General features: G+C 45.3%; 1 protein-coding gene and 1 pseudogene across 1 annotated transcript; both read right to left on the reverse strand.

Annotated features, from left to right (window-relative positions):
• Positions 1-28,081: 28,081 nt before the first annotated feature.
• LOC140723067 (NACHT, LRR and PYD domains-containing protein 3-like) lies at positions 28,082-82,616 on the reverse strand. The gene is made up of 12 exons (XM_073037690.1): positions 82,414-82,616; positions 67,308-67,470; positions 56,168-56,264; positions 52,594-52,935; positions 51,863-52,029; positions 45,951-46,122; positions 45,775-45,840; positions 32,221-33,958; positions 29,910-29,996; positions 29,586-29,756; positions 29,263-29,430; positions 28,082-29,098 (listed from the first exon to the last, which is right to left on the reverse strand). The coding sequence occupies exons 3-12, from the start codon at positions 56,175-56,177 to the stop codon at positions 29,011-29,013; spliced, it is 3,009 nt and encodes a 1,002-aa protein (XP_072893791.1). The 5' UTR covers positions 56,178-56,264; positions 67,308-67,470; positions 82,414-82,616; the 3' UTR covers positions 28,082-29,010.
• A 20,701-nt stretch (positions 82,617-103,317) lies between these two features.
• On the reverse strand, positions 103,318-138,813 carry LOC140723068 (N-acetyllactosaminide beta-1,3-N-acetylglucosaminyltransferase 3 pseudogene; annotated as a pseudogene).
• Positions 138,814-144,179: the final 5,366 nt, after the last annotated feature.

Raw genomic sequence — 144,179 nt, forward strand, 5'->3', positions numbered from 1 at the left:
AGAGAATGAAACCACACTCTCACACTGTAGCAGAGACTGACAGATACAGAATGAAACCCGCCCTCTCAGACTGCCTCTGTGGCGCACATCCAGTATTCGCCGGACGTTATATGCTGGGTAGTCGTCAATAATCCGGGAGTGTGGAGGGGGTTCGGCGGGAGGGCACAAAGTGCTGACAGGTACCGATTTCAATTGGGAAACTTGGAATATAGGATGAATGTGCATAGATTTTGGCAGTTTGAGTCTGACCGCCGAGGGGTTGAGTATACACGCATTCTCGATTGGTCCCATGTTGCGAGGGGCGAATTTTTTGGCTTCATTTTTAAGGGTGATGTCTTTTGACGAGAGCCAAACCTTCTGCCCAGGCCGATAATTGGGTGCAGGAATTCAATGGCGATCGGCAATCCTCCGGTTTTAGTCGGCTCAATGGTGCAAGGCCGCGCTTGCATCCTTCCAGATCTTGCGGCACTGGCGGAGACGGGCCTGACTGAAGGCACAGTAATTTGGTCTTCATGTAGGTGAAACAGAGGGGTTGGGAACCGAGGGAGCATTCGAAGGGAGGCGTTTCGTGGCGGTGCTGACCAGGAAATTGTGGGCGGACTCTACCCAAACGAGATGGATGCTCCAGGATGATGTGTTGTTGACGGTTATGCAGCGCAGTGCTGCTTCCAAATCCTGGTTTGCTCGTTCGGTTTCACCGCTAGTCTGCGGATGGAAGCCGGTAGACAAACTTACTGAGACTCCAAGTTCTTGACGAAAGGATATCCAGACTTGAGAAACAAATTGGAGACCCCGGTCAAAAATAATGTCAGAGGGAATCCCATGAAGGCGGAAGACGTGATGAACAAGGAGGTTGACTGTGTCACGGGCTTTAGGGAGTTCGGGAAGGGCTGCGAAGTGCGCTGCCTCGGAGCAGCGGTCCATCACAGTGAGTGCCGCAGTGTTACCATGTGAAGGGGGTAGCAAACAAGGGACAGGTATGGGACGAAGCAACCCAGCAGGTTGTCGATGGGAGGCTTTTCCGTGGCCACATGCAGAACAGGCAAAGACCGAACAGCGAGTGTCGGCATCCATGGAGGACCACCAGACATGTCTCTTCAGAAGGGACAGAGTCCGATCTATTCCGGGATTGCAGGCGAATGGAGAAGTGTGCCCCCACTGGAGATCCTGAGACCGAACAGCGTCGGGCACGAAGAGACGACAGGCGGGTCCATTCCCTGGGTCATGTTGAGTCCGCTGGGCCTAGCTGACTATGGATTCCAACTCCCAGGTGAGAGCAGCCACGACACCGGATGGTGGAAGGATGGTCTCGGGGTTCGGAAGGCCCTACTTGGAGACATATTGACGAGAGAGAGCATCGGGCTTCCCGTTCTTGGAACCAGGTCGATAGGCGAGTGTGAATCTGAAACGGCCAAAAGATAATGCCCAAAGTGCTTGGCGGGAGGTTGGGCGTTTAGTGGTTTGGATGTACGCGAGGTTCCGGTGGTCCATCCAGACGATGAATGGATGTTCCGTTCCCTCCAGCAAGTGCTTCCATTCCTCCAAAGCGAGTTTGACGGCTTGTGACTCCAGGTTCCCTACGTCGTAGTTCCGTTCGGCGGGATTTAGGCGGCGAGAGAAGGAGGCGCAGTGATGGAGCTCTTGGTCTGGGCTGGAGCATTGGAAGAGTACCGCTCCCACCCTAGAGTCGGAGGCGTCGACTTCCACAATGAATTGATTAGAAGGGTCAGGTTGGGCCAGGATGGGAGCGGAAGTGAAGCATCTTTAGCTCCGAGAAGGCCGAACCCGCTTCGGGGGTCCAGATTAAAGGGCAGGAGAGGTGAGTTGAGTAAGGGGCGCAACCAGCCGGCTGTTATCCCTGATGAAGCGACGGCAGAAATTTGCGAAGCCCAGAAATCGCTGGAGTTGCTTAAGCGTCGTGGGGTTTGGCCACTCCGCCACCGCCAGGATCTTTTCGGGATCCGCCCTCACTGGGCGGCTCTCAATGATGTACTCCAGCAAACTGACGGAACGGGCATGAAATTCGCACTTCTCTGCCTTAACGAATAGCTTGTTTTCCAAAAGCCTCTGATAAACCTGACCGACATTGTGGGTGTGTTCCTGGAGATTACGGGAGAAGATTGAGATGTCGTCCAAATGAAAGAAAACGAAACGGTTAATAAACTTCGTAAGGACATAGTTTATCAGGGCTTGGAAGACAGCAGGGGCATTGATGAGGCCGAATGGCATGATCAGGTATTCGAAATGACCAAGAGGGGTGTTACAAGCTGCTTTCCCACTCATCTCCCTCCCTTATCCTGACCAGGTGATAGGCACTCCGCAGGTCCAACTTAGAGAAAATTGTGATTCCGTGAAGGGGCTCGAAGGCAGAGGTGATAAGGGGCAGTGGAGACTTATTCTTTATGGAGATGTGGTTCAGGCCACGGTAGACAATGCAGGGGCTCAGTGAGCTGTCCTTCTTCCCCACGAAGAAGAATCCTGCCCCTACAGGGGAAGATGAGGGTCGGATAATGCCCGCCACGAAAGAGTCATTTAGGTAAGACTCCTTTGCTTCCCTTTCTGGTCGAGCAGGTTATACAGCCGACAGATGGGTAGAGGGACCCGGGGAGAAGGACCCACGCTGTAAATTGTCCAGAATGTCCCATTACTAACATGACTCAGTATGTTTCATCATACTACTTTGCGGTGTTCGTAACAGGAGCCAACGGATGTGATCACAGAAACGGAGAGAAAGGGTGAAGACCGCGATGACCAGTTTAGGAAAGCGAGATCGAGGATACGGTGTGGGAAGGAGAGTGGTTAAGCAGGCGGAGTAAGAGAGGTCAGCGAGATGACACGGGTTGCTTGTTTCTGAAGGACGTTAGAATGGAAGCGCTGTAATCCCAGAATTCCCTGCAGGACGGAAAGTCCTCTAATCGCTCAGAGCATTTATGGACAGTATTCTCTGACTCACACTTTCCGACCTCATCCCAGTCTCTCTCTCAACCCGTAGTGTCTATTTCCCTCCCAAGTATTTTAATTTCGCGTCTCTCTGTATCCACCAGTCTCCCCAACCCACCTCCCCCTCCGGCCAATTTCTCTCCCTATCCGCTTTCACTCATATCTTACGCCCCCCACCGCTGTCTTGGGCTCTCCCCTTCCGAGTTCTCTTCCAATCTTCCTCCTCACACTGATCTTTCAACATCACAAATATCTGTTCTCACTCCAGATCTCTCGAGTTCCCCGGTCTCACTCCCCCTGGTCTTTCTCTAAGCCCTCGGTCTCTCCCTCTACCCCGCCCCACGCGGTCTCGCTCAGTTTCTCTCGTCCTCTGCCGTTTCTCCTCTCCTAAAATCTCGGCTGCGTCTCTCTCCCTCCCGTCCTTCTCAGATTCTCGCCGCCGTCTCTTTACATTCCCCGGTCTCTTTCACCTCATTGAGGAAGACTAACGGAGCATTAAGCGGGATCTGGACCAACTTGACCAACGGGCTGAAAAACGGCGGGTCGGATGTAGCACATACACAAGGGTTAGATGTTACCCTTTGGCCGGACCAGCCAGGGTTGATCTGACACAATGAGAAATAGGGCACTGAGGAGCACGATAGAACAAACGAATCTGGGAATGCAGGTCCACATTCATTGAAAGTTGTGGCGAAATTAGACAGCGTCGCAAAAAAAAAGCTTTTCTTACATTGGCCCTCATAGACGAAAGTACTGAGTACAGGAGTTGGGGTGTTATGTCGATGCTGTTTAAAACATTATTGAGGCCTAATTAGGAATATTGTTGTGTTTTTGCTCAACTACCAACTGGGCAGATATAAATACGTTTGAACGGATACAGAACAAAGTTACCCGGCTATTGCCGGGATTGGATGTTTAGAATTAAGAGGAACGATTACGTATGTTAGCACTTTATTCCCGAGCGGGTGGAAGACTGAGGGAAGATTTGATAGAGGTAGACAACAGTATGAGGCGTATAGAGAGTGTAAATGCAAACGGGCTTTCTCCACTGATGTTGGGCGAGAATACAAATGGAGATCAAGGGTGAAGGGTGAAATGTGAAATGTTTAAGGAAAATAGGAGGGGAAACTTCTTCACCCGGATGGACTCCAAAGTGTAGACAGTGCTGCCTACGCAAATGGTTATTGAGATTCCGATGTCAACGTTTAAGAGATGATTGGATAATTACTGGGATATGGATGGCCACGGTCCGGGTGAGGTCGATGGGAGTAAGCAGTTTAAATAATTCCTCACTGACTGGACGGGCTGGAGACCCTGTTTCTGTGCGGTGGTTTCCTCTGGCTGTGTGTCTGTATATCTGGGTTAGAGCTTTAGTGTCTCACAGCACCGACCAATCTAGAAAGTCGTTGATACTGTTTATCCCTCTGTCCTTGCACACACTGAAGCATGGAGACTGAGTTAATGGATGGTTACAGCATGAGGAGATGGAAGCTTTGGAAGTTGTTTATTCTGTATTCTCCAATTCCCTGCGATGGTTTGAAGGAAGGAAGACAAATGTGAGCCCGGATATTTGTTTTGCCTTCGCTGCGTTTTTAGTTTGTGTAGTTTTGTATGTTTCATTTATTATTGATTTCAGAGGGAGACACGGATTCCTCACCGGCCATGTAGATTCAGGGTTAAATAGATCGAAATATGAGCGTATAACCCGATACGATAAAACCACGATTCTGAGGTAAATTGGCATTGGGATAAATTGGTGCATACTTGAACTGGGAATTTGGAATTGGCATTTTGGAAGGCTAGTTATTTTAATAAGCAGAAAAACCTGCTGCTGAACACTTGGAAATGCTGTTTTTAAGTTTTAGGGCTCCATTGGAAAAGATGCTTTGAAATGATTGTAGCATCTGCCCTGTAATATGAAAATGACGGATCAGTTTAGATAACGTGGCGGTTCAGTCAATAGCTGAGCGATCTGCTTACGTCTTCAGCCCTATTTCCATAAAATAGCATCGTTACTGTAATATGTAAATGACGGGATAGTTAAGATAACGTGCCGGTGCAGTCAATAGTTCAGCGATTTGCTTACATCGTCACCCCGAATTCCATTAACTTTCCAGCTGTTGCTGGGTGGTCAAGTTAAATCGGTTATTTCACTCAGCCCTGTTTCTCGGAACACTGTAACTGCAGAGTCCAAAATAGAGTTATAATTTGTACCACAATTTCGACCCTCCGTGCGGAACACGGTTGTCCGCTGTCTTCCAGCAAGAATTGACCCTATCTACTACATGATCTACCTTCTGTTAGGAAGCCAAATCTGAATCAACGCAACCAGGTTTCCTTCGATCCCATGTCTCTGACCTTCTGAATGAGTCTACTATGGGGAACTGATCAAACGCCTGACCAGAATTAATGCACCACATCGACTGTCCTGGTTCATCTGTTGGTTTTATTTTCTTTTTTTTCCAAATAATTCAATCTGACTTATGAAGGACAACATGCCATGTTTTCTCTCCGTAGCCAGACTACGTTTCTCCAAATATTCATAACTTCCTTCTTCAATAATCCTCCCCAGTAGTTTATCCACTACTGATGTAAGGCTCCTTGGTCTGTAATTTCCGGAAGTATCCCTATTATCTTTCGTCAAAAAATGAATAACATTTTCCACCCCCCCCCCCCCAAGTCATCCAGTTCTAATTCCTTGGCCAGCGAAGACACAAAGATCCTGTCCAAAAGCTCACCAATATCTTCTCTCGCTTTCCCAAATTACCTGGACTATATCCCTTCTGTCACTGGGGAATCATCCATCATAATGTTTCCGAAGATTCCCCCAAATACTATTTCTGAGCGTCTGCCTTTTTACGCTGTGTTCACATTCATCAATGTATTCAGTGAGGAGCTTCAGTGCCTTTTTGGACTCCAGAAAGAAGTTTTCCTCTGATCTGCCCAGACTGTCTCCAGTCTCCGCCTGTTCATCACAGTGCAACTCGCCAATAACTATTCAAGTCCCCTTCTACCTCTTCTAATTCCATTGTTAAATTCTTTTCTTTCTACATTCTGACCCGCTATAGCCTTACCTGATTCTTTCTTCCTCATTTTTAAGTATCGTTCTTTCTTCCTCTTGAGGAGTTGTTCCAACTTTCTTGTCACCCAAAGTTACTTTACGCTATCATTCTTACCCTGCTTCACGGAGACAAGCCTATACTGAACCCTTTGTCAATGCTCCCTATACAATCCCCTCATATTTGTTGCTCATTTCCCTGAGTACATCATTTCCCAATTTACCTTCCCAAATTCCTGCCAGGTAGCACCATAATTCGCTGATCCCCAATTAAATAGATCCCATGCTCCCTGGTCAAGGTAAATGGAGGGGAGTTGTGCCCTGTTGTTCTGTAATGCTGAGCCACGGAAAGATCTGTCACCTGATCCGTTTCCTTTTCTAATATTAGATCCGGTACGGGCTGTTCGCTAGTACGCCTTTCTTCATATAGTGATATGAATCCTTCCTGACACAACTGAGAAATTATGCCATAGCGAAACCTCTTACCCTGGGGAGGTTCCAAAGAATGTTGGAGATGTTTCATTTTCCCGTGTCGACAACATGGTACATGCCCAAATTCCGTTTCCCTCACTGTTCCCGTCGAGTTTTTTTTCGAAATCTCGTGGGCGGCTGTACAGAATACTGCAAATGTGTTGATTCAAGTTTCTGTATTCGTCTCACAGTCCATTAACAAACGTATGCTCCAAGTTGTCCACCCTTTCTGTATCTGCGATCCAGTTCCTGGTTTCCAATCGTGTTTTTCACTTGTCCCTGGCCATTTTCAAACATCTAAAACCCGGAAATCCCTGAAGCCATCCCTGCCCTTGTGACAGTCGAGTGTCTGTGATAGTTTGGAACATACTTCAACCAGTGTAACAATCAGGCGAGCAGCATTGAGCGTTTGTATTGCTACCCACCTGAACTATGTGAAGTCAACAATACTCCGCCATTTCTGCAATTTCCGGATGACCAGGCATATGATTATTTGAATTAATGACACATTTGCCAAAACGGTTCATTGTAAAACGGATTTATTTGAAAACTCCGCTGAATTGCCATTAGACGCGGGCGTTATCTACACAGATGGCCATTTAATGTAAACACATATTTCATTCCATTCCTCAGCTCTTCTCTGAATTTCCTCTGTGTCAGTGTATAGATACAAGTATTGGTGCAAATGCTAAGAATCTGCAACATGAACCCAAATTGCTGTAGGATATATACCGGGGAATTCAAATATCTGTCCTCATAAAAATAGTTTTGCACTTGCCATTTTAGAGAATGGGCTACAGAGGGCATCCAAAATAATATGAAATTAGCTGATATAGAAAACAACAAAATCATCGATTTTCTGCGTTTTTCCACCTCGGCATCTTTCTGATTGTCGCCGCTGTGCCGAAGCCTTCTGCGGACTCTATTTGCCACAACGATATGTCTTACGGTTAACCCGTTAAACACCAGGATTAAGCCGATTGGTATCATTGGTGTTAAAATACGGTCCAGTAATTGGTATCCTCTCCACACGGATGAAGTAACGAATTCATATGTGGCGGTGCACCGCCACGGCGTGTTGTCAATGATGACGTAAGGTTCAATAGCAAAGTATAACGGGACACATCTCCCGCAGCTCACTATAACCACGGTCACGATAACCACCGTTGCTGTTCTCTCGGTGCAGTATCGCTCCCGCAGCTTTCGGCAACATATTGCGATGAAGCGATCGAAGGTAAAACTGACAGTGAACCATACAGAACAGTCCATCGTTACTAACCGAAATACAAGTGTCAGAGCGCATACAGGAGTGATGAGCAGGGATCTGGAATAAATGTAGATATTGTTGGTCTGTTCCACTAAAGCAGCAACGATAACCACCATCAGATCCGCTGTTGCCATTCCAACCAGGTAACGGGTGATGCATTTGGACAGTCCGCATTTTCCCCGAGAGATGATCACAATCGCCGTTAAATTAACTGCAAGAAATTTGGAAAGGAAATAGAAATACGGTCAGCTCCCTGAATTTCCCCATTTTACCGATGCTATGCAGGGTATGGTCTGTTTGGAAGTGGAAAGCGGAAATCCAGTGTGTGCGGTCTCGGCCGCTGCACTCCGGCTGGAGGACAATGACGGATGTAAGTGTCAGTGGATTGGCGACATTCCCACAGTTTAGATCCAGGCATCCGAGTTCCACGACTCACGTACGGGTGAGCAGTCGTTCGCTCCTGTAAACTACACCATTTCCATTATTAGAGTTCAAAGAACAGACGGGATTATTTGTATCGGTGTCAAAGTGCCATCAAGGAGATATAAAGCACGAGTTCTCATTTACTGACTTACAGAATAACAGACCTACGTGTCGGAAATAAACTGGACCGTCATTTAAATAAGCTGCCACGTTGTTTTAAGGTCGAAGTGTTTGCACTGATAGAGACTCGAATCTAGAAAAGCAGAGACCGACATCACTTCAGAAAGCCTAGCGAGGTGAAATCATAAAACAATGTCAATATCAGCACGAACATAACTGATAAAAGAAAAAAATCACTTCGATCAAATTATGAAACAACGACAATATCGACACCAGCTTAATTGAGAAAAGAAGAAAACACTGCGATCGAAATATGAAAAATGGAAATAAAACCATTAGATGCCTGAATCCTCCATTCCGGAAACACGTTTCAGCCGACGGTAGCATCTGTGCTCAGTAACAGTGCGGATACCGCAGCAGAGTAACGACGGCACCATACATAAAGTGACCAGCTCCGGCATCTTACCGGGGACACCAACCGCTACAATTGTGGGATAGAAAATGGCCGCGATGTAGTAAATCGCCGCATATCCCATATTCCGTCAGAAGCAACGTTCAGTTGTACGGAAAGTTTCAGCTGCTCAGATGGACTGGGGATCGGTTTAGCAGACTTTTATTGAGGTGAGAGCAATTCCACTGAGACAATTAGCGTGGCTATCACGTCAGGGACATTAGTGACAACCAACTGCACAAACACTTATGTTAAACTATTTTAATCACTGCTCCCGTGTCATTAATTTGGCTCCTCAAGGGATATTGCAATCTATTAAATTTAAAACAAAACATGATGTGGATTTTGCATGACATTTTCCATGATACCTGGCTTCAGCTATTTAAATAGGATATTTTTTTTCTATATCGGTGTTACTTTTAAAGTCGGTATTCATTTTGAAGTCGACTTATTTTGTCATATTTGACGGAGCACATTCGCTTTTGAAATTGAGGGAAGGAGTTTGTTCTGACAGGTGAAATGGAGAACACTTCTTTACTAAAGGGGAACTTTCGTTCATTCTTTTCTTTCCTTCGTTCCAGTTATTCCGGGCGGTTAGAGTGTTAAAAATCACAGAGACAGCTGGCATGTGTTACAATAAAATACACTGCACATATTCCTTCAAACACTGGAAAAGATGCACATCGATATTCCAGAAACCTGTGACCAAAAATGAATCGCTTCCTCGGGAAATTAGCGAGGGCTGTGGATAGTTTGAAGAACAATGTTTTCCAGAGCCCACATGGTCCGTTTGGCAGGAACCTGACCTCTTCCAGTGAATGACTTGACACCCGTGACGTGCGGTGCAAACTATTCCACTAAAGATATTCTCAAATCTGCCACAATTCGACCAATATTTCGCCATCGATTCTCTGTTTAAACAAAAATAACAAGTAAAATCTCTGACCAATCTGCAGGTTTCCAGGCGGTTCTGTTATTTGCCAAAAAATTGTATTTTTTTTCTCCTGATTTACTTTCAGGGATATTGCCTTCTGAGTGTCAGTGTAAGTCTGTGTAGAACACTGGATGTGTTCAAACTCACCTGTCAATCACACTTCTTCCTGCTCCTGCAGTGCTCCGCTCTGTGCTGACTGTGATAATCATAGCGATGAGCGGGCCTCGGCTTTTTCGAGAGAGTCTCACCACTGTGTTTCCATTATGGAACTCGTACTAATGTGCGGCCCTCGGTTGAAACGAGCAAGTATCACCTCTGCCTTAAAATTCATCCTTCCAAAGTGAATTCCATTCTTCAGTTTGTCCCCGGCTACTTTGTAAATCTACGGTCATGTCTGATCCCTGTTTTCTCATCCTGAGGTCAGCTTCCTGAAACTTCTTTCTTCCTCTTGACCAGATGTTTGACATCTCTTGTCAACCATGGTTCCTTCACCCTACCGTCCTTTCCCTGTCTGAATTGGACAAACCTGTCCAGAACCCCATGTAAATGCAGACTAAAATACCTTCACATTTCCATTGTGCATTTCCCAGAACATATCCGTTCCTTATTTATGGTTTGAAGTTCCAGCCTAATATTATCACAATTCCACTTATACAGTTAATTACATTGGGGATTGACACAGGGCTGTGGGACGAGAGAGGGTAGAGTGATGGATTTGGACCCGGACCCGGGGCTGCGGGCAGAGAGTGGGACAATGGGATGGGTATGCGGAATGACACGATGTCGTGCGGATACGGCGGGGCATTGAGATTAGAACCATAGAATATTACAGCACAGAAATAGGCCTTTTGGCCCTTCTTAGCTGTGCCGAACCATTTTTCTGCCTAGTTCCACTGACCTGCACATGGGCCATATCCCTCCAAACCCCTCTCATCCATATACCTATCCATGTTTTTCTTAAATGTCAAAAGCGAGCCCGCATTCACCACTTAATCTGGCAGCTCATTCCACACACCTACCACTCTCTGCGTGTAGAAGCCCCCCCCCCACAATGCTCCCTTTAAAGTGTTCCCCCTTCACCCTTATCCCACGACCTCTATTTTTCCCCCTGGCCTCAGTGGGAAAAGCCTACTTGCATTCACTCTGTCTGTACCCGTCATAATTTTATGCATCTCTATCAAATCACCTCTCATTCTCCTACGCTCCAGGGAATAAAGTCCTAACCTATTCAACCTTTCTCTGTAACTCAGTTTCTCAAGTCACGGCAACATCCTTGTAAACCTTCTCTGCACTTGTTCAACCTTATTAGTATCCTTCCCGTAATTAGGTGACCAAAACTGCACACAATACTCTAAATTCGCTCTCACCAATGTCTTATACAACCTCACCATTACATTCCAACTCTTATACTCAATACTTTGATTTATAAAGGCTAATCTATCAAAACTCTCTTTGCAACCCTATCTACTTGTGACACCACTTTTAGGCAATTATGTATCTGTACTCCCAGATCCCTCTATTCTACTGAACTCCTCAGTGTCCTACCATCTACCTTGTATTTTCTACCTTGGTTTGACCTATCGAAGTGCAACACCTTACACCTGTAGGTATTAAACTCCATCTGCCATTTTTCACCCCATTCCTCCAATTGGTCCAAATCCCTCTGGAAGCTTAGAAAACCTTCCTCCATGTCCACTACACCTCCACTCTTTGTATCATCAGCAGATGTGCGGATCCAATTTGCCACATTATCATCCAGATCAATGATATAGATGACAAATAACAATGGACCCGGCACTGATCCCTGTGGCACAATACTAGTCACAGGCCTCCACTCAGTGTAGCAATCCTCTACTAGCACTCTCTGACTTCTTCCATTGAGCCAATATCTAATTCAATGTAATAACTCACCATGTATACCTAGCAAATCTTTCTAACTACCCTCCCATGCTGGGCCTTATCAAAGGCCTTACTGAATTCCATGTATACAACATCCACTGCCTTCCCTGCACCCACTTTCCTGGTAACTTCTTCGAAAAACTGTAATAGATTTGTTAAACATGACCTACCACGCACAAAACCATGCTGACTTTTCTAATAAGTCCCTGTCTATCCAAATTCTTGTAGATCCTTTTTAAATCTTTTTATTAATCTTCAAATAATCATAGTAAGAAAACATCAAATACAGAGAGCTTAAGAGTTCATAATTGATAGATTAAAATACAAATACAAACAATTAATAGTTCATATATGGTAGCCTCCCAAACTCATAGTAAGTTACAACAAATGGAAGAAAAAAACCCAAAAAACCTAAAAAAAAGACTAACTATCATGGGTAATATAATACATCAAATATACACAATAGTGTCAATAACTCCGCACCTCTACCCAAATAAGATATCAAAAATAAGGTTTGAGAAATGTCAGCCTAACTCATATGAAAATGTTGAATAAATGATCTCCAGGTTTCTTCGAATTTAACTGACGGATCAAAAATGACACTTCTAATTTTTTCTAAACAGAAGCAGGAAATTGTTTGAGAAACCACTGAAATGTGGTTGGATGATTAATTTCTTTCCATTTCAATAAGATAGATCACCTAGCCTTTAATGTAGTAAATGCAATCGTCCGCCTGGCTGCAGGGGAGAATTGACCATTGTGCGCCACTGGCAAGCCGAAGATAGCAGTAATAGGGTGAAGTTGCAACTTGATATTTAAAACTGTTGAGATATTATAACCATATAACCATATAACAATCACAGCACGGAAACAGGCCATTCCGGCCCTCCTTGTCCGTGTCGAACTCTTAATCTCACCTAGTCCCACCTACCCGCACTCAGCCCATAACCCTCCAGTCCTTTCCTGTCCATATACCTATCCAATTTTACCTTAAATGACACAACTGAACTGACCTCTACTACTTCTACAGGAAGCTCATTCCACACGGCTATCACTCTCTGAGTAAAGAAATACCCCCTCGTGTTTCCCTTAAACTTTTGCCCCCTAACTGTCAAACCATGTCCTCTCGTTTGAATCTCCCCTACTCTCAATGGAAACAGCCTATTCACGTCAACTCTATCTATCCCTCTCAACATTTTAAATACCTCGATCAAATCCCCCCTCAACCTTCTACGCTCCAATGAATAGAGACCTAACTTGTTCAACCTTTCTCTGTAACTTATGTGCTGAAACCCAGGTAACATTCTAGTAAATCGTCTCTGCACTCTCTCTAATTTATTGGTATTTTCCCTACAATTCGGTGACCAGAACTGTACATAATATTCCAAATTTGGCCTTACCAATGCCTTGTACAATTTTAACATTACATCCCAACTTCTGTACTCAATGCTCTGATTTATAAAGGCCAGCGTTCCAAAAGCCTTCTTCACCACCCTATCTACATGAGACTCCACCTTCAGTGAACTCTGCACTGTTATTACTAGATCTCTCTGTTCCACTGTATTCCTCAATGCCCTACCATTTACCCTGAATGTTCTATTTGGATTATTCCTGCCAAAATGTAGAACCTCACACTTCTCAGCATTAAACTCCATCTGCCAACGTTCAGCCCATTCTTCTAACCGGCATAAATCTCCCTGCAAGCTTTGAAAACCCACCTCATTATCCACAACACCTCCTACCTTAGTATCATCAGCATACTTACTAATCCAATTTACCACCCCATCATCCAGATCATTTCTGTATATTACAAACAACATTGGGCCCAAAGCAGATCCCTGTGGCACCCCGCTAGTCACCGGCCTCCATCCCGATAAACAAATATACACCACTACTCTCTGGCATCTCCCATCTAGCCACTGTTGAATCCATTTTATTACTCCAGCATTAATACCTAACGACTGAACCTTCTTAACTAACCTTCAATGTGGAACTTTGTCAAAGGCCTTGCTGAAGTCCATATAGACTACATCCACTGCCTTACCCTCGTCAACATTCCTCGTAACTACTTCAAAAAATTCAATAAGGTTTGTCAAACATGACCTTCCACGCACAAATCCATGCTGGCTACTCCTAATCAGATCCTGTCTATCCAGATAATTATAAATACTATCTCTAAGAAAACTTTCCATTAATTTACCCACCACTGATGTCAAACTGACAGGTCTATAATTGCCAGGCTTACTTCTAGAACCCTTTTTAAACAATGGAACCACATGAGCAATTCGCCAATCCTCCGGCACAATCCCCGTTTCTAATGACATCTGAAAGATCTCCGTCAGAGCTCCTGCTATCTCTACACAAACTTCCCTCAAGGTCCTGGGGAATATCCTTTCAGGACCCGGAGATTTATCCACTTTTAAATTTCTTAAAAGCGCCAGTACTTCCACCTCTTTAATTGTCATAGGTTCCATAACTTCCTTACTTGTTTCCCGCCCCTTACACCATTCAACATCCTTCTCCTTAGTGAATACCGAAGAGAAGAAATCGTTCCAAATCTCTCCCATCTCCCTCGGCTCCACACATAGCTGACCACCCTGATTCTCTGAGGGACCAATTTTATCCCTCAATATCCTCTTGCTTTTAATATAACTGTAGAAGCCTTTCGGATTTACTTCCACCTTATTTGCCAAACCAAACTCGTAACTTCTTTTAGCTTTTCTAATCTCTTTCTTAAGTTTCCTTTTACATTCTTTATATTCCTCGAGCAATTCCTTTACTCCATGCTGCCTATATCTATTGTAGACATATTACCAACAATAGCTTTCCAAAAATTCTGCAGGCAGGGGTAAGACCAAAACATCTGCGTGAATGAGGCAATTTCAGAGTGACATCTGTCACAGATAGGGTTAACATCACAGTAAAATAGAACAAGTTTGTCCTTTGACATATGAGCCCTATGTACAAATTAAATTGCATTAGGGCATGTTTGGCACAAATAGAGGAGGAATTAACTAACTATGAAAATAACTATGGAACAGTGCAATTTTGTCCCACTGCTCTGCAGATAAGAGACAGTGAAGTTATTTTTCCCATTCTTTCTTAATTTTGTCTGATACCTCTGGTCGTGTTTTCATCATCATATTATATATAACAGCTGCCAAACCATTCTGACAGGGATTCAGAGCTTTTTCCCCCCGTAGTGCCCATTAGACATAAATTCGGAAAGGATGATAACACTTCATTTTTAAAAAAAATTCTACTTTGTAAGTATCCAAAAAAATGGGTTTTAGGCAGATTATATTTATTGGACAACTGTTCAAAGGTCATAAAACTATTATCTAAAAACAGATTGTTACGGATTCAGGCAACAATAAATATATGAGTGAGGCAAGGGTTTTTATAACAAATAACACGTTTATTAAACACTGAAAACAAACCCCCCAAAAGTAAACAAATCACTAACGTAACCGGAAATCAGCTGCTGTGCGGCAGCTTAAACAGTTCTTAAAGCAATAAAGCTTAAACAGTTCTTTAAGCGACGTTGCAAAAACAGTTCTTCAAAATAGTATTGCCAAAAGTTCAAAATGCTCACAGTCCATTTAAGGGAGAGACTTTTTAAGACGATTTAAATTCTCTTTCACATCGTGTTGTTTCGGTTCCCGAATCGAACTTCTTCCCACGAAGAATTTACGCAACGAAACGAAACGGCTTAAAGGCACTGACCTTTCCTTTACAACACTGTTCTCAATCCTTTCTGATATTTCACAGGGATCAACATGAGAACAGTCAAAGAATTCCTTCCGAAATAAGGATCAAACAAGGTCGAACCTGTTTCACCGTCGAAATCGAATCTCCTCGATCTTTAACTCCCGAACTCCGATCTTCACTCTCCACTGATTCTCAACTAGCAGTGTTATAAAGAAACTGCTGGCAATGACCTTTTAAACATTAGGCATTAGGTAAAACTTCATCTTTCAAATAAACTGCGTCATAACATTAAATCACGCAGTGGCATGAAGTCAACATGGCAAATCCAGCCACGAACTGCCCCTCCTCACAGGGAGGGGTCCTCCTTTATATATCCTGTAAAACAAACCTGCCACATGACCTCTACTGGCGGGAATATGACGTCACTTCACCATCACAAGACCATTACCTCAAGTCCAGTATAGCTTCAACCCCAGTCACGGGACAAGGGTACCACTGTCACGTGTCACGGGTACGTAATACCTCCCTCCAAAAAAAACATCTTTGGTCTGACAAGAACAAAAATTTCAAAAATTATTTACAAGAACGACAAATGTATAAATTTTATAACATACACAATATACAATAACATCACATAACATCTTACAACTCACAATACAGAAGGAGTGTTACAATTGTAAAAAAAAACCACTCCATAAAAAAATTACATTTTACATTCAACATCGAGATAGACAATCAACAACCACATTATCTTTACCTTTAATATGAGTTATCACAATATTGTACTCGTAACATCAAACTCCAATTTAATAATCTTCTGTTTTTGTTTTTCATCTTACTCAGAAAAACTAACGGATTATGATCAGTGTAAACAATAAGTGGTTTTTGAGTTGTACCAACATATACCTCAAAATATTCTAAATCTAAAACAAGAGATAACAATTCCTTCTCTATTGTCGAATAGTTTCTTTGATGCTTATCAAATTTCTTAGAAAAGTAAGCAACTGGATGATCAACCTCATCACCCTCATTCCTTTGCATTAATACTGCTCCTGCAGCCTCACCACTAGCATCTACAGCTAATGAAAAAGGTTTTTCAAACTCAGGTGCCTTAAGCACAGATTGTTGACACAGCTTTGTTTTCAATTTTTCAAATGCTTCTTGACAAGGCACTGTCCACACAAACTTCACATTCTTCTGCAAAAGGTTAGTTAATGGAAGGGCAACATTAGCAAAATTCTTACAAAATTTTCGATAATATCCTACCATTCCCAAGAATCTTCTGAGAGTTTTTTTCCCCGTTCGAGTGGGAATCTCTAAAACTGCCCGAACTTTTGCCTGAACAGGAACTACCTTACCTTGACCCACAACATAACCAAGGTAAGTCACAGTGGCATGTCCAAATTCACTCTTAGCTAAATTAATATTTAAGTTAGCTTTTGAAAACCTTTCAAACAATTTCTACACCGCAATAATGTGTGCTTCCCAGGTATCGTTTCCTGTCACTAAATCATCAATATAAGCATCTGTACCTTTCAATGCCTGAATCACAGAGTTAGTCATTCTCTGGAAAGTACCTGGGGCATTCTTCATCCCAAATGGAAGAACATTATATTCATATAGCCCAGATGGAGTTACAAATGCAGAAATCTCTCTACCTCTGTCCGTTAATGGAACACACCAATACCCTTTCAATAACTCAATCTTTGTAAGGAACTTTGCTTATCCTACTTTATCTACACAATCATCTACTCTAGGAATTGAATATGCGTCTGTTTTCGTTACAACATTCACCTTCCTATAGTCCGTACAAAACCTAATACTACCATCTGGTTTTGGCACCATAACACAGGGTGAACTCCAATTCGAGTTAGAAGGTCTAATGATATTATTCTCTAACATATATTCAATTTCTTTCTCAGCAAGTTCACATTTTTCTATGTTCATTCTATATTGGTGTTGCTTAATAGGTTTAGCATCTCCAACATCTACATCATGTGAAGCTATAGTAGTCCTTCTCGGAACATCTGGAAACAAATCCTTACATTTAAAAATTAATCCCTTCATCTGCTGTTTCTGCTCTAGCTGTAAATGTGCTAATTTCTCAACAATATTTTCCAGAATGGTTGGATTTGGTAACCTGACAGAAGCAATGTTGGATTTAGAATGAAATTCAGATGAATCATCTATTATGTTCCTAGTTAAATCAAACTCATTCTCACTAACCACAACAGTCACAGTATCAGATTGTTTCTCATAATATGGTTTTATCATATTTATATGGCAAAGTTGTGTTGACCTTCTACGATCTGGAGTTTTTATCACGTAATCCACATCACTGATTTTAAACACAATTTCATAAGGACCATGAAATCTAGCTTGTAAAGGATTCGTTTGCACTGGGAAAAGAACCAACACCTTATCTCCAGGCTTAAACATCCTCATCATAGCTTCTTTATCATACCAAATTTTCATTTTCTCCTGAGCCAATTGTAAATTTTCCTTGGCTAAGCTACAAGCTTTAAGTAACCCGTCCTTAAATTTCAAAACATAGTCCAACAAATTAGTGTGTATTTCCTTACTAACCCACTGTTCTTTTAATAAAGCTAAAGGTCCTCTAACTCTATGCCCAAATACAAGTTCAAATGGACTGAAACCTAAAGATTCTTGTACCGATTCCCTTACCGCAAATAACAAAACTTATACCCTCATCCCAATCACTTTCATTTTCCACAGAATATGTCCTAATCATATTCTTGAGGGTAGAATAAAACCTCTCCAAGGCACCTTGCGACTCTGGATGGTATGCAGACGAAGTGATTTGCTGAGCTCCCAATTTATAAACTATCTGTTGAATCAATCCAGACATAAAATTACTGCCTTGATCAGTTTGTATTTCCTTAGGTTATCCAAAATAAGTAAAGAATTTTATAAGAGCCTTTGACACAGTTTTAGCTGTTATATTCCTAAGTGTTACTGCCTCTGGAAACCTAGATGAAGTACACATAATAGTCAACAAGTACTGATAACCAGTTTTTCTCTTTGGTAATGGACCAACACAATCTATAATAACTTTAGAAAACGGCTCACCAAATGCTGGAATAGGTTGTAATGGAGCCACTGTTGTAACTTGATTTGGTTTACCCACAATTTGACAAGTATGACACGTTTTACAAAACATCGCCACATCTTTTCTTAGTCCAGGCCAGTAAAAATGTTTTAAAATCTTTTCCACAGTTTTCCTTACCCCTTGATGTCCACCTAAAGGCATACTATGAGCTAAAGTCAAAATCTCATTTCGGTAAACGTTAGGGACAACTACCTGGTAAACAATATTCCATTCCTCACTTGCAAGAATGGTAGGTGATCTCCACTTCCTCATCAACACTCCTTTTTCCGAGTAATATCCTACTGGCACCTTCTCAATTTCACTATCTAGTAGAGCTTGTTCTCTTAATTTTAGAATCTCAGGGTCTCTATTCTGCTCTGCTATCATCTCCTTCCGAGACAGAGATAAATCTTCATAGTCAGACTTACTCCAAGAATCTTGTTCAAACAACGAAGGTAAGAAAATCTCTGACACATCCTCAAAACTCGAATCCTGAGTTCAACAGTCATGATTAACAACCTCATTCTGCGCATCAATCTTTTTAGCCATAGCTCTAGTCACAACACTGGAAGAATCTGTGTTAGAATTCATCTCTGGTTCCTCTGACTCCATTGTCAAATGCACTTCAGGAAAAACTTGTCCACCTGCCAAGTCATTACCTAACAATAAAGAAATATCCTTCACAGGTAAGCTATGCTGTAATCCTACTTTAACAAATCCTGTAACTAACCCTGACTTTAAATTTACTTTATGCAAATGTACAGGCATAAAATCACTCCCAACACTCCCTATATAATTTACCTCACCAGAATCAGACTCTTCATTAAACTTCAATACACAGTCTAACATCAGTGATTGAGAAGCTCCAGTAACCCTAAGGATTTTTATTGGCACCAGAGTAGATCCTTCATTCAAGGATACAAACCCTTCAGTTATAAATGATCATATCCCTTTTTAACTTGGACAAACTCTAACAAAACCTCATTTGTGTTTATCGGACGCTGTAATTTTACAGGTGCTTCAGTATGTTGCACACAAGCATCTGGAACTGCTTCCTTCTCTTTCTTTTTCAATCTGAAATAGTTCGCTATTACATGGCCAGGTTTCTTACAATAGTTACAAATAGGACCAAACTGTCTTTCCTTCACAGGTTTTCCTTCCTCCTTACCGTTCTCATTAAATTCTGATTTAATTTCTGATTTACCTTGAGTCTCTGTGTTATTTTTCCACTTAAAAATTCTGCACTGAGAAAATTTATTCTTATGGATTAAAACATACTCATCAGCTAATCTTGCAGAGTCCTGCAATGTATCAGTATCCATCTCATTTAAGTAGGTCCTTACTTCAACAGGGATGCTTCTTTTAAATTCCTCCATTAAAATCAGCTCTTTCAATGTATCATAGTCCCCATTTACATTTTTAGAAGAAACCCATCTCTCAAAACACACAGCTTTATAATAGGCAAATTCCACATAAGTTTTTTTCCACAGACTCCTTCAAACTTCTGAATCTTTCTCTATACGCTTCTAGGACCAATTCGTCTGCTTTCAAAATATGCTTTTTCACAATATCATAATGAAGTGCTTGCGCAGCAGTTAAAGCTGTATAAAATTGATCTGCTTTACACTCTGTAACAACACTGACCATTTATCTTTCGGCCACTCTGAAATCTAAGCAATCGTTTCAAAATGTTGGAAATATCTTTCCACTTCTGTTTCACTAAATAGTGGGACCAATTTAATTTCTTGACTAGCAACAAACGGTTTTCTAGAACCAGAAGACTGATTACCAGACCTTAATTCCGCCATTGCATATTCAAATTCCTTCTGTTCACTTTCAGCTTCTAACCTACAACGCTCCAACTTCATTTGTTCGATTTGCAACTGCATCTGCAGATTACTTATTGGAAACGACTCTAAAATCGATTCATCAAAATCACCCGAATCCACATAGTGTGACGCGGTTTTTCTCTGTATTACAGCCTTAGATGTAGTCTTCAAAATACCTTTAAGTTCCAATCTACTAGCTATCTCAGACACCTCAGTTTTCTTCCCCTTCGCTAACAACTCCGCGTCTGGCGAAGCCAGAAACTCATCAATATTCATTGTTGCCGAATACCACTCACAAGCCAATCAAACAAAAGAAACGAGTATTCCCCTTTTCCAAAACACCGATTCAAAATTTAACAAGCATTTAAACTCAAATGATTCATCTCGGACGCAGCCCCCCATATTTATGTTACGGATTCAGCAACAATAAATATATGAGTTAGGCAGGGGTTTTTATAACAAATAAAACATTTATTAAACACTGAAAAACAAACCCCCAAAATTAAACAAATCACTAACGTAACCGGAAATCAGCTGCTGTGCGGCAGCTTAAACAGTTCTTAAAGAAATGAAGCTTAAACAGTTCTTAAAGCGATGTTGCAAAAACAGTTCTTCAAAGTAGTATTGCAAATGTTCAAAATGCTTACAGTCCATTTAAGGGAGAGACATTTTAAAGACGATTTAAATTCTCCTTCACGTCGTGTCGTTGCGATTCCCAGTCGAACTATACTTTTCCCACGGAGAATTTACGAAGATGGAAAATGAAACGGCTTAAAGGCACTGACCTTTCCTTTACAAAACTGTATTCAATCCTTTCTGCTATTTCACAGGGATTAACACGGGTACAGTCAACGAATTCCTTCCGAATGAGGATCAAACAAGGTCGAACCTGTTTCACCGTCGAAATCGACTTTCCTCGATCTTTTATCTCCCGAACTCCGATCTTCACTCTCCACTGATTCTCAACAAGCAGTATTATAAAGAAACTGCTGGCAATGACCTTTTAAACTTTAGGAATTAAATAAAACTCCATCTTTCAACTAAACTGCGTCATAACATTAAATTACGCAGTGGCATGAAGTCAACATGGCAAATCCAGCCACGAACTGCCCCTCCTCACAGGGAGAGGTCCTCCTTTTGTACCCTGTAAAAAAAACCCTGTCACATGACCTCTACTGGCGGGAAAATGTCGTCACTCCACCATCACAAGACCATTACATCAAGTGCAGTATAGCTTCGACACCTGTCACGTGACAAGTACACCACTGTCACGTGTCACGGGTACGTAACACCTATCACCCCACCAGCCTCCAGGTCCAACGTATAATTCTCCGTGACTTCCGCCACCTCCAACGGGATCCCACTACCAAGCACATTTTTCCCTCCCCCCGCTTCTGCTTTTCGCAGGGATCGCTCCCTACGCGACTCCCTTGTCTGCTCGTCACCCCCCCCCCCCATCCTTTCCCACCAATCTCCCTCCTGGCACTTATCCTTGTAAATGGAACAATTGCTACACCTCCCCTTACACTTCCTCCCTCATCACCATTCAGGGCCCCAGACAGTCCTTCCAGGTGAGGCGACGCTTCACCTGTGAGTCGGCTGGTGTGGTACACTGCGTCCGGTGCTCCCGGTGTGGCCTTTTATATATGGGTGAGACCCGACGCAGACTGGGAGACCGTTTCGCTGGACACCTACGCTCTGTCCGCCAGAGAAAACAGGATCTCCCAGTGGCCACACATTTTAATTCCACGTCCCATTCCCATTCTGATAAGTCTATCCATGGCTTCTGTACTGTCAAAATGAAGCCACACTCAGGTTGGTGGAAAAACAATCTTATATTCCGTCTGGGTACCCTCCGACCTGATGGCATGAACATTGATTTCTCTAACTTCCGTTAATGCCCCTCCTCCCCTTCTTACCCCATCTCAGATTTATTTATTTATTCCCGCCCATTTTTCTCTCTCTCTCTGCCCCTCTCGCAATCACTCCTTGCTTGTCTCAATCTCCCTCTGCTGCTCCCCTCCCCCTTTCTTTCTCCCTAGGCCTCGAATCATGATCCTTTCCCTTCTCCAGCTCTGTATCCCTTTTCCCACTCACCTTTCCAGTTCTTAGCTTCACCCCTACCCCTCCTATCTTCTAACATTTCGGATTTCCCTCTGCTTCTCCTACTTTCAAATCTTACTATCGTTTCTTTCAGATAGTCCTGACGAAGGGTCTCGGACTGAAACATCGCCTGTACTTCTTCCTGTAGATGCTCCCTGGCCTGCTGCGTTCGACCAGCATCTTGTGTGTGTTGCTTGAATTTCCAGCATCAGCAGATTTCCTCATGTTTACAGTAATCCAAGTGGGGTCTGAACAGGGTCCTATATGGCTGCAATGTTATCTGTCGGCTCCTAAATTCAATGCCACGATTGATTAACGCTAATACACCTTACGCCTTCTTAACCACTGATTCAAACTGTGCAGCGTTGAGCGTCCGATGGACTCGGGCCCGGATCCCAAGATCCCTCTGACCGTCCACACTGCCAAGAGTCTTACCATTAATACTATATTCTGCCATCATATATGACCTACCAAAATGAACCGCTTCACATTTATCTGGATTAAATTCCATCTGCCACTTCTCAGCCCAGTTTTCCATCCTATCAATGTCTCGCTATAACCTCTGGCATCCCTCCACACTATCCACAACAACTCCAAGATTAGTGATATCAGCAAACTTACTAACCCATCCCTCCACTTCCTCATCCAGGTCATTTATAAAAATCACGAAGAGTAGGAGTCCCAGAATAAATCCTTGATGCACTCCACTGGCAACCTTCCTCCATACAGAATATGACCCGTCTACAACCTCCCTTTGCCTTCTGTGGGCAAGCCAGTTCTTGATCCACAAAGCAATGTCACCCTGGATCTCATGCCTCCTTACTTTCTAAATAAGCCTTGCATGGGGTACCTATCAAATGCCTTGCTGAAATCCAAATACACTACTTCTGCTGCTCTTCTTTCATCAATATGTTTAGTCACGTCCTCAAAATAATTCAATCAGGCTTGTAAGGCACGAACTGCTTTTGACAAAGTCGTGCTGACTATTCCCAATCATATTATGCCTCTCCAAATGTTCATAAATCCTGCCTCTCAGGATCATCTCCATCAACTTACCAACCACTAAGATAAGACTCACTGGTCTATAATTTCCAAGTCTATCTCTACTTCCTTTCTCGAATAAAGGAACAACATTCGCAACTCTCCAATCCTCTGGAACCTCTCCCGTCCCTAGTGATTGCCTTAGCAATCTCCTCTCTCGCCTCTTGCAGTATCCTGGGGTACTTTCCATCCGGGTCTGGCGACTTATCCAACTTGATGTTTTCCAAAAGCTCCAGCACATACTTTTTCTTAATATCTACATGCTCAAGTTTTTCAATCTGCTGCAAGTCTTCACTATTATCACGAAGAGCCTTTTCCACAGTGAATACTGAAGTAAAGTATTCATTAAGTACCTCTGCTATTTTCTCCGTTTCCATACAAACTTTCCCACTGTCACATTTGATAGGCCCTATTCTTTCACGTCTTATCCTCCTGCTCTTCACATACTTGTAGAATGCCTTGTGGTTTTCCTTAATCCTGCCCGCCAAGGCCTTCTCATGGCCCCTTCTGGCTCTCCTAATTTGCTTCTGAAGCTGCCTCCTGTTAGCCTTATAATCTTCTAGATCTGTAGCATTAACTAGCTCGCTGAACCTTTCGTAAACTCTTCTTTTCATCTTGACCAGGTTTATTACAGTCTTTGTGCTCCACGGTTCCTGCACCCTACCAAAACTTCCCTGTCTCATTGGAACGTTCCTATGCAGAACTTCACACAAATATTCCCTGAACATTTGCCACATTTCTTCCGTACATTTCCTTGAGAACATCTGTTTCCAATTTAAGCTTCCAATTTTCCTGCCTGATAGCCTCACAAAACCCTTAGTCCAATTGAACGCTTTTCTGACTTGTCTGTTCCAATCTCTCTCCAATGCTATGGTAAAAGAGATAGAATTATGATCACTATCTCCAAAATTCTCTCCCACTGAGAGATCTGACAGTTGACCAGGTTTATTTCTCAATACCAAATCACGTACAGCCTCTACTCTTGTAGGCTTATCTACATATTGTGTCAAGAAACCTTCCTGAGCACACCTAATAAGCTCTACCCCATCTCTACCCTTTGCTGTAGGGAGATACCAATCAATATTTGGGAAATTAAAATCTCCCAACACGACAACTCTGTTATTATTACACCTTTCCAGGATCTGTTTCCCTATCTACTCCTCCATATACCTGTTACTATTGAGCGGCCGATAAAAACACCCAGTAAAGTTATTGACCCCTTCCTGTTCCTAATCACCACCCACAGAGAATCTGTAGACAATCTCTTCATGACTTCTACCTTTCCTGCAGCCGTGACACTATCTCTGATCAACAGTACCAGGCCCGCACCTCTTTTGCCTCCCTCCCTGTCCTTCCTGAAACATGTAAAAACTTGAAGTAACTATTCCTGTCCCTGAGCCATCCAAATCTCTGTAATGGCCACCATATCATATCTCCAAGTACTGATCCACGCTGTGAGCTCATCCGCTTTGTACATAACACTCCTTGCGTTAAAATATACATCTCAAACCTTCGGTCCCTTCTCTATCACCTACCTATTCTCCTTCACACTCTGTCTCCGATCTTTCTCTATTTGAAAGCCAGACGCCTCTTCCCCAGTTTGGCACCTGAGAACATTTTTATCACATACAAACCTTTGATTTCTGTCTATACCAGCAGTTCTCGCAAGAACCTTTATCCTCCTCCACCTCACCATCTGTTCTAACACTCTGGTTCCCCTCCCCCTGCAAATCTAGTTTAAACACCGCCAGAGGAGCACTAGCTAACCTACCCGCAAGGATGTTAGTCCCCTTCCAGTTCAGGTGCAAACCGTCCCGTCGGAACAGGTCCCACTTTCCCTGGAAGGAAGCCCAGTTGGCCAGAATCATTAAGCCCTCCCTCCTGCTCCATCGCCTTAGCCACGTATTTAGCTGTATTATCTCCTATTTCTAGCCTCACTAGCACGTGGCACGGGGAACAATCCTGAGATTGCAACTCTGGAGGTCCTGTCCTTCAACTTTGTACCTAACTCACTAAACTCTCTTTGCAGGACCTCCTCCTTCTTCCTATCCACGTCATTGGTCCCTACATGGACAACATCCGGCTGCTCACCCTCCCTCTTGAGAATACTGAGAACTCGATCCGAGACATCGTGGAGCCTGGCACCAGGGAGGCAACAGACCATCCGAGATTATCGATCTCTCCCACAGAACCTCTTATCTGTCCCCCTAACTATCGTATCCCCTATCACTACTGCTCTCCTCTTTTCCCTCCTTCCTTTCTGAGCTGAGTGTCTAGTCTCGGTGCCAGAAACGCGGCCACTACAACTTGTCCCTGGTAGGTCGGCTCCACCAACAGTATCCAAAACGGTATACTTATTGTTGATGGGAACGGCCACAGGAGTGATCTGCTCTTCCTGTCTATTCCCCTTCCCTGTCCTGAGTCATCCAGCTACCTGCCTCCTGACATTTAGGGGTGACTATCTCTCTGAAACTCCTGTCTATTTCTGCCTCTGCCTCGCAAATGATCAGAAGTTCATCCAGGTCCAGCCCCAGTTCCCTAACTCGGTTTGTCAGGAGCTGCAGCTGGATGCACCTTTTACATGTGTAGTCATCAGGGACAATTCAGCTCGCCCTGACTTCCTAAATACTGCAAACGGAGCACTCGACTGCCCTAACTGCTGCCTCCATTACCTACTTCTAAGCTAATTAGATTAATTAAAGGACTTTACCCAGCCTTACCTCACTGGGAGCAAGCTCGTCCTCAGCCTCTGCTCACTCATTCCCTCTGTCACAGCGGTATATACATACAGCGACCAGTATCTCTCAGACTCACTCTCTCAGGAGTATATAAATAAACTGATCAGTGTCTCTCAGTCCTCCTCTCACAGGGACGTATTTATACACTCAACACGTACAAACAAGCTGGATGAACTCAGCAGGTTGGGCAGCATCCGTTGAAATGAGCGGTCAACGTTTCGGGCCGAGACCATTCATCAAGACTGAAGAACGAGGGGGCAGGGGCCCTATAAAGAAGTTGGGGGAGGGTGGAAGGTGCCAGGTGAAAAGCCAATCAGAGGAAATATCAAGAGGTGGGGGAGGGGAAGCAGGAAGGGGATAGGCAGGAGAGGTGAAGAAGGTATGTAAGGGGAAAGCACTATGGGTAGTAGAAGAAGGCAGAATCATGAGAGAGGTGATAGCCAGCTAGAAGAGGAGGCAGAGTGAAAGTGGGATGGGGGAAGGGAGAGGGAGGGCTCTCTGTCCACTCTCTCAGGGTCATATCCACACACTGGCCTGTGTCTCTCACTCTCACTCTCTCAGAGTTATATCCATAAACTGGCCTGTTTCTGTCAGCCCCACTCTCTCAGGGCTACTCAATAGTTTGGCGTATTTTACCCATGAACCACTGTGCCGAATCCATTACTTCTTGTAGGATTTTCGGTTCAATTCCATTGCTGTTTCCGTAGCAAGCCGTGATGCAGCCAGTCAACACAGTCTCTACTACACACCAGATTTCTGAAAGAGTAGCTAAAGAAATCGCGGAGGCATTACTGGTGTCCTTTGTGAACTACTCGAATCTGAAATGGTTCCTGTGGACTGGAAATTACACATGTCACGCCACTGCTTGAGAAAGGAGGGAGGCAAAAATAGGAAAGTGTAGGCCAATTAGTCTTACTTCATGGTTAGGAAACTGTTGGAGTATGAGGTGTCCGGATACATGAAAAAGTAGGGCAAAGTCTGCATAGGTTCCGTAATGAGAAACCTGTTGCAATTTTTTGAGAATGTAACAATCAGCATCAACAAAGGAGAGTCAGTGGATATGGTTTACTTGATTTTTCAGAGGGTATTTGACAAGGTGCTGCACATGAGGCTACTTAATGAGATAAGGGCTGGTTGATTTTCAGGAAAGATGCTACCATGGAGAGTTTACAAAACTCTAGTTAGTCTGTAATTAACTCTGGTGGCCCCATCAGAGGAAAGACATCGAGGCTTTGCGAAGGATACAGCCGGCGGTAACCAGGATGCCTCCTGGATTAGAGAGCATGCACTATACTGAGAGTTTTGACAAACTGGGGTTGTTTTCTCTGGAGCGGGAAAGGCTAAGAGTAGATCTGCTGAATTTTATACAATTTATGAGAGACATTGATATACCAGACAGACAGTATTTTCCCCACGGTTGAAATGCCAAATAACAGAGGACTCATTTTAAAGGTGAGATGGGGGTAATTCCAAAGGACATGTGAAGTGCAGGGTTTTGTTTTTTACACAGACTGCTGGTGTGGGGTGGTGGTAGAGGCAGATTCATTGGGAACCTTTAAGAGATGTTAAAATAGGCAAGGTTACGGTGTGGAAAAAGATTTCGGGGGATATTTTATTTCTACAAAAAGATGCATGTGTCTGGAAGCACTGCGGAGATTGGTGATTGAGGCAGATACATTCAAGACATTTAAAGGACTATCAGATAAGCAAAGGGATGGCAGAAAAGACGGGGTTTAGGCTGTGTTGTGTTTAAGACAGCGTTTGGTAGCGCGGAAAGGGACGAGAGCGAGGAAAGAGTGGGGGCGGGAACAATGAAAGTGTGAGGGGGGCAAGGGCGAGGAAAGCGCGGGATCAGCGTGGGTGCTGTGCGGGTTACGTGATCCTGGGTAGCAAACCTCCCTCCGCCTCAGCTGTGCCTCTGCGAGAAGCTCTGGATCACTGTGGGTGATGGGATTCCCGAGCAAGCTCAAATCAAGTCCAACACAAATCAAGTTACAGCAGTTTATTGATTTCATCATAATAATAGTCATCCGTTAGTCTCATGAGACCATGGATTTGCGCCTTGGAAGGTTTCTTTTCCAGGGTTTTTTGATGGGAGACCAGGCTGCAAGCCGTCCTCTCTCCACGCCACCGATGTTGTCCAAGGGAAGGGCACTAGGCCCCGGTGCCACAGAGCAATGTGTTAAGTGCCTTGCTCAAGGACACAAACACGCTGCCTCAGCTGAGGCTCGAAACAGTGACCTTCAGGTTACTAGTCTGATGCCTTGCCCACTAGGCCACGCGCCAACACACATGACAAATGTAAATGTAAATTAAACAACGTGTAACCTGCTAACTTGCGGAAATAAATAAGCTGTTCCTGATTCACTCAAGAGTCACACACAATTAACTGACCAGTAACAACGAGTAACAGATTGAATAATCAGTCCCGTGTCTCACCATCACTCCGCTTCAGGAAACCGATGATTATAAAATCACATCTCAGGACAGTGTCCGAGATCGCTGAAGTTCTAGGGTCGCTACCAAGGTATTTATCAATTTAACATCATTACGTCGGCCAGACTTCTAAATGTATTGTCCTCAGCATAGTGAGCAAAAGTGTTCTCTCTCAGGATAATCCCATCCCAGACACTGGTGTCCCAGACTGAGCCCCGCCTCTTCTATCTGTGTATTTCCCCAAGGCCTCACTTAAGTGAACTCTCGGACCGGGACATCCGACAGAAATAGCGCCGCTGGTCACAAAGCGGAATTACATGCCTGCGGAAACACCTCCGACATCAGAGAGTGCTTGGTTGGAAACGTGACCCGTTAGAACCATTGGGAATTAAATCTGAAGCATTGTCGTTAAAGGGGATGGTGAGGAATCGACCAAAATGTTCCCATCCCTTGGGTGGGGTTGTTCACTCATTCAGATGTTCACAGGTTCACTGTCAGTCCAGGTCTGAGTTCCTGCAGATACTTCAGTTCCATCTCCCCAGTCTCACTGAAGTGATTTCTCCACAGCCTGAAACAGAGAGAAGAATACAGAGGAAATAAACAAATGATACAACAGTGACTGTAACAGGGGACTGGGGTTAATATTTCAAAAACGCTGACAAACAAATATCACCGGTGATCCCGAGGATCCACTGAAATTTTATCACACTGAGCATTAACAAGAATACTCACTCAATATAGGCCAGACTCGGGAGGGTTAGTATGAGGCGACGGAGAGCAGGGACAGATCGGTCCGTGAGCGAGTTTAATCTCAGGTCCAGCTCCGTCAGTGATTGGTTTGTACTGAGACCCGAGACAAGATCCTCGGCACCAGAATCCGTGAGACCAACTTTCCACAGCCTGGAGATGAGAGAGAGTGAGGGTGAAGGACACATAGAGACAGGAGACGGTACAAATCCCTAGTGTTTATCTGTAACACAATTACTGATCACATTAATGTTCAGTGTCAGACACCCAGTGACTGTAAACACTATCTCCCAGAGACTGGTACTTACCACAGTTTCTGTATTTTACACTCCGGGTTTCCAAGAGCCTCAGACACCAGTTTCACTCCTGAATCTTCCAGTTTATTAATACTCAGGTTCAAATCTGTAAGTGTACGGTTTGCACGGAGAGTGGAGGCGAGATCCTCTGCACCAGAACCTGTGAGGCCAACATCATTCAGCCTGGGGTTGAGAGAGAGTGAGAGTGAAGGACACACAGACAGGAGACATCAGAAATTCCCAGTGTTTATCAGTAACACAATTACTGATCAGCTTGATGTTCAATTTCTGACACCCAGTAACTGTAAACACAATCTCCAACAGTCTGGTACTTACCGCAATTTCTGTATTTTACACTCCGGGTTCCTCAGAGCCGTAGACACCAGTTTCACTCCTGAATCTCCCAGGTCATTACCCCCAAGTCTAAACACAAAGAGAAAAACTAATGAACAAAGAGATTGAAACCGTGGGTATGAGGGAATATCTGTCATTCGGATATTTCTGGAAACATGAAGCGCTTCAGTATATCAATGATTGGGATTCCCACTACTGTCAAATTTCACTACCGAATGTCAGTAATTTACTGTCAATGTGACTCTGTAATTTCCCATATTCTGTCTCCTTCCCCAACAGTTAGAATAGTGTTGCTGATGTGAGAATGTCGGAAGGGCCAGGGTTGAAGGGTGAGAGATCGTCCCTCTGAGAGGAAGAATTGTGGGTGGGAAAATCTCCATGGGAGATGCGCGCAGAGACCCGCACCACAGGAAAAGTGCTGGGAAAAATGATCCCCACAGGAGGAAAGGGAACGAGGAACAGGGATCCCCATAGGGTGATGGGGAACGAGGAAGAGTAATCCCGAGAGGATGAAGGGAGATGTGGAAGAGAGATCCCACAGGATGAAGGGGAACGAGGAACAGGGATCCCCATAGGGTGATGGGGAAAGAGGAAGAGTAATCCCGAGAGGATGAAGGGAGATGGGGAAGAGAGATCCCACAGGATGAAGGAGGTGGGGATCAGTGATTCTACACAGCAGGAATGGAAATGGGGAAGAGAGACTCCAGAAGAGAAAGCGGAATGCGGAAGAGAGATTCCTATTGGAGGGATGGGGATGGGCAAGAGAGAACCCCGCAGGACGAAGGGAATGAGCAAGGGAGAACCCGACAGAGCAAGGGGAATGGGGAAGTGATCCCGACAGGAGGAAGGGAATGAGCAAGGGAGAACCTGACAGAGGAAGGGGGATGGGGAAGTGATCCCCACAGGAGGAAGGGAATGAGCTAGGGAGAACCTGACAGAGGAAGGGGGATGGGGAAGTGATCCCCACAGGAGGAAGGGAATGAGCAAGGGAGAACCTGACAGAGGAAGGGGGATGGGGAAGTGATCCCCACAGGAGGAAGGGAATGAGCAAGGGAGAACCTGACAGAGGAAGGGGGACGGGGAAGTGATCCCGACAGGAGGAAGGGAATGTGCAAGGGAGAACCTGACAGAGGAAGGGGAGTGGGGAAGTGATCCCCACAGGAAGAAGGACTTAGGGAATAAAGATTCCACTGGAGGAGCCAGATGGGGAAGACAGATCCAAAAGAACGAATGGGGAGAGGGAATTGAGATCCCACCGGAGGAAGGAGATTCGAGAAGAGTTCCCACAAGGGTAATGGGGGTGGAGATTAAAGATATCACAAGGGGAGGAGGACGGGGAAGAGAGCTGACAACAGGAAGGGGATGGGGAAGAGAGATCCCCACAGAGGGAAGGGAGAGGAGGAAGAGAGACCACCCACAGGGGAAAGGGGGTGGGGAAGAGAGATCCCATAGGGGGCAGGAGGACGGGGAAGAGAGAACCCACAGCAGGAATGGGGATGTGGAAGAGAGATACCACAGGGGAACGGGGGTGGGAAGAGAAGCCCCCATGGCGGAAATGGGGTGGGGAAGTGAGATCCGACAGAAGTATAGGGAGAACTGAATGCACAGGAGGAATGAGACATGCAGAGAGGTCCAACAGTGGGAATGGATGTGTGCACAGAGATCCCACAGGAGTATAGTGTTGAGAAAAGATGCTTCTACCAGAGGAGCTGATGCGGACGTAGATCCTCGGGAGAGGTTGGTCTAAACTGAGGTCCACAATCGGGAGAAAAGATGCCCACGTAGTGACTGGGTATCTGGGATTGAGAAAAGTCACACAGTTGGAGTGATGGAGATAGTCACTCACAGGGAAGGGTAGAGGAGGACAATCTCACAGCAGCATTTCTAAACCTCTCACTGGGAAAGTCATCTCACACTCTTTTGTCCCTCAACGGGAAAATGGCGGGATGTCCCTACACACCCCCTTGCAATTTGTGTCGGTCTGGGTGTCATTAACATTGAGAAGGAGCAATGTCAATGGACGTGTCACAGGGAGCGAGAAACACGGCCAATCCTGTGATTTACTACAATTAAGCGAATGGCTGTTGTTCGTGATCTGATGCAGACTCCAAATCCCATCAGAAAAAAAAACCCACAGAACCCTTCTGTCCCAGTGGAATTACTGACCGGTCCACTGGTCATTTGTCACAATTTTTCCCAAACTTATTTACTCCGATTTTAGCCAATTTCCTTAGCATTGAAACAACACAATGGAACAGTTTCACATTTCAGAGTGAGACAGAAATCTGGTTACCTCAACTCCTGGCACTTGTGTAGCCCGGATCCCAGCCGCTGGATTCCTTCAAACTGAATGCGGCAGTTCCAAAAATCAAGGTGTTTTATTGTATCACAGAGTCCGATGGCATGAGACAGGACCGCGCACTCAATCGGGGACAGTGGCATTTCACTGAATGAAAGTTTTTCCACAGATCCCAGTGCGGCCTGAGCTAGTCCAGTATTCTGAGACTCAAACAGGTAGTGCAATGTGTTCAGGAGGTTCCTTGTATAATCTTCACCAGCAGAGATATTTATCTGGTGTATAACCGCCTCCTTCACCCAGTCAATCACCCGGCAGGTTGTTTGATGAGGAAATGGACCCAGAAACTCCTCCAGGCCCCGAGCTGTCATTGGGTTGGAGAGTCCAGCAACAAAACGGATAAATACCTCAAATCGCCCGTCTGTGGTATTGTGGGCTCCAGTGAGGAATATCAGGATATCCCCGGGATGTGGATTCAGGAATTGTGCGACTGCAGCTACAAACTCTTGGATGGTGAGGTGTGGGAATGTGTACACCACGCTCCGGGCAGAATCCTCTCTCTCCAAAAGCTCCATCAGGAACCCGGACAGAAACTGGGAAGGCTGCAGATTGTACTTGATCAAATCTCCATCTGTAAACACAATCTTCCTCTCGGACACTCCTCTGAAGGCCATCTGACCAACCCTGAGTAACACATCACGGGGGTTCTCAATCTCACGGACGTGGTTTTTCAGGATGTTGTAAATATAGTAGGAGTACAGTTGGGTGATGGTCTTGGGAACTCGCTGCGGGTCTCTGACTCTTTGTGTGAAAAAGGGGCCCAGTGCCAGGGCGAGGATCCAGCAGTAGGAGGGGTTGTAGCTCATGGTGTACAGGATCTCGTTCTCCTTCACATAATTGAAAACAGCTTCCGCAACCGTCTGATCTTCAAAATGTCTGATGAAATATTTCTTCCGTTCCTCATCAACAAATCCCAGGATTTCAGCCCAGACACTGATCTTCGCCTTTTCCAATAAATGTAACGCAGTGGGACGGGTGGTCACCAGCACTGAACACCCTGGGAGCACCTTGCCCAGAATTAAACTGTACACAATGTCAGACACCTTGCACTTGAATTCAGGATCTTTGCATGTGGACTGAGCTTCTGGGTCTCTCCGACTGTCAGCAAAATCAATTTTGTCATTGAATTCATCCAAACCATCAAATATAAACAGCAATGCCTCTGGGTTCTTCCAGACCTCTCTCAGGATATTCCCAAAGTAAGGATACTGATCCAGCATCAGTTCCTTCAGGTTTATTCGACAGTTAATAATGTTTAAATCACGAAATTTGAAACTGAAGATAAACTGGAACTGTTGGTATATTATCCCCGTGGCCCAGTCATAAACAATCTTTTGTACCATTGTTGTTTTCCCGATCCCTGGGGCTCCCGCCACTGCTGCCGAACTCCCAGATTTGGATTTACTCCGGGAAAAGCTGCTCTGGAACAACTGATCAGTTCGGATTTTTTCCAGCTCTCCGCGGAGATGTTTCTCTCTACACTCCTCGTGGACTCTGCCTCTTGCCAGCAGCTCATGTTCCACCAGTCTCCGATCTCGAACAGTAGAAATGACCGTGAGCTCAGCGTATCGATCAACCAGCTGGAAAACCTTCACCTTCTCCCTCATCAGGATCGTGTTCACTCTCAGTTTTTCAGTTTGTGCCCGCAGAGTCTCCTTGTGTTTCTGTTGAACATCTTCCATGGGAAGAGAGAACATATTCAAAATGTTAAATGGCTCATCTGACAAAGAACTTTATAACTGCAATTCATCATTCAGTGTTTGAGATTACGTGAATAAATTCAATGCTTCCATGGATATTAGGACAGAAAGTAAAGTTCTGTTCACAGACACCGGAATTGACAGCAACGTATGTCCCTGAAAATGTCCAATCCTCATTTTCTGGTTCTAGTTATTTGTGAAGGTGAACATTCCCCTGATTGCACTTTCTGAGGAAGCTTAAACAAGCATCACTCCCCACTAACATCTTAACTACATTCTACAGAGGCGTGGTTGAGAGTGTGCTGACCTTTTGCATCACAACCTGGTACTCCAGCTGCAGTGCTGCCGACAACAAAGCCTTGCAGATGGTTGTTAGGGGAGCAGAGAAGGTTATTGGGGTCTCCCTACCTTCTGTCCAGGACGTCTTTCAGAGTCAATGCCTCCAGAAGACACGCTACATCATTAAAGACCCCTCACACCCTCTCCATGAACTGTTTGTTCTTCTGCCATCAGGCAAACGTTACAGGAGCATCAAAACTAAAACCACAAAGTAACTAAACGGCTTCCTCCCACAGACAGTCAGACTGCTAAATAGCTGCTCCATCTGACTCTGCTTTGGACACTTCTAACTGCACTGGACACTTGTAACTTGATTTTAACTGACATGTGGCTGTTCTGTTTTACTTTTTATTGTTGTGTTTACTATTTATTGTTGCGTTTGTTATGTTATGATTACATTGCTCCTGGGAAACGCTGTCTCATTCGGCCCTGCAGAGCTGATGTACAGTTAGAATGACAATAACGTTTTCGAATCTTGAATATTCTATTGCAATCCTGACTGCACTCCCATTACAACAACATTTCACTATATTTAAAGCATTGTTTACCTCATTAACAGAGGATGTTAATGTTGATCTGGTGTGGAACTATGGAGAGCAGGACACTGCATTTTGGCAAAGCTGAACACTGGGGAGTCACAGGTGTCCACTGCTCTTGCATCAAAACAGGAGAAAATATGCGGGAAATACTCAAGTCGGGCAGCATCTGGGGGAGAATCACAGTGAAGTTGTGGGTCGATAATCCATCGGAATGACAGGAATGAAAATGGGTAGTTTTCAATCGCAGTGATGGAGGATTGGTGGAAAGATGGTATCTGTGATAATGGAAGAAACCGCAAGCGTCTGTCTCAGTGATGTACATCGTGTCTGTGGGCGAGGGTGGTGAAGTCTTGGAAACTGATACTCATCAGCGTTGCAGTGGGGATGTGGGGCGCTGTCTTATGAGGCCTCCGTCTGTCAGAGTCGACCGTGGATGTCCTACCCCTGCAAGTCAGGACACTTCGATATGGAGAGGAAGCTTTTGCCGATGTAGCAAGCTCCCTCTCTCCATGCATTTGATGAACACCAGGGAACGGCAGAGACTGACACAGCTTGGCAGGATATGCCAGTCTGCGTTGAACACCATTTAACACTGACTTAGGGGCTCCAGGTCAGGAATTTTCCCACTGGGTTTACTCCCAATCTCTTTCCCATGAGGGGTACAGTTGCAAGGCAGTGGAGTTTTGAGATCAGAGTTTCCCTACTCCTGGGTGAGCTGCCAATCACGGCTGATGAGCCCATATGAACAAAGCGACTGGCTGTAAGGCATCAGTAACCCACCTGTGCCCCTTCTCCTGTCAGAAGAAACGCTTTACCAGGCTTAGTGGCTAAACCGCATGTGAAGGCCAGGAGCTGGACAGAGGCTACTCGCCACTGAGAGCATTTCATTGGTCGTGGCAGCTCATCCGCACTGCCAACCCCTCGGGTATAACAATCTTAAGCAACCAAGGGACACTGTATTATTGACAATCAATCGGTAAATTGGTTTATTATTGTGACATGCACCACTGTAAAATGGAAAACTTTTCTGCATGCGATCCGAACAGATCCTTACATCACATCGGTGCAATGAGGTCGTGCAAGGAAAAACGGAACAGAATAGTGCAGGGAAACAGTGTTTCAGTTGCCGAGAAAATGCAGTGCAGGCAGACAATAAGGTAGAAGGCCAAAGGATCATTGGGAGGTCAGCGTTGAGTTTTTTTTGGGACTATGATCCTAAACTGTAGAATTCAACACCTTAAACTACAGTACTGTGCAGAAGTCTAAGGTGTATATTAGGACTGACACATTTTGTCTTTTATTTTCTAGTTTGCACTTTATCCCGTTGTGATGCGGTTAGAACGGCATCGTCTGGATGAAAGGTGCTTTATAAATAAGTTATTATTATTATTATTATTATTATTATTATTATTATTATCATCATCATCATCATCATCATCATCATCATCATCATCATCATCATCATCATCTTAGCCTAAACTGGTAAAACTTGAGGTACAGGCATAGCCAAGGACACTCATGTCTCAATTGATAGGAGAATTCAGACTATTTTCGTGGTGTATAGTATTGAAGGTTTTCGAAGATTTACACAAGTATTGCTGTGAGGGCCTAATTTATTAATACTATTCTGTAAAGCCTTCAGGATGATACCAGTTAATGATATTACGATTGGGATAACGAATACCCTGTTCGTGTTCCATAGTCATTCATTTTGTCCTTTTAATTCAACATATTTCCTGCATTTTTTTACTAATTCATTTCTGTAAGTTATGTGTGTTTGGAATGGCTATATATATTTAAAAAGTTGCTTTTGCTTGTTGATTCTGTAAAATTACATCCGAACGTATATCATGGATTACGCTATCTGAAATAATGATCGGACGCAGTATGATATGAAGGACTCCGATAGGACTCTAAAAGTGGAGCAGGCTTGTACTTACTGTAAGTTGTGGTGTTTTTCATCAGTTGTAGTTTAAGCAATGTTTTTGTGAATGCTGTCCACCACTTGATTGTGGTTGTGCAAGTAATGAGATTCAGTTAAACTACTGCAGGATCTTGTAAAGTCGGATTGTTTCTAGTTTCTCTTGTAATTTTCAGCATATATCGTCTTGAACCTATTGGTCGTTTATTCTGTATTTTTGTTAACTACATGTGTTAACAACCTTGTCCTGTATTGCGACAATGATCCCTTCTGTTTCTGGGAAGAGTTCTCCAACTCTGAGCCAGGGGCTCGACGCTTCCTTGTCGACATCTAGTCGGCTCAGATCGTGTGGATGTCTTCCGAGGGGAGTCAGACTCTTCCATTGGATAGCGTTTTATGATAGTTTCTTCATTTTTTATGGGTTAAGCTTTCATTTTCGTTCAGTGATGTGTACCCCTTATTGGATTTGCATATGCTTGTACGGAGTGCTGAATCCTGCTTGCGTTATAAAAATATGTCAATAGAGCTAATTGTGGATTTCAGAAAAGGTGAGATGAGGGAACACAACACACCAGTCCTCATAAAGGTATCTGATGTGGAAAGAGTGAGCAATTCCAAATTCCTGGCTGTCAGTATCTCTCAATTTCTAACCTGGACCCAAGATATCGATGCAGCTACAAAGAAGGCACAACAATGACTATATTTCATCAGGAGTTTCCAACATCACTCGAATATTTCTACAGGTGTAACTTGGAGAGCATTGTAACTGGCTGCATCACCGTCTGGTTCATGGGGACTACTGTACAGGATCGGAGTAAGGTGCACACTCAACGATTCAGGAACAACTTCTCCTCTGACTTCTGGTTTCTGAATGGACATTGGACCCATCGATACTGTTTCACTAATCTCTTTTTAAATTTCTATTTCTGCACTACTTATTTAGTTTAATATTTCATATAATCACACAGACATGCATAGTTCTATATGTTCAACTTCCAGGCCCTGAAGCCGCTTTGCTGCTCAGCCAGATCCACTGTCTGACAGGCCACATGTCTCGAATGGATAACTCCAGGTTGCCGAAAGCAGTACTCTACGGAGAACTCTCTCAGGGCAAGAGAGATCGTGGTGCCCCGCGCAGGAGGTACAAGGACCAAATTAAGCAGAGGCTCTCTCAGGCAAATATGGAGGTCAATGAGTGGCAGCCGCTGATCCACGGAAAAACCAAGAATTTTGAGGAACCCAGAAGAGCGACTGCTGAAAAGAAGAGGGGATGCAAGAAGGATCCAACTACCCAAGCGCCTGCATCCCAGCTGCCCCTCTGTCCCAACTGCTCCCGGGTCTGCAGATCCAGAATTGGCCCCTACAGTCACCAACAATCGTGTCGTCATCCAGTGCCACCACCCTCCCCCCCACCTCCCCTCCCCCCCACACACAGACACAGACACACACACACACACACACACACACACACACACACACACACACACACACACACACACACACACACATTTGGGAAGAGAACAGGATTTAGGGTATGTTTCATGATCATTAATGCTTGGTGGAACCCTGTAATGTCCATTCCCTCTAATCCTTTTGTTCCCCGGATCTGGAGTACCTGGTGCTGCTGTGTAAACCTTTCCGGCTGCCAAGGGAGTTCCCGGCTGTTATTATCACAACTGTGTAATAACAACATCCCCCAGTTGTGTGTTATTGTCACAGAGGGGGGATGATTCCCTTCCGAAGTCGGTCAGGACTTCCCAAACCACAACATTTGTATCAACAGTTCCGTGTGAACAGCACTTGCCGTGTCACCGACTGCTTACAATGCCGGTGATCAGCAGGAGCTCAAGAAATTCAGCTCCGATCTGTGCAAAGTCATCCAGGCAGCGAAACGACAATACAGATATCGTATTCAGGCACAACTCTCCACCAACAACACACACAGCTTATGGCAAGGTTTGTACACCAATGCAGACTTCAGAGCTAAGTGCAGTGGTGCTGCCAACATCGCTGCTTGTCTCCCAGAGGATCTAAGTCTCTTAACGCTCGGTTCGATATCGCCAACACTGAGACCCCGAGGAGAGCCGACAAAGCGACCTGCACATTGGTCATCTCTGAGGCTGAAGTTCGCAGGTGTTTCCAACGAGTGGACAGTCGCAAGGTTGAGGGACCGGACGGCATCCCAGGGCGGGTACTCAGGATGCGCGCGGCACAACTGGCAGGTGTATTTACGGATATTTTTAATCTCATCCTCTCCCACTGTAGAGTTCCCTCCTGCTTCAAATCATCCATCATTGTTCCTGTACCTAAAACGACGAAGGCAACATGCCTGAACGTTTGGAGTCCTGTCGCACTCACCTCAGTAATAAGCAAATGCTTTGAGAGGCTGGTCCTGGACTACATCTGCAGCTTGTTACCACCCACACTGGACCCCCTACAATTCACCTACCGACACAACCGATCAACAGATGACACAATAGTCACTGCTCTGCACACCTCCTTAAACATCTGGAGAAGAGGGATGCTTATGTGAGAATGATGTTATTAGACTACAGTTCAGCATTCAATACCATCATTCCCTCCAGGCTTGACAAGAAGCTCAGAGACCTCGGCCTTCACCCTGCCTTGTGCAGCTGGATCCTGGATTTCCTGTCGGATCGCCGGCAGGTGGTAAGAGTGGGCTCCCTCATCTCTGCCCCTCTGCCCCTCAACACAGGAGCCCCTCAGGGCTGTGTCCTAAGCACCCTCCTTTACTCTCTGTATGCGCATGACTGTGTCGCCACCCACAGCTCCAATCTGCTAATTAAATTTGCTGAGTATACTATATTTTTTGGCCAAATCTCAAGTAATAACGAGGCAGCCTACACAGAAGAAGTCATCAGCCTGACACAGTGGTGTCAAGAAAACAACTTCTCCCTCAATGTCGCAAAGACAAGAGGAATGGAGATAGGCTAACCCCCACTGATATCAATGGGTCTGGGGTTGAGACAGTGAACAGCTTCAAGTTCCTTGGCATTCACATCACTGAGGACCTCACATCAATTGTGTGGTGAAAAAAGGCACAACAGCACCTCTTTCACCTCAGATAGAACCATAGAACCGTAGAACATTAGCCCTTCCTGACTGTGCCAAACCATTTTTCTGCCTAGTCGCACTGAACAGCACCTGGGCCAGACCCAGCACTGATCCCCGTGGCACATCACTGGTCACAGGCCTCCACTCAGAGTAGCAATCTTCCACTACCACTCTCTGGCTTCTTTCATTGAGCCAATGTCTGATGCAATTTACTACCTCTCCATATATACCTAGCGACTGAATCTTCCTAACTAACCTCCCATGCGGGACCTTGCCAAAAGCCTTACTGAAGTCCATGTATATAACATCCACTGCTTTCCCTTCATCCACTTTCCTGGAAACTTCCTCGAAAAGCTCTAATGGATTGGTTAAACATGACGCATAAAGCCATACTGACTTTTTCTAATAAGTCCCTCTCTACCGAAATACCTGGAGACCTTATCTCTTAGTATTCCTTCCAATAATTTACCTACTACCGATGTCAAACTTACCGGCCTATAATTTCATGACTTACATTTTGAGCCTTTTTTAAACAACAGAACTACATGAGCTATCCTTCAATCCTCTGGCACCCGGTCCGTGGATATCGACATAATACTTATGCCAGGGCCACTGCAATTTCAACATTAGTCTCCTTCAAGGTCCGAGCGAATACCCCGTCAGGTCCTGGGGATTTATTTACTCTGATTTGCCTCAAGACAGAAAGTACCTCCTCCTCTTTAATCTGTATAACTTCCATGACCTCCCTACTTGTTTGCCTTGTTTCCATAGACTCCATTCCAGTTTCCTTAGTAAATAGAGATGCAAAATACCCATTTAAGACCTCCCCCATTTCTTTTGGTTCCATACATAGCCGACCACTTTGATCTTCAAGTGGACCAATTTTATCCCTTACTATCCTTTTGCTCTTAACATACCTGCAGACGTTCTTAAAATTATCGTTCACTCTGACTGCCAAAGCAACCTCATGTCTTCTTATAGCCCTCCTGATTTCTTTCTTAAGTATTTTCTTATTCTTTTTATACTCCTCAAGCATCTTACTTCCTCCCTGTTGCCTATACATGTTATACATCTCTCTCTTCTTCTTTATCAGAGTCCCAATATCCCTCGATAACCAAGGCTTTTTATTCCTATTCATTTTGCCTTCAACCATGACAGGAACATACAAACTCTACACTCTCAAAATTTCTCCTTTGAAGGCCTCCCACTTACAAATCAATCATTGCCAGAGAACAACCTGTCCCAATCTACGATTTTTAGATCCCTTCTTATTTCTTCAAATTTGGCCTTTTTCAGTTTTAGAACGTCAACCCGAGGACCAGATCTATCTTTATCCATGATCAAGTTGAAACTAATGACGTTATTATCACTAGAAGGAAAGTGTTCCCCGATACACACTTCCGTCACCTGCCCTAACTCATTTCACAATAGGAGATCTAATATTGCATCCTCCCTAGTTGGTACATCTATATATTGATTTAGAAAACTTTCCTGAACACATGTTGCAAACTCTAACCCATTTAGACCTTTAACAGGATGGGAGTTCCAAGCAATGTGTGGAAAATTAAAATCCTCTACAATGACAAATTTCTGTCTCCTGCAGTTGTCTGTTATCTGTCTGCAAATTTGCTCCTCCAATTCTCGCTAACTATTGGGTAGTCCATAATACAACCCTATTAATGTGGTCATACCTTCCGGTTTCTCAGCTCCACCCATAGGGCCTCAGTAGACAAGCCATCTAATCTATCCTGCCGAAGCACTGCTGTAATATTTTCCCTGACTAGCAAAGCCACCACCCACGCTTTATCCCTCTGTCTCTATCACGTCTGAAACATTGGAACCCTGGAACATTGAGCTGCCAGTCCTGCCCCTCCTGTAGCCAAGTTTCAGTAATGGCTATGATGTCATAATTCTATGTGTCAATCCAGGCCCTCAGCTCGTCTGCCTTTCCCGCAATACTCCACGCTTTGAAATATACACACCTCAGAATATTATTACCACCACCCACAACCTTGCTATTTGTGGCTTTGCATGAACTACCACCATTATTTATGTTTACCACCGTTCCACTATCTACTCTGGCACTCTGGTTCCCATCCCTCTGCCAATCTAGTTTAAACCCTCCCCAATAACACTAGCAAACCTCCCTGCAAGTATATTGGTCCCCTTGTAGTTCAGGTGTAACCCGTCTCTCTTGTACAGGTCCCACCTGCCCCAAAAGAGGTCCCAATGATCTAGAAATCTGAAACCCTGCCCCCTACTCCAGTTTCTCAGCCACGTGTTCATCTGCCAGAGCATCGCACTCTTACCCTCACTGGCACGTGGCACAGGAAGCAATCCGGAGATTACTACCCTCTATGTCCTGTTTTTCAACTTCCTACCAAGCTCTCTGTACTCACTCTTCAGGACACCCTGACTCTTTCTACCTATGGCATTGGTACCGATGTGTAGCACGAAATTTGGCTGATCACCCTCCCACCTCAGAATGCTGTGCAGGCGATCAGAGACATCTCTGACCCTGGCACCCGGGAGGCAACAAACCATCCGGGAGTCTCTGTTACGGCCATAGAATCTCCTGTCTGTACCCCTGACTATGGAGTCCCCTATCACTACCGCTCTCCTCTTCTTCCTCCCCCCGTTCTGCACTGCAGCACCAGATTCAGTGCCAGAGATCCGGCTGCCGCAGTTTGTCCCAGGTAATCCTTCCCCCCAACAGTATCCAAATTGGTATACCTGTTCTGGAGGGGAATGGCCACAGGGAAACACTGCAGTAACTGCCCTTTCCCCTTCCCTCGCCTGACGGTAACCCAATTACCTGTGCCCTGTTCCTTAGGTGTAACTACCTCCTGGAAGCTACTATCTATAAACTGCTCAGTCTTTCGAATGATCCGGAGGTCATCCAGCTCCTGCTCCAGTTCCCTAACGCGGTCTGTTAGGAGCTGCAGCTGGGTGCACTTCTTGCAGGTGTCGTTGTCAGGGACACCGGATGTCTCCCTGACTTCACACATCCTGCAAGAGGAGCATTCCAACATCCTGCCTGGCTTATTCTCTAGTCTGAACCAAAAAAAAAAGAAAAACAGCAAAACAGATGGTTGAGATGGTTGAGGACATTTGGGATGGGCCCCTAAATTTTGTGCATCCTGACTGGCTGCATCACTGCCTGGTATGGGAATTGTACTTCCCTCAATCGCAGGACTCTGCAGAGAGTGGTGCGGATAGCCCAGTGCATCTGTAGATGTGAACTTCCTACTATTCAGGTCATTTCAGGGACAGGGGGTAAAAAGTGCCCGAAGGATCATTCTGGACCCAAGTCTCACCAAGCACAAAGTGTTCCAGCTGCTACCATCCGGGAAATGGTACCGCAGTGTTAAAGCCAGGACCAACAGGCTCCACGACAGCTTCTTTCATCAGGCCATCAGACTGATTAAGTCATGCTGATACAATTCTATTTCTACAATTGAATACATAAATACACGCTCACCGCACACGCTTTACTGTAATTGTGCTGCTGGCGCAGAAAACCAATTTTCACGAAATGTATCCATGATATTAACCCTGACCCTGAAAATTTTTATCTGGCTGTTGTCTCCTTTTTCTAGATCTGTTATTCATCATCCTCATACTGTCCTCGTTCATATCAGTCTACGCGCGTTCCAGTGCACATGGTGTTTTCCAGAAATTGCTATTTAAGTTCTTATTTTTCTTTGCATATTTCCGGATCCGTTTCAGACCAGGATATTATACCAAAGTAATACGCCAATATGGGCACAGTGAGTGTTTACTACCTTCGTTATATTTTTACTGTTCAGCTCTGTTTGGCAGATTTTCTTGATCCTCGATGTAAATTCAAAGTTTGTTCAGCCTTGCAGTAAATTCAGATTTTCAGCTTTGAAGTAAATTTTGTTGGCAGGTTTTCCTTTATCACACGATTATCTATTTTCTTTGCTTATTGATATCCTAAATATACGTTTCATATTCTGTTGCATTGTATCCTGATGCTCTGTTTGATATTCTACCGGTTCTATTGCACCTTTCTTTATGTTTAATCATGTTCTGTACTTTCCTAGTCTAAAGTTCATGCTTATATATTTGGAAATTAGTTCCATTATTTGAATTATTTGTTTCAGCTTTACTGATGCAAGAGCAAATAATTTAAAATCATCAATGTATAACTGTGTCAAGGTATAATTCGTATTTTCTTCTGATTAGATACCTGATTTTGTCTGTTTCAGTAAATTATGAGTGGGCTTAAAGCTAGACAAAACCATAGTGTGCTTAGTGAGTCTCTCTGGAAAATCCCTCCATTTATTTTGATAGTGGTCGTCGTTCCTCTGTGGTTGTTAATAGGACGTTTATTTTACGCGAATGCTTCATCAGATGTTGCAGAAATTTCACAAGTATTGTATGAATTTTATATATATTTGGAACCTTTTAAACACATGAGGAACAGAATCAGATGTGTTTTGTATTGATAGACAATATAACACTGAAAGATTTCTGCTTTCTACAGGGTTTGAAATAGAATTACATAATCTTTTATCTGTTGTTCAAACCCGAACGGTATTCTGTCTGCTATCCTGTGAGTATATTGTGGTTATCTAAGTTGTTATCTGAGTTGTTATTAGTTACGGGATGTACGATGCTATAATTTTAGATATAAAATTGCCTTATTATTATTAGGAGCTAATAATAACATAGTAGGTGACCATTTAGTGGTCTTATAAATGCAGAATAAAGATGTCGTTTAGACTGGTGGTACATACCTTCAGCCTTTTATATGTTCTGCCCCATGGGAGTATGACAGAGAGGATGTATGAGGTGGTTTGGGGTTCAGTAGCAAGGCTTTGGGTCGGGTTTGCGTCTTGCCAGCTTGATTGAGTTCCTCCAGGAGGTGACAAAGGTGTTGGATGATGTTACACATGGAAATTGTCTACTTGTATACTGGCAGAGTCTTTGACAAGATCCCACATGGGAGGTTCATACAGAAAATTAACATGCTTGAGAACTGTGGGGAATTGTCCTGGCTGCCGGGGACCCAAACGGGGAGAAATTTATTGGCTGGCGGGTGGTGAATCGGTGAAATTATTGCCATAGACGTCTGAAGAAGACACCTCATTGAGTATATTTAAAATGCAGGTCGATATGTTCCTGATTAGGAAAAGTGTCAACGTTTACTGAGATAATGGGGTAGAGAGGAATTGAAGAGCAAATTCACTGAGCCGAATGGCTTAATTCTGCTCCTGGATCTTATGGTTTCAGGGAGCATCTGGAGTATTGTGTTCACTTCTGATTGTCGAGCTCTTGGAAGGATTGGTTAGGGTGCAGAACAGGTTCATCAGGGTGTTGCCTGGATTCGGTGACATGTGCTACAAGTAGAGGTTTGATAAACTTGCTTTGTTTACTCTGGCGGTAGAATACAGATCTGACTGAGGTGTGCAAGTTTGAGAGATAAGAGTTTGGGTCGACAGCCTGTATTTTGTTTGTTTATTTTTACATATGACTGGTGTCTAATACCAGAGGGCATTTGGTTAAGGTGAGATGGGGTAAATTTACAGCAATTGTGGGTAGTTTTTTAACAGAGTTGTGGGTGCCTGGAATTTACTGTCTGTGTCAACATGGCTTTGTGAAGGGAAGGTTCTGCCTCACGAGGCTAATTGAGTTTTTTGAAGAGGTAACAAAAAGCAATTGATGAAGGTATGGTAGTAGATGTGGTCTACATGGATTCAGCAGAACCAACAGCTGTATTAATAGAAAAAAATATATTGTAGAATATTCAGGCTGCAAAGAGAGATTCTTTGAATTGTTACTTGAATCCAGAGATCAGCGAATGTTTAATGGCGAATTTTGATTCCCAAGCTTTGCCAAGTCAGAGACTAACATTTGAGATGTGGTTTGAACTGTGCATTTGATCACTCACCTATCAGCTGAGTGGGTAATTCAGATAAACCTTGGGTGATGTTCATGTATTCCTGTGGATCAGGACCTGTTTAAATATTTAAAAAAAAACATCCATGGAAACAGAGCTAAAATAATTAAAATAACTAAAATATTTATCTCAATGTGCTTTGTGTTCAGTGTGTGGTTTTAACATACCGAGTTCCTGTATTTCCCTCAGTATTCTGTCCAACTTCGGTAACTCAGTCCTCCATGTCACAAAGGATTCCCACATCGCCCTCCGGGCCCGGGAGCCTTTGCCCATCACCAAACTGAGGAAGAGTCTGGAACTCTCTATCCGGTTTCCCTTCGTTGTCAGTTCAGTGACTTTCTACAAAAGGAAACAATGAATTTATTGTGGAGCAGACAGACAGAAATGGAAAATGTTGAGGAAAATGTCTGTTCTTGGCCCCGGTAGCTTCAGAACAGATGCAGTCACTGGGCTGCTGCCTCATCCGCCCTGGGTTCAGTCATTAACAGAGAAACAGTAACTGAAGGATATTCTATATCAATATTGTGTAAGAATAAGGTTTTACTGACACCCTGCAGTAGATGCAATGTGATTAATTTCCTTGATCTGTCAATGTGCAGTATTACATCAACTAGATGTGACAACAAGAACTGAAGAGAGGGGAGAGAGAGAGAGCAAAAACAAATGGATCGCGGCTGACAAAAGTTTATAGTTGGGTGCTTAAATCAAAAGATAAATATTGAATCGAAAGGATACGCAGGTAGGTGAAAGTGTTGGGTCGAAGCTGCTGGCATTAAAAATGAAAAGTCCTGAGAAAGAGGTGATAACGGATTGGACGATGTAGATGTTAAGAAACTGCATAGGTAAAATGACCCTGATGATACAGGCCTGTTAACAGTAGCCAGGATGTGAGCTACAAATTACAACAGGAGAGGGAAGAGGTATGCAAAAAGGGGAATGTGAAAATAGTCATGGGGAATTTCAATATGCAGGTAGCTTTGGAGAATCTGGTCAGTGTTGAATCCTGAGTGAGGAAATTTATAGAATGCCTATGAGATGGCTTTTTAGAGAAGCCTATGGTTGATCCCACGATAGGACAGACGGATTTGCATTTGGTGTTGTGTATTGAGCCAGATTTGATTGGGGAGCTTCAGGTAAATAATCCCTTAAGAGGCAGTGGTCATAAAATAGCAAAACTCACACTGCAGTTTGAGAGGGAGAAGGTAAAGTCAGATGGATCAGTGCGACAGTTGGATAAAGGAATTACAGAGGCATAGGAGAAGACCTGGGCAAAAATATATTCGAACATGACTAACAGGGACAATGGCAGAGCGGGAATGGCTGAAGTTTCTCGGAGCAATTAAGAAGGCTCAGGACAAGTGATCACAAAGATGAAGAATTATTCTAAAGGGAGGATGATCAACCATGGCTGACAAGATAGTCAAAGCAGCACGAAAGCAAAGGAGAGGGGACATAATATTACAAAGTATAGTAGAAAGCTGGAGGACTGGGATGCTTTCACAAACCAACAGAAGGCAATTAAAAAGCCGTAAGTAGAGAAACTATGTAAAATGAAGGTAGGCTAGCGAACAACGTAAAATAGCTCACCAAAAGGTCCGTCTGATATATGAAGAGTGAAGGAGAGGAAAGTGGATTTTGTGCCACTGGAAAATGACAGTGAAGAGGTACTGTCAGGGGACAAAGAAATGCCAAAAGGTATTAGTAAGTATTTTGCGTCAGTCTTCACTGTAAAAAATACACTAAAACGTGCCAGATATTTGAGAATGTCAAGTGGCAGAAGTGAGTGTACTTGCCATTATTAAGGAGAAGGCACTCGGGAAGCTGAAAGTTCTGAAGATAGATGAGTCAGTTAAGTTCAGTTCAGTTTCTGTTTATTGCCATTTAGAAACCACAGAAGCAATGCAGTTAAAAAATGAGACAACGTTCCCCCAGAATGATATCACAAAAGCATATGACAAAACAGACTACACCAGAAAATTTACATAACGTTTTGTAATCCCCAAATCCATAGTCCAGAGAGGCTGCTGCGTATTAATGTCGCGCTACTGTCTTAGCGCGTTCCCCGGAAAGGAGCTCCAAATACACCAGACAAAACAAGACTACCCAGACACACCAAGTCAGGAGACCAACTCTACCACCCAACAAACCAAAAACTAAAGCTACAAGACCTGATCAACTGCACTCGATTGCTTCTGAAACAGGAGGCTGAAGAGATTGTGGAGACATTAGTGATGATCACTCAAGAATCACGAGATTCTGGAATGGTTCCGGAGGACCGATCATTTTAAACTATAGGCCATTTAGTCTGATCAGCGTTTGGGAAGACGTCAGCAGTCGATAATTGAGGATAATGTTTCGGGGTATTTGGACGCACATGATAAGAAAAAGGCCAACATCCATGGAAGGGAATCTTGTCTGACAGAACTGTTGGAATTTTTTGAGAGAACAGCATGCTGGGTCGACAACGAAAAGTCAGTGCAAGTTGTTCACTTGGACTTCCCGAGGACCTTTAACCAGGTACCACACATGACGCCGTTTAACAAGACAGGGAACGGCAGTATGACAAGAGAGACACTAGCATTGATAGAGGATCCATGATTTTCTCCAGACAGATTTTGACTGACTGTCAGGAAGCACAGAATGGAACAAATGGGGCTTTTTCTTGTTGGATGTTGGTGACCAGTGGTGTTCTGCAGTGGTTGGTTTTGGGAGAATTCCTTTTTCCGTTATGTCAATGATTTGAAGGCTTTATGGACAAGATTGCGCACGTTACGAAGATATGGGGAAAGACAGGAAGCGTTGAGGAAGCAGGGATTTTGCAGCAGGACATGAATGATGAAAAAATTGACAAATCAGTGACAATTGGAATGTAGTATAGGGAGGTACATGGCCATACACTTTGGCAGAAATAATGAAGACATAGAATATTTTTGAGAGTTCTAAAGAGTCTCAGGAGACCTGGTGCAGGTTTCCTTGCAGGTTGAGTTGGTGTTAGGAAAGGCAAAAACAAATGCTAGCGTTCATTTCGAGAGGATTAGAATATAAGAACAAGCACTGGCCAGACCTCACTTGTATATTGTGAACGGTTTTAGTCCCCTGATCAGTGAAAATACGCGATGCATTGTGGAAAGTCCAGAGAGGAATCCAAACTGACAGAACCAGTAATATTAAACCTGATTTTGATGAGAATGATTCCTGGATGCGCCTGTACTGGCTGGAGTGTGGAAGGATGAGGGGAATCTATTTGTAATCTGTGGAATATCGAAAGGCATTGAGGGGATGTGGAGATGATGTTTCAAAGTGGGGGAGTCTAGAACCAGACGGAACAGTCTCAAAATAGAGTGACGTCCATTTAGAACAGAGATGAGGAGATTCTTTAGCCGAGGAGTAGTGAATCTGTCGAATCCATTGGCACTGACAGCTGCGGAGACCAGGTCATTGGGTATATTTAAAACAGAGTTTGGTACCTTCTTGATTAGTCTGGTCAGCAAAGTTCACTGGGAGAAGGCAGGAGAATAGAGTTGAGAAGGATAGTAAATCACCCATGACGTAATGGCGGAGTAGGAAGATGGGCCTACTTGTGTTCCGATACCTTATGGTCTTATGATGTGTAAAGACAACAGAAAGTTAAGGAATGTCAGTGCGGCCGTCTTTTGATGGAGATCGCTACTGCCTGGCACTCGTGCTGCAAAATGGTGATCACTTCCTGAATGCAGGCATGGGCTTCCTCATTTACTGAGGAATTATGAATTAAACATTGAACCGTCTTCAAGCAACATCTTTCTCTCTCTCTATCTCTGGCTATCCATCCCATAGGATGATGATGGTTCCTTTCAGTCAGTTAGTGGGGTGGTACCCCACTCCTCAGAAAGGAACCGTGTGCGTGAGTGGATTTTAGGTGAGTAGGGCGTTGTACCGGTCCAGATCCACCCTCTCGACATCCCCTCCCGGATCCAGCAGCCTGGTTGGGTCCAAGACGGCTGGGGGAAGTTCTGTTGCAGTGACTGGCCAGACCAAGCTTCGATGCGAGGGATGCCCTTTCCGTACTTGTTTGCGAGATGACGTTGACCCTAACAGATGGGTCATCCGCCCTTAGACAGGTCTTGTTTTTCGTCCTGCAGGGTGTCTAGCCACCCTCCTCACCAGGCCAGCCTGGTGGGGGAGCTGGTTTAGTCACTGACCATCCGACCATGCGACAGGTAGTACTGGGTTACATGGTACCGGTAGCACTCAGACAAGTGGTCTGACCAGAACATTCACCGATGATGGAATTAAGGTAATCGAGGATGCAACTGAACATGGATGGGCTTAGGACATTGCTCTGAGAGATAAGAGGAATGATGTCCCGGCCTTGAATGATTGATCTCCCAGAACAGTTAGCAGTAGGAAATTGGAAAGGTTTTCCATAACTCGAATAATGGTCAACAATTATGCAATAAATCAGCATAATTCCCTGATGGTCCACTGCACTGTAAAATAATCCCTCAGTTTCACTGCTACCAGGTCTGAGCAGTTACAGTTGCTCAGCATCTGAGATGAGGTAGTAAACTGGATTAGACACTGGCTTTTTGGAGGAATCCAGATCGTGACTATAGACTGTTGCATTTCTGATTGGCGCCTGTAACTCGTGTAGTGTCACGGGGATCGGCGCTGTGTCTGTTGTTGTTTGTCATCTATATCAATGATCTGGATGAAATTATGGTTAACAGTATCAGCAAATTTGCGGATGACACCAACATTGGGAAGGTGCAGTGGACAAAGAGGAAGACTACAAGAGCTTGCAGTGAGATCTAGACCAAATGGAGAATGGGGTTAAAAGGGGCAGATGCAATATAATGCAGACAAATTGCACTTTGGAAAGGCCAAGCAGGGTAGATCTTACACAGTGACCGGTAGGGCACTGTAAAGTGCGGTAGAACAGAATGATCTGGGAATACAGGTCCATAAGTCATTGAAAGTGATGGCAAATGTGCTCAAGTTGTGGATCTGAAAGAAATTTTCTTATCGCATTAACCTTCATCAATGAAAATATCGTGTACAATAGATGGGATATGATGTTGCATAAGACGTTGATGAGGACTAATTTGGATATTATCTGCAGTTCTGCTCACCTACCTACAGCACAGATGGAAGTAAGTTAGAAAGAGTACACAGAAATAAAAACAAGGATGATGTCGGGAAGAGAAGACCTAAGTTCGAAGAAAAGAGTGACCGGCTTAGGACTTTATTCATTGGAAAGTGGAAGATTGAGGGGAGATTTGAGAGAAGTTCACACAATCACATGGGGTATAGACAGGATAAATGCAGCAATATTATGTACTGAGGTAAAGAGGTATTACAACAAGAGGTTATCAGCAAAGGGTGAAAGGTGAAAAGTTCAGGGGGTACAAAGGTGAAACTTGTTGACTCAGAGGGTGCTAAGAGTGTGAAACTAGCTAGCAGCGCAAGTAGTGCAAGTGGTTAAAAGAAGTCTGGATAGATCCATGAATGATAAGGGTATAGTGCACTATGGCCTGGTGAAGGTCAATGGGAATACATAGTTAAGTAGTCCAGCATTGAATAGATGGGCCAACAGGCCTGATTCTGTGCTGTACTTTCCTATGACTATGACAAATCAGCCACACATTCTTTGGGAACTCACGGAGCCAAGACCAGATATGGTTAGCAGGTTTTCCTCTGTCAAGTACGGCGGTAAAGTCGGTTGTCTCAGTTTACAATCTGACAGTTTAATATTCGTCCTGGATTAGTGAGATGAGGTGAATCTGCCCGATGGTCCAAACAAGATTTGAAATTAGATTCAGACTGAATGCCTGTTCGAAGTCCAGATATGCAGTCACTGCTCTTATATCACACTGATAAATACAGCAGGTGAGAGAGGAAAAAAAAGCTGAGGCTGACCCTTTTGCTCCCAGTGCTCCCCATATTAACAGCTGAAACCAGATCTGCTGGAGACAAGTCAGAAATCAAAGTCTCCATCCCCAGGTGAATTCCCAGTCTCCATTCACGCCAAGAACGTGAAGGAGATTAATTTTGGTCACTATTCCCAGCAGTTCAGTGACAATACACAAACCACACTCACCTCATTTTCTTCACTACTGAAATGTCCCTCCTTTGTCAACATCCAACCGAGTCTTTCAACCTTTTCTTCAATTGCTTGTTTGAGTCTGTCTCTATAGAATTTTGTCAGTTGGTACAGTTGATATTCGCCCACCTCTGCCAGGAGGTCAGAGATTGTAAACTCTGGCTCTGTGAATATAAAAAGGAAAATGTAGGCTTGAACTGAAATATTCTTCGTTTCCACCGCTCTCACCAAACTCAACAAAAAAAACATGACTTGAACCTGCCTACAGACACTAAAACCGATTTATTCCCAATCTCCAACTGGCCTTAAAACCGAACCAACAATGTTCTAGGCATTACGTTCATAGAAGGACCAGATTTGATGCACACCAGTCCATCCCTCAACCGACCCACTCACCTATTTCAATTTTGGATGGGCAATAAATGCTGGGACTGTCGGTAATATGCGCTTCCTAGAGATGCTCTTCCATCCTGGCAAATACATTTCCCTTGATTCACAACCCGGAAACACTCTCTTATCTGGACAACTGCCTTTCCTCCAATACACATCCTGGAAATCCTCAGAGCAGGTAGTACATTTCCTGTCGTGGGGTAACGGGTGCCCCACTACACTACATGTACTACACCCACACATTCCCCCTCTCATCTGACCAACCCTCCAACAAGGAATCGCTTTTACCCTCCTCCCTGCCACATTCTGCAAACACATCACCCTCATATTTCACACACCCGCTGCTTGTTGGGGACTTGAAAATTCCGTGCTCAATGAGCTTCCGAGCTGACAGACAGTCGCCTCACTTGTGCCGGTTCCAGGGTCCTGATCGGTGTCTCTGATGTCACTGTCTCTGGGCTGACAGACAGTCGCTTCACTTGTGCCGGTTCCAGGTTCCTGATCGGTGTCTCTGGGCTGAATTTTCTCCACTTCCGCTGCGGCCGTACTGCATTCTGGGACATTGCTCTCAATCTGACCCTGCTTCGGTACCTTGCTTCCCTTGTCCCGATCATCTTTCCCCGATGATCCACCTGGTAAAAACCTCTTCAGTACGTTCCGTAATTGTTTCGATTTCCTACCTGAAACAAATGATGAATTGCAGGTTATTGGAGTATGATTTAGATCTGAGCAAAACTGATTCAGACTGCAATGGAGCCGTGACTCTGGCTGACCAGATTTGGAGTGGGACTGTGCTGGTTACTGTGAACCGTACATCCTGCTTGGTGACCATCACGATAAGCCGGTGACTGGACATATTCACTCCCAGTAAAATAATAGGATAGACACAGTAATGCCAATCACTTAATTCACAGCAGTTGAATGATGACCACGGGATCTGAATGCAACGGTGTTGGGTGATACTGGGAAATTAAATAAATATATGACGTCAAATTTACCGGCCTGTAATTTCTCGGATTACTTTTAGATCCTTTTTTAAAAAATGGAACAATATGAGCTATCCTTCAATCCTCCAGCACCTCACCCGTAGATACCGACATTTTAAATTTATCTGCCAGGGCCTCTGCAATTTCAACACTCGTCTCGTTCAAGTTCTGATGGAACACCCTATCAGGTCCTAGGGATTTATCTTCTCTGATTTGCCTCAAGATAACAAGCACCTCATCCTCTTCAATCTGTATAGGTTCCATGACCTCACTACTTGTTTGCCTTAATTCCGTTCACTCCATGCCAGTTTCCTTAGTAAATAGAGATGCAAAAAACATGTTTAAGATCTCCCCCATTTCTTTTGGGCACATGCATTGCCGACCACCCTGATCTACAAGAAGACCAGTTTTATCCCTTACTATGCTTTTGCTCTTAATATACTTGTAGACGCTCTTTGGATTATCCTTCACCTTGACTGCCAAAGCAACATCTTGTCTTCCTTTAGCCCTCCTGATTTCTTTCTTAAGTATTTTTGTACACTTTTTATACTCCTCAAGCACCTTATTTGCTCCTTGTTGCCTATACCTGTCATACATCTCTCTGTTCTTCTTTTTCAGTGTTCCAATATCCCTTGAGAACCAAGGTTCCTTATTCTTATTCACTTTGCCTTTAATCCTGACAGGAACATACGAACTCTGCACTGTCAAAATGTCTCCTTTGAAGGCCTCCCACTTACCAATCACATCCTTGCAGAGAAAAACCTGTCCCAATCCACGTTTTTTAGATCCTTTTTCATTTCTTCAAATTTGGCCTTTTTCCAGTTTATAGCCTCAACCCGAGGACCAGATCTATCTTTATTCATCATCAAGTTGAAACTAATGGTATTATGATCACTGGAACCAAAGTGTTCCCCTACACACACATCCTTCACCTGCCCTAACTCATTTCATAATAGGAGATCTAATATTGCATCCTCCCTGGTTGGTACATCTATATATTGATTTAGAAAATTTTCCTGAACACATTTTACAAACTCTAACCCATCTAGACCTTTAACAGCAAGGGAGTCCTAATCAATGTGTGGAAAATTAAAATCCCCTACCATCACAACTTTCTGTCTCCTGCAGTTGTCTGTTATCTCTGCGCAGATTTGCTCCTCCAATTCTCGCTGAATATTGGGTGGTCTATAATACAACCCCATTAATGTGGTCGTACCTTTCCTGTTTCTCAGCTCCACCCATATGGCCTCGGTAGACAAGCCCCCTAATCTGTCCTGCCTGAGCACTGCTGTAACATTTTCCCTGACTAGCAATGCTACTTCCCCACCCTTCATTCCTCTGCCCCTACCACGTTTGAAATATTGGAACTCTGGAACATTAAGCTGCCAGTCCTGCCCCTCCTGTAGCCAAGTTTCACTAATGGCTATAATGTCGTAATTCCACGTGTCAATCCAGGCCCTCAGCTCGTCAGCGTTCGCCACAATACTCCTTGCATTGAAATAGACACACCTCAGAAGATTATTACCACCACCAAAGAGTCATTCTGATTTTGCATGAACTTTTAACATTATTTATTTTCACCCCCGCTCCACTATCTGCTCAGGAGCTCTGGTTCTATAGAATGGACTTGATTAAGCTGGAAAGAGTTTAGTGGAGAATGACAAATATGTCACTGGACTAGGATGTTGGGTTTTCAGTTATATGGTTCGTCTGGGACCGTTTGCCCTGGATAATTGGAGCTTGAAGTGTGACCTTACACATATACTTAAAAATAATCAGGGGCGTAGATAGGGTAGATGGTCATAGACTTATTCCCGGGGTAGAGGAGTCTAAGACTCGAGGGCAGAAATTTAATATGGACAGACGGGGCATTCATTCACGTGGCCGGTGATCGGTATCAATTACATGCAGCCAGAGGGGGCAGTAAACACAAATAATTTTAAAGTTGAGAGGATGTGGGCAGAGAAAAGGATAGAAGTCTTTAAGGGAAATTTGGGAAAAGCTGTGGGAAAACGGAGCAAGCACAAAAGACATTTGGATCAGCATGAATTAGCTGGGCCGACGGACCTGTGTCCAGGCTGTTATATCTGTTTTATTCCCCCCGGAATCAGAGTTGAGCAGATTGATGCCCATTGGGGACTGAGACATTTGGTCATTGGCTATACCGGGTTTTCCATCAGAGATCCTGGGAATTTTAAATCCAGGTAGCAGATCATCTTAATAGGGAAATATTGAGAACTCACATTCACCATTTGTACACAGCGCAGACATGGATGCGGGTATTAAAATACTGAAGCAAACCGCATATTTATCCAGAATGAGATGTCATCTGATCCTCAGCCATTACCAATGCTGCCAATGTTCTCGGCTCGGCTACAGAAAACAGATTTCAGAAACTCCCCTCATCCCCTTTCCACAGCAGCCAAGAAAACCAGGAGGGAGTTGATAGCTGCCGTTCCAAAACCTGAAATGCTCGTTTATCACACAATCTCTGAATTCCTGGAAATGCTCCTACCATCTGGTTCTGAATTTTATAAATGAAAGTTGGAGATATCTTACACATCAGGGCCTGTCTCGAGGTGAAACAGAAACTGACCCAGGACTTTTACATAGACCACAAGCCCGCAATTGCATTCCTGTATTTCACTCACAGCCACCTGATCCAGGAGTACCTGCTCCTTTCACTTAGGTGAAGCTTTGAAACTCACTCAGGTGAGTGGAGTGATTCGACCATTATCGGTGTCAGGTCCCTGAGCTGGAACTGTTAGATTGATCAATTACATCAAGGCCGCTTTACCAGTGGGATCAATGATATTGCTTGATGAAAGTTTTCTGTGCCCAGTTAGCATCTGTGTAAGTTTGTTCATTTGTACTAGTGTGTGCCAACAGGACAGAAATTTAGTTAGAAAGATCCCAATGATCATACCTTTGTCCATTCTGTATCTGACTGACGATGGTTGATTGCCGACGTCTTGTTTACACTTTGGTCCTGGAGCAGGAAAGCTCCACCTGCTGGTGATAACCTGAATTACACACAAGCAGACAGTGAGTCAGAGAGAGGGTACGATTACAGTATTTGCAAATAACAGTATCGCCATCCAATGTATCAGAGCATCCGTTGGCTTAGGGACAAAACATTCCCTGTTAACATGAAATCCCACACCATGTCTGTGTCTATTCAGTGCATCTACTGATAGAGTTACAGAGCAACAGAGCACAGATAGAGACCTTTCAGCCCAATGAGACAATGCTGACCACAGTGCTCACCGAGATGGTCCCAATTTCCAGTGATGGGCCCATTTCCCTCCTGGCCTCTTCACTCCATCTACACATCCCAACTGCTTCTGGAATTATAGAGTTGAGCCTGCCTCATCCACTTCCTCTGGCAATTCCCTCCACATAATCACCGACCTCTACATGAAACCGTTGCTGCTAGTGTTGGTTTTGGAATCTATTTACCACTCCTCTGCCCATTTAGATCCCCTATAAGCTACGATAATCTTCACCGTGAACAGCATCCACTAATTTTGTGCCATCTGCGAACTTACTGGTCAAGCCTTGTACATTCACATACAAATGTTTGTAGGATAGTAACTGTTCTGGAACCTGGTGTTGCGTGTCCTGAGGCTCCTGTACCTTCTACCTGATGGCAGCAGCGAGGGAAGTGCATTGCCTGGGCGGTGAGGATCTTTGATGATGGGTGCTGCTTTTCTACGGCAACATTTCATGTAGATAAACTCAATATTTGGGAGACCTTTACCCGTGACATACTGGACCAAATCCAGTATATTTTGAAGGATTTTCTTCTCAAACGCATTGGTGTTCCCCGACCAGTCCATAATGCAGCCAATCAGCAGACTTTCCACCACACATCTGCAGAGGTTTGCCAACGTTTCTGATGACATACCGAATCTCCACAGACTCCTGAGGAAGGAGAGGCACTGTCGTACTGTGTTCGCAATTATATTTATATGAAAGGTCCAGGACAGGAACTCTGAGAGTGACACCCAAGAATTTAAAGTTACTGACCCCCTCCAACTCTGATTCTCCAATGAGTACTGGCTCAAGGACCGCGGGCTTCCCTCTCCGGAATTCTACAATCAGTTTCTTGGTCCTATTGATATTGAGTGAGAGGTTGTTGTTATTACTCCAGTCAGCCAAGTTTTCAGTCTCCCTCCTGTATGCTGATTCACCTCCCATTTTGATAGAGTCCACAACAGAGGTATCATCAGCAAACATATATGGTGGTAGAGCTGTACTTAGCCACACAGTCACAGATGCAAAGCGAGTAGAGCAGGGGGTTAAGTACACATCCCCGTGGTTCTCCTGTGCTGATGGAGATCGTGAAGGAGATGTTTTTGTAATCTGAACTGAGTGAGGTCTACAAGTGAGGAAATCCAGGATCCAATTACACAAGTATGTATTGAGGTCAGGTCTTGGAGTTTGCTGAATAGTTTTGCGGGGATGGTGCTTTTAAAGGTACTCTGATATTTTTTACTTTGAACTTACTCAGCTTCCCGTATGAGGCAAATGACATCGAGCTGCAGCTCCAGTTCCTTAACTCATTCTCTGCGGAGTTGCTGCTTGGTGCACCTGGTGCAGATGTGGTTATCTGCGAGGCTGGAGATCTCCCAGAATTTCAGTAATTTCTCTTTTTTTATTTTAAACAATTCACAAACATCAACTGATTTCACAATGCTTGTGATGTCCTGAACAGATTTTGCTGAAATGCAATGCCCATATTCACTAGTTTTCTCTTCATTCCGATACATCAATGTTCACAACATCCATCCCCAATACCTCCGCACCTCACTGTCAATCTGTTACATCTCCTGCTGAGGTCACTTGTCTCTTCACTGAGGGGCAGTGATCAGAGACTTAAAGAAAAAAACAGGCAGCTCTCCTTCTTGTGCTGTTACTGAACAGTGGCTCACCAAAGATAACCGAAAAAGCAAATAACAAAGCTTTACATCATGTACTGTGAGTTTAATTATGAGCAAGAGTAATGCGGCAACATTCTATAATAATGAAATTGAAGTTGTATTGGCTCCTTTTACCCTACGTCATGCTGCATTTAATACAGCCTGTGCTGGTGATGTTCCCGCAGTTCTCTGCCCCTGGGGGCGAGGGTCCTCTCCCAATCCCGTCCCCGCAGACAATCCCAACACAGAATGGAAAGGAAACTGCCGCCCATCCAGGAACAGTGAGCATGCGCAGTGATTGTTGCACCATCAGTGCAGGGGGTGGCGGGGCTGAAATGAAACCTGCAGATGCTGCAGATCTGCGGTAAAATGAGAGGGGGACACAGGGTCCTGTGACTGGTGGAGTGTCTCCCGTGACAATAAACCGGATCCTTATTTTAATTATGTGGAAATATCAGATAGACTGGAAATTCGGGAGGGAGGTTTAATTGAAGTGTACACATTTTTGAGTAGCTCAGAAAAATAGAAAAGACTAAATTCTCACACAAATGGGTAATATACCCAGAAACTTTGGCTGCATTTCGGCAGGTTGGAAGAGTGGAATGGAGTCAGGAGAAATATATTCCCCACTTGCAACGGAAGGTCGTTACAGATGTAGATCTCATTGCCTTGTCCAAACGTGCGAAAGACGTGTGTGGTCCCAGCATCACAGCCTCATCCTCACCCCTCCCGAGGAGCAGAATAACAGGGGCTGAGCGTTAGCTCATCCAAGGAGGTTTGGGGTGCAGGTCCCACAACCCGGACTGACCCCGGCAGGTTCAGTCCAGGAAGCGGGGCGAAGGCCGCCAGTTCGATTGAGATAACGGGTCTCACTGCCCATCATCAGACCTCCTCACTCGGGACTGGTCTCAATACTCACGATGAGTAAGTTATGTCTTCACCCCGCAGTCAGTGATCCATCCCCCGGCTCCCCGCCCGGGGGACTTTTTCCGACCCCGAAACCTATTCAACAAAGAATGGAAAGGAAAACACCGCCCATCCGGGAATGCGAGCATGCGCATTATGATCAATGCGTCATCAGAGGGGAGGACTGTCCAGGGTGATCTGCTTTGGGATGGAGTGGCTGCATCCAGTGCAGAGTCGTGCTGTTTAGGATTTTCATAAACAGCAGTTTTATTGATGTTAGCTGGAATTGCCAGCAAGGAAAACACATATTGCATCAGGTAACAGAACACCTCCTGTACACAGTCTTATCTCCTGGAAAACTAAACACTTTCACAATGTCGACCTTAGGTATCCCTTCCTCTAAAAGCGACTGAATCATTCAGATCGCTGATCACTGAGCGCAATTATGGTTTGTTGGTCATTAAAGTTCGCCCTGGGTGGTTTGGATGGAGTTGATGTGGAGTTCGGGGTGTCACAGTGAAAGAACCGGACAGCCAAACGCTCTGACCTAGTGACCTCCGGCCACGGATGGTGCCGCAGTGAACCTCCTGCAGAGCGCAGGCGCGGTGCCGACTCCAGCTGTCGCCGGCCGGACTCCTGTACGAGCGGCGGTGAGGAAGGGGCTGATCTCGGCTTTGAGTAAATAGAGGTTGGGTTGCAGTGGGAAATGTCCGGTTTCGAGCTCTGCCGGACAGCCAGAGGCTCCGGGCTCTCCAGTCTTTCAGTCCCGGTTTTGCGCCTGACCGGGATTGTGGGATCAGTTAGATGCGGGTCCCCTTGCTGGGAGGGTGGACCTGCGTGAAGAGGTGCTGTCTATATGTGCGGATGTGGGCTGAATGCTGGGAAGGATTTGGAGCTATCGGCACAGTAGAGGGAGGGTGGGATATTGAGCGTTATCGGACGCAGTTATTGGACGTGGAGGACGGACATGGGGAAAATTAAGTGGTAAACTAGGGAGGATCTGGTCCATTGGATCTGACAGGATATGTCAGGAAGCAACAATTTTCTCTTCATATTAATTAATTACTGTCTAATCTTGCTGTTAACACTGTTTGTTACAGAGTCCCAGAACCTAGAAAGTCTCAGTCTACACATCTCCTGTGAGGCCGCACTTAGAGTATTGTGTTCAATTCTGTTCACCTCATTGTAGGAAGGACGTGGAAACTATGGAGAGGGTGCAGAGTAGATTTACTAGGATGTTGCCTGGATTAGAGGACAAGTCATATGAAGCAAGTTTAGCAGAGCTGGGATTTTTCTCTTTGGAGCCTAGAAGAATGAGAGGGGACTTGATAGAGGTCTACAAGATTATGAGAGGCATAGACAGGGTGGATAGTCAGTACCTGTTTCCCAGGGCACGAATAGCAAACCTCAGAGGGCATTAGTACAAAATTATGGAAGGGAAGTTTAGGGGGGACATCAGGGTAAAGTTTTTTTTACACAGAGGGTGGTGAGTGCCTGGAATGACTTGCCAGGGATGGTTGTGGAGGCTAAAACATTCGGGGAATTTAACAGCCTCTGGGACAGACACATGGAGGAAAGAAAAATAGAGGGTTATAGGTTAGTTTGGGTTTAGTACTTTTTTTTAAGGATTATTTGGGTCGGCACAACATGAAGGGCTTGTACTGTGCCGTACTGTTCTATGGTTCTAACCTAGACAGCCATCACCGTCATGGGCTGCGAGTACAGATTGGGAATGGAGAGGGGGTGTCAGTGACCTCTGCATCAGAGAAGGACATGGGTTCGTACAGCCGTCTGTCAGATATAAATGTTCTCACAATGGGATAAGAATTGGTGGCAAATCTGGAGTTAAGAAAATGGGATATTGCCCGACACAATCATCACATGTCCTACCGGCTAACAGGAATAAAATACTTTTAATATAAAATTGAAAGTAAAGTGCTGGAAACTCGGTACATCAGATTGGATATGTGGAAAGAGAAACTGTGGAAGACTCAGTATCAGAACTGGGACTGTCCAAGATGCAGCCCGATCGGCTGAACGATTCCAGCGTTTGTTCTTTTTACTTGAAATGTTGCGCAACTATTGACCGATTACAAGACGTTTGTGACGGCCTGAACAAAGTTGCACAACTTTAATGCCAACATTCATTAATTTTGCCCTCATTTCAACACAGGGATAATACAGTCGATACATTCAGTGCTCACAATATCCTCCCCATCCCACTATCAATCTATTTCCTGACAAAAGAGAAACACAATGGACATTTGGTAACGCTGAAACTAAAATCGGAATGGCTGTCATTAACCTACGTGCTGTATTGAATAAATCCTCTGATAATCCAGGTAACAAATACCGATTTCAGAAATGACTCAGTAAGGCAAAATACTTCACAATGAAGACAGCGACAGAACAGAGATTGTTGGTATAATCATTGGAGTGATACAGGCTGGACTGATATTGAACAAGACATTTGATATAGATCATTGAGGTGGTAGGATACGGGCTGGACAGAGGTTGAAAAAGATGGTGGATATATATCATTGAGGTGATGGGATACAGGCATTGGTCCCACTTGCAGCTCAACAGCTCAACAGTCTGCCAGTGTTTGACCCGCAAAGTGGTGAATATCTCTGCTCGACACCACTCTGGGCTCAGACGTTTCCATAGATGAGCCCCTCATGACCCTTCCCCACTGTGAATGGGCTCCTTCCCCCATCCGGCTCCTTGATCCCCCACTGGAATAAACATCCTCTCAAACTCTGTCCACCCTCTCTCTCACCATCTTTATCCTCACAGTAAAATCCCTCAGCCTCGCCCTTCCGCCGAGATCCCTCCCCAGGGGGCCGGCATCAAGCAGATGAACCGAATGGTCTCCTCCTACCTCCCAGCAATACATCAGACTCCGGCCGCAGGAGTCGCTTCACAAACGCCCCAACTTCCCTCGGAGGGATGTGGAAATAAATCAAAAAGCAGGACATTTACTTGAGGTTTATTCCGCCTTGACGGGGAGTTCGATGCGGGTGGCGGAGATGAAAGCAGCGGAGGTAACGCCCTCTCAGCTGCTCTGCCTCCGCTATTCGGCGTAACCAGTGATAAATATGTCTACACTCCTCTGTTGACTGTGGGGTGGGGTGGGTGGGTCAGGTAATTGTCACCTTAGCCGGTAAAGCTCGACAGTCTCAACAGCAGTGTGACGTAAGGAATTGCACACGTGACTTCAGATCCCGGTAAGGGGGATCCCACACGTGACATCAGGCATGTGGGGGCGCAGAGTGACGTCAGATCCCGGTGTCGGGATCCCACACGTGACATCAGGCATGTGCCGGGGTTATTAAACTTGAACATAAAGTGGACAATGATTGTATCATAAACAGAATACATGATAAATATAGATGTTTTCATTCAGTCAATATCAGACTTGTAAATGTTGCATTTTGTCCCTAATGCAGACAAGGAGCAACCATGCTCCAAGGGTCTGTCCCCACAACACCCACTGGGACAGCCTGCAGGCCCAAGGTGGGTCTGTTCACTCCGTTGTTTAAACCGAGATTCCTCAAACAAAAGGCAGCCACTGTGTCGCTCCAGCCCATTGTGTCATATAGTAATCGTGACTTGCTCTCAAAATCTCCCCCCACACTGCACTCGCAGGTCAACACTTTACCCGTGTCTCCTAATAATATACTGAATACTAAATCCTCGGCGGGAATACAGAGTTGCTGTACATGTGTCTTCACAGAGATATGGCTCACTGATGGAATTTCGGATGCAGTCATTCAGCCAGACGGACTCGCCTTGTTTCGTGCGGACAGGGGTGCAGCTCTCTCCGGTAAGACTCGCGGTGGCGGCATCAACACGAAATGGTGTAAGAACTCTGTGCTGGTTTCCAGACATTGCTCATCGTTAGTGCAGTTTGTGGCTGTTAGATGCAGACCATTTTATTTGCCACGGGAATTCACCTCCATCCTTATATTCGGTGTCTACATTTCCCTCCAGCGCTAATGCTAAGGAGGCACTTGTGAAATGGTCGGGGTTATCAGCGATCTGCAGAACGCACACCCTGATAGTCTGTTTATTGTCGCCCGTGATTTCAACCACGCGAACCTTAAGTCAATGTATCCCAAATTCTATCAGTATGTGGACGTTGCAATAAGGGGGGAGAAAGTGTTGGGCTTGGTTTACACAAACATCCCCGACGCTTACCGGACACAGCCCCGACCCCACCTCGGTTACTCAGACCACATCTCTGTTATGCTAATCCCAGCATACAGACCGCTCGTCAGGCGCTCCAGACCAGTTCAGAAGCAGGTGAAAACCTGGCCAGCAGGAGCCATCTCTGCTCTTCAAGACTGCTCTGAGAACACTGACTGATGTTCAGGGAGGCTGCAACCGATGGAGACTCTACCAACTTAGAGGAGTACACAGCATCAGTGACCAGCTACATCAGCAAGTGCATTGACGATGTTACTCTGCCCAAGACCATCACTATACGTGCCAACCAGAAGCCATGGATGACCACAGAGGTGAGTGCGCTGCTGAGGTCCCGCGACTCCGCCTTCAGATCAGGCGACAAGGCAGCATTAACAACAGCAAGGGTCAAACTGTCCCGAGCCATCAGAGAGGCAAAGCGTGCACATGCCCAGCTAATCCACAGTTACTTCCAGGACAGCGGCGACACGCGGCGCATGTGGAAGGGCATCCAGGACATCACCAATTACAAGACAACATCACCTGACTATGCAGGTGATGCCTCCCGCCCGGCTGCGCTAAATAACTTCTACGCCCGGTTTGAGGCTGAAAATGACGAGGAGGCGAGGAAGTCCACCCCTCCTACAAATGTGTGGTGCTGTGTCACACCGTGGCCGACTTGAGAGGAAACCTGTGAAGGGTCAATCCACGGAAGGCTGCTGGACCAGACAACATCCCTGGTAGGGTGCTTAGAGGATGTGCAGACCAGCTAGCAGATGTTCTCACTGACATCTTCAACATTTCCCTGATTTCCAAAGTGCTTCAAGGCCGCCATCATCGTCCCCAAGCCGAAGAAGTCATCAGTGTCCTGCCTAAGTGACTACCGTCCCGTTGCACTTACATCCATCATCATGAAGTGTTTCGAGAGGCTCCTCATGAGGCATATCAAGTCCCTGCTGCCCCCCTCACTGGTCCCCTGTAGTTTGCGTACCGTCCCAACCGCTCAACAGACGACGCCATTGCCACCACACTCCACCTGGCCCTAACCCACCTGGACAAAAAAGATATACGTTCGGATGCTGTTCATAGACTTCAGTTCAGCATTAAACACAATCATCCTTCAGAAACTGATTGGAAAGCTGAGCCTACTGGGCCTAAACACCTCCCTCTGCAACTGGATACTAGACTTCCTGACTGGGAGACCTCAGTCAGTCCAGATCGGGAGCAGCATCTCCAACACCATCACACAGAGCACAGGGGCTCCCCAGGGCTGTGTGCTCAGTCTACTGCTGTTCACTCTGCTGACCCATGACTGTGCTGTAACACACAGCTCGAACCACATCATCAAGTTCGCCGATGACACGACAGTGGTGGGTCTCATCAGCAAGAACGACAAGTCAGCTTACAGAGAGGAGGTGCAGCGGCTAACGGACTGGTGCAGAGCCAACAACCTGTCTCTTAATGTGAATAAAACAAAAGAGATGGTCGTTGACCTCAGGAGGGCACGGAGCAACCACTCCCCGCTGAATATCGACGGCTCCTCGGTAGAGATCGTAAAGAGCACCAAATTTCTTGGTGTTCACCTGATGGAGAATCTGACCTGGTCCCTCAACACCAGCTCCAAGGCAAAGAAAGCCCAGCAGCGTCTCTACTTTCTACGAAGGCTGAGGAAAGTCCATCTCCCACCCCCCACCCTCACAACATTCTACAGGGGTTGTATTGAGAGCATCCTGAGCAGCTGTATCACTGCCTGGTTCGGATAATTGCACCATCTCGGATCGCAAGACCATGCAGCGCATAGTGAGGTTAGCTGAGAAGATAATCGGGGTCTCTCTTCCCGCCATCACGGACATTTACACTACACGCTGCATCCTCAAAGGAAACAGCATTATGAAAGACCCCATGCACCCTCATACAATCTCTTCGCCCTCCTGCCGTCTGGGAAAATGCTCCGAAGCATTCGGGCTGTCACGACCAGACTATGCAACAGTTTCTTCCCCCAAGCTATCAGACTCCTCAATACCCAGAGCCTGGACTGACACCTTGCCCTATTGTCCTGTTTATTATTTATTGTAATGCCTGTACTGCATTTGTGCACTTTACGCAGCCCTGTGCAGGTCTGTAGTCTAGTGTAGCTTTCTCTGTGTTGTTTTTTAACGTAGTTCAGTCTAACTTTTGTACTGTGTCATGTAACACCATGGTCCTGAAAAATGTTGTCTCATTTTTACTGTGTACTGTACCAGCACTTATGGTCGAAATAACAATAAAAGAGATTTGACTTGATTTGAAGCCTTATTCGTCCTCGCTACGTCAGAGGATATAAACACCCATTTTCCCACTTCAATCCGTCACCCTTACACCTCCGCCAACTCCTTGTGGAGTAAGAGTGACATTGAAGAAACGGGCTTGTTGGATCTTTTCCGGGAGTCGGGCTAGGAAACACATGGCGGGATCTACGGAGGGAACTCCTAAATGACGAAGCCCACATCCCCATTGGGTGATATGCTAAATTGTTATTTGCTGTCACCAATGAGAGATAAATGAAATTCACGTCACTTCACGACAGATACCGGGCACGCACAGTATGATCAAATCGTCTCAACGTCAGCCCGGGATTGCGATGGTGACGAAGCTCCGCGAGAGTGCTCGCGTGGGCAGTGGGCTGGGCGGTGAGCTGGTGCGTGCGGCAGATGGGGAGACTGTCCAGTCAGTAACAGGGAACGGGGAGCGCGTCCCTCAGTCCCGTACCGCGCTGGCCAGATCACCGACTGAGTCATGGTCGATCCGTAACCCTCTGGGGTATAACATTAGCACACAAATCTCCATGTATGTAGTTAATCGATGTAGTTTTTCTTATATACTTAATCAAGGTAATGTTTCTTCTCAGTTCCACAATATAACTAATATGCAGAAGTTGTATTGACTAACACTAATTAAACTGTCAGAACTTTTCTAATCAACACAACAAATGCATAAGTGGACCACTCTGCCCTCCGAAATTGTTACTGTTCTGATTTAAACTTCCGTTACGCATTCCCCCATGTTCATTTCGAAAACAATTCAACCCCACTCTTTTTAAAGAAACTGGGCTTTGAATGGAATCAAAGGCTTTAATTTCACTGGCCAGTGAGTACAAAGAGTTCGTAACTCCCTCGATTAGCACCAGCAAGAAAAGTAGGATGGTGAGTCAGGGAGTGACGGAGGTGGGGGTGGAACTGTTGCTGCTTTTCACTACATGATGCCCTGTCCACAGCCAAACCTCCCACAGTCCCTCTGAGCATTGCATCTAACTTAATATCATCTCCTTCATCATCTGACCCAACGCGCTGCTTCCCATCCCGAAATGACTGAGTTTAAACCGACCCCGGCAGCTGTAGCAGTCCTGGCTGCAAAAACATCCGTTCCATCTCAAGTACAGATATAACCCATGCCTTTGGTACAGAGTCAAAGAGGAACATTGCGAAACCTGTTACTGCTTAATCACAGATTCACAGGTCTGACAATTTATTGGTAGGAAGATACCTGATGACGCCAGGCTACGTAAATGTACATTATTGGTTGGCATTGGCATGTTAGGACTGAATGTAATGGGGTGCCGGGACATTTGGCTTCAAGAGGTTTTGCGCTTAGCAGAGGCTTGCACGACGATACACTCGGGGGCAAGTATATCATTGCAGCTTGCAATAGACAGAGGAGTCAATGACATGTTGCTGTAGTTCATGGTAATTCCTCATTTCTGCAATCACTACAGCAGGAAGCAGTTGCGGCGTCTTATATTGGGAGGAAATTCTCAACGCATTTTGAAATTATTGTGACGTAACACAGACAAGCAAGGAAACATCAGGAGTGACGAGTTTAAATGAGCAAACAATATGAGGAATGTGCGTGGCTTCACGGAGCTGATGCTGACAGCACATTTGCAGACCTGGAGTGATTGCAACTGGCGTTACAGGCACTTCTACATTTATACTGTTCCGCTCCAGCTATTTCCTACCTTCCTTTGTACAGGTATGTAATGTCTAAAGGACCAGTGTTAGAGTAAATGAGACTCACCAAACTTTCTCATGGCTGAATCAATGGAAACAATGAAGGTTTCTCTCCAGTTGATGCTCTCAGTCCTCGGGCTGGTTCAATTGTTGCTGTTCCCTCATCTTCAGTTGTGGTTTGCTTCCAGTCGTTGGCTTTTCTTCCAATAAACCTCTCACCGCAGGTCTAACTTTAACCACAGCGAATAGAGAATGTTACTAATACAAATGAGAACAAAGCATTAAACTGAAATTTAAATATTGAACGCATATATCATGATCCGAGTGAAGAAATCTGTAACTGTCCCTCACACTTTACAAGGCATGACATGGGATGCAAAAGAACACACACAAAATGCTGGAGGAACTAATCAGACCAGGCAACATCTATATGTCGACTCTACTCTCTTCCATAGATGCTGCCCGGCCTGCTGAGTTCCTCCAGCATGTTGTGTGTGTTGCTTGGATTTCCAGCGTCTGAAGATTTTCTCTTGTTTGTGATGGGATACAAAGAAGTCATCGTTCATTCATGGTATAAGATGCAAGTCAAAATATATTGGAGTAGGATTAGATGATTCGGTCATTCTAGTCTGCTCCTTAATCATTCATGAAGGATTTTTTTTCAACACCTTATTCTTGCTTCCCTGCTATAACACTCAACCTATTCAGCAACCCAGAATGTGAATATACCCAAGGATAGCCTCCACCACCCTCTGTGACATCAAATTTCACATTCCCCCCAACCTTTGGCTGAAGAAATTTCTCTCAGCTCAGTTTTTAAGTGAAGCTTCTTTATTTCTGAGGCAGCACTCTCAGATCCCAGACTCTCCGGCTAATCAATACACCCTCTCTATTCTCACTGCATCCAGACTTGTTGTTATTCAGTTGGTATAAATAATCACTCCCGCTCTATCTTTCCCCACCCGAACACTATCCCTGTGAACTGCACTGAACACAGGCCCAGGGCCATCACTGCTCCACACGCATAAAGTTTATGATTCCTCAGCTTATTTTGAGAACTTTGTTAGCAGCAACTTTACTGAATACATTTCCGGGGAAAACAGGACATTTGGTACAAGGATAATGTACTGGGAAAAATCTGGTTTCTTTACTCTTCTATCAACCCTCACAAAACGAGAGCAGGTGCACTGGTCCATTCACAGAGGAATTAAAATGTTCCGGGGTGAATGTAATAAAGAGAAACTGGAATCACTAGAAACGCTCAGCAGGTAAGGAATTGCTGTGGGGAGAGGAAAAAAAGTTAGCGATTCAGTTTCCTAACCTTTCGTCAGAATGGATTCATCCAGTTTTTAGTGGAAAATCTTGGGGTGCTCTCCATGGAGCGGTGGGGACTGAGGGAAGATCTATAGAGGTTTATAAGTTTATGAAAGACATTGACAGAGTAGACAGGGACTATCTTTTCGCTGTTTAGAAATGTCTTAATGCCAGAGGACATGCGATGAAAGTGTGTGGGAGTAGTTGCAAAGGAAATGTGAGGGTAAGTTGTTTTACTCAGAGAGGTGTGGATGCCTGGAATGCGCTGTCTGTTATGGCGGTGGAAGCAAATACATTGGAGGCTTTTAAGAGACGTTTAGATAGGCACATGGGTCTGAGGAATATTGAGAGGATATGGACATTGTGTAGTTAGAAGTCATTAGTTTTGGGGGCAGGTTGATTTACTTTTCTGCTGGTTTGGCACACCATTGTGGCCGAAGGGCCTGTTCCTGTGATGTACTGTTCCATGTTCTGTTCTATCTTCAGCGTCTTGAGTTTCTGTTTGACTCCCACTGGCAGATAGACAGGTGAGAGTGAGGGGGAATTTCCAAATGTCTATTGATTTCTGAAATCCCGGTCTATTTCGACTGGTGCAAACACAAAACAGCGTATTTATTCACAGCCTCTCCCTGTGAGGGATGGAATGGGAACTCATTTAGATTTAGATGATTTAGGTGATTTAGATGCATATCATATTTTTTTTTACTGAGTTAAGTATTGTATGTAATTAGTTTTGCTACAGCAAGTGTATGGGACATTGGAAAAAAAGTTGAATTTCCCCATGGGGATGAATAAAGTATCTATCTATCTATCTATCTATCTATCTATCTATCTATCTTTGCTTCCAAAGCAACTTCAGAACCAAACATCTGAGCACAGAACAGGAATACTCGCTCAACATCTCATAAACCCAAGACAACTTGATCCCCGGTTTATTTTATCTGGGTCAAAACAAGTGAGGTATCCCAGGATCCAACCTCAGAGGGTCACAGCCCTCACCGAGAGCCTCGCACATCTTTTCCATATCTCACACTGAGAGATTCACGCTACCAATATCCAGCCCCCGGAGACGTCTGCTCCGTTGCGGAAAGATCCAGCCGCATCTGTAAAAGAACCGACTTAGTCCGAAGTCCAAACACTGCCAGTTACATATTCCTGGAGCTCCCATCCCAAGATTGTATCGCAAGCACCAGCTCTCCCAGGGCTCTTTGCTGCCGGTAATATGCGGCAGTGTCTCAGCTAATCCCCGTTCAAAAACTTACACTCCCACACCAACCCATGACAGAATTGGAGACTGATGATCCTTTGTCTGGACGGGCTTCAGCCGGGAAACATGGACACTGGGTCACGAAGAGGGTGCTGATACATTTCAACTTGTCTCCACAGTTACATTGAGCACATTCGTTCATTATTTTATTGGTGAGAGTGATCTAACCCAGGTAAATTAGCAGCCACTTTGCCCATCGTGTAATAAGAACAAAATGTTTGAAAATATAGCACTGTAAACTGAGTACAGGAGATTTTATTTGTTCTTTTGATGCACGAAGCACTGACTGTCTACAAGATGTTTGACACACTGAACAGAAGTGCATAAATGCAACCCCTACAACCATTAGTTGTTTCTTCATTCCAGCACAGACAAGATCCATCCCACACAGTGAATGCTCAAAGCATCTTCGTGTCAACACCGGCTGCTGAGGCCACTCTCTCTCCGCCGAGAGTCAGTACCAGAGAGAGATATACATGATCAACTCTCCCTGCAGCTCTGTTGAGCTGTTGCCCTGGCGACGGAGGAAGTGGCTGGCAAAGGTAACCGAAAAAGGAAATAACACACTCAACGTGACATGTTCTGAATTTCATTATGGCAAAGACGAACATTCAGCCATTTTGTAACGGTGAAACTAAAATTCCAGCGTTTGTATTTACCCTGTCGATGTGCATTCAGACAAACTCCTGGTAGTTCCAGCTCTGCAGAACTTCCAGCAGTGCAGACGCAGGTCCAAAATAAAAATACATTGTTGGATACGGCCCCTCTGCAACAAATGTCGATTATGTGTTCAAGTTTTAATTTAGATTCATAGAGCCCTTAGTGCACAGACACAGGTCTATTAGCCCATCCAGTCCGTGCTATGTTCGGTCCGGTACCATCCACCTGCACCCAGAACATAGCCTTCTAGACTACTTTCACCCATGTACCTACCCAAACATCTCTTACATACGACAATTGAACCTTCATCTCTCATTCGGCTGACAGCTGTTTCAGCATTCGCACCGCCCTCAGAGTGAATCAGTTCACCCTCAAATTCCCCTTAAATATCTCACATTTGCCCTAAATCCATGACCTCATCCCACCTGAGGGGCAAACGCCTACCTGCATTCACACTATTTATACCACAATACTTTTATATATCTCCAGCAGTGGTCTCCAACCTGGGATCTCTTTAAGAGACTATCTGACCCTACTGCTACATTAAAGTAATTATGGATCTGCATTCCCATGTCAATTTGGTTTGTCCCACATCGCAGACGCCCTGCCAGTCAATGAGTTAGTCATATCCTCATTTGTCCCGCCAAAATGCAACACCCCACCGTTATCTGCATTAAATTCCATCTTATATTTTTCAATTCAATTTCCCAGTTCCACACAACTCCGTTTCCCAAGAGACTTGAATCATTCCAAGGCAATGTGCAAAAAAGCCTCAAATGAAATAAAAAAAAACTCAACAGATAATCTGACGAAAGATAATTTCTCCGGTCTAACACCTTGTTTCAGAATGGCTTTGAACAATTTCTAATTTGATCTCAGGTCTCCAGTATCCTGTGTGTTTCTTTAATTTTCAGCTGCTCACAGACAGGCTACAGTGAGCGGGACTTTCCAAACACGGTGAGGATACTGAACCGGACGTAGATAACCAATGATGCAAACACTGAACAGCTCATTCCAGGTACTCACTAGCTCTGTGTATTGAGATTACCTCTCATATTCCTTCGATCGGACTCCCCAACCCTGGGAAACGAAGCCTAGTGTATGTGGCTGGGCATCAAGGGCTTTACAGATTACGTGAGGGAAAAAAATAGCCTTTACTGTTCCAGCAACGCTTCCCTCCCTGGCGCTCTAAGCACTGCTCCGAGGCACAACACAAGCCAGTCACGAAAACTACCCCCCGAGAGCTGATCAGTCAATGTCTGTAACAGCTGACGGAATAAGACCTCTGCAGAGGTGCTGGGCCAGAAAACATCCAGGCTGAGCTCGCATACAGTGTGCACATCAGCGCATTGATTTCTTCACGGCCATCGCCAACACATCACTTATCCAGGCTGCTGTTCCCACCTGCTTCAAATCAGCCACATTTATCCCTGTACCAGAGAACTCTACACATTCAGAACAAAAAGACGACTGCCCGGTGGACCTAACGCCAATCAGTGTTGCGTGCTCAGATCGGCTGATAAGGGCACGTATCAAAAACTCCAATCTTTGCTCACTGGGCGCTCACCAATAAACCTACCTATCGATTCACTCCAGGGCAGATGCCATAGCATCTGTCATTCCCCTTGGCCTGACACACATAGAAAACAGGGACACTTGTGTCAGAATGCTGTTTCTGAATTTCAGTTCGGCATGTAACACTACTGTCCCACAGACACTGGTGAACAAATTACTTCTCAGCCATCTAATTAAACCACTGTGCAACTGGATGTTGGGCTTCCTAGCTAACAGACCGCCGACAGTCAGGTTGCACCACCGCTCGTCCTTTCCCATTATCCTGAAATCAGCTGCGTGCTGAGCCCATTGTTGTACACTGTGCTCACACACGTCTGCATGGCCAAACACCCAATAACCACATTGAAAACATTCGCTGATGTCACAGTGTGGTGGGGCTCTTCAGTAACAACAATGATATGTCATACAGAGAAAACAGCTTAAGGACGTAGTTCCCCCTCACATTCCCCTTAAATGTGCCATTGTTTCCCCTAAATCCATGATCTTACCCAACCTGAGGGGAAAATGCCTACCTGCATTCACCCTATTTGTACCATTATAGATTTCTATATCTCTAGCGGGTGTTCCCAACCTGGGGTCCAGAGACACTTCGTTTAATTGTAGGGGCAAATGGCATACAGAATGGCATGAATAATGAATTACAGAGGCCTCGACACTGACGCACACATCCCACTCGTCACAGATCGCCATTCGCTAAAACCATCTTCAATCATCTCCCTCTGCTTCTTGTTCTCGAGCCCGGTGTGAATCCACCTCGCCAGCTCCCCGTGAATCCCAAGTCACCGAACCATCCCGATCAGCTGTCATGCGGGATCTTGTTACAGACTTTACCAAAGTTCAGATGAAAAACATCACTGCCCAACTTTACCTAACGCCCTAGTTAACTCTTAAATAATCTCCTAAATACTTGACAGATATGATGACCTATTGGGCAGTGTAGACTAATAAAAATAATATTGGATTATGTGGAAGCTGTGTTCCAATAATTTGTTCCAATAAAACTCTTAAATTTGTCCAAAAAGGTTGAATTTTAAAACAAAACCAAGTAGAATGTAAAAAAGTACCGATTTCATGGTTACATCAGAAACACTGATCAGATAAATTTGGGTTTAATTTATTTATTTTTTGTGGTGTAATATATAATTGATGTAAAAAGTTATATTGCACTAATCTTAACCGGACATTTATTGCATTTGTCACACTATCAAGACATAGTCTTGACCAAGTTGTTTCTTCAATTTTAATATTCAAGTCACTTTCCCATTTTTGTCTTAACTTATGGACTCCTTGTTTAAATGCCTGTTTTTGAATCAAGCTATACATTCAAGAAATAATTTTTTTAGTTTTTCCTTTTTGAATTAAAGTTTCTATTTCATTAGCTTTCGGCAATAAAATTGTTTGACCTAATTTTTCTCTTAAATAAACCCTTAATTGGAAGTAACAAAGAAGAGTGTTGTTTGATACTTTATATTTATTCTTTAATTGATCAAATGACATTAATATACCTCCTTCAAAACAATCTCCTATATATCTAATCCCTTTTTGAAACCAATTATATAAAAGTTGATTATCCATTGTAAAAGGAATAAGTCTATTTTGAATTAAAGATCTCTTTGCTAATAAAGATTTCTTTGTCTCATCATCAACATTTATCTTATTCCATAATTCAATCAAATGTTTTAATATAGGAGATTCTTTCTTTTCCCGTATCCATTTAGATTCCCATTTATATATAAAATCTTCTGGTGTATTTTCTCCTATTTTATCTAGTTCTATTCTAATCCATGCCGGTCTATCTTTCTCAAAAAAAGATGCAATACGCCCTAGTTCATTCTTAACTAATCTCCAAAATACTTGACAGATATGATATCCTATTGGACAGTGTAGACGGTGATTTCCCCGAAACCAATGCCCAACATCCCGGGATTTCAGCTTCACTGCAGACAGAGAAAATTCCGATCCCAGCTGCAGAATTACCAACCTGGACTGTAGCCCGTATACTGCCAGTTCCATATCCTCAGAGTCACCGGCCCAATATCATCACCCATACAAAGACACTTTGGTGCCGGCAATTTGCCGTGACTAAGGTGGAATTGGAACCTAATGACCCTCTGCCGAAGCTGGTGCTCAGGCTGGTTCCCCGGTCTGTATAGAGGATGCGGATACACTTCAGCCTGACCCCAGCAGCTAAACCGAGCATATTTGTTCACAATCTTCCTTTTGTGTGGGATCTTGCCCAGCACAGCTAGCTGTCATGTTTCCTGCAGTGTAGCAGGAACAAAATGTAAAATTATAAAGTGGAAAAGTGCTGGGAACACGGTATATCAGACTACATCTGTGAAAGGAGGAATGGTGGAAGACCCAGTTCCAGAACCGAGACTGTCCAAGATGCTGCCGATCTGCGAGCGTTTCCAGTATTTTCTACTCCTTACTTTAAATTTCCTGCAACTGTAGTATTTGCAGATGAAGTGTTGCCTCACCTGGAAGGACTAATTAGTGTCTGAATGGGGGTGAGGGAGGAGGTGTACGGGTAGGTGTAGCACTTAGGCCGCTTGCAGGGATAAATGGCTGGAGGGAGATTAGTGAGGAGGGATAAATGAAGAAGGGAATTATGGAGGGAGTGATCCCTGTTGAAAGAAGAAGGTGGGGTGGGCGAGGAAGATAAAAATATGTTTAGATGTAAGATCTCTTTGGAATTGGTGGAAGTTGCAGAGGCTGAAGGGGTGGTAGGTAAGGACAAGAGGAACTCCATCACTATTACGGTGGGAGGAAGATGGGGTGAGCACGGACGTATGGTAAATGTGAGTGAGGACTGCATCAATTGCGGAGGGAGGACAGCCACATCCTAGGAACAGATGCAGGGGGAGCAATGAAACTGAGAAAAGGGTAGAGCATTTTACAAGTGATAGGCTGGGAAGAGGTATGGTCGAGATTATCATGGAAATCAGTAAGATTATAAAGGATGTTGGTTGACAACCTGGCTCTAGAGATGGAGAGATCAGGAAAGGGCAAGGACGTGTTAGAGATGGACCAGCTTACATCAAATAGCTCTTGGCAGGCTAGTGTAGCGACGGCAGGAGCCCTGGCAGACACGGATGTTGCTGGCATTTAAGGAACTGAGTTACAGGGGTAGATTGAACAAGTTAAAATTGATTCCGTGAAGCACAAGAGATTGTGATGCTATCAGAGGTTCCCAAACCTTTTTATGCCACAGACCCCTACCATTAACCGTGGCGGCCGTGGGTCCCAGACTGCGAACACCTGCCAAAGGTATACAAAGGATACCCCTGCTAGAGGTATACAAACTATGATGGTATAAATAGGTTAAACTGCAAATACAAAAAACACTCAACAGATAAAGAATACCTACGGAGAGAGAAACAAAGTTCATGCTTCAGCTCCGGCAACCTGTGTCGAAATGGCTTCAAACTTCTTTCTGATTTGAATTCAGGTCTCCAACAACTTGAGTGTTTCTTTAATTTCCAGTTGTCACAGACAGCTGAAAGTGAATGGAAATTTCCAAATATGGTGAGAATACTGATCCCCAGGTAAATAACCAACGATGCAAACACTGAACAGCTCGTTCCAGGTACTCACTACATTTGTGTGTTGAGATTACCTCTCCAGTGTCTCTGGTCTCTCCGCTCCATTGTATCTGTGCCCTTTGGTTTCGGACGCCCCAACCCTGGGGAAAAATCATTGGTATATTTGACTGGGCATCAAAGGCATTGCAGACTACGTTACGACAAATAGCTCTGACTGCATCAGTCACGTTCCCCTCCCTGGCGCTCTAATCAATGCTTCGAGGCCCGCAACTCGAGCAAGTCACGAAAGCTAACCTCTCCGAGGAGAACAGCCATACTTTTTAACAACAGCAGATGAAAGGACTCTGCAGAGATTCAACCCCTGTGAGGCTGCCGGGCCAGAAAACATCCCAGGCCAAATACTCCGTCACTGTGGACACCAGCTCACTGATGACTTCACGGCCATCGTCAACACTTCCCTCATCGTGTCTTCAAACCGCACAACCCCATCTACATCGGTGGTGCGCAGGTGGAACTTTAAAAGCTTTAAATTCCCCGGGGCGAATATCACAAATGATCTGACTTGGTCTAACCAAACAGAGTCCACTACCAAAAAGGCCCACCAGCGCCTTTACTTCTTGAGAAGGCTGAAGAAATTTGGCCTGTTTCCTAAAACCCTCACTAATTTTTATAGGTGCACCGTAGAAAGCATTCTTTTAGGGTGCATCACAACCTGGTATGGAAGTTGTCCAGTCCAAGACCGGAAGAAGCTGCAGAAGATCGTGAACATAGCCAGCACATCACACAAACCAATCTTCCATCCTTACACTCACTTTACACCACAAGCTGTCGGAGCAGTGCTGCCTGGATATCAAGGACAAGACCCATCCAGCAAACACACTATTTATCCCATTTCCCTCTGCGAGAAGGTTCAGGGACATGAAGATTCGTACGGCCAGATTTGGGAACAACTTCTTTCCAACTGTGATAAGACTGCTGAACAGAACCTGTCCCGGATCTAGGCCGTACCTTCCAAATATCTGGACCTTACTCGCACTACATTACTTTCCCTTTTCTATTTGTTTATTTTCTAATCATGATTTATAATTTATATTTTTATTATATTTATTTCGATTTGTACTTCAGGGAGCGCGAAACGCAGAAACAAATATCACTGTGATGATTGTACGCTCTAGTATCAATTGTTTGGTGACAATAAATTATAAAGTATACAGTAAATCTATACCTTCAGAAGCAAATGACTACGGACTAGCCTCTTCTTCAATGTCAACGAGACAAAGGAGATGGTTATCAACTTCAGGAGAACTTGAACCACTCACACACGTCTTTACATCAGCAGCATAGCTGTGGAAACTGGAAGCAGTTTAAAACTCCTGGGCGTGTACATCTCATACAAGCCCTCATGGTCCCAGAACACATTTCACAATGCTCGCTCCCCAACCCCTCGACTTTCTGAAGAAGCTGAAAAGAACGGACTATGTGTAGTGCATGCGGGAAAAAGGCCGGCAACAGCATGGAGGTTCCCACCCACTCTTGCTCATGGACTGTTTGTCCCAAACCCATCAGGGAAGAGGCTACATGGCATCGGCTCCAGGCCAGTAGACTCAGAAATAGTTATTTTCTCAAGCGGTAAGGCAAATCAACAACTCCACCCACTAACTCACCCCTCCACACCCCCATCACCACTATTTTAAAATTTCCTGTCAGTCACCATATGTCCAGATACTCCTCTGCCTACCATCATTTCATGGACATACGATCAATGTTTTAAGCTATCATCTGTATTGTGTGTTTTTATAATTGTGCTCTTTATCTTTCTGTGTTTTTTTTTGTTCCTGCGTCAGATCCAGAGTATGTTATTCTCCTTTTCACTTGTGTACTGGAATGACATTAAGTAACTTGGACAGGAGGAAGAGTATTGCAAACTGATACAGGACTTTGTGATATGGTGCAACTCAAACTACCTGCGTCACAATATCACCAAGACAAGGAGATTGTGGTGGACTTTAGGAGATCTAGGCCTCATATGGAGCCAGTGATCATTAATGGAGAATGTGTGGAACAGGTTAAGACCTACAAGTATCTGGGAGTGCAGTTAGACGAGAAGCTAGACTGGACTGCCAACACAGATGCCTTGTGCAGGAAGGCACAGAGTCGACTGCACTTCTTTAGAAGGTTGGCGTCATTCAATGTTTGTAGTGAGATGCTGAAGATGTTCTATAGGTCAGTTGTGGAGAGCGCCCTCTTCTTTGTGGTGGCGTGTTGGGGAGGCAGCATTAAGAAGAGGGACGCCTCACGTCTTAATAAAATGGTAAGGAAGGCGGGCTCTGTCGTGGGCACAGAACTGGAGAGTATGACATCGGTAGCAGAGCGAAGGGCGCTGAGTAGGCTACGGTCAATCATGGAAAACCCTGAACATCCTCTGCATAGCACCATCCAGAGACAGAGAAGCAGCTTCAGCGGCAGGTTGCTATCGATGCAATGCTCCTCAGACAGGATGAAGAGATCATTACTCCCCAATGCCATTCGCCTTTACAATTCAACCGCCAGGGGCAAGATATGTTAAAGTGCCGGGGTTAGGACTGAGCTTAAGTTACCATTCAATGTATTTTAATAAACTATTTAAGAACTTTTTAAAAGCTATTTATTAATGTTTTTTTTGAGAGGGTGATTTTAGATGCATATCATATTTATACTGAGTTAAGTATTGTATGTAATTAGCTTTGCTACAATAAGTGTATGGGACACTGGGAAAATGTTGAATTTCCCCATGGGGATGAATAAAGTATCTATCTATCTATCTATCGATCTATCTATCTATCTATCTATCTATCTATCTATCTATCTATCTATCTATCTATCTATCTATCTATCTATCTATCTATCTATCCATCTATCTTGAATGCTGGGGAATATATCATGACCAACCACATTATCTATGTCACTTCCTGATTTTATAATCTCCGACAATGTCACCTCATTCTCTTCTGCTCCGTGGAGTAATGATCCAGCTTGGCAAACCTCTTCCTATGCATAGGCCCACTAGTCTAGTCAGCATTTTCACCAGTTTCTTCGATACGCTCTCCAGCTGGTTAATCTCTTTCCTACAACAGGGTGAACAAAACTGTGTATGATACCCGGTGTAGCCTCACCAGTAATTTATATAACTACAATATGATGCCCATAACACAAAACTCAATGCCACAACTGATGAAGGCCAGCATGGTTAAAGCATTCTTGGTCAAACTTTACACTTGCACGTCCACTTTCAGGAAAACGTACACTTGTACTCCCCGGCTGGTCTTTTCCTCAACATTTGGTGCCCTGCCATTCACTATTTCAGTCCCACCATAGTCTAACTGTCCATCATGCACCATCCGTCACTTATCCAATTTTAAAGCCAATTGCCATTACACATCCCATCTCTGTAATTGATCAAGATGTTTTAAAATTCATTGTAACCTCTTGCAATATCAAGCAGACTCCCGACTTTTATATCAAACTTGCTGACCATGCCATGCACATTCATTTTCATGTTGATGTCCTGAATAATGAATTGTAGAGGCTCAATACTAGCACTCACATCCCACTCGTCACAAGCCTGCATTCGCTCAATCCATCTTCATTCATCACTCTCTGCTTCCTGTCATCGATCCCTCTTGACAGATAAAACGTGGTGTAGTCGGTGATTTCCGCTCAACCAATGTCCAATCTCCCGGATCTTCAGCTTCACTGAAGACTAAGAAGTTTCCAATAAACACCTGTATAGATACCAAGTGGACGGAAGCCCCAAACAGCCCATTCCATTTTCTCAAAGACTCCGCCCCAATATAATTAGACACAACCCTGCGGTGTTTGGTGCCGGCGATTTGCCGTGGTGTTCCTGACATTACCGATTCATAAACTGAGGTGGAACTGAAACCTAATGACCCTCTGCCGGGGCCGGTGCTCAGGCTGGCTCCCCGGTATGTATAGAGGATGCGGATACACTTCAGCCTGTCCCCAGTAGCTAAACCAGGCACATTTGATCCCTATGTCATCGCTGTGTGGGATCTTGCCCTGCACTGTTGACTGCCATGTTTCCCACAGTGTAGCAGGAACAAAATGTTCATAATGTCAAATTATACAACAGAAAATGCTGCGAACTCAGCTACATCCGTGAAAGGAGAAATGGTGGAAGACCCAGTTTCACAATTCGGGCTGTTCAAGGTGTTGTCGACCTGCTGCGCGTTTCCTGCATTTTCTTCTTCTTGCTTTAAGTTTCCTACAACAGTAGTATATCCTCTCTATTTAACACACAGCTATAAGCTGATTCCAGAAATGTTTGTGGCACCCCAAACTATTCAGCAGTTTGATGAAAATGCCATCGCCACAACCATGAATATGTTAATTCTCAGTTCATTCCGACCCTGGTGTAATACATTCCACACAGTCAATGCTCACAGCCTCCTTCCCTCCCACTATCACCCTATTGCATTTGCTCCCGAGGCCACTGACAGGATGCTCAGAGGCAGTGACCAAAGAGCGATAAAATTGTGCAACTCCTGTTGCAGTTCTGGCCAGTTGTTACCGTGGAAACGGAGGAAGTAACTCGCCAAAAGATAACTGAAAAAGGAAATAACAAACTCAAAATCATCCGCTATGAGTGACATTGTGACAGAGATTAACACAACAGCCAGTTTGTAACAGAAAAACTGAAATTGTAATGGCTCTTTTTACCCCGCCTCGTGTTGATTCAGTTAAACCTCTGGTAGTTCTAGCCAACAAAAAACAATTCCTGGAAAACTCAATGAGGTACGAGGCGGAAGAAAATTCTTCACAATGAAGAACGGCCGTTAGAAGAAACGTTGTTCATATATGTATACCACTGAGCTGATGAGATACATGCCGGACTGAAGACAGCAGAGAACTGGAACACAGCTGAGCAGTTTAGAGAAAGAAGTCTCCCCTCCATGGACCCTGTCTGTACTTTCCGCTGCCTTAGTAAAGCAGGCGACTTAAAGAAAGATCCCCACACCCCTGGATACTCTCACTTCTCACCCTCCCATCGGGTCGGAGACGAAATAAAACAGAAACGTACCACCAGGCTCAAGGGAAGTTTCTATTCTGCTGTTATAAGCGAACTGAATGTTCCCCAGTGTGAAGAGATGGACTCCTAACCTCACAGTCTAAATCGATGTGTCCTGGCACCACACATCTACGTGCTCTGCCCTTTCTCCGTAACCGGAATGATTTGTTCTACTCTGTTATTGATTTACCCTGTCTCACCTCAATGTACTGCTGTAATGTATTGATCTACATGCATCATCCCGAATACAAGATTTTCACTGTACATCGGTACATGACAAAAATAAACAGGCTCCCCATTTAAATTGTGCGGAAATATTAGACAACTGGCGTCTTTCCCTGAGTAATAGCAAGCTTCATTTTCTTAGAAATCCATATAAATTAAATAAGGGTTAATTCTCCCATCAAACGGTCATATATCGGAAAACACTAGTTGCATTGCTCAACGTCGTAGCATAGGAAAGAAAACAGAAATTATCCGAGAGGATATGACAGATCTGGATCTCACTGTCGCCTAAACGGGCTAACAGTTAAACTACGCATAGAGGTGGATCAGTGTGCCGAAAGTCCAATTACTCTGTTTAACCTTCTCTGTCTGCAAGAACACAACATGCCGAATGGCCGCTTTCCGTGTTCTGGAATGGTATGAAACAATTATTCACCCCGGGCATCGATCCAAGTGACGTTTGGATCCGGACCGGAACAGATGATGGAGGTAAAATTCCCCAGGTACAAGTCATCGGACGGGTGTAGACCCGGCATCAGCTCCTCATCCCGCTCCTAGAACCCAGGCACCAAGATCTGAGCGGCGGCTCAACTCAGGCGGCACGGTGTGAATGTCTCACAATCCGGACCGACTCCGCCGGATTCTCTCCGCGAAGGGATGAGAGGCCGCCAGTTCGGGGAAGTGAACGGGGCTCACTGTCCGACATCCGACGTACCGGCTCGGGACCGGCCTCAGTACTCACCGATGTAAACTTGATGCATTTGCCCCGTAGGCAGTGATCGGTCTCTCGGCTTCCCGACGACGATCCGCTTCAATACAGAACGGAAAGAAAGCCACCGCCCTGCCCAGGATTGAGCATGCGCAATGTGATCTCGCGTCTTGAGAGGGGCGGGCGGGGTCTCGGAAACAATCCAACAGATACTGCAGCTCCGCGATTAAGGGTTCACGTGACCGATGGGTTTGGTCTCCCATGGCAATATCATGATCAGGTTCAATACCCCCGACATATCTCATGAAATTTATTGTCTTTTTGTCAGTACCAGAATGCAATAAATAGCAACATCGATAATACCTGAATTGCAGTAGATATATATTATATATTTAAATTAGATAAATCGTGCAAAAACAAAATTTAAAAAAAATACAAAATTCAGTGCCAGAACTGATGAAGGGCAGCATGGTTAAAACCTTCTCTCCCACCCTCGATACTTTCAGTGAACTGTACACATGTACTCCCAGGTCGCTCTGTTTCACAGCACTTGGTGCCCCGCCATTCACTATACCACTCCCACCCTGGTTTGACTGTCCGTAATGACCCATCCCTCACTTGTCCACGTTAAAAACCTTTTGCCATTCCACATCCCGTCTGCCAAGATTTATTTAAAATTCACTGTAACCTGCTGTAATATCAAGCAGACTCCTGAATTTAATATCAAACTCGATGACAAAGCCATGTACATCCATATTCAAATTAATGTCATGAATAATGAATTGTAGAGGTCTCAATACTGACACTCACATCCCACTGGTCACAGGCCTCCATTCGCGAAATCCATCTTTAATCATCACTCTCCGCTTCTTGTCATCGAGCCCTGTCAAAACAGTTATCTATTTCCAAAGCTCTAAAATACTTGATCTGATTGACGTCCCACTGTGTGGTGTAGTCGGTGATTTCCCCACAATCAATGTCTAATCGCTTCACTGCAGACTCACTGCAGACTGAGTTCAGAAATGTTTGGGACACCCCAAGCTGTTCAACAGATTTGTGTAAACGCCATCGCCACCACCATCAATTTGCTAGTTGTCAGTTCATTCCGACCCTGGTGTAATACAGTCCACACAATCAATGCTCACAACATCCTTTCCTCCCACTGTCATTCTGTTGCACTTGCTCATGAGGCCACTATCTCTGTGCAAATTGTGCAACTCCTTTTGCAGTTCTGACCGTTTGTTACTTTGGAAATGAAGGAAGTAACTCGCCAAAAGATAACAGAAAAGGGAAATGACAAACTGAACACCATCCGCTATGAGTGACATTATGACAAAGATTAACACGGCAGCCATTTTGTAACAGAAAAACTGAAATTGTAATGGCTCTATTTAGCCCGCCTCGTGTTGATTCAGTTAAACCTCTGGTAGTTCTAGCCAAGAAAAAGCAATTCCTGGAAAAGTCAATGAGGTAAAAGGCGGAAGACAATACTTTACAATGAAGGCAACGGTTAGAAGAAACGTTATGGTCACCATTGAGCTGATGAAATAAAACACAGAAATACAACTCTGCAGATGTTGTGGATCAAAGAATACGTTCACAACGCTGGAAGCATCCGTGAGAAAAGAGTAGCCAACGTTTTGGGCCGAGACACTTCATTAGGAATGAGATACATGCTGATGAGATACCTGCTGGGCAGAAGACAGCAAAGAACTGTGACACAGCTGTGCACATCAGAGAATCAAGTCTCCCCATCGTGGACTCTGTCTGTCCTGCCCGCAGCCTCACTAAGGCAGGCAACATAATCAAAGATCCCCACAGACCTGGACATTCTCACTTCTCGCCCTCCCATCGGGTCGAAGATAAAATAAAACAGAAACATAACATTAGGTTCAAGGACGGTGTCCATTCTGCTGTTAGAAGCGAACAGCGTGATGAGTGGACTCCTGACCTCACAGTCTAAATCGATGTGACCGTGCACCACATATCTACCTGCACTGCACTTTCTCTGTAACCAGAATGATTTGTTCCGCTGTTATTGATTTACCCGATTTCACCTCAATATACTGTAGTAATGTATTGATCTGCCTGGATTTTACCGATTACAAGACTTTCACTGAACTTCGGTACATGACAAAATAAACAGTTTCTCCATTTTAATTGTGCAGAAATATAAGACAGCTGGAGTCTTCCTTTGGAAATTATGGAGAGAAACTTCATTTTCTGATAAATGCATATAAGTGAATCTGTGGCAGCACCAGAATGCAATTAAATAAGTAGTGCAAAATTAATACAGAAAACTAATAAACCGATAGCCCATTTTAATTGTGTGGAAATGTTATTCAGCCTGGATTGCTATTTCGGAACTTCTGGAGTGAGGCTTAACGAAGTTTACAAATTTTTGAGAAGCCCAGAGGATTGGAAAAAGCTTCATTCTCTCAGAAATACGATCATACATCGGGAAACATTGGCTGCGCTTTGCAGATGGTAACAGTGGGGTAAGAGTCAAGAAAAAAAACAGCCTTCAATGAGTGAAAGTGACAGATTTGGATCTCACTGGCTTGTCTGAACAGACGGAAAATGAATCTACACATACACGGGGGAAAGGAAAACCCGCAGATGCTGCAGATCTGTGGTAAAATGGGAGCGGGAAACCGGATCAGGTGACTTGTGGAGGTTTTCCCACCTGAACCGGTGACTCCGCTGCTCGCCCCTCACATACTGCCCGATCCACATGCTGTATTTTCCACAGTATTTCAAATTGACAGCAACTACATTTCAACGCTTTGCTCTGACACTTCCCCTTTCCGCTCTCCCTGGTCATAGAGTCAAGAGCTCAGTCCCCATGCCGGGCTCACATAGAATTTATACCCTGATCGGAACTGTACAGTTTTGATGTAAATCAGTCTATTTTTATAAACACTAATTTCTATTCAAATTCCCCCGGCCTCACTAAACAGGAACACTGAAAGATCAAGTGAGGAACAGCAGGAGGGGCCATTCAGCCCCTCTAATCATCAACAAGGTGGCTGCTCTCACATCTCAGCCACATGTTTCTGCCCGATCTTCATTTTCTCGATCCCTTCGGTCTCCACACATCCGCCGGCCTCTGTTTTATGTGAGGACATATCACTGAGTCTTCACCGGCCTCTGTGGTGGGGATTTACGGAGATTCACCACCCTCGGAATGGAGACATTTCCTCATCTCAGTCCCGGACAGTTGTCACATATATTAGAGACTCGGATCCTCAGTTCACTCGTTAACGATGTTGGGTATTTCAGTGTGTTCACTTCTCAGTCCTCGATTCCCCAATTGAAAGAGTTTTTCGAATTTGATCGCTCTTTATATAACAATCCCAACAGTCTAGGAATCTGTCTGGTGAATCTTTATCGCACTCTCTGTAGCAAATAATCCCTAACCACTTTGTTAATCCTCTATGAAAATAATTCTCTCAAAACGCAGGAGACAGGCATCAGGTCAGATAGCATTCATAGAACTGTGCAAACAGTGGACATTTCGGGCCGAGACCCTCGTTTTGGACTGAAGATAAGTAGGAGAGGTTCCAAGAAGAAGTAATGGGGGGGGGGGGGGGTGAGAAGAAGTAAAAAGAACAGACTGGGGAATAGGGTAAGTGTGAGAATGGGAAAAGTTGATCACCAAATTGAGATATCGATATTCATACCATAAGGTGAGGGCAACCAGCCGGAAGTTAAAAAGCTGCCCCTCCACCGCGAGGGTGGCCTCATCTTGGCACTATCATTTGCAGCTCTGTGCTGCTCCCAACCCCTGTCAACACTTCTACCCCACTGCCTCCCACTCATCCTGATCAACCTCTCCCTCCCCAGCACTATCCCATCCCCACCCCTCACCTCTTTGTTCTGACTATTTCCCGTTCAATCTCAGTACAGAGGGAGGGTCTCAGCCCGAAATGTTGACGGTCCATTTCCCACTCAGAGGCTGCCCGACCCACTGAGTTCCTCCGGCAGTTTGTTCTTTGGTTTGTATAACCCGTGTTAGTATGGGGAGCGGGATTTTACATCATATTCCATGTACAATCTCAACAAAGGACAAATAATTGTCACTTAGCCCAGACACACCACTCCAGGGATCAGTCTGGTGAATCTTCATTGCACTCTCTATTACAAATACTCTCTAACCTCTTTGTTAATCCTCTATGGAACTAATTTCCATCTTCTGCCTCCCTCACCTGTCACCCCTGTCAGTCTTCCCACCTCCTCCTCACCTGGATCCACCTCTCACTCCCCAGCTCTAACCCCATCCCCACCCCTTTCCTCTTTTCTCTGACTATTTCCCGTCCACTCTCAGTCCAGAGGGAGGGTTTCGGCCCGAAATGTTGACGGTCCATTTCCCTCCACAGATGCTGCCTGACCCATTGAGTTCCTCCGGCAGTTTGTTCTTTTAGTCTATTCAGCCCGTGTTAGTATGGGAAGCGAGATTTTACACCTTCTTCCAGGTACAATCGCAACCAAGCCCAATGAAGTTTTGAAGTCATGTCACTCCTTTACACAATAACTTTTGCAATAAGCACAATGTACCTTGGACCTAACCCCCTACTCACTGCCGGGAATGTGGAACAGTCTTTGTTCCAAACCTACACCGGTATCGCTCCCCAACTCCTCTGACACTGCACTGACGACTGCATTGGTGCTGCTTCCTGCACCTGCTATCAAATTTAATTAGTCCATTTACTGACTCCTTTCTCGATCTATCTTTCTTCATCTCAGGAGGCCACATTTTTTATAAACCCATTGATTCTCAGAGCTACATTGGACTATACCTATTCCATCTCTTCAATCAGTTCCTCTGTCTCCGCCGCATCTGCGCTCAGGATGAGGCTTTTCATTCTAGAACTAATGAAATATCCTTTTTCTTCCTTTCTTCACCAGCAATTCTGCCCTAATCCGCATTTCTTCCACCCATCCTCCGTCTGTCCTCAGCCCATCCACCCGCGGTTCCACAAGGGAGAAGTCTTCATCTACCACACCACCAGCGTCTGCGTCCAGCACACAATTCTCCGTAGCTTCCGACATCTTCAACCGGATCATAGCACCAAGCACATCTTTCCCTCACCTTCCACCCCCACACTTCCCGCTTTCCGCAGGGATCGCTCCCTACGTGATTCCCTTGTCCAGTCTTCCCTCCCCGCTGATCGCCCTCCTCGAGGTTTTCCTCGCGAGTGTCACATGTGCCAAACCTGCCCCTGCACCCTCCTGTCGCACAAACATTCAGGGCCCCGAATAGTCCTTCTAGCGGAGGTGACACTTCACCTGTGAGTCTATAGAGGGCATATATTGTATTCTGTCCCTCTGGTGTGGCCTCCTGTATATGGGGGAGACCCAACGTAGTTTAGAAGACCGTATCGCCGAGCGCGCACGCTCCATCCACCAGAAAAAGAGGAATCTTCCGGTGGCATCCATTTCAATTCAATTTCCGAATTACATTCATATATTTCAGTCTATCGCATTCTCTGCTGCCGCGATCAGGCTACACGCCAGTTGGGCATGCAACGCCTTGGAATTCGTCTGGGTACATTCCGAACTGATGACGTGAACATCGATTTGTAGAACTTCCGGTAACTGCCCCGCCCCCTCTCCCTCAGCATTCCCCACTCCCATTACTTCCACACACCTCATCTACTTACCTGCTGATCAGCTGCCACTGTGTTCCTCCGCTTTCCCTTCCTTTCATGACCTTCTGTCATCTAGACTTATTCCCCCTTCTCCAGCCCTTTATCCCTTTCACTTATCGACTTCCCAATTCTTTTCTTCACTAGCCGCTCTCGATTTCATCTCTAAGCTATTACCTTGTACTTCGTCCACTCCTCCTCCACCTTCTTCGCTGACTTCTCTCTTTTCTAGTCTTTCATTTCCAGGGTCTCTCGGCCTAAACGTCGACTGTTTTCTCTTTTCCAGAGATGCTGCCTGGTGCGCTAAGTTCCTCCAGCATTTTGTGTATTATTTTGATTCCCAGACTCTGCAGATTTCTCTTGCAAGTATTTAAAGGAAATTGGACAATGGCGGGAGAATGAGGGAAGAATCCTTTCGGAGGACAGGACCCATGATGCCCCGGAAGTCGCCACATCAGTGATTCCAACGGCCAGGAGGGTGGTAGCTCAACTCTCCGTACAGAGCGAGGGGAATGATCCGGCGTCACGGATATCCACTGCAACCAAGGAAGAACACAGTGTCAGACGCTTGTTCGTACCACTGGACCCGGACTTCTGTGGTGGAGCGGATGGAACTGCCGCAGTGCAACTGTATTACCAGTTTAAAAACTCCCTCCCATAGGTTTTCTGACATGATAGACAATCTCTCTCTCTCTCTCTCTCGCCTGTGCTCAGAGTGCTCATGAAAATCTACTCTAGGCATTATGTCACCGTCGGTCTCTGCTATGGTGTGAGAGTGTGGGTTTCATTCTGTGTCTGTTAGTCTCTGCTACAGTGCTAAGTGTGTTGTCACCGTCCTGTTTGTCTCTGATTCAGTGTGCGCGGGTGTTTTTTTTCTCATTCTTAACCGCTGTTCCTCTGATCCAGTAAATTCTCTTAAAACATATTCTGTATTCTCTGAGCTATTTTTAGAACGAGTCTCCTGCAGTTGGTGTGTGTTAAAATCGTGACATACATCGTGCACTTATGAGTGATGTATCGAGAAGTACATTCAGCGGCACAGATTTATTTGGCAAACAGCCCATTCGGCCCGGCATCATTCTGCATGCTATTCGTTGCTAAACCATACAGAGCAAATTGATCAGCACTGATCTGTAAACTTCTGCAGTTTGGCAACACAACTTCTTAAATGTTGAATGAAAATAAACAAAATAAATATTTTATTTGATTTAAATAACTATCGGCGTAGTGAAAATCATAGATGGGTCGAAATAAAACCCACCGAGGCAGGGCGTTTCATGTTCCTTCAACATATATGTGAATACATTTCCCTCAGCACTTTTAAATTGCTCCTTTCACGGTGTATCTCTGCACTCTTATGTTTGCCGATTTTATCACGTATATTTCAATGTGCAGCAGATTATGTATTGATTTGAGTTACGTCCCACTCAAAAACAATATAATATTTATTTCGAATTTCTAATGACAGTTTCAGACTGCGATAGGCCAGTTATAAAATTATTTCATTTTTAAAACTGTGACTACCTTGTTCAACACCGAAAGAGTTTGGAGATAGGAATGCGAGGGAGGGTCAAGTTTCACATTTGGAGCAATCCGAAATTCCACGTTGCATCACGCGGCTGATTGATGAATTCCCGAGAGTTGGCGTCACTGCTTACGTCACGGCACAGACTGGAATGTCATGGACATGGACTAGAGTTTGCTTCTGTGTTGCAAGGCACCGAGTCCTATATTACACCCATCAGAGCAGAAGGACGAGATGAATGGCGGAGAATGGACAGCAGACGATGGATAGATTGATATTACAACGTGAACACATAACCTGTACATGCTAGGGTCGTGGAACAGTAGAGCACAGGAACAAGCCCTCTGACTTTCTATTTCTGCACTGAATACGATGCCGAATGTGACTGAACTGATGACTGTACATGACCCATCTCCCCTCATTCATTGCATACACATATGCTTTGATTGAATCTCCAGGTTGCCCCTCAACAGACAGCAAATTTTGCCATTAGCTTCTTTGTTGAAGTAAATATTTGAGAAGGCAAGAGAAAACACTGATGAATTAAAAAGGTGGAGGCTCACTTAAAGATATCCCCGAAGGGAGCAGGAGGGCTGGTGAGTTAGCCAAAATAGAATCAAGTTGGGTGGCAAAAGGGAGTCCAGATATAGAGGAAGGGATGACAGAGAAACTAGCAAACTTTATACATATAGAGTTAGTCATGACACAACAACAGGATGAGGAGTTATGTAAAGGTACAAAGAGTAGGGAATTCTGAAGATTATGAGAAATATCGAGCGATACAGGCACGGAATTGGATTATACTTGATAGTGGTAAATTTGAGGGGCGGAATTGTGAAGGAAAACAGATGATGCATCGGCACCGTGACATTTGTGGGCATCAAGGAGCAGATAGAACTATGGAACAGTTGAAGAATCTGTGTTGGTGGCCAAAACTGCGAGGAGATGTACATTATTGTAAGAACTGTTTGATTTGTGCCCTGTGATAATCCAGATAAATCGGCTAGAAAAGCACTTTCAGGATATGTCCCACAGAGGGACCATGTATTAACTTGCACGTTTACTTTGTTGGATCTTCACCTCCATCCCCTGGAGGACTGAACTATATCCTCGGGATAGGGGATGCGTTCACCAGGTGGATAGAGGCTTCCCCAACTAGATAATGAAAACCGCTGACGTTACAGCCAGGATTATGTTGGACGGAATTTCCACCCTTTGGGGATTGCAAAGCTCTCTGGAATCAGTCATGGTCCTTCCTACACCGCACATGTGATACAAAATGTAATGAAACTGTCTGGGGTAAAACACAGGTTGGTGTTCCTTATCGATCACAATAGAGTGCAATTGCTGAACGGATGAAAAGATCTTTAAAGACAATCTCATCTGAAATGAAATGGTTAGCATCCCTGTTTGAGCTAGATTTATCACAGGCCGAAATGATGGCATTGGAAAGGACCAATGCAAGTAGCGATTAATTGACTCTATTAAGGAGCCCGATTATGTCGCCGCCCATAATATGTGACGTAGGAAACAGCACAGCAAAGCTTATTTCGAGGTGCGAACAAAACCGCAGAAGTTGGAAATCGGACAGAAGGTCATGATCTCACTACATCAGCCAAGCCCGTTTACAGCTTCGCGATTTGTAGGGACATATGATATCCCCGACAGATCCGGTCCATCAGTATATAGAATCCAGACCGCTCCAAACAAGTTGGGTTAGTATCATATTAACAAACTCCAACCCCTTGGTGATAGTGAATGTCCTCTAGTCGCTGAATTCCAGAAAACACTGTCAATTAGATTCTCTGCACCGAGATGAGATGATCCTCTTAGATTTAGTTTTCAGGCAATCGACGGTGACGTAGATGAAGGAGCAGTTGCTCCCTATGTGAGTTGGGCAACCACTTCCGGTTTGTAGCCGGAAGTTGAGGATCGGTCAGATCTTTACACTCGCCCGAGCTAAGGCGGAGACAATGGAAGAGAGAAACAGATGGGAGAACGTGTTTGTTCCGTGGTCTTCTGGAAACGAATTGGGCGATAATTCAGCTGATATGAATGGATTTTAACAAGGCGTTAAAGTTAGCCAAGGTAGGACCATTCATAACGTCAAAAGGTTTGGCATCCAGGGAAAGTTCGTTGGTGGATTCAGAAATGACGCCGACAGAAGACAGAGGATAGTTGTGGATGAAGCGTTTCTCCCTGGATGTTGGTGACAGTTGTTCTGCAGAGATTTTTTTCTGAGACACCAGGTTTTTGTGTTTTTATCAATTACTTGAATGAGGAGGTGGCAGGATGGTTTATTGTATTTTCAATGATGTGGAAGTTGCTGGAATTGGACAGTATATGGACAGTATAGTAGCTTGCCACAGATCACAACAAGATATAAACAGAACTTAGGGCAGCGGTGAGAATTTGCAGATAGAGTTCAACCCGGAAAAGTACGAAGTGATTCACTTTGGAAGAATGCATTTGAAGGCAGAGTTGGTACTTTCTGGAGTTAACTGAGGGCTTCACAATACTACGAGTACTACAATGGAAACAGAATGATGCAACCTTCTCCAATAAGCCGAGGGCCGCTCATCAGTACGAGAACCACAATCGGCACGGAGCGGTTCACTGCAGGAGCAGAAGGAAGTGTGATTGACAGGTGAGCTTGAACACATCCGCTGTTCTGCACATACTCATAGTGACGCTCGAAAAGCAATATACCTGACAGTAAATCAGGAGGTAAAATCTACAACTTCATGGCAAATAATAGAACAGCCTGGGAACTTGCTGCTTTTGTTCGGGCAGAGAATTGATGGAGAAATAGTGGTAGAATTGTGGCAGGTTTAAGAACATAATCAAAGTCAAGTAGACTGCATCTCACTTCACGGGTATGGGGTGGTCATGTCATTCACTGGCAGAGGTCAGGTTCCTGCCAAACGCCCCATGTGTGCGCTGGAAAACATTGTTCTTCAAACTGTCCACAGCCCTCGCTAATCTCCCGAGGACACGTTCCCTTTTTGATTACAGATCTCTGGAGTATCGCTGTGCATCTTTTACAGTGTTTGCAGGAATATTTGTAGTGTATTTTATTGTAACACATGTCAGCTGTCACTGTGATATCCAACACTCAAACCGCCCGGAATGACTGGAACGAACGAAAGAAAAGAATGAACGAATATTCCCCTTTAATAAAGAAGTGTTCTCCATTTCACCTGCCAGAACAAACTCCTTCCCTCAATTTCAGAAGCGAATGTGCTCCGTCAAATTTTACAAAATAAATCGACTTCAAGATGAATGCCTACTTTGAAAGCTACATAGATATAAAACTATCCTATTTAAATAGCTGAAGCCATGTATCATGAAAAATAATATGGAAAATTCACATCATATTTTGTTTTAAAATAAATAGATTGCAATATCCTTTGAGGAGTCAAATTCATGACACGGGAACAGTGATAAAAATAGTTTAACGTAAGTGTTTGTGCAGTTGGTTGTCACTGATGTCTCTGACGTGACAACTACGTTAATTGACTCAGTGGAATTGCTCTCTCCTCAATAAAAGTCTGCTAAACCGATCCCCAGTCCATCTGAGCAGCTGAAACGCTCCGCACAACTGAACGCTGCTTCTGACGGAATATGGGATATCCGGCGATTTACTACATTGCGGCCATTCTCTATCCGACACTTGTAGCGGTTGGTGTCCCCGGTAAGATGCCGGAGCTGGTTACTTTATGTATGGTGCCGTCGTTACTCTGCTGCTTCTGTGCTGCGGTATCTGCGCTCTTACTAAGCACAGATGCTACCATTGGCTGAAACGTTTCCAGAGTGGAGGGTTCAGAGTTCTGATTGTTTTATGTACATTTTCCATACTTCGATCGCAATTTTTTCTTTGTCAATTAAGTCGGTGCCAATATTGTCAATGTTTCATAATTTCACGTCCCTAGGCTTTATGAAGTGACACAGGTCTCTGCTTTTCCAGGTCCGAGTCTCTATCAGTGCAGACAATTCGACATTATAACAACGTGGTAGCTTATTCAAATGACGGTCCAGTCTATTTTCGACACGTAGATCTGTTCTTCTGCAAATAAGGACATGAGAGCTCTTGCATATATCTCCTTCATTCCACTTTGTCATCGCTACAAACAAACCTGTAAGCACTTTCACCTCTAATAGTGGAAATGGTGTCGGTTTCTGGGGAGATCGACGACTCACCAGTACTTCAGTCGTGGAGTTCATTTCCTCGCTGTCAACTGTCGGAGTTTCGCCAATCCACTGCCATTCCAATGCGTCACTGTCCTCCAGCCAGAGTGCAGCTACTGAGACCGCACACACTGGATTCCCGCTTTCCATTTCCAAACAAACTCTACTCTGCATAGAATTAGAAGAATGGGTGCATTCAGAGAGAGTTGTTGCTGACCAGATTTTTATTTCTTTTACAATTTTTTTTTTTTTGCAGTTTATTTAACGGCGATTGTGATCATCTCTCGGGGAAAATGGATCACCCGTTACCTGGCTGGATTGGTAACTGCGGTTCTGATGGTGATTATCGTTGTTGCTTTAGTGGAACAGACCAACAATATCTACATTTATTCTATTCATATTTCTAATGTTTTTTTTTCCAAATTTCTTGCAGTTAATTTAACGGCGATTGTGATCCTATCTCGGGGAAAATGCGGACTCTCCAAATGTATCACCCGGTACCTGGTTGGCATGGCAACAGCGGATCTGATGGTGGTTATCGTTGTTGCTTTAGTGGAACAGACCAACAATATCTACATTTATTCTATTCATATTTCTAATGTTTTTTTTTCAAATTTCTTGCAGTTAATTTAACGGCGATTGTGATCCTATCTCGGGGAAAATGCGGACTCTCCAAATGTATCACCCGGTACCTGGTTGGCATGGCAACAGCGGATCTGATGGTGGTTATCGTTGTTGCTTTAGTGGAACAGACCAACAATATCTACATTTATTCTATTCATATTTCTAATGTTTTTTTTTTCAAATTTCTTGCAGTTAATTTAACGGCGATTGTGATCCTATCTCGGGGAAAATGCGGCCTCTCCAAATGTATCACCCGGTACCTGGTTGGCATGGCAACAGCCGATCTGATGGTGGTTATCGTTGTTGCTTTAGTGGAACAGACCAACAATATCTACATTTATTCCAGATCCCTGCTCATCACTCCTGTATGCGCTCTGACGCTTGCATTCGGGATGGTAGCGACGGACTGTTCTGTTTGGTTTACGGTCAGTTTTACCTTCGATCGCTTCATCGCAATATGTTGCCGAAAGCTGCGGGAGCGATACTGCACCGAGAGAACAGCAACGGTGGTTATGGTGACCGTGGTTATAGTGAGCTGCGGGAGATGTGTCCCGTTTTACTTTGCCCTTGAACCTTACGTCATCATTGACAACACGCCGTGGCGGTGCACCGGCACATATGAATACGCTACTTCACCCGAGTGGAGAGGATACGAATTACTGAACAGTATTTTAACACCATTGCTACCAATCGGCTTAATCCTGGTGTTTAACGGGTTAACCGTAAGACATATCGTTGTGGCAAATAGAGTCCGCAGAAGGCTTCGGCACAGCTGCGACAATCAGAAAGATGCCGAGGTGGAAAAACGCAGAAAATCGATGATTTTGCTGTTTTCTATATCAGCTAATTTCATATTATTTTGGATGCCCTATGTAGCTCATTCTCTGAAATGGCAACCGGAGAACTATTTTTACCAGGACAGATATTTGAGTTCCCCGTTATACATCCTACAGCAATTTGGGTTCATGTTGCAGATTCTCAGCATGTGCACCAATACTTGTATCTATACACTGACACAGAGGAAATTCAGAGAAGAGCTGAGGAATGGAATGAAGTATGTGTTTACAATAAATGGCCATCTGTGTAGATAACGCCTGCGTCTAATGACAATTCAGCGGAGTTTTCAAATAAAGCCATTTTAGATTATCAGGTTTGGCAAATATGTCATTATTTCAAACAATCATATGCCTGGTCACCCGGAAATTGCAGAATTGGCGGAAGATTGCTGACTTCATACAGTTCAGGTAGGTAGCAATACAAACGTTCAATGCTGCTGGCGTGATTGTTACATTGGTTGAAGTATGTTCCAAAATATCACAGACACTCGACTGTCACAAGGGCAGGGATGGCTTCAGGGCATTCCGGGTTTAGATGTTTGAAAATGGCCAGTGACAAGTAAAATACACGATTGGAAAGCCGGGACTGGATCGCAGATACAGAAAGGGAGGACAACATGGAGCGTACGTTTGTTAATGGACTGTGAGACGAACACAGAAACATGAATCAACCCATTTGTAGCATTCTGTACAGCCGCCCACGAGATTTAGAAAAAAAAAACGCGACGGGAACAGTGAGGGAAACGGAATTTGGACATGTAACATGTTGTTGACTCGGGGAAGTGAAACATCTCCAACATTCTTTGGAGCCTCCCCAGGGTAAGAGGTTTAGGTATCGCATAATTTCTCAGTTGTGTCAGGAAGGATCCATGTCACTATGTGAAGAAAGGAGGAATAGCGAACAGTCCATACCGGATCTAATATTAGAAAAGGAAACGGATCGGGTGACAGATCTCTCCGTTGGTCAAAATTTCAGAACGATAGTGCAGAATTCCCCTCCATTCACCTTGCACAGGAATAGGACAAGAGAGCATGGGAGGGTCAGCGATGCATGGCGCTACCTGGCAGGTACTTGAGAAGGTAAATTGGGAAATGTTGAAATCAAGGAAATGCGCAGGACATTTGTGGGGATTGTTTAGTGATCACTTACACGGGGTTCAGTATAGGCTTGTCTCAGTGACGCAGGGAAAGGATGACAGTGGAACGTAACCCTGGGAGACAAGAAAGTTGGAACAACACGTCAAGAGGAAGAAAGAACGATACTTACAGAACAGGAAGAAAGGATCAGGTAAGGCTGTCTCTAGTCACAAGGTAGACAGGAAAAAATTTAGCAACGGACTTAGAAGAGGTAGAAGGGGAGTTGAGAAGGCCTTGGCGAATTCCACTATGAAGAACAGGAGGAGTCTGAAGAGAGTGTGGGCAGATCAGAGAAAACCGAGGTAACGTGTCTGGAGTCAAAGGAGGCAGTGAGGCTCCTTACTGAATACATCGATCAATGTGAACACAGCGTCAAAAGGCAGACATACTCGAACATGCCAACGCTAAGAAAGAGGAAGCGCTGGAAACTTGGAAAATATTATGATAGATGATTCCCTGGTGTCGGAAGGGATATACTCCAGGAGATTTACCAGAATGTTGCCTGGTTTAGAGAGAATGCAATATGATCAGAGATTAAGGAAGCTAGGGCTTTACACTTTGGAGAGAAGGAGGATGAGAGTAGACATGATAGAAGTGTACAAGATATTAAGAGGCATTAACAGAGTGGACAGCCAGCTTCTCTTCCCCAGGGCACCACTGCTCAGTACAAGAGGACATGGTTTTAAGGTAAGGGGTGGGAAGTTCAAGGGGGATATTAGAGGAAGGTTTTTCACTCAGAGAGTGGTTGGTGCGTGGAATGCACTGCCTGAGTCAGTGGTGAAGGCAGATACACTAGTGAAATTTAAGAGACTACTAGACAGGTGTATGGAGGGATTTAAATTGGGGGATTATATGGAAGGCAGGGTTTGAGGGTCGGCACAAAATTGCGGGCCGAAGGGCCTGTAATGAGCTGTACTATTCTATGTTCTATGTAATTTGGGAAAGCAAGTGAAGGGATTGGTAAGCTTTTGGACAGGATATTTCTGTCTTCACTGGCCACGGAACCGGATGACTGGAATGTGCCAAATGGTATTCATTTGTTGTAGAAAAATATTAACGATACTCCTTGGAATTGTAGACCGGGTCTTACGTCAGTAGTGGGTAAACTGTTGGAGACGATTATTGTAGAGGGAATTTATAATTATTTGGAGAAACGTAGTCTGGCTACGGAGAGTCAACATGTTACGTTGTCCTTTATGAGTCAGATTGAATTATTTGAAAAAGTGAAAATAAAACGAACGGAAGAATCAGAACAGTCGATGTGGATGTATTAATTTTGGTCAGGCGTTTGAACAGTTCCCCACAGTAGACTCAGTCAGAAAGTCAGGAGGCAACGGATCCAGGGAAACGTGACTGGTTGGTTCAGAATTGGCTTACTAACAGAAGGCAGATGATTAGAGTGCATTCCGGCTGGAAGACAGAGGGCAGCCGTGTTCCGCAAGGAGGGTTGAAATTTCGGCACACTTCACAACTATATTTGGAGTCAGCAGTTACAGTGCTCCGAGAAACAGGGCTGAGGGAAATAACGGATTTAATCTGACCTCCCAGCAGCAGCAGGATCATTTATGGAGTTAGGGCTGACGACAGAAGCAAATCGCTGAGCTATTGACTGCATCAGCGCGCTTTCTAAACTGACCTGCCATTTACATATTACAGAGCAAATGCTACAAGTACTTCAAAGCATCTTTTCCAGTGGAACCCTACAACTTAAAACCAGCATCTCAAAGTGTTCAGCTGCAGTTTCTGCTGCTCATTAAAAGAACAATTCTTCCAAAATACCAATTCCAAATTTCCAGTTCATGTACACACCAATTTATCCAAATGCCTAAATACCTCTAAATTGTGGTTTTAATGTATCTGGTGTAGATACGCTCACATTTCGATCCCTTTAACCCTGAATCCACATGGCCGGTGTGGAATCCGCGTCTCCCTCTGAAATCATTTAAAAATGAAACATACAAATCTACACAGACTAAAAACGCAGCGACAGCAAAGCAAGAATCCGGGCTCACACTTGTCTTCCTTTAAAACTATTGCAGGCAATTGAAGAATACAGAATAAACAATTTCCATTGTAACCATCCATTAACTCAGTCTCCATGCTTCAGTGTGTGCAAGGACAGAGGGATAAAACAGGATCAACGACTTTCTAGATTGGTCGGTGCTGTGAGACACTAAAGTTCCAACCCAGACATCCAGTCAGACAGCCATAGGAAACCACTGCACAGAAACAGGGTCTTCATCCCGTCCAGTCAGTGAGGAATTATTTAAACTGCCTACTCCCATCATCCTCACCCGGACCGTGGCCATCCATATCCCAGTACTTATCCAATCATCTCTTAAACGTTGACATCGAAATCACAATTGCTCTTTGCCTTGGCAGCACTGTCTACACTCTGACGATTCTCTGAGTGAAGACGTTTTCCCTCATGTTTCCCTTAAATATTTCACATTTCATCATTCGCCCAGATCTCTAGTTGTATTTGCCCAACAGCAGTGGAGAAAGCCTGCTTGCATTTATACTCGCCATCCGCCTTATATTGTTGTATACCTCTATCAAATCTCCCCTCAGACCCCTACACGCTCGGGAATAAAGTGCTGACATATGTAATCTTTCCTTCTTATTCAAAGCGCCCAGTCCCGGCAATAGCCAGTAGTTGAGCAAAATCGTACACATTATTTTTCCAAATTAGGCCTTAATAGAGTCGTAAGTAGCATCAACATAACATCCCAACTCCTGTACTCAGTACTTTGGTCTATGAAGGCCAATGTGCGGAAAGCTGTTTTTACGATCCTGTCTAACTGTGCCGCAACTTTCATTGAATTATGGACCTGCATTCCCAGATTCGTTTGTTCTATCGTACTCCTCAGTGCCCTATTTCTCATTGTGTCAGACCAACTCTGGCTGGTCCTCTCAAAGTGCAAAATCTAACACTTGTCTGCGTTAAATCCGATCGGCCATCTTTAGCCCATCTCTCCAGCTGGTCCAGATCCTGCTTCATGCTCCGGTACTCTTCCTCGCTGTCAACTACACCGGTAGTGTCATCGGCAAATTATACGTCGGCAAAGTTAACGACAGTATTATCCAGATAGTTGATATAGATTACAAATAATAACGGGCACAGCAACGATCCCTGGGGCACTCCACTTATCACAGGTACCCCGTCAGAGAGGCAACCATCCATTACCACACTCTAGCTTCCGTAACGTACCCAATGGCGAATCTAATTTACTACCTCATCATGAAAGCCAACCGACTGAACCTTCTCCAGCATCCTCCCACACTGAACCTTGCAAATTCCTTGCTGAAGTCCCTGTTAGACGGCATCCACTGCCTTGCCTTCCACACCATTCCTGGTAACTACCTCGTAAAGCTCTGAGAGATTGGTTAGACATGACCTATTACGCATTGGCTATACTGACTATCGTTAATGTCCCTGTTTATCCAGATACTTCTTGTCATACCCCATGACCAGGGTAGTCTCAACACTGGGCGAGTCCCTTCCAAGCTTTAAATAATAAATCGACCTACATAACTATAGCAAGACACGGTACGCTCGATCGAGCACAGAACATAGAATATTACATCACAGTACACGAGGTTCTGATAGGGTTTCAACTAATGTAAGTTCGATCTGACATATCCCCCCTGCATCTGAATCAGAATTAAAGGTTTCAAAGGTATATTTTAAGAATCATAACCAGATTTAATATCACAGACATACGTCGTGAAATTGTTAACTTTACGGTAGCAGTACAATGAAATGCAGGATAAATAAATATAGAGGAAACAAAACTGAGATACAGGTGGCAGCGGGGAAAAAGCTGTTCCTGAATCGCTGAGCCTGAGCTTTCAGGCTTCTGTATCTCCTTCCCGATGGTAACACTGTGTAGAGGGCACGTCCTGTTAGTGGGCAATGTTAATGATGGACGCCACTGTGACAAGATTCATCCATTGTAACAACGAACAATGAGATACAGAGAATCTATATTTACCAACAAGCATCGTTTATTATTTCTACTAAAATCACGTAAATTTACACACTATCTTCCTGTGTGCACCCTACTGGAAACCCTGACAAACCATGAACAGTCAATGAAGAGAAAAGGTATTACCCGGGAAAAGAGTCTACGCTGGCAAGACATTCCATAGAAACATAGAAAACATAGAAAATCTACAGCACAATACAGGACCCTCGGCCCACAAAGTTGTGCCGAACATGTCCTGACCTTAGAAACGACTAGGCTTACATATAGCCCTCTATTTTTCGAAGCTCCATGTACCTATCCAAAAGTCTCTTAAAAAGACCCAATCGTATCCGCCTCCACCACTGTTGCCGGCAGCCCATTCCACGCACTCACCACTCTCTGAGTAAAAAAAAAACTTACCCCTGTCATCTCCTCTGTACCTACGTCCCAGCACCTTCAAACCCTGTACTCTTGTGGCAACCATTTCAGCCCTGGGAAAAAGCCTCGGACTATCCGCATGATCAATGCCTCTCATCATCTTCCGATCCTCATGTTCCCGATCTCCACATATCCGTGTGGTCCTACTTTTCGGCAATGGTTGGTCTCTGGCCGCTGGAGAGTTATCACCCCGGCATGTTTGGAGCTCCGGAATCTTATATTGTTCCTCATCAATTGAACCATTGGATCTCCAAACCATTAGCTCAAGGTCACCTGACCTACCTGGGTCACCTGGTTACTGATCATTGTACAGAGCAACAACCAACATATTGTACCTGGCTCTGCCCACCCCAGCCTTGTGTATTCGTATCTTTACACCCTGACTGGTCCGAACCAGTTAAATGAGGCAACCCAGACAGAGTCTAACGAGACTACAGATTGCTTCTTTGATACGTCTGGCATTTTACATAACAAGTAGCTGCTCCTCTGAGCATGGTCCCAGGTTTATTGCTCTGATTAGATTGTCCCAGGGTCAGGAATCAGTTCAGAGTCCACGCCCTTCACTTAACAAATGGCGACTTGTTTGAGAATGGGCTCAGGTTTAGCAGATCATTACCTGAAGCTTCCTGTGTCCACATTCAGTTCCTCTGATTAAATTATTCCAGTGCGAGAATCAGTTCATAGCCAATAAAATGGGTGAGGGCAGGGCAGAGAGAACTGGTTTGTCTGCTTCCCCTGTCCTTGATCAGACTGTAGTTTCTACTGGCCAACAGTGTTTTATGAACCATTCAATCTGACACGACGGTATCTTTCTCGGGTCTGCTGTCGTCTGAATGCACCAGGGTGGATGATGGTGGTTTTGCAGAGATGCCGAGTGCTGTAGGGGTCGAAGGGGTTTACAGAAATGCGGTGTGATGTAGGGGTTGGAACGGTTTTGTTACGTACCCCGTAACGGGTTAAAAAAACCAGCAGAGATGGAACACACCTGGAGTCTGGTATTGTTACAAATAAAACACTACTTATCTGTATCCACGTAATCTCGTAATATAAAACCAGATAAATCAGACAGGTTAGTAGAGTTTATGCAAATGTAAGTGTGTAAATATAAAACCCCAAACTTCTTCAGCTTAGGTGGTAAATGATACAGTCTTACGATGGTATAGGAATGGCGTCAGTTCAGTTCGTGAAATTGAGTAGAATTGAGAAGAGAAAGAGAGAGAGGTGATTTGTTTTCCAAGTAAGCTGATGTCGTCGATCTTTCCGTTGCCTTCCGAAGTACCTGTTAAAGTTTTGTGATCACACAAGAGTACCGCCTTCAGGCAGTAAAGCTATCAAAGGTTAAACACACCGATAACATTCCACCGGTCACCCCTTTCCCACACTGCGATCAAAATCCACCCTTTCGTGGGCACTGAAAGTTCATCCAGTGTCTATTTCTTCTGTATTTCTGTCAGTGTCTTCCGTGTATCTGTGTGTCTGTCTGAAAATCTAGCTGACCTTGTATATATCCCAAACATGCTGAACGCCAGCTGCCCATTATATAGCCCCGCCCTTCCGTAACCATGGAGACTCACGAGCTTCTCGGTGCTCTCTCTCTCTCTCTCTCTCTCTCTCTCTCTCTCTCTCTCTCTCTCTCTCTCTCTCTCTCTCTCTCTCTCTCTCTCTCTCAATCGCTGTACACCAACTCTCTCTCTTTTTAAAGGCACAGTCCATATTGAATACACCTGAGCATCTCGTCACAGTTTTTGCAGATAGCGAGGGGTGTCAGCACACTTCTCCACCAATGTGGAAATGCAGTTTACTTGTAGTACCAAACTGGCATTTCTGTCTGTAACAAAATGAAACCCGTCTTGTGTCGGAGTGTTTTGCTAATAATGTTCGTGCAACATTATGCTGAGTGATCCTGAGTACCTGACTGCAGACCGCAGTCCCTACGCTATGATGGCAGAATATGGCATTAAAGGCAAAACTTTTGACAGTGCGGAGGATCAGAGGGATCTTGGAGTCCGAGTCCACAGAACACACAAAGCTGCTACACAGGTTGACTCTGTGGTTAAGATGGCATATAGTGCATTGGCCTTCACCAATTGTGGGATTGAGTTTAAGAGCTGAGGGGCAATGTAGCAGCTATATAGGACCCTGGTCGGATCCCACTTGGAGTACTGTGCTCAGTTATAATTGCCTCACTACAGGAAGGATATGGAAACCATAGAAAGGGTGCAAAGGAGATTTACAACGATGTTGTCTGAATTGGGGAGCATGCCTTATGAGAATAGGTTGAGTGAACTCGGCCTTCTTCTCCTTGGAGCGATGGAGGATGAGAGGTCGCCTGATAGAGGTGTACAAGATAATGAGAGGCATTGATCGTGTGGACAGTCAGAGGCTTTCCCCAGGGCTGAAATAGCTAGCATGAGAGGGCATAGTTTAAGGTGCTTGGAAGTAGGTACAGAGGAGATGTCTGGAGTAAGTTTTTTTTTACACAGAGAGAGGTGAGTGCGTGAAATGGGCTGCCGGCGGCGGTGGTGATGGCTGAAACGATACGGTCTTTTAAGAGACTCCTGGATGGTTACATGGAGCTTAGAAAAAGAGTGCTATGGGTAAAGCCGAGGTAGGTCTAAGGTAGGGACATGTTCGGCACAGCTCTGTGGGCCAAGAGGCCCATATTATGCTGTAGGTTTTCTATGTTTCTACTCAGACGACGGCCACTGGGTTTGCCCCACCTTCCTTTAATTTGCTCTTACTAATCAATCCCAAATGCCGATTGGCCACTAGTTGATTAGTCACCGATTGCTCTATTGCACTGCCGTGAGCTGCCCCTCGGGCAATGAGCCTTATTGAAGTCCCCTCCTCTCCAGATCTCCGATGTCCAGGTTGGCCACTAGTCAAAGCCACCGGACTTACCTCTCAGTGATGGCCATGTCAATGACAGCAACATGACACTGGCAACCGAGTACATTGTCTTAGACAAGACACCTGCCAAATCTAATGCCACTCCCCTTCGCACTACATATGGACTGCCGTCTCTGTATGCATATTGATCTGTTGTCCCCACATGTTCATTGATCTCTTTCCCTCTCTGCAATGTGAATACTCCAGTTAAAGCCATCTCCTGCGTGTGTACTTCTATTTGATATGTAGTTACAGAGACACAATGCAGGCTGACATTTGAGTACAGAAGTGATGACCATAAGTTTCTCTATTCCTCCAACCCTGAGACAATTTTAGATCTAGATTCTTTGTTGTTCTCACAGTTCCAGTCCAAGAAATGCATTTGTCTCTTTCACATTTTGCAAGGGTCATGTGAGAAACGGCAAGAAAAAAATACACAGATATAACTGTTACTAAAGATTTTATTGGTGGCTTATTATACAAATGCCCCAAGTGAACATGCTGTACCTATCTGCACGCAATGCAACACGGACTGCTCACTTGGAATAACTTTACAATTGACTTAAATTGTGATGCTCCTGACAATATTGTAATGTCATTATGGGTGCAGTAAGAATTAGGCTGAGTGATGACACCTGACAGCTTTTCAAACATTTGTGGAATGTAGAAAGGCACCAACCCTATGAATTAATGTATCCTCCAATGTAATTTAGGAATTGAGCTTCTTACATTGCATAAACAACTGATTAACACATGTTTACAAACTGCATTACATTCCAACAGTTGCTACATTCTCTCATGACTCATGTGGTCCTTTTCGTGGGTGCAGACTTCTGGGGAGCACGAGCACACTTCAGATTGGCATCATGCACCGCATCCCACATCAATAGCAGTTCGAAAGGCCGAAAACGGTGCACTAGCAGTAACTCACGGTAATAGCAAGGATTGAAAGAGTCATCTTGGGTTGAAGGAACACTGATTCCAGCTGTCCTGAATCCGCTATGGGAGTCTGGGGCTAGTCCAGCCTTGGCCAGACACATCCCCAAAAATACATCATCAATGGGGTATAGTTCAAGGTCTTGGGCTATGTGGTAAATGATATGAGCTGTATACACAGACATAAGTATCCCCCCTCCACCAGCGTATGGTGGGTACGAGTTGATGGTGGTGACTATTTCTGGCACATAATACTTGCTCGACTTCTGGCGAATGGGCCCAACCCCATAAATGAGATGGCCCACAAACAGGTGTTGGTGAACCTTCATGCCTAGCAAGTAATCAACCATGTTATCTGTGTTAGCAAAAACATCATCATCTCCATTGAAGATGAATTTGGCACTGGGGCAAAATTCACTGACCCACTGCAGCAACTTGTATTGTTTGAGGGTGAGGTTGAAAAAGGTATCCAAGAAATCCCATTGTAGGACATCTCTGTGTTCTCGGTTTTCCATTGCTAATAGCTGATTCAATTTCCTCCTTTCTTTTTCGTCAGGAGAGACACCAGAGATAAAGACTCTCTTAATTAGGACCCCATTGAATTCGCGTTCTTTGCCCCAGGTCTTCCTTACCATTTCCCGCCGATCCTGGTTGAAAGGGTCAGATTTGATCACCAGGAGCAGGAAGACATTCTGAGATCCTTCTCGACCACCACATTTGTTTGGGACGTTTTGAATCATGTTAAATTCTCGACAGTGTTTATACATCAAGAAGTTTTTTATGTGCTCTTTCTCTTGATGAAATGAGGACAGGTGCAGCAATGTCCTGTTCGCGTGGCACTTTGACTTGAGCACTGATTTAGTTGCATCAGCAGTAACAACCTTGGGCAGATCTTTGCGATGAACAGTTTCTGCAACATTATCAGTCTCTCGACATTTGTCATTATCCCGGAACATGAAGAACAATCCCAGAGTAATCAAAACAGTCAACACTACGTTCTCATAGAATCGCCGATATCTTCTCATCTTTCACCTGAAGTAAAGAAAAAGATATGGATTAATTCAAAGAAAACTTTACATTTACATGATACTTGAGAAGAATGGGAAGTTTCAACTGTAATGAGGTTCACTAATGCTTTGTAATATTGACCTCAAACTGATGGTGAGGTAAGGAATAGGCAGGGCCCTACACACTGTTGAAAGTTTAATTGACCTGAAGCATTCCATTCCAGCAGAAAAACAAATCTACCTATGGGATACCATCTCTGTCATTAAACTGAAAATCGCAGAGTTTCTTTCTGGGCATTAAAGATATATGATTCCAACGGCTGTATTCCACCTCTCTTCACAGCTCTCATCACTCCTCTTGGGGCTTAAACTGAACTGAGACATAGAGCAATAGAGCACAATGCAGGCATTTTGGCCCATGATGTTGCACCGACCATTTAATCTGCTCCAAGATCAATTTATCCCTACTCTCTCAAATAGCTCTCCATTTTTCCTTCATCCATGTGTCTATCTAAAAGCCTTTTAAATCTCACTGATGCATCTATCCTTATCACTACCCAGGCTGTGCATTCCATACACCCACAATTTTGTTTTTAAAAAAATACTACTTCTGACAATCCCCTTAATATTTCTCTAATCACCTTAACATTATGCCCTATCATATTAGCCCTTTCTGCCCTGGGAAAAAGTTGTTGGCTCTCCATTCTATCTGTGCATCTTATCAGCTTATACGCCTCTATCAATTCACTTGTCCTCCCCCTTTGCTCTAAAGAGGAAGGCCACAGCTCGCTCAACATTCAGTTTGAGTTCACAGGTTATTGATACTATGGAAGATGATCTGTTATTGATCTGTTATATTAGTAACCGAATATATGGCAGTGCAGGGAAGGTAACGTGTTAGTACAGCTACTGAAAGCATCTGATTTCCAGGGCACTTCAACCTGGTCTATGTATGCCTACAATAGGAGAAACAAAGAGAAGTATACTCAAGGACCTTGGCTTCCTGCTTCTATTTTAACCAGAGAATTGTATACAAAGTTAAATTAGCAGTGGCCCACCCACGCTGCCATCCATTGGTCAAGCCACTTTATGGAAGGCTATAACTAAGGCATAACTAGTCCCAAAGGCAAGGCTACTTCCACCCAGACATTCAGTCGTTAGCAATTGTGACAAGACAGCGAAGCCATCGCAGGCCCATATCAATTGAAGGAAAATGGCACCAGCATCACCTACGGCAGGAATTTACGCTTCATGAAGAGCAGTGAACCTTGGACTCCAGGAGCCAAGAGAAAGCACAATTAACTGACAGCAGAACAGGGCAGATAGTTAGCATGATCCACAATGTGTATGAGTAAAACCCTGGATGCCAGGAGCCCTGAAAAGACGCCAGTGACTGATAGCAGAACGATGTGTACAAGTAAAACTATTTGCACTGGGATGCAACTTGTGTCACTTTAGAATTATGGAATCCTAGAGTAATGCGATCTAAACAGGCCCTTCGGCTCAACTGGTCCATACCAACCACAGCATCCTCCCTGATAGTCCCAGTTGTCTAGTTTGGCCCATAACTCTCCAAGCCTCTCCCTTCCATGTACCCGTCCGAATGCCGGTTAAATGTTGCAGATGAACCCACTTCAACCACTTCCTCTGGTAGCTTCTTCCGGGTACTCACTGTCCTCCGTGTACAGAGGTTATCCCCAAGGTCTCTTTTTAATTTTTTCCCTCTTCTCTTCTATCTGTGACCTCTCATGTTGGACTCTCCAATAATGGCAATCCACCTTATCAATACCCCTTATGATTTTAAACTTCTGAGGTCACCTCTCATTCTCCAAGGAATAAAGGTCCAGCATGGCCAGCCTCTCTGTAACCCAGGCCCTCTGGTCCAAAGAGCATCCTCGTAAATTCCTTCTGCACCCTCTCCAACTTGACAGCGTCCTTCCTATAACAAGGTAACCAAAATTGTAGATAATATTCCAAAAGTGGTTTCAGCAGCAACTTATGTAACTGCAGATAATCCCCCGCTCCTAAACTCTACACCATAACTGATGAAGGCTAGCATGCTAAAAGGTTTTTTCACCATCTTGCTTTTCAGTGAACTATGCACTTGCCAGTCCCTTGCCTTTCAATGTACAAATCCTACTACATTTGAATGTCTATCATCTCACATATAACCATATAACAATTACAGCACGGAAACAGGCCTTCTAGTCCGTGTCGAATGCTTACTCTCACCTAATCCCACCGACCTGCACTCAGCCCATAACCCCCCATTCCTTTCCTGCCCATATACCTATCCGTTTTTTTAAATGACAATATCGAACCTGCCTCTACCACTTCTACTGGAACCTTGTTCTACACAGCCTCCACTCTCTGAGTAAAGACGTTCCCCCTCGTGTTACCCCTAAACTTTTACTCCGTCTCTCAACTCATGTCCTCTTGTTTGAATCTCCCCAACTCTCAATGGAAAAAGCTTATCCACGTCAACACTATCTATCCCCCTCATAATTTTAAATACCTCTATCAAGTCTCCCCTCAACTTTCAACGCTCCAAAGTATAAAGACCTAACTTGTTCAACCTTCGTCTGTAACTTAGGTGCTGAAACCCAGGTAACATTCTAGTAAATCTCCTCTGTACCCGCTCTATTTTGTTGACATCTTTCCTATAATTCGGTGACCGGAACTGCACACAATATGCCAAATTTGGCCTCACCAATGTCTTGCACAATTTTAACATTACATCCCAACTCCTATACTCAATGCTCTGATTTATAAAGCCCAGCATACCAAAAGCTTTCTTCACCATCCTATCCACGAGATTCCACCTTCAGGGAAATATGCACCATTATTCTCAGATCACTCTGTTCTACTGCATTCCTCAATACCCTACCATTTATTATGTATGTTCTATTTTGAATAGTCCTATCAAAGTGCAGCACCTCACACTTATCAGCATTAAACCCATCTACCATCGTTCAGCCCACTCTTCTAACTGGCCTAAATCTCTCTGTAAGCTTTGAAAACCTACTTCATTATCCACAACGGCATCTATCATACTATCATCTGCATACTTACTAATCCAATTTACCACCCCATCATCCAGATCATTAATGTATATGACAAACAACATTAGACCCAGTACAGATCCCTGAGGCACACCACTGGTCACCGGACTCCAACCTGACAAACAGTTATCCACCACTACTCTCTGGCATCTCCCATCCAGCCACTGTTGAATCCATTTTACGACTTCAATATTAATACCTAACGATTGAACCTTCCTAACTAACCTTCCGTACGGAACCTTGTCAAAGGTCTTACTGAAGTACATATAGACAACATACACTACTTTACCCTCGTTAACGTTCTCTTTAACCTCTTCAAAAAATTCAATAAGATTGTCAAACATGACCTTCTACGCAGAAATCCATGTTGTCTGCTCCTAATCTGACCCTGTCTATCTAGATAATTATATATACCATATCTAAGAATAGCTTCCATTAATTTACCCACCACTGACGTCAAAATTACAGGCCTATAATTTCTAGGTTTACTCTTAGAACCCTTTTTCAACAATGGATCAACATGCGCAATACGCCAATCCTCCTGTACCACCCCCGTTTCTAATGACATTTGAAATATTTCTGTCAGAGCCCCTGCTATTTCTACACTAACCTCCCGCAAGGTCCTAACAAATATTCTGTCACGTCCCAGAGACTTATCCACTTTTATATTCCTTAATAGCGCCAGTACTTCTTCTTCTTTAAACAGCTCAGGTATTTGTAAAGTAAAGGTGATAGCGGGGTAACACACCGACGGGAGTAACGTAAGTAGACCCATTAGTCATGAAAGTCATCTGATAGATAGGGTTATTTATTTCCAGTAAGTGAACACTAATCTGATGGTGAAATATGTTGTACACTTTTGGACATGGCTATCTCCAGTTTGTAATTACCACACAGTTGCTGCCCCATTGTGGACAAATATTGAAGATTGCTTTATAAAGTTTTTGACTCTGAGGTCGGTGCTGCTCCAGGTAGCCGGGCACAGTTAAATCTGGCGAAAGGGAACGTCCGATGTTCAAAAGAAAAGATTATTCCAAAATCATAACTTCTCACCAGAGTTCACATGTCCCATCCTTCTACTGTGTCTTTCCTATAAGCCCACAGCGATTTCTGCCCTCAGCTGTCACTGGAGTTTATAGTCTGACAGTAAATTGGTCCCAAAGTAAACAATGATTTAATGCGATGACACCACCCGATCTGAACCAGGATACGGGTCGCGGTTGCTCCTTGGAGCAGATCGATTTGTCGTGAGATACAGTATGTAATCTTTGTCACCGTCTACTGAGGTGCAAAATTAAGCCTGGATCGAACAGCACATCAGAACCATTGGCTCGAATGAGTTTTTGTGTCGTCTAGTTCTTGCGCTGTGAAGCAGGGTCTGGAGTTACGTGCTGATAAGTGTGACGTGCAGGCTTATGTGTGTGTTGTCAACTGAACATTACTCTGATTGTGTTCACTTACTGTTTGGTCCCACGGAATTCCGGTGCTCGGATTCGCTGGTAACAGACCAGCACAGAGTAAACACAGAGACTGTACTGGGTGGGCAGCTCTACGATGAGTTAATACGCCCACTTGTGACGGCAGGTTTTCTAGTGTTTCTTGTTATGGTCCGGAGCCCCCATTCCGGGTATTGATCTGGTCCGTGGACTCCGGACCCCGGGTCTTGTAGCCGTCCCTCCTTTCATCCTTTGAGTCAATTAGTCACACCTGTGGATCATTGTGGCTTATTTGGACTCAAGGAGGCGCACCAGATGCCCATCGGCTGGTAGGTGGATATAAGGGGCTCTGAGAGTGAGTCTAGTTGGGGGTTGTGCTGCTCTGAATCTGATTTGTTTTGCTTCCCTGGTAGGTGCTGGTCCCGCGGTTCCGTCCGGTTTGCCTTGCTCGCGCTGTCTGACTGTCCATCCCGTTCATCCCGTTTTGACCTCGTCTTCTGGTGTTGCGCTGGTCGCCCTGTTTTCCCTGTGCCGATCCGTGCGTCATATTTGTCCTGCTGGTGCCGATCGCCTGGTCTTCCTTCCTGTTCTCCCCGGCTTGTAGTACCCACCGCTAATCAACTAGTTCTGTGAGTCAGTTTCGGAGTCACACTAGACTTAGTCCCCTTCCTACCCCTCGCCCCCGTCGGGCAGGTCAGGCCAGATTGCCGTTACCTGGCAGAGGGCTCTGCCTCTTTACCTACTCCTCGCCTCCTTCGGGTAGGTCAGGCCAGATTGCCGTTACCTGGCGGAGGGCTCAGCCACTATCTACCCCTTGCCCCCGACAGGTGGTACCCCGCACCTGCCCAGGTTTACCGCGTCTTGCCCAGGCCTCTGTTCACGCCTGGGAGGCGGAAGTGCCAAGAAGTCATGCGGCCCGTCCGAAGGTCTCTGCCCCTTACCTACCCCTCGCCTCCGTCAGGTAAGTCAGGCCAGATTGCCGTTACCTGGCGGAGGACCCTGCCTTGCCATAAACTCCAAGACCCTGCCTTGCCTGAACCCTGAGAATCCTCCTGCCTTGCCTGAACTATCTCTGAACCCCAGGATCACCTTTGAATTCCACGTCCCTCACGCACGGTCACCCCACCTTGTTCTATCGTTTAGTTGTCCCCGTCCTGCCCCTAGTACTTCAGTGCCTGCGTCCTGCATTTGGGTCCATTCCATGTCCCCTCATGACATTTCTACCATTTCAATACTGTCTTTAACATTGTATGGCTTTGCAGAACCGCCTGATTTCTTTGCAGGAGTGAGTGTGCTATTTTAGCAAAGACCACAAGTATCTGTCAGTGGTATTTAAAATTAAACTTTGAGTTAAATCTCATTGTTGATAACAAATGTCGATGTGCACTGTATTGTGCTCCTCCGGTATCTAATAATACGGCCACTGATTGTATATCCGTGGTTTCCTACTGCCGTTGCCCATTCAGTTCAATGTTCGACACGTTACGCGTCCAGCGATGCCTCTCTGCACAGTGCAGTATTAACGTGATTATTTGAGTTACTGTCGCCTTCCTGGCAGATTGAATCAGTTCCGCCTTTATCCACCGATCTCTCTCATCACCAAGACGATTTTCTCTCTCAGAAATGCCGCTACCTGATCTTTTTTTTCCCAGCACCATTCTCCGCAAACTGAGACTGTTGAACGGGACAATCCAGGAGTTCAGCAGTTCCTGCGATATTCAAACTGCACCCTCTGGCACTGACAACATTTCACTCTCAAAATCACTGAGATGACACTTCATCTCCATGGTGATGATTGTTTGGAGACAGAACGTACCAAGCTCCTTGTACCAAGCTCCTTGTACCAAGGAACAGGACGCGGAGAGACCCGCTGATAAAGCTGTGGGTTTGGTTAATGATTATCACCAGGAGCTGACTGAACAATAATAAGGTCAGAAGCCGTATTTACTGAAATATAAGCATCACAAAGGCAGTCAGCCACATTTATGAACACGAATGGGATTGATAATGTTGATCGACATTAGAAATGTAGCAAATCGCTTTTAAGTGAATTAATAATTCCTTTCGTCTAATTGAATGCATCGACTTCCTGTGCACGTCCCGGGGGAGACCGGTGTAGTTGGAGGTGTTATCGGAAACGCCGCACTTTCAACCCGGCTCCGAATCATCAGCAAAGGCTCGGGAGGTGCGAGCTTCCCGCATCTCGGAACTGTCCCCGGGCTACTGCTTGCAACAGCGGGAGGCCGATCCGTCCACACTCGGGGATTTACCGATCCCCGACCGAGGGAACTGAGGATTCGCTTTGCTTATTCCTTCACTGGCGGGATAGACATGATCTGTCCATCCGAGACTGCATTTCTGTTGGTGCTCAAAAGTATGGAACCACCCACATTGGAGATTACAGCCGGGGCGGGGGGTGGTCGTGGGGGGAGGCGGTGTAAGGAGTTGATTGTTCCATTATATAGTCGGTTGGTGAGACCTGTTGTGGATCACCATCTGCAGTGTTGTTTCCCTTCTGTCAGATGTGACTGGGTGGGTGGGAGATCAGAAGAAGTTTTACCAGACAGATACCTGCCCCCGTGAGTTTTTCTATGAGGAATCTATTGTGATCTTGACTTGTAGTGTTACATTAAACAGGGGAGACATGCTTGTATACAGTACAGTTTTTATTAAATAACAATACACTCGATTGTATCCGCGGATATTTAATTTCATTTGTATCCCGCATTCACTGTGACCATGAATGATGATCTCGGCTCATCAATCCTGTCTCTCACCTGTAACATCTCACTCATTTGTGTAGGATTACAATATTAGTTGAAGGACTCTCCTTCTCCTGTATTTTTCCTGCCATACCCTGGGCTCGTAACTTGTAACTGTTACCTTACTAGGTGTTGCATTCAATTAAACCTCTGGTAGTTCTAGCTAACAAAAAGAAAACGATTCCTGAAAAACTCAATGAGATAAAAGGTCCAAGATGACACTTCACAATGAAGACAAAGGTTAGAGGAAACATTGCTGATGTACTGTACATCATTGAGGTGAGTACACACGGGTTGGAGAGAGGTTGCACGAGATGTGAGTGAATGAGGAGATGGAACCATGTGGGTGAGGGATCAAGGACAGTCACTGGTGGTCATTCAGCAATACACGGGGACTGAATAATACGATGGAAAAAGATCCTAAAATGACAAACCCAGATCAAACAACAATAACTTTGGCTTAGGCACATTGCCCCTCCCTAAACCTTATCAAAACGCCATACAAAATATACCTTCCGGATACATAACGCCTTCATAAGGCCACTGGTCTACTCTTGACTGCAAGGAACTGCAGAAAACTGTGGGCACAGCTGAGGACATGACAGAAACCAGACTCCCCTCCCTGGACTGTGACTGCACTTCCCATTGCATCAGTAAAGCAGGCAGCATCAAAGATCCTCATAACCCTCGCTATTCTCTCTTCTCAGCCGGGTCGAAGATTTAAAATAACATTGAAAACACATAGCACCAGGCTGCAGGAAACCTTCCAGGCTGCTGTTGTAAGCACATTGAATGTTCCCCGGTGATAAGTTGGACTCTTGACCTCACAGTATAACTCGATGTACACTGTACACTTTTGAGAAACCGAGATAACTGGAAAAGGCTTATTTGTCGCATTTAATGGGGTTATAAAACCGGAAACAGTGGCTGCGCTTCGGCAAGTCGGAACAGTGGTATAGATTCAATGAAAAATAAACACAACGATGGCCACCCAAAACGAGAGGCCGTGAGAGATCTGGATCTCACTGCCTTGTCTGAACGGGCGAAAGATGGATCTACTCAGACAGATGGAGCAGTGTCCCGAAGGTGCGATTGCTCGGTTTAACCTTCTCTGTCTGCAAGAACACAACAGGTGGAAGGGCCGTTTCCCGTGCCCTGGAAAGATGTAAAACAATCGTACACACCAGCTATCGTTCCAGGTGAAGTTTGGACCCGATGCGGGGCCGGGTGATGAAGGTAAATTTCCCGGGATAAACCACAATGGATGAGTGCGGTCTCGGTATCACCACCCCATCACGCTCCCAGCACCAGGGCAAGAGGGGCTGAGCGGCGGCTCATCTCAGTCGGTATGTTGTGAAGGTCCCAGAACACAGACTGACCCCGGCAGGTTCTGTCCAGCAAGCGCAGAGAGGCCGCCAGAGCGGGGAAGTTAACTGGGAGCATTACCTTACATCAGACGTCCACACTCGGGACCAGCCTCAGTACTCACCGATGAGAACTTGTTTTCACGCCCGGACAGTGAACCCTCCCCCGGATTCCCGACTCTGGGGGTGATGGTCGTCTCCTAATCCGGATCCTACAGACGATCCGCCGCCGCCGCCGACCCGCTTCAACACAGAACTGAAGGAAAGTCAGGACTGTAATTTATGTCATCAGAGCTGGGGGCGGAGCCTCGGAAACAAGGCAGATCTGCGGTAAAATGGGAGCGGGAGAAGGGCTCACGTGACTTACACATCTATGTACGTCCATGAAATTTTGCAAAATTTTGCAATTTTCGCCGTTAGCCGAGATTCTAACAACAAAACTTTCTTAAGAATATGCGAATATATCACAGATCTTGTACTGATGTTTAGACTGTGACGAGATCTGAAAGATTATTCTAAAGTGGACTGTTCCTTTAAACGAGAGAGAGAGGGAGCGAACAGCTTGTATGCTAATTCAGCATCAGGGAGACAGAATATCTGTGAGTTGCCTTGGAAACTGAAAGGCGGAGCTATGTGATGGACAGCTCGTGTTCTGCACTTGGAGATATATACAAGGTCGTTGACTTTTTAATCAGACACACACCAGAGACACACAAGACACACCACAGGAGACACACACCAGAGACACACAAGACACACCACAGGAGACACACGACCCCTGAGGCAAGGAGGACGCTGGTGAGCTTTGTGTGCCCACGACAAGGGTAGGGTTTTTGCTCGCAGTGTGGACAGAAGCTAAAACTCTGGGAGAGAGTTAAGAAGTCCTTTCTTATCCTCTCTCCCCTTCTCCCCTTCCATCTATCTCTCTCTCTCCCGACTTTCCGCTCTATTTCCGGCCATTCTCCTTTCATCCCTATCTTTCTCAAAACCTCTCACTCACTGTCACTGCCTCTCACTCGCTATCCCTACCTCCTTCCCCTCACTTCTCTTTACCACCTCACTCTCTCGTCCCCACTCTGTTTCAAATCTCTTTCTCTTCCTTCCTCCCCCTCTATCGCCATTTCTCTTTCAGACCAGTCTCTCTCCCTCTATCTCTCTCTTTGCACTCTCCCCTTCCCTTTTCACTCTCAATCCTCCCTCCATCTCTCTCCCCCCACTCGCCATCTCCATCTTTCTCGTTATATCTCTCTGTTCCCCACCTTTCCATCTCGCTCTCTGCCACTCAGCCTCTCCAGTAGTCTCTACCCCGTTTCGTCGCCCATTCTCCCTCTCAAACACTCCCCCGCTTATCTCACTCTCTCCTTGGTGACGTCAGTCTTCAAGGCTGTCGTCAATAGCAGGAAAATCGAGTCGAGTCCTGCACAGCACAGGTTTCGATGGTGATTGGGAGCTTCCGGTACCCCGGGGTGTGGGCGGGGCGGGATTGGAGGTAGAGATGACAGATGTGAAAGAGAGCTAGAAAGAGAGACGAGGGGTAACGATGTGAGGAGGAGCGGAAGAGAGAAGGATGAGTGAGTTTTGCGCTGAGCAATCAGGAGAAGAGTGAGTGACACAGTAAGTGGGGAAGATAGGAGGAGGGGACATGGGAGAGGAGATAGTGAGAGAGGTGAAAGAGGAGAGATGATAGCGGGAAAGGGAGGACGAGAGAGGGGGAGAGCGAAGGAAAAAAAGGTGGAGAGAGAGAGAAGGCGAGGAACAAGAAAGAATGAAGACGGAGAAGAGCCTGAGTGGGAGCAGGGGAGAAGGGAAGAGAGAGGAGGAAGAGAAGGCGGGGGACAGAGGTAGAGGAAGAGAAGTGAAGGTGGGATAGCGCGGGAAGAAATGGGGGATTAAAGGGGAGAAGTAGCGAGGGGGAGGAGAGAGCGAGAGAGAGGCAGAGTGGAGCGAGGTGGAAGGTGTAGAGAGGAGAGAGGGAGAGAAACGGTTAGAGAAGGGGGACGGGGAGGAGCGAAGGAGTGTCAGATAGGAGCGAGAGAGGCTCTACTCCACCTTTCGTTGCCCCACCCTGCAAAGTTCCGCACCTCTGTCCCTTCAGTCCTGAAACATTCTGCTCTCGGTAGCCTCGCTCTCCCCTCTATCGTCGCCCATCCCTTTCAGACTGGTGGACTATTTGTGCTGGGTACCATTGATAGCCGTTATCGAGGTATTGTCCAATGAATCGCATTGACCCTCATTCTCTGCTTTCCTTTACACCCTGTCTCCGCGCCGTGCATCCCACCTACTGTCGGCAGCCATCTTGCTGGAGGAAGTCTACCCCGCGCAATTTCATCCTCCACACTAAGTGAATCACTCCCTCGCACTCACCTTCTTGTCACACCCCTTCCCGTCCCATCACTCGCAAACCCCTTCCCTCCCCTTCCATTCGTCGGCACCAAACTCGATGTTGTGCTTCTTATGCTGGATGGCTGCCATTTTCCAATATCAATGTTTACCCCCACCTCCGAGCAGTGCCATCCAGGGAGTTGTTACCGTACTCGCCCCATCGTCCCCAATACGCTCTCCTCCCTATAGCCTTGCCACCTCTTCCAACATCCGTCTCAGCTTGGGTGGCGAACACATTCTGATGGCACTTTTGCGCCCACACTTTCCTTTGTCATTGAGTGAGTCGCTCCCCTCTCCCTCTGTTGCAACTCTCAGATCTCCGTCCCATTAACCATGAACCCGTCTGCGACACCTCGCTCCCCGTGTTTCCCCCAACCAAACCCTCTTCCCCCAACTGCAGCCGTCCATTTTATGCTGCCCAGCTGCCAATCTGAGAAGGAACCGTCACCAGTCACCCTCCCACCACTGTTGTGTGAGTCACTCCCGCACAGCCATCATCCTGTCCCTCGACTTCCATTCCTCTCATTCCCTTTCCCTTTGCATCGGTTCCCTCCTCCTTGCCGAGCCCTTGTTTTAATCAAGGTGGCAGTCATTGTGTGAGTAAACACAAGGAAATCTGCAGATGCTGGAAATTCAAACAACACACACAAAATGCTGATGGAACACAGTAGGCCAGGCAGCATCTATAAGGAGAAGCACTGTCGACGTTTCGGGCCGAGACCCTTCGTCAAGACTAACTGAAAGGAAAGATAGTAAGAGATTTGAAAGTAGTGGGGGGAGGGGGAAATGTGAAATGATAGGAGAAGACCTGAGGGGGTAGGATAAATCTTAGAGCCGGAAAGGTGATTGGCAAAAGTGATACAGAGCTGGAGAAGGGAAAGTGTCATGGAACGGGAGGCCTCGGGAGAAAGAAAGGGGGAGGGGGAAGCAGCAGGGGGAGATGGAGAACAGGCAAACAACTAAATATGTCAGGGATGGGGTAAGAAGTGGAGAAGGGGCATTAACGGAAGTTAGAGAAGTCAATGTTCATGCCATCAGGTTGGAGGCTATCCAGCAGGTAATAAAGTGTTGTTCCTCCAACCTGAGTTTGGCTTTATTTTGACAGTAGAGGAGGCCGTGGATAAACATATCAGAATGGGAATGGGACGTGTAATTAAAATGTGCGGCCACTGGGAGATCCTGCTTTTTCTGGCAGACCGAGCGTAGGTGTTCAGAGAAACAGTCTTCGAGTCTGCGTCGGGTCTCACCAATATATAAAAGGCCACACCTGGAGCACCGGATGCAGTATACCACACCAGCCGACTCACAGGTGAAGTGTCGCCTCACCTGGAAGGACTGTCTGGGACCCTGAATGGTGGTGAGGGAGGAAGTGTAAGGGCAGGTGTAGCACTTGTTCCGCTTACAAGAATAAGTGCCAGGAGGGTTTTCGGTGGGAAGGGATGGGCGGGACGAGTGGATAAGGGAGTCGCGTAGGGAGCGATCCCTGCGGAAAGCAGAAAGAGGGTGGAGGGAAAGATGTGCTTAGTAGTGGGATCCCGCTGGAGGTGGCGGAAGTTACGGAGAATTATAAGTTGGACCTAGAGGTTGGTGGGGTGGTAGGTGAGGAGAAGGGGAACCCTATCCCAAGTGGTCTGGCGGATGGATGGGGTGAGGGCAGATGTGCGGGAAATGGGAGAGGTGCGTTTGAGAGCAGAGTTGATGGTGGAAGAAGGGAATCCACTTTGTTTAAAAAAAGAAGACATCTCCTTCGTCCTGGAATGAAAAGCCTCATCCTGAGAGCAGATTCGGTGGAGACGGAGGAATTGTGAGAAAGGGATAGCATTTTTGCAAGAGACAGGATGGGAAGAGGAATAGTCCATGTAGCTGTGAGAGTCTGTAGGCTTATACTAGATATCAGCAGATAGGCCGTCTTCAGAGATGGAGACAGAGAGGTGAAGAAAGGGGCGGGAGGTGTCGGAAATGGACCAGGTAAATTTAAGGGCAGGGTGAAAGTTGGAGGCAAAGTTAATGAAGTCAACGAGCTCAGCATGCATGCAGGAGGCAGCGCCAATGCAGTCGTCGATGTAGCGAAGGAAAAGAGGGGGACGGATACCCGTATAGACTTGGAACATGGCCTGTTCCACAAAACCAACAAAAAGGCAGGCATAACTGGGACCCACGCGGGTGCCCATGGCTACACTCTTGGTTTGGAGGAAGTGGGAGGAGTCAAAAGTGAAATGATTGAGAGTAAGAACTAATTCTGCTAGACGGAGGAGAGTGATGGTAGAGGGGAATTGGTTAGGTCTGGAATCCAAAAAGAAGTGGAGAGCTGTGAGACCTTCCTGATGGGGGATGGAGGTATATAGGGACTGGACGTCCATGGTGAAAATAAGGCGGTGGGGGCCAGGGAGCTTAAAATCATTGAATGTCACGTGAGAAGTGTCACGAAAATAGGTGGGGAAGGATTGAATAAAGGGGGATACAACAGTGTCAAGGTATGCAGAAATTAGTTCGGTGGTATAGGAGCAAGCTGAGACTATGGGTCTACCTGGACAGGAAGGTTTGTGGATCTTGGGTAGGAGGTAGAAACGGGAAGTGCGGGGTGTGGGAACTATGAGGTTGGTGACAGTGGATGGGAGATCCCCAGAGCTGATAAGGTTGGTAATGGTGTGGGAGACAGTGGCCTGCTGCTCCTTAGTGGGGTCATGACCGAGGGGTAAATAAGAGGAGGTATCAGCGTTGTCGCTGTGCCTCGGCCAGGTAGAGGTCAGTCCGCCAGACTACAAAAGCGCCCCCCTTATCAGCGGGTTTTATAGTGAGGTTGGGATTGGTGCGGAGGGAGTGGAGAGCAGAGTGTTCGGAATGAGTGAGGTTGAAATTGGAACAAGGTGTGGTGAAGTGGTGAAGTCGAGACGGTTGATGTTCCGTCGGCAATTAGCAATAAAGAGATCCAGAGCAGGCAGAAGACCAGAGTGGGGTGTCTATGAAGAGGAGGGGGGTTGAAGACGGGAGAAAGGGTCATCGGTTGGGGGTGGGATAGTCTTTGCCAAAATGTGAGCTCGGAGACAGAGCCGGTGGAAGAAGAGTTCAGCGTCATGGTGTACGCGGAACTTGCTGAGGTGTGGGCGAAGGGGGACAAAGGTGAGGCCCTTACTGAGGACAGAGCGCTCTGCTCAGAGAGTGGAAAGTCAGAGGGGATGATAAAGACCCGGCACGGATGAGAGCTGGGATCAGAGGAGGGAGGCTGGTTGAGTCATTGGAGAGGGGAGGGTTGGGGTGAGAGGAAGATGGAGCCTCTGAGGTTCCAGCGGTTAACGGTGGGATCTGAGGGAGAGGGGATTGTAGAGCTGGCATGGGAAGGGAAAACGGGGGTCACAATCGAAGCATGTGTGGAGTCGCAGTTGCAGGCTGCTCCCACCCCCAACAATGACCCCTTTTCCTACTTTAATTTCCAGCGTCTGCCGATTTCCTCGTGTTTCTGTTATCACTACACCTTTCCAGGACCTGTTTCGCTATCTGCTCCTCCATATACCTGTTACTATTGGGCGGCCTAGAAAAACACCCAGTAAAGTTATTGATCCCTTCCTGTTCCTAACCTCCACAAAGACTCAGTAGACAACCCCTCCATGGCGTCCACTTTTTCTGCAGCCGTGACACTATCTCTGATCAACAGTGCCATGCCCCCACCAGTTTTGTCTCCCTCCCTATCCTTTCTGAAATATCTAAAACCCGGCACTCGAAGTAACCGTTCCTGTGCCTGAGCCAGCCAAGTCTCTGTAATGCCCATCACATCATATCTCCAAGTAGTGATCCAGGCTCTAAGCTCATCCGCTTTGTTCACAACACTCCTTGCATTAAAATAGACACATCACAAAGCGTCGGTCTGAGCGCGTCCCTTCTCTATCAGCAGTCTATCCTCACTCTCGCACTATCTACAAGCTTTCTCTATTTGTGAGCCAGCCTCCTTTTCCCCAGTCTCTTCAGTTCCGTTCCACCCCAAGCAATTCTAGTAACACTCTCCCCGGTAGCCTTTGCAAACCTCCCCGCCAGGATATTGGTCCCCCTGGGATTCAAGTGCCGCCCATCCTTTTTGTACAGGTCACACCTGCCCCAAAAGAGGTCCGAATGATCCAGAAATCTGAATCCCTGCCCCCTGTTTCAATGCCTCATCCACGCAACTATCCTTCACCTCATTCTATTCCCTCGCGTGGCACAGGCACTATTCCCGAGATTACTACCTTTGGGGTCCTTCTTCTCAATTTGCTTCCAAACTCCCTATAGTCTTTTTTCAGGAAATCTTCCCTTTTCCTACCTGTGTCATTGGTGCCAATATTTACCATGACCTCTGGCTGTTCTCCCTCCCACTGCAGGATATCTTGGACGCGATCTGAAACATCCCGGACCCTGGCACCTGGGAAGGCAAACTACCATCTGAGTTTCCTTCCTGCGTCCACAGAATCACCTGTCTGACCCCTGACTATAGAGTCTCCGATCACTACAGCCTGAGTATAGGCGACGTTTCGAGCCAAGACCCGTCTTCCGGACTGGAAGTAAGACATTAAAAGTCAGCGTTAGAAATGGTGGAGGAGAGGAAGAGGTAAATGGAATTAATCAGGTGAAATTAGGAGGGGGGAGTGGTGAAGCAAAGAGCTGGGGGGTCAGTTTGATAAAAGACTGGAGAAGGGAGAATCTGATAGGATTCTGGCAGAAGGCCTTGGAAGAAAGGGAAGGAGAAGAGGAACCAGAGGGAGGTGATGTGCAGGTTTGGAGATAAAGTGAGAGAGCCTTCTCGAACTTCCGATAATTACACCCCTCCACCATTTTCCTTTACCAGCCCGACTCCCATTTCCTTCTCTCACCCTCCCATCATCTTCCTTTGATGTTCGCCCCCCCCCTTCCCAGTCTTCAGTGAAACTGAGAAAAGAGGCATTTCCACGTCCAAAACGGTTTCTTATTGTCAATCTTGTGACATCCGTTCAAACGATTTTGCAATATCTGGCACGGCCGCATATCTATAGTTTGACAGAGAAGCAGGGATCCCGGCGGGTAGAGGACAGTCAGACAGAAAGTCTAATTGCCAGGTAGATAGACAGATGGATGGCTAGATAGATAGACGGATCGACACCGAGACAGATAGGGAGATCGTTATGTTGTCCAAAAAGAACTGTAATCTAAAAGTCAGTAAACTGGAAAAAGGCAATATTGACAATTTCCAACACTGAGATGCTGAGATGAGTGTTCTGGCATTTCTCTCCGTAAGTTTTATAAAGGATGACCTGGATGAGGAAGTGGAGGGATAGGTTAGTACATTTGCTGATGACACAAAGGTTAGGGGTATTGTGGATCGTTTGGAGGGCTGTCGAGGTTATAGCGGGACCCGGATTGGAAGCGAAACTGGGCTGAGAAGTGGAAGATGGAGTTCGACCCAGATAAGTGTGAGGTGGTTCAATTTAGAAGGTAAATATGATGGCAGAATATAGTATGAATGGTAAGACTCTTGGCAGTGTGGAGGATCAGAGGGATCTTGGGGTCTGAGTCCACAGGACACTCAAAAATGCTGCGCAGCCTGACTGTGTGGTTCAGAAGGCATACGGTGTATTGGCCTTCATCAACCTTGTGATTGAGTTCAAGTGCCAAGAGGTAATGTTACTGCTATATAGGACCCTGGTCAGACCCCACTTGGGGTACTGTGCTTGGAGTGCAGTTCTGGTCGCCTCACTACAGGAAGGATGTGGAAGCCATAGAAAGGGTGCAGAGGAGATTTACAAGGATTTTTCTGATTGGGGAGCATGCCTTATGCGAATAGGGTGAGTGAACTTGGTCTTTTCTTCTTGGACAGATGGAGGATGAGAGGTGCTCTAATAGAGGTGTATAAGATGATGAGCGGCTTAAATCTTGTGGAGATTCAGAGGCGTTTTCTCAGGGCTGAAATGGCTAACACGAGAGGGCACAGTTTTAAGATGCTTGGGAGAAGTTACAGAGGCAATGTCAGGGGTAAGTTTTTTTACGCAGAGAGTGGTGAGTGCCTGGAATGGGCTGCCGGCGACGGTGGTGGAGGTGGATACAACAGGGCCTTTTATGAGACTTCTGGATAGGTACATGGAGATAAAAAGAAGAGGGCTGATGGGTAACCCTAGGAAATTTCTAAAGTATGTTCATGTTTGGGAGAGCACTGTTGGACGAAGGGCCTGTGTATTATGCTGTAGGTTCTCTATGTTTCTCTAGTTCTATGTTCTCAGTTCATTCCATACAGCCAATGCTCACAGCATCCTCTCCTCCCACTATCATGCTGTTGCATTTGCTCCTGAGGCCACTGTCTCTACCCTGAGAGGCGGTGACCACAGCGCGATAAAAAATGTGCAACTTTTCTTGCAGCTCTGGTGGGCTGTTACCCTGGAAACGGAGGAAGTGGCTCACCAAAAATAACCGAAAAGGGAAATAACAAACTCAACATCGTATGCTGTTAGTTTAATTATGACAAAGTTTAACACTGCAGCCATTTAGAAATGAAGAATCTAAAATTGTAAAGTCTGCTTTTAACGTGCTGTATTCAATAATCCTCTGATAGTTCTGGCTAACAAAAAATGACAATAGTTAACGATCAATAATATATTAACCTCTGCCGTGAATATATCCAGTGACAGCCCCAATCACCATCTGTTGCAGCAAACTCCACAGATCGACCACTCTTTAGCTGAAGAAGTTTCTCTCAGTTTTAAAGGGAAGCTTGATTATTCCGAGGCTGTCCTCTCAGACCCCAGACTCTCAGTCTGATGGAAACATCCTCCACATGTCCACTGTATCCAGGCTGTTCAATATTCTGTGGGTTTAAATAAGATCCCGTCCACCTCTGTACTTCTGAACATTATTATGTACAAGCTTAGAGTTATCAAATGCTTGTCATACGAGCTGTGGTTGATAAGTTCGTGGCCCAAGGTAGTAGGAGTCAAGTTCAGAAAACCCAGCACATTTATTTTTCAACATAGTCCCCGCCTACATTTACACGCTTAGTTCAGCGGTCGTGGAGCAAACAGATCCCTTCTTTGCAGAATTCGACATCTTGGACCTCCAGAATTGGTCGACAGTAAGAGTGATTGATAAGTTCATGGCCTATGGCAGAAGGAGACGAGTTATACAGCCCTCGTTAGATGCACATTCAGAACAACTCTTTGAGTGATTATACATAAAGTTTGAAGTTAATAACATCTCCTTCCACCTCAGGCCACAGACTTATCAATCACCCCCGTACAGAAACCCTCTCGTTCCTGAGATTACTCTTGTGAACCACGTGAGCCACAGTTGTACTGAACACATCTGCTTCATTTCCAACGATTGACAGACAGGAGACAATGAGGGGCGATTTCCAAACACAGTTTGAAAACCAAACTCACGGGTCTATTTCTACTGTTGCAAACACGGTACAGCCCAGTTACTCACAGCGTCTCACTGAGGGATGGGATGGTAACTCATCCTCTCCTCGGTATGGCAGTCACTTCTTCCAAAGAAACTCCCGAAACAAACATCTGAGCCCAGAACAGAAATACTGGCTCAACACCTCATAAACCTGGGAAGCTTGAACCCCGGGTCCATTGTACTTGGATCTAAAACTGTGATATCTCAGGACCTAACCTCACAGGGTCACACAGCTGAATCTGCCACTCACCGACCCCCGAATCCTCACACATCGTCCCCGTATCTCACACTGAGTGGTGTAATCAGAAATGTCCCCATAGCCAATGCCCAGCACCCCAAGGCTTTTGATTCATTGTGAAAGGAGGAACATCCAGCCCCCATCTGTGGAAGTACTGACCTGGGTCAAATCCCAGATACTGACAGATCTAAATGCCCAGTGTTTCCCAGGGTTACAGCTCAAGCAGCAACTCGCCCAGGACTCCTTGTTGCCAGTAATATGCTGCAGTGTCTCGGTCATTCAGAGTTCAAACACCAACACTCCGACATCAACTTGTGTCAGAACGGGAATCTGATGAACCTCTGACTGGGCCAGAGAGCGGGCTGGAAAACCTGGGCGCGGGGTAACAGCAGGCGGGTATAATGTTTCACATTGTCTCCACCAGCTAAACTGAACTCATTTTATTATTATGCTATTGTTAAATGAGATCTTGCCCAGCACAATTGCACGTCACATTTCCTGTAGACGAATAGGAATAAAACATTTTAAATGTAAAATTGAAAGTAAAGTGCTGGAAACTCGGTACATCAGATTGGATGTGTGGAAAGAGAAACTGTGGAAGACCCAGTATCTGAACTGGGACTGTCCAAGACGCTGCCCGATCTGCTGAACGTTTCCACCATTTTCTCTTTTTACTTTAAATGATGCACAACTATTAACTGATTACACGATATTTGTGACGGTCAGAACAAATTAGCACAAATGTAATACCAAAATTCATTAGTTTTCTCTTCAATCCAATACAGGGATAATGCAGTCAATGCTCACAACATCCATCCCACCCCACTATCAATCTGTATTCTCTGCTTCCAACCCTCCTTCCGACAAAGATTAATACAACAGACATTTTAACTTTGAAGCTAAAATCGCAATGGCTTTCTTTAACTTACTACGTGCTATATTCAATAAACCATCCGGTAGTTCCAGGTAACAAACACCGATTTCAGTATCAACTCAGTGAGTCAAAAATACGTCATAATGAAGACAACGGTAGAAGAGAGATTATTGATATATAATCGTTGATGGGATACAGGCTGGACAGATGTTGACCAAGATGGTATATATATCTTTGAGGTGGTGGGATACAGGCTGGACGATGGTTGACCAAGATAGTTACACTTACATCCTTCATATACATGAGTAAAAATCTTTACGTTTCCGTCTAAATATGCAATGTGCAATTTATAGTAATTTATAATAAATAGTATGTTCAACAATAGAACATAGAAATACGAATTTGTCAGCATGTTAATTATTCTCATAGCCTGGTGGAAGAAGCTGTCCGGGATCCTGTTGATGTCCTGGCCATTATGTTGCCTAAACACGAGGAAATCTGCAGATGCTGGAAATTCAAACAACAACACACAGAAAATGCTGGTGGAACACAGCAGGCCAGGCAGCATCTATAAGGAGAAGCATTGTCGACGTTTTGGGCCGAGACCCTTCGTCAGGACTAACTGAAAGGAAAGATAGTAGGAGATTTAAAAGTAGTGAGGGGAGGGAGAACTGCGAAATGATAGGAGAAGACCGGAGGGGGTGGGATGAATCTAAGAGTTGGAAAGGTGATTGGTGAAAGTGAAACCGAGCTGGAGAATGGAAAGGATCATGGTTTCGGGAGGCCTAGGGAGAAAGAAAGGAGGAGGGGGAACACCAGAGGGAGATGGAGAACAGGCAAACAACTAAATATGTCAGGGATGGGGTAAGAAAGGGAGGAGGGGCATTAACGGAAGTTAGAGAAGTCAATGTTCATGCCATCAAGATGGAGGCTACCCAGTCGGTATATAAGGTGTTGTTCCTCCAACCTGAGTTTGGATTCATTTTGACAATAGAGGACCCCATGGATAGACATATCAGAATGGGAATGGGACGTGGAATTAAAATGTGTGGCCACTGGGAGATCCTGCTTTTTCTGGCGGACCGAGCGTAGGTATTCAGCGAAACAGTCGCCCAGTCTGCGTCGGTTCTCACCTATGTCTAAAAGGCCACACCAGGAGCACTGGACACAGTATACCACACCAGCTGACTCACAGGTAAAGTCTCTCCTCACCTGGAAGGACTATCTGGGGCCCTGAATGGTGGTGAGGGAGGAAGTGTAAGGGCAGGTGTAGCACTTGTTCCGCTTACAAGGATAAGTGCCAGGAGGGAGATCGGTGGGAAGAGATGGTGGGGCCGAGTGGACAAGGGAGTCGCGTAGGCAGCGATCCCTGCGGAAAGCAGAAAGACGGTGGAGGGAAAGATGTGCTTGGTAGTGGGATTCCTTTGGAGGTGGCAGAAGTTACGGAAAATTATAAGTTGGACCTGGAGGCTGGTGAGGTGGTAGGTGAGGAGAAGGGGAACCCTATCCCGAGTGGGGTGGCTGGTGGATGGTGTGAGGGCAGATGTGCGGGAAATAGGAGAGATGCATTTGAGAGCAGAGTTGATGGTGGAAGAAGGGAATCCCCTTTGTTTAAAAAAGGAAGACATCTCCTTCATCCTGGAATGAAAAGCCTCATCCTGAGAGCAGATGCGGCGGAAATGGAGGAATTGTGAGAAGGGGATAGCATTTTTGCAAGAGACAGGGTGGGAAGAGGAATAGTCCAGGTAGCTGTGAGAGTCTGTAGGCTTGTAGTAGATATCAGTAGATAAGCCGTCTCAAGAGATGGAGACAGAGAGATCAAGAAAAGGGAGGGAGTTGTCGTAAATGGACCAGGTAAATTTGAGGGCAGGGTGAAAGTTGGAGGCAAAGTTAATGAAGTCAACGAGCTCAGCATGCGTACAGGAGGCAGAGCCAATGCAGTCCTCGATGTAGCGAAGGAAAAGAGGGGGATGGATACCCGTATAGACTTGGAACATGGACTGTTCCACAAAGCCAACAAAAAGGCAGGCATAACTGGGACCCATACGGGTGCCCATGGCTACACCCTTGGTTTGGATGAAGTGGGAGGAGCCAAAGGAGAAATTATTGGGAGTAAGACATAGTTCCGCTAGACAGAGGAGAGTGGAGGTAGAGGGGAGTTTGTTAGGTCTGGTATCCAAAAAAGGCAAAGAGCTTCGAGACCATCCGGGTGAGGGATGGAGGTATAGAGGGACTGGACGCCCATGGTGAAAATAAGGCGATGGGGGCCAGGAAACTTAAAATCATTGAAAAGATACAAAGCATGAGAAGTGTCACGAACATAGGTGGGAAAGGATTGAACAAGGGGGGATAAGACAGTGTCAAGGTATGCAGAAATGAGTTCAGTGGGGCAGGAGCAAGCTGCGACAATGAGTCTACCTGGACAGGCAGGTTTGTGGATCTTGGGTAGGAGGTAGAAACGGGAAGTGCGGGGCGTATAAGGTTGGTGGCAGTAGATGGGATATCCCCAGAGCTGATAAGGTTGGTAATGGTGTGGAAGACTGTGGCCTGGTGCTCCTTAGTGGGGTCATGGCCGAGGGGTAAATAAGAGGAGGTATCAGCGAGTTGCCGCTATGCCTCGGCCAGGTAGAGGCGCCCCCCTTATCAGCGGGTTTTAGAGTGAGGTTGGGATTGGTGAGGAGGGAGTGGAGAGCAGAGTGTTCGGAATGAGTGAGGTTGACATTGGAACAAGGTGTAGTCAAGTGGTGAAGTCGAGACGGTTGATGTTCCGTCGGCAATTAGCAATAAAGAGATCCAGAGCAGGCAGAAGACCAGAGTGGGGTGTCTATGAAGAGGAGGGGGGTTGAAGACGGGAGAAAGGGTCATCGGTAGGGGTGGGAGAGACCTTGCCAAAATGTGAGCTCGGAGACAGAGCCGGCGAAAGAAGAGTACAGCGTCATGGCGTACGCGGAACTTGCTGAGGTGTGGGCGAAGGGGGATAAAGGCGAGGGCGTTACTGAGGACAGAGCGCTCTGCTCAGAGAGTGGAATGTCAGAGGGGATGATAAAGACCCGGCACGGATGAGAGCCGGGATCAAAGGGGGGGGGGTAGTCTAGTTGAGTAATTGGAGAGGGGAGGGTTGGGGTGAGAGGAAGATGGAGCACCGAGGTTCCAGCGGTTAACGGTGGGATCTGAGGGAGAGGGGATTGTAGAGCTGGCATGGGAAGGGAAAACGGGGGTCACAATCTAAGCATGTGTGCAGTCGCAGTTGCAGGCTGCTCCCACCCCCAACGATGACCCCATTCTCCTGCTTAAATTTCCAGCGTCTGCGGATTTCCTCGTGTTTCTGTTATCATTACACCTTTCCAGGATCTGTTTCCCTATCTGCTCCTCCTTATACCTGTTACTATTGGGCGGCCTATAAAAACACCCAGTAAAGTTATTGACTCCATGCTGTTCCTAACTTCCATCCACACAGACTCTGTAGACAACCCCTCCATGGCGTCCACTTTTTCTGCAGCCGTGACACTATCTCTGATCAACAGTGCCATGCCCCCACCTCTTTTGCCTCCCTCCCTATCCCTTCTGAAATATCTAAAACCGGGCACTTCAAGTAATCGTTCCTGTGCCTGAGCCAGCCAAGTCTCTGTAATGGCCACCACATCATATCTCCAAGTACTGATCCACGCTCTAAGCTCATCCGCGTTGTTCACAACACTCCTTGCAGTAAAATAGATCCATCACAAAGCGTCGGTCTGTGCGCGTCCCTTCTCTATCAGCTGCCTATCCTCCCTCTCGCACTATCTACAAGCTTTCTCTATTTGTGAGCCAACCTCCTCTTCCCCAGTCTCTTCAGTTCCGTTCCCAACCCCAGCAATTCTAGTTTACACTCTCCCCAGTAGACTTTGCAAACCTCCCCGCCAGGAAATTGGACCCCTTGGGATTCAGGTGCCGCCCATTCTTTTTGTACAGGTCACACCTGCCCCAAAAGATGTCCGAATGATCCAGAAATTTGAATCCCTGCCCCCTGTCTCAATGCCTCAGCCACACATTTACCCTTCACCTCATTCTATTCCTATTCTCAATGTTGCATGGCACAGGCACTATTCCCGAGATTACTACCTTTGGGGTCCTTCTTCTCAATTTGCTTCCCAACTCCCTATAGTCTTTTTTTCAGGACATCTTCCCTTTTCCTACCTATGTCACTGTTACCAATATGTACCATGACCTCTGTCTGTCCTCCCTCCCACTGCAGGATATCTTGGACGCGATCTGAAACATCCTGGACTCTGGCACCTGGGAGGCAAACTACCATCCGAGTTTCCTTCCTGCGCCCACAGAATCACCTGTCTGACCCCTACTATAGAGTCTCCTGTCACTACTGCCTGAGTATAGGCGACGTTTCGGGCCGAGACCCGTCTTCTGGACTGGAAGTAAGACATTAAAAGTCAACGTTAGAAATGGTGGAGGAGAGGAAGAGGTAAATGGAATTAATCAGGTGAAATCAGGAGGGGGGAGTGGTGAAGTAAAGAGCTGGAGGTCGGTTGGTTAAAGGACTGGAGAAGGGAGAATCTGATAGGATTCTGACAGAAGGCCTTGGAAGAAAGGGAAGGAGAAGAGTCACCAGAGGGAGGTGCAGGTTTGGAGATCTAGTGAGAGAGCCTTCTCGAACTTCCGATAATTATACCCCTCCACCATTTTCCTTTACCAGCCCGACTCCCATTTCCTTCTCTCACCTTCCCATTGTCTTCCTCTGATGTTCGCCCCCCCCCCTTCCCACTCTTCAGTGAAACTGAGAAAAGAGGCATTTCCACGTCCAAAACGGTTTCTTATTGTCAATATTGTGACATCCGTTCAAACGATTTCGCAATATCTGGCACCGCCGCAGATGTACAGTTTGACAGAGAAGCAGGGATCCGTTACATCAAACTGAAATGAGGAAAGTCAACACCTTACACTAACTTACACTAAAACTGAACTTCCACTCAACCTTTGCATTTGCACTTCGCTATAGATGCATCTGATGCGGAGAATAGGTTCACACCACCGAAAACATGTATGTCTGTAATAACATTTGAATGAAATAACTCCCACTCCTCCGCTTGAAGGAGGCTATGGCAGATTATCCGCTGATAACCTGAAATGCCCCACGTTTGGCAACTGACTGGTGAACCCTCTGGGAATAGGCTCCACTGAGATTACATACATTTCTTACGGGGAGCAGGAACAGCATGATACTCTAATCAGGCCAATGCTATTTACAATTGCATCATGACCTTTCCCATCAGTGAAGGGAGGTATTCGGAACGTATTGAACACCACGTAACCAATCTGCTTGTATACCTTCACTGGTGTTTGAACTTCCATCTCCTTGTTTTCCTCTACATCAACTCTCTCGAGAACCCCGACACTCATTGCGAATATATCAGCCCTACTCACCCATATATGGTCATCAGCCCATAACTTAATATTGATCCCTGTCTGCCCTTCATTATCCATTTGACAAATTGATCAGTTTCATCCCAGAACTGACAACTTGCTACCTCGACGTCAATCTAGACACAGTGAAATGCTTTTCTTGCGTGCCATTCAGTTCAGACAATTCAATACATAGGTATATCAAGGTGCTGCATCAGGAAAAAATAAAACAGTGTTGTGTGGTATTTATAGGGCAAGTGCAGTTCAGATTGCAAAATAAGTAAATCCGACTATCTACCTCAACGACACAACGAAATTCCCCAATATTCATTGCTGCTGGTTTCCCCACACAAGTCGATCCAAAGGGAAGCAGCCAATCAGATCGGTAATCAACAAATCAATAAGCGCCAAATGTGTTCACGTCGCGGAACAGCCCCCAATTTTGTTACGATTTCGTAACGTACCAGCAGAAAGAGATTATACATTGAGTGGGGTTTTAATGTTAAAACCATTATCTTAGTTAGTATCTACTTATAATATAGCAACTTAAACAAGATAAACAAAAGCTAACAATGTTATTTATGTGTGTGTGTGTGTGTGTGTGTGTGTGTGTGTGTGTGGCTTCAACACTCACGGTACAAGCCTGCGTCTCTCCTAACACCTGTGACAGCGCTCCGTGTAGATGTGCTCAATGGTGTGAACAGCATTACCCTGAGGGAATTAGCCATATCTCCTAACCTTTTGTGTGATTTTACATTCAAGGTAATTTGGATTTTCATATCATAATGCTACCAATAAATCCACTCTTCAGAAAACCTCTGAAGAAGTTTGTTGAAGTTTTAGATGCCGATTCTTCGCAAAATTCTAAGGAAGTAGAAGCGCTGTCATGATTTCTTCGTAATTGCACTCACGTGCTGGACCTGGGACAAATCCTCTGAAATGGTAACAGCATGTGATGACCCTCTTCACCTGTGATCCTCCGTTGAGGACTGGTTCAGGAATCCACGGGTTCATCTTCCTGAAGTCAATAATCAGCTCCATGGTCTCGCTGACATTGAGTGAGTAGTTGGCACTACTCCGACAGATTTTCAGTCTCCCTCCTCTATGCTGATAGATAGATAGATAGATAGATAGATAGATAGATAGATAGATAGATAGATAGATAGATAGATAGATAGATAGATACTTTATTCATCCCCATGGGGAAATTCAACTTTTTTCCAATGTCCCATACACTTGTTGTAGCAAAACTCATTACATACAATACTTAACTCAGTAAAAAAAAATATGATATGCATCTAAATCACTATCCCAAAAAGCATTAATAATAGCTTTTAAAAGTTCTTAAGTCCTGGCGGTAGAATTGTAAAGCCTAATGGCATTGGGGAGTATTGACCTCTTCATCCTGTCTGAGGAGCATTGCATCGATAGTAACCTGTCGCTGAAACTGCTTCTCTGTCTCTGGATGGTGCTATGTAGAGGATGTTCAGAGTTATCCATAATTGACCGTAGCCTACTCAGCGCCCTTCGCTCAGCTACCTTTGTGACCACCTTTGATTCATCCAATGGCAGTGATGTTTTCAGCAAAATTAAATGTGACATTGGAGCTGTGCATAGCCTCAATGTCAGAAGCACAAAAAAAATCAAGCAGAGGGATTAAGCATACAACCCTACGGTATACCTGTGCTGATGGCTAATCTGGCGATTTGTTTGCGAATCTGAACTGTCTGGGGTCTGCAACTGAAAAATTCGAGGATCCAATTGCAGAAGGAGGTACTGACACAAGGTTCTTGCAATTTATTGATTATATTTGTTGGATGACATATTGAATGCTGAGCTGCACTGGATGAACAGCACCCTGATGTATGCGTCTTCGCTGTCCAGATGTTCCAGGGTTTGAACCTTGTTTGACAAGGGTTTGACAAGTTTCCGTACGGAAGGTTGGTGAGGAAGGTTCAATCGTTAGGTATTAATATTGAAGTAGTAAAATGGATTCAACAGTGGCTAGATGGGAGATGCTAGAGTGTGGTGGTGGATAACTGTTTGTCAGGTTGGAGGCCAGTGACTAGTGTTGTGCCTTAGGAATCTGTATTGGGTCCAATGTTGTTTGTCATATACATTAATGATCTGGATGATGGGGTGGTAAATTGGATTAGTAAGTATGCAGATGATACTACGGTTGGTGGCGTTGTGGATAATGAAGTAGGTTTTCAAAGCTTGCAGAGAGATTTAGGCCAGTTAGAAGAGTGGGCTGAACGATGGCAGATGGAGTTTAATGTTGATAAGTGTGAGGTGCTATACTTTGGTAGGAATAATCCAAATCGGACATACATGGTAAATGGTAGGGCATTGAAGAATGCAGTAGAACAGAATAATCTCGGAATAATAGACAATAGACAATAGGTGCAGAAGTAGACCATTCGGCCCTTCGAGCCTGCACTGCCATTTTGAGATCATGGCTGATCAATTACTATCAAGACCCGGTTCCTACCTTGTCCCCATATCCCTTGATTCCCCTATCCATAAGATACCTATCTAGCTCTTTCTTGAAAGCATCCAGAGAATTGGCCTCCACTACCTTCCGAGGCAGTGCATTCCAGACCCCCACAACTCTCTGGGAGAAGAAGTTTTTCCTTAACTTTGTCCTAAATGACCTACCCCTTATTCTCAAACCATGCCCTCTGGTACTGGACTCTCCCAGCATCTGGAACATATTTCCTGCCTCTATCTTGTCCAATCCCTTAATAATCTTATATGTTTCAATCAGATCCCCTCTCAATCTCCTGAATTCCAGCGTGTACAAGCCCAGGCTCTCTAACCTCTCTGCGTAAGACAGTCCAGACATCCCAGGAATTAACCTCCTGAATCTACGCTGCACTTCCTCTACAGCCAGGATGTCCTTCCTTAACCCTGGAGACCAAAACAGTACACAATACTCCAGGTGTGGTCTCACCAGGGCTCTGTACAAATGCAAGAGGATTTCCTTGCTCTTGTACTCAATTCCCTTTGTAATAAAGGGCAACATTCCATTAGCCTTCTTCACTGCCTGCTGCACTTGCTCATTCACCTTCAGTGACTGATGAACAGGGACTCTGAGATCTCTTTGTATTTCCCCCTTACCCAACTCTACACTGTTCAGATAATAATCTGCCTTCCTGTTCTTACTCCCAAAGTGGATAACGTCACACTTATTCACATTAAACGCCATCTGCCAAGTATCTGCCCACTCACCCAGCCTATCCAAGTCACCCTGAATTCTCCTAACATCCTCATCACATGTCACACTGCCACCCAGCTTAGTATCATCAGCAAATTTGCTGATGTTATTTTCTATGCCTTCATCCAAATCGTTAACGTAAATGGTAAACAGCTGTGGTCCCAATACCGAGCCCTGTGGCACCCCACTGGTCACCACCTGCCATTCCGAGAAACACCCATTCACCGCTACCCTTTGCTTTCTATCTGCCAACCTGTTTTCTATCCATGTCAATGCCTTCCCCCCGATGCCCTGAGCTTTGATTTTACCCACCAATCTTCTATGTGGGACCTTATCAAATGCCTTCTGAAAATCGAGGTACGCTACATCCACTTGATCTCCCCCGTCTAACTTCCTTCTTACATCCTCGAAAAACTCCAACAGATTAGTCAAGCATGATTGACCCTTGGTAAATCCATGCTTGCTCGGCCCAATCCTATCACTGCTATCTAGATATGCCACTATTTCATCCTTAATAATAGACTCTAGCGTCTTTCCCACCACCGATGTCAGGCTGACAGGTCGATAGTTCTCTGTTTTCTCCCTCCCTACTTTCTTAAAAAGTGGGATAACATTAACCATTCTCCAATCCTCAGGAACTGGTCCTGAATCTAAGGAACATTGGAAAATGATTACCAATGCATCCGCAATTTCCAGGGACACCTCCTTTAGTAACCTAGGGTGCAGATGGTGCAAACGGTGCATAGTTCCCTGAAGGTGGAATCTCATGTGGATAGGGTGGTGAAGAAAGTTTTACGTATGCTGGCCTTTACAAATCAGAGCATTGAGTATAGGAGTTGGGATGTAATGTTAAAATTGTACAAGGGATTGTTAAGGCCGAATTTGGAGTATTGTGTACAGTTCTGGTAACCGAATTATAGGAAAGATGTCAACAAAATAGAGAGAGTACAGAGAAGATTTACTGGAATGTTACCTCGGTTTCAGCGCCTAAGTTACAGGGAAAGGTTGAACAAGTTAGGTCTTTATTATTTGGAGCGTGGAAGGTTGAGGGGGGACGATATACGTATTTAAAATTATGAGGGGGATAGATCGAGTTGACGTGGATAGGCTTTTTCCTTTGAGAGTAGGGGAGATTCGAACAAGAGGACATGATTTGAGAGTTAGGGGGCAAAAGTTTAAGGGTAATACGGGGGGCAATTTCTTTACTCAGGGAGTGGTAGCTGTGTGGAATGAGTTTCCAGTAGAAGTGTTAGAGGCTGGTTCGGTATTGTCATTAAAGTAAAATTGGATAGGTATATGGACAGGAAAGGAATGGGGGGTTATGGGCTGAGTGCGGGCCAGTGGGACTAGGTAAGAGTAATTGTTTGACACGGACTAGAAGGCTCGAGATGGCCTGTTTCCGTGCTGTAATTGTTATATGGTTAGTTGCCGTGGAAGTGGGAGGGTCCGAGCCAGACAGCTGGAGAGTCCAGGCTGTCTGTTCTTGCAGATCTGTATTTAGTTTTGTGCCCAAGACGAGATTGTGGGGTCAATTAGTTGTGGTTCGCAAAGTTGGGAAGGAGGATGTGGGTGATGTGAATCAGTCTACGTGTGCAGGTGTGGGGTAAATGGTGGAAAGGGTATGGGGCCATTAGCGGGATGGAGGGAGGTTGTGGATGTGGGTTATCAGATGCAGCGTGACCCGTGAGGATGTGTCCCAGGACAAATTGAGTCATAAAAAAGGGAGTTGTTGGTCCATTGAATCAGACAGGATACGTGACCTTTCAGGAAGCAACAATTCCCTTTGCACATTAATTACTGACTAATCGTCCTGAACATTACGTTTGTGACAGACCCCCAGTGTCTGGGAACAGCTAAATGGCAGGACGCAGAGGGTGATGGTAAGAGGCTGTTTATTGGACTCGCCAGTGCTTCGCGATGTTCCCCATGGTTACACCTATTGTTACTTTCATTTATATCAATCATTTGGTTGGGAATATACAGGGTGTAGGTTGGAAGTTTGAACATGGAACATAGAAGTCTACGGTACTTACAGGCCCTTCGGCCCACAATGTTCTGCCAACCTTGAAACCTTCTCTCGAAACGGTCTAGAATTACCCAACTGCATAACACTATTTTTCTGAGCTCCATGTACCTATCTAAGAGTCTCTTAAAATACCCTATTGTATCCGCCTCCACCACCGTTGCCAGCAATGCATAACAGACCCACCACTCTGACTGGAAAAATTCCCCTGACATCCCCCCTCTACCTACTTCGAAGCACCTTAAGACTATGCCCCCCTTTGTCAGTCATTTCAGCCCTGGGAAGAAACCCTCTGGCTATCCACATGATCAATGCCTCTCATCATTTTATACACTTCTATCAGGTCACCTCTCATTCTCCATCACTCCAAGGAGAAAAGGCCAAGCAAGTTTGCAGCAGGTAAGTTTAAAGAATTACTTTTTTTGAAAGGTATTAAGTATAAACTCTTCACTTTGTTTCCATCTCCCCACTCGGAAGTGACCGAAAGCTACTTCACAAGATGCAAGACCTTGAAATGAACAAACACTGAGGGAACGTGAGTGACTTTAAAGAGCTGGGATACTGACAGCACATCACCAGACCTGGAGTGATTGTAACTGGTCTGACAGAGACATAACTGGTACCTCTGGGCACATTCAGTCTCACCCCATCTATTTCCTACCTTCCCTTGTACAGGTATGTGATGTCTTAAGGACCAGTGTTTGAGTAAATGAGACTCACCAAACTTTCTCCTGACTGAATCAATCGAAACCCTGAGTCTGAAGGGTTCTCTTCAGTTGATGCTCTCAGTCCTCGGGCTGGTTCACTTCTTTCTGTTCCCTCGTCTTCATTCGTGGTTTGCTTCCAGTTGTGGTTTTTCTTCCAATAAATCTCTCACCGCAGATCTAACTTTAATATGAAAAATAATGAAGCACGTTAACAACACAAAGGAGAACAAAACATTACTGCTCAATGTTCCTAAAAATAAAACTCACTGAAATTTAAACATTGAAGACAAATATAATGATCTGAGTGAACAAATCTGTAATTGTTCCTCACACGTCAAAAAACGATATGGGATAAGAAGGAGCCATCATTCAGTCAGGAACAGAATTAGGTGGTTCGATCCATCTGGTCTGCCCCACCATTCAACCATGGCTGATTTCATTTCAACACCATATTCCTGCCTTCCTCCTGTAACCCTGCAGCTACTGGGAACAAACACAAATATATTAACCTCTGCCATAAATATACCCCAATAACAGCTTCATCCACCCTCTGTGGCAATAAATTGCACAGATAGACACCCTTTACTTGATATTCTCCTCATCTCAATTTTAAAGTGAAGCTTCTTTATTCTGAGACTGTGTTCTCAGATCCCAGACTCTCCGTCTAATGGAATTATCCTCTCCATGTCCACTGCATCCAGGCTTTTCAGCATTTGGTAGGTTTCCTTAAACAAGCTCAACCCCCACCCCCACTGTCCTTCTGAACTCCATTGACCACAGGCCCAGAACCATTGACTGACAGAGAGGTGACAGTGAGGGGAAATTTCCAAAATGGTTTGAACACTGAACCCCTGGGCCCAATTCTATAACTGCATACATTTAATGACCTCCTCTCCAAGTGAGGGATGGTATAGGAACTCATTCTCACCTCAGATTAGCACTCACTGCATCCAAAGGAACCCCAGAAACAAACAGCTGAGACCAGACCAGAAGTACTCGCTTAACACCTCATAAGCCCAAGCAGTTTGATCCCCAAATCCATTCTACCTGGATCAAAATCTGTGATAGGGTCACACGTGACACTTAACGACCCCAGAAACCTCACACATCATCCCCACATCAGGGATTTACCCACAACCAATGTCCAGCAACCCGAGATTTGTGATTCATTGTGGAAGGAGGAACATTCAGCCCCATCTACAGAAGTACTGACCTGGTCAAATCGCAAAACCTGACAGATCCATATTCCTGGAGTCTGCATCTCAGGAAAACAGCCCAAGCACCAATTTTCCCAGGACTCCCTTGCTGCCGGTAACATGCTGCAGTGTGTAGACCATTCAGAGTTCAAAAGCTCACACTCCTGCATCAACCTGTGGCAGAATGGGAACCTGATAAACCTCTGACTGGGCCAGATATTGGGCTGGAAAACCTGGGCAAGGGTCACCAGCAGGCAGGGATACGTTTCACATTGTCTCCAGCAGCTAAACTTAAAGCATTTTATCATTATCTTATTGTTAAATGAGATCTTGCCCAGTACAATTGCCTGTCGCATTTCCTGTGGGCTAACAGGAATAACAAGCATTTCATTTCAAATTGAAATTAAATGCTGGAAACTCGGTACATCAGATTGGATCTGTGGAAAGAGAAACTGTGGAAGACCCGGTATCAGAACTGGGACTGTCCAAAATGCTGCCCGATCTGCTGAACGGTTCCAACATTTTCTCTTTTTACTTTCAATGATGCACAACTATTGACTGATTGCAAGACGATTGTGACGGCCTGAACAAAGTTACACAAATGTTAATGCCCACATTCATTAGTTTTGTCTTCATACCAACACAGGGATAATACAGTCGATACAGTGAATGCTCACAACATCTTACCCACCCCACATCAGTCTGTTACATCTGCTCCCGAGGCCGATGTCTCTCACTGAGGGACCGTGACCAGAGAGCGATAAAAATGAGCAACACACCCTGCAAGGCACATGGGCTGTTACCCTGGCAACAGAGAAAGTGGCTCTCCAAAAATGACAAAAAAATGAAATAACACACTCACTTTAAATGCTGTCAAGATTAACATTTCGCCATTTTGCAAAGTTGAAACTAAAATTGTAATTATTGATGCGATACAGACTGACCAGAAATTGGCAAGATGGTTGATATATATCATTTTAAGTCCCACATTTATTAGTTTTCTCTTCAATCCAACACAGGGTTAATACAGTCGACACAGTGAATGCTCACAACATCCTCCCCACCCCGCTATCAGTCTGTTACATCTGCTCCGGAGGCTGCTAACTGTCAATGAGGGGAAATGACCAGAGAACGATAAAAATGTGCACCACTCCCTGCAGATTCTGCGGCTGTCCTTGACAACAGGGAAACTGCCTCTCAAAAATGACCAAAACAGGTAATATCAGACTCAACTTTAAATACTGGGAGTTTCCGTCTGGCAAAGATTAACACAGCGGCCATTTGGTAACTTTGAAACTAAAATTGTAGTGACTGTCTTTATCCTTCCTCATTCTGCATTAAATAAATCCTCTGGCTGTTCAGGTAACAAACACTGAATTCAGAAATAACTCGCAGGAAGAGAAGTTGTCGATATTTATCATCGAGGTGGTGAGATGCAGGCTGGACAGAGATTGAACAAGATGGGCAGGGATTAAGCAGATGGAACGGGTGGGAGAAGGGATCAAGGACAATCACTGATGGCCCTCCAGCAATGCACAGATACTGAATTAACAGTACATACTACTATGTACTAAAATGACAAAGAACTGGAACGTTGGCATTTACCCTTCTCCCCGAAACAACTTTTATCAACACACCATAGAAAGTATCCCCAGGTTCGGAGTGAAGATCTCACAACCCGGACAGACCCCGGTAAGTTTTATCCAGGAAGCGGGGTGAGACCACGAGTTCGGGGAAGTTAACGGGACTCACTGCCCAGCATCGCTCCGGACCGGACTCAGTACTCACCGCATGGATCTTGCCGGTCTCGCTCCACAGAGGATCATCTGTTCCACCCCCAGCCACCCACGGCTCCCCGCCCGAGGGGGCGAGGACCCTCTCCCGATCCGGATCCCGCAGACAATCCATCGCTCCAGACCTGCTTCAACACAGACAAAAAAAAACATCACCACTCATCCCGGGAATTTGAGCATGCGCAGTGTGCTTATTGCGTCATCATCGATGGGGCGGAGCCTCGGAGACAAACACGCAGATGCTGCTGATCTGCGTAAAACAGGATCACGTGATGGTTGAGGTTCTCCCACGTGACCCGGTGACTGTTCCTCGCCCCTCGCACGCTGCCCGACATATCGGCCTCACTTTCCACATTATTTCATATTCACAGCTCTCCCATCTCAGACACACGTTTCTGCCCGTTTCTCATTTCCTCGAAGATGGAATTAATTTCCATCTTCTGCAGCCCCGTGTTTCCCCAATCACTCACCTCCCTTCCCGTCACTATTTTCACCTTCCCAACTCCCCCTCGCCTGAATCCAACTCTCACTCCCCAGCTCTTGCACCATCACACCCTCACCTCTTTTCTCTGACTATTTCACGTCCATTCTCAGTCCAGAGGGAGGGTCTCGGCCCGAAATGTTGGGAAATGGATCATTTCCCTCCACATATGCTGCCCGACCCACTGAGTTCCTCCGGCAGTTTGTTCTTTGGTCCGTATAACCCGTGTTAGTATGGGGAGCGGGATTTTACACCATATTCCAGGTACAATCTCAACAAAGTCCAAATAATTGTCACTTTGCCCGGACCATTGGCCCGCTTGCAGGTCAACAGCCGGCCGGTGTTTGCCCCAATGTGGTGAATCCCCCTGCTCGCCACCACGGTGGGCTCAGACATTTCCACAGATGAGCCGCTCCTGTCCCCACCGGGACAAACATCCTGTCCGCCCCCTCTCATACCATCTTCATCCTTTCAATAAAATCCCTCCCCGGGGAACCGGCATCAAACTGACGGGCCGAGTGGTCTTCTTCTACCTCTCAGCAATACCTCAGACTCTGGCCTCAGGTGACGCTTCACAAAAACACAAATTTTCTTCGGAGGGAAATGGACATAAAACTAAAAAAGGGACATTTACTTTAAGATTTGTTCCGCTCTGATGCAGAGGTTGTGCGGGAGCGGGTGATGGATTTAGAGGGAGTAACACCCTCTCTGCTGGTCCGCTTCCGCTATTGGGTGTAACCACTGATTGACAGTCCTGCGCATCAATGGGAAGAGCGTCGGTCTTGAAGCATTGGTTTTCAGCGGTGGGGGAGGGGATGCTTACGCGATTAGTAGCTCAGGCGTTAAACAGTTAAAGCTCGAGCACATTAGAGCGTCGGTGACGTAAGACACCGCGGACAGACAGACAGACATACTTTATTGATCCCAACGGTAATTGGCTTTCATTACAGCCGCACCAACCAAGAATAGTGAAGAAATATAGTAAAGTAAAACGATAAATAATTAAATAATAATAAGTTAATCTGCACGTGAGGGTAGATTCCGGTGCGGGGAGCCCATGTGTGACGTCAGGCGCGTGGGGGTGTGACCTCACCTGTGGCGGAGCGCTCGCATTTAAGAGCACCGTAATAGACGTTTCTTATGATTTCAGTGGGACAACAACATTAATCACGGGTTTCATCACTGAATCCAGTGTTGTGAGATGTTAAGTCCCCTGTTATGGGTCCGGCTGTGCCGTGTTGTTGGTGGAGTGGGCAGTGTGGTGTTTGTCTCGATTCGGGTCACAACACCAGAATTGCCAGCGGGGTCCACACACAGTGTATAAGTCAACAGAAAACCTCTCGTCCCTGCAGTCTTTGTCTCCTGGTAAACTCAACACCCTGACAGTGTGGGCCATAGATACCCCTTCCTCTCAGAGTCAGGGGATCATTCAGACAGCTGATTGCTCAGAGGAATTATATTTATTGGTCGTTAAAGTTCACCCAGATTCGTTTGGACGGATTTGATGTGGAGTTCGGGGAGTCACAATGAAAGGGCCGACGGCCGATCTCTCTCCGTTGTCCAAACATCCTTCCAGGTGAGGCGACACTTCACCTGTGAATCTTCCGGGGTCGCCTGCTGTGTCCGCTTCTCCCGATGCGGCCGCCTCTACACTGGTGACACCGGCTCCTCGGCAGTTGTGCGGGGTAGGAGTGTTTTTTTTTGGGGGGGGGGGTCGATGTTATTGTTCCCTTTTGTGCGGAGGGGTGGGATTTGGGGGTTGATGATCGGGAAGCCGTTCTTTTTTATGCGGAGGTTGGGGTGGGAGTTTGATTTTTCTCTCTGAACGACTTTCGTGCTTTCTTTGTTTCGTGGTTCTCTGGAGAAGAAATTAAAAAGTCAGAGCTGTTTATGGATACCTGCTTTGATAATAAATTAACCTTTGAACTATCTGCTCCGAGCGGGACTTCCCGGTGTCCAAACATCCTCATTCCGATTCCCATTCCCGTTCCGACGTGTCAGCCCATCTTGTACCAAGACGAGTCCACCCTCGGGGTCCTGGATCAGCTCCTCATATTCCGTCTGGGTAACCCCCACCCCAAACTTGATGGCATAAATATCTATTTCTCCTTCCTGTGAACGAATTTCCGCTTCACATCCCTCCCTCCCATTCCCTCTCTTCCTCTCTGACTTTTCACGTCCTCTCACCTGCCTATCACTTCTCTCTGGGTTCGCTGCTCCATCCCTTTCTCCTATTCTCCACTCTCCTCTCCTATTAGACTCTATTTTCTTCTGCTCTTGAGCTTTCCCACCTACCTGGCTTCACCTGTCACCTTCCAGCGAGACATTTCCTCGCCCGCCCCGATTTTATTCAGATATTTCTCCCATCCCATCTCAGTCCTGAAGGAGGGTTCAACTACATTAACTACGTTAACTACATTAACGTAAGATGGTGTAACCCCGGGCATGTGAGTACAAAGATCTCCGTTTGTGAAAGAGGTATTGAGCTGATCGCCGTGAGTATGAGGCCATATTACCTGCCTCGAGAATTCGCAAGCGTCATTGTGGTGAATGTGTATGTCCCGCCGCGTGCCGACGCAACGGTAGCGTGTGACGTCATCAGCTCCGCTGTTGCTAGGCTTCAGACACAGCACCCTGAGGCACTGGTGATAATTACAGGGGACTTCAACCATGTGACTTTGGACAAGACACTACCTGCTTTCTCCCAGAACGTGGATTGCTACACCAGGGGTAATAGGACTATTGACCTACTGTATGCAAACGTAGAGGAGGCATATAGTGCATCCCCACTGCCTTCATTGGGGAAAGCTGATCACAACCTGGTTTTGTTGCAGCCCAGATATAAATCAATTGTGATGAGGCATCCCACTACCACACGCTCTTTTAGGAAGTGGACTCCTGAAGCTGAACAGGCCCTGAGAGACTGCTTCGGTACTACTAACTGGGATGTACTGCAAGGGGGGCTTTGTGGGGGCGTTGAGGAGGTCACTGAATGCACAACGGACTATATTAACTTTTGTGTGGATGCCGTTGTCCCTGTTAGAACTGTTCGCTGCTATCCCAATAATAAGCCCTGGATCACTAGTCACATCAAAGACCTCCTAAACCAGAAGAAGAGGGCCTTTAAAGATGGTGATCGGTTGGAGCTAAAAAGAGTTCAGAAGGAACTCAGAGTACAGATAAGGGGGGCAAAGGAGCAGTATAGGAGGAAGCTAGAACAAAAGCTGCAGAGAAAAGCATGAAGGAGGTATGGGATGGGATGAAGATCATCACCGGATGCGGTGCAAAGCGGGGGGCGAACATAAGAGGAGATGTGGAGAAAGCGAACCAGTTGAACAACTTCTTCAACAGGTTCGACAGCTCAATCTCATCCTCACCGCAGAAATCCACACCAGGCTTACTTCCCTCACAGGAAAATAGCCACTCACAGGAGACCTTGCCCACGCCCAGGATTACGGCTGTACAGGTGGAAGGTCAACTGAGGAAGATCTGTACCAGCAAGGCGGCTGGACCGGATGGAATTTCCCCACGATTACTGAGGGCCTGTGCGACTGAGCTGGGAGAACCACTACAGCGCATCTTCAACATGAGCCTGGAGCAGAGAAGAGTACCCAGACAGTGGAAAACATCCTGTATTGTCCCGGTACCGAAGAAACCACAACCAAAGGAGTTGAATGACTTCAGACTTGTTGCCTTGACGTCGCACGTGATGAAGACCATGGAGCGGCTGATAATACAGAATCTGAGGCCACAAACCAGGCACGCCCAGGATCCTCTTCAGTTTGCGTATAAGGAGAAGGTGGGAGTGGAGGATGGTATCACGTATTTGCTGCACAAATCACTCTCTCACCTAGATGGGGTCAGTTGTGCTGTGAGGATTACATTCCTTGAATTCTCTAGTGCCTTTAACACCATCCAGCCCAAGATCTTAAGGCACAAACTAACGGAGATGGGAGTAGACTCTCACATGGTGGATTGGATAGTGGACTACTTGACAGATAGACCTCAGTATGTGCGGTTGGGAGACTGTAGGTCTGACACGGTGGTCTGCAGCACAGGTGCGCCGCAGGGAACCGTACTCTCTCCGGTCCTGTTCACCCTGTACACATCAGACTTCCAATATAACTCGGAGTCCTGCCATGTGCAGAAGTTCGCTGATGACACGGCCATAGTGGGGTGTGTCAGGAATGGACAGGAGGAGGAGTATAGGAAACTGATACAGGACTTTGTGATATGGTGCGACTCAAACTACCTGCGTCTCAATATCACCAAGACCAAGGAGATGGTGATGGACATTAGGAGATCTAGGCCTCATATGGAGCCAGTGATCATTAATAGAGAATGTGTGGAGCAGGTTAAGACCTACAAGTATCTGGGAGTACAGTTAGACGAGAAGCTAGACTGGACTGCCAACACAGATGCCTTGTGCAGGAAGGCACAGAGTCGACTGTACTTCCTTAGAAGGTTGGCGTCATTCAATGTCTGTAGTGAGATGCTGAAGATGTTCTATAGGTCAGTTGTGGAGAGCGCCCTCTTCTTTGTGGTGGCGTGTTGGGGAGGAAGCATTAAGAAGAGGGACGCCTCACGTCTTAATAAGCTGGTAAGGAAGGCGGGCTCTGTCGTGGGCAAAGTACTGGAGAGTTTAACATCGGTAGCTGAGCGAAGGGCGCTGAGTAGGCTACGGTCAATTATGGAAAACTCTGAACATCCTCTACATAGCACCATCCAGAGACAGAGAAGCAGTTTCAGCGACAGGTTACTATCGACGCAATGCTCCTCAGACAGGATGAAGAGGTCAATACTCCCCAATGCCATTAGGCTTTACAATTCAACCGCCAGGACTTAAGAACTTTTTAAAAGCTATTATAAATGCTTTTTGAGATATTGATTTAGATGCATATCATATTTTTTTACTGAGTTAAGTATAGTATGTCATTAGTTTTGCTACAACAAGTGTATGGGACATTGGAAAAAAAAGTTGAATTTCCCCATGGGGATGAATAAAGTATCTATCTATCTATCTATCTATCTATCTATCTAACTGGTAACGTCGACT

This window comes from Hemitrygon akajei, unplaced genomic scaffold, assembly GCF_048418815.1.
Source record: "Hemitrygon akajei unplaced genomic scaffold, sHemAka1.3 Scf000099, whole genome shotgun sequence".
In the NCBI taxonomy this organism is placed as follows: Eukaryota; Metazoa; Chordata; class Chondrichthyes; order Myliobatiformes; family Dasyatidae; genus Hemitrygon; species Hemitrygon akajei.

Coding starts and splice junctions, on each gene's coding strand:
- LOC140723067 (XM_073037690.1), bottom strand. Junction 45,841..45,950: donor GAGGGAAATACAGGAACTCG/GTATGTTAAAAC, acceptor ATATTTAAACAG/GTCCTGATCCACAGGAATAC. Junction 29,757..29,909: donor TGTAAAATACAGAAATTGCG/GTAAGTACCAGA, acceptor TCTCAACCCCAG/GCTGAATGATGTTGGCCTCA.